We start from the raw sequence: 143,737 nt of genomic DNA on the forward strand, positions 1-143,737 counted from the left end.
ATGCAGAGAAACAGCATTTTAGCTGACTACAACTCCTGCACAGCACCTGCACTGTTCAGCACTATCGTATTTCATATGCTTTGTATTACGTTTCCTTACAGTAAACAGAGCCAGCGTTTCCTCTGTCCTCAGAAGACCTCGAGAAAGCAGTTTAACTGCTTATCCAAGCAACACCGACGAGAGGGAGGGAGGACCGTGTGTGCAGCCGGCAGGCAGCCACAGGGCCGTGCTCGGGGCCTGCGGCGTGGGCAGCTCTCCTCAGCCTGCGCCGGGCAACGGCCGCTTCGCAGAGTGCCTTCAGGTGCATTTTAACCTGCGGATGTTAAAATACTGTCTCAGGTGAGCGGGTTTTGGTTTTCTGCACACAGTAAATGTGGTGCTGCTGCCCTGAAGCGGCACCTTGAAACACACAGCAGCTCTTCCTCCCTATGGGGATACACGATAACCCCGGAGAGAAGACCATGTATGGAAACTACTGCATTAGCACAGCGTTATATCCATTTAAAAGAATCGTAAGTCCGAAATCAAGCTGCCCACCACCGGCTTTTGCTGCCCTCTCACCACCCGCCCTCAGCCAAGAGGCCGCCCTGGCCCAAGATGGCGGCCCGGCTTCGGCGCCGGCCTCCCGCATCAACTATGGCTGCAGGGCGCCGCCCCGGCCCTTGGACTACAAGTCCCAGGAGCTAGCGGGGGTGGGGCGCGGTGCGGCCGCTGCCCGTGCCGGGTAAGCGTCGGGCCAGCCAGCCAGCTGGCCGGCAGCGCGGCGGCGGCGGCGGGCGGAGCTGGCGCTGCCCTGGGATGACCCCCTTTGGGGGCGCCGGGGCTGTGTGGAGCGGGTAGCGGGGCCCCCCTGGGCCGGGCCCGCACTCGGGCCCGCCGGCAGGTAAACGGCGGCGCGGGGGTCGGGGAAGGGAGGAGCCGGGCCTCGGCTGGGGCCGGCAGCCGCCTGGGCGCCGCGTCGTGCGCGGAGCCGCGGGGCAGCCGTGAGGGGGCTGCGGGTCGGTAGCCGGGCCTCCCCGCCGCGTCCCGGCGGAGGCCGAGGAGGCCTGTTGCGGGGGCTGGCGCGGCCCCGGCGGCGGTGGAACTGCTCGTTAATGGACGAGTCCCAGCCGGGTTGGGGCCGGGGGGACGACGCATGGACGGACAGACACGGGTACCGGGGAGCGGCCTGGCCGCGGGAGCAGAGCCGGGGCTTGGCCGGGGGTGGCTGACAGTCACTTGTTTTGAACACCCGCCATTAGGCAGAGCAGGGCCGCGGTAAACAAAAACACAGCGCGGGCGTGGGGGTTTTCCTTTGCCGGGTGTAGGTGGTTGTGAGGAAGTGCTCGCCTGGGGCTGGGCTTTTAGGAAGGGATCCTTTCTCAGCGCTTTTTCCTTAAAACAGGTGTTTCAAGGGGCCTTCGCCAGGGAGATGTGCCTCTTCTTCTCAGCTCCGTCCCAAAAGCCGTGGTGCCCTGCGGGGTGCTTTGCTCGTATGTCTGTGGAGCCGCTTCTGGTGCGTGGCGGTGGAAAGTGCTGTTGCAGGACAAGCTGGTTTTGCTGAAAGTTGTATTTAGGTTTATTCTCTAGGCTGAGAGGCAGCTAAGAGGTTCTCGCTTCGGTTCAACTTCAGGTGCACCAAGCTCTGATCTCTTTTGTTTGTAAGCTCAACATACGCCTTCTTATTTAAACAATGCGGAAGCTGAGGCAGATTGATGTCACTCAGCCTTTCTTCCTGCGTTTCTGTTGAGACTCAGACTTTATTTCTTTGGGTTTTTTTTCTGGAAAAAAAAGAAAAAGCCCACCTTGTTTTTTATGGTTGTAATCACTAAGCTGCAGTTTTCCCACCAGGAAAACAAATAAGAATACAAATTTACTCTATAAACTGGTACCAGAGATTGTGTGAAAGTTAGTACCTCTGTTTCCCTGTCTTGTAGGCATTGTGGTTTGAGTCAAGTCAATGGCTTTTTGAATGGATTTCTGACCACTTGAAGGAAAGTGGTTTTCTGATTCCTTTCAAACAGCCTTATTATAAAGTTAATGCAGCATGCAAAAAATGACACTTTGTAAAGGTCATTCACTGAGCACCTGAAGATCTGATATTTGAATTCAACAAGGCAGAAAATAAATTGTAAATAGTTATTCAGATGGATAGAGTTTGAAAATTACATGGCATTTGCAAATCTGAAGGGGAAAAAAGATACAAGATGGCTTTGTAAAGTCCCACTTTGCATATCATTTACATACATAAAAGTTTAAATATCTTGTATCTGAAAAGGTTTGACTATCTTGTATGTGTTAGCTTATACAGAAAGAATATCTTGTGTAAGTCATGACCAGGATGACTTGCATCCGCAGTTTTCTACAGGTGGGTGTATTTATGTGTAAGTAATGAAACGTGTTTTCCTTGGCAGTCACTCCATGCTGCCCCGTCATGTGCAGAGGCTGGGCAGAGACTGGATCGCCCACTGGAATGGTTCTCAGATACTTGCCTTGAACAGCCCAGTTTCCAACTGTATGAGATGGGCTGCATACTATCCCTGGGCCTCGTTTCCACTTCCTGTTCCGGTTGATTTCTCAACAAACTGGAGACTCCCTCCATTTTTTGGACCTTGGAGACAATTTCAGAACTCTAATTGGCAGCTTGATACCTTCACACAGAGTTCTTGCTTTCACTTACCTTACCCCAGTATGAAATCTGAGGGAGAAGAACCACTGACAAAGAAGAGAAGACTCAGCGGCCAGCATGATACTTCAAATCCTGAAGAAGAAACAAACTTCTCTAATCAGAAGGAAGCATTATGTCTTTCTGTAGCCCAGAATGAAGAAAAACATAGCAGCAAGAAAGGTAAAAGATGCTCTTTGCTTGTTTTCCATGTTTATTTGTAACGCTAAACACATCTAACAAGTTATAAGCAATATTGCCTGCATCTTTTGAGTTACTGTTTTTCTTGGCACCTCTCTCAAGAAAACATCTGTCTTTAAAATGTTACAGTTTCATAATGCTGTTTAGTCTCTAAACTTGTGTTTTGTACTGTCAGTCTGCTGGAGCTAGGTTCACTGTGCTTGGTGGCTGAACACAGTCAGTTATGCAAGAGCTCGCCCAGCTGGGGGGTCCTGAGCTTGGTTCAGACAACTCTCTCTCAGGTGTCTGTCGCCAGATCAAGCCTGTTAACTTGGGAATTCTTTCAAAGTAAAAAGATTTAGCTAACTTGCTGTAGGGCTGAGCTGGGCTGGCAGTTGTATAGCTTCGTTCCTTGTACTGTACCTGGGCTCATAAGCCCTGCTGGACCTGAATTGGCTTCTTTTTGAGCCAGTTAAGTATCAGTTATCTAGGTCACAGATAACTCAAGGGTGTTTGCCTCCAGTGTGATTGTGTGGTTTTGTTTGTACAACTGTATTCTGCCACTGGCATGTTAGCAAGTTTTGTGTCCGACCATGACTGGCACAGCAAAGAGCAAATGCGTTTCTCCAGATAAATATAATAAGAAGCGCAAAGATGTCTACCCAACTCAGTAACAGACTTTCATGAAACTTGGAAGTGTCTGCTTCAGCTTATAGCATCCAGATGTTTTACTGAGTATTGCAGATATTTACAGTTTTGCCTATTGTGAAACAGGTAGAGGGACACAGTCAAAATTGGTCCCCTCTTGCATAAATCACTTCCTTAACAAAATAAACTGGAAGTTGTATTACAACTGAAAAGGGCGACTGATGCCATCAGCATCCCGAGGGGATTTTTGGACACAAATATCCCCAAGGCTTAGAAGCATCATACTCCTCCTCAGGAGCTGAAGGAAGGGAGTTTGCTTTGTGCCTTTATTGCTGAGTCCTCTCTCAACCCCCTTAGTGAGTATATTTTGACATATCTTTATCTGAGAGTAGTTAGCATTGTGGTCCTTCCTAGTTATCTTTTGGTCACATGTTGTAAGGTGACAGTAGTTAAAGATACCTGCTGAGGAGCAATGCAGCCTCTCTCCCACTATAGAGAGCGTGCTTAAAGCTTTGCTGTATTCATTGCAAATACTAGATAACGTCCTGAATAATGGAAGCACGGTGATGAAATTCACTACCCAAATGGGGCAGATACCAACAGCTATAGCTGCAATCTGCCACTAGTTGATTGCACGGATAACTGGACCTCTGCATGCTCTCAGAGGAGTTGGGACATAAAGGCTGAAAGGCATCTTCATTCATGAGTTTTGTAGGTGGAGTAATACATATCTGAAAAATAATTGGATGCTTAATGATGTGCAGATATGTTCTTATAAACTTTCATATAATGATACTACTAATAAGTATGAAACTAGGAATGCCAGAAAGGCAAAGTAAGCCTTTTCAGAAGTTCTTGGTAATTCTGAAGCTTTTTTTTTTTTTTTTTAATTTCACAATCTCGCTGAGGGAAATCAAGTTCACTATCTGTTTACGGACCTCCGTAATGGACCCTGTTGCAGCTTATGGCTGAGTTTGTCAGACTGCACAGTCTAGAGGTGAACCTCTATTCCTAACCCTTTGTTAGTCCTGGATAGACAGATCAACAAGATGCCCATATGCTGCTCTAAAGGGTGTATCCCAGACTGACATACCCTATCTTCACTGAGGGGGTAGTGGCAGAAGGTAGTCTAAGACTATGTCAACAGACTGGATTTGTCTTACTGGCTTGACAACCTTTCTACAGGGAGCAGGGTGGTGTAGTCTGACTGCAACAATCTACTTAGAACATGCCAGCTTCCTAATTTCAAAGCAGTTTGAAATCCAGAGTATACAATCGTTTTGTGCTGTGTTTTGGGGGTTGTTTTGTTTTATTTTTTTACTGATGCTTATTGTCGTGGTTTGGCCTCAGCCAGCAACAAAGAACCACGCCCCCGCTTGCTCAACTCCCACAGCCGTGGGAAAAAACGGCAGAAAAGGGCAAAACTCGTGGGTTGAAATAGTATAACTTAACAGAACAGACAAAGGGAAGAAGAAAGAAAAACAATAACAGCGGTAAAGGAATATAAGAACGCGATTACAGTACCGCCGCGCAGCGCACCGATCGGACCCGCACCACCGCAGCCCGCCCCCGAGTGGCGACTGCCTGCGTCTCCCCGGCTAGCTCCTTTTATAGCTGGGCATGGGTCACGTGGGATGGAATACTTGCCTCCCCTGCCGGCTCCTTGGGGAAATTAACCCCATCCTTGCCGGAACCAGGACACACATAAACTTCAATTTAAACAGAGGGTCTAAATCCCTGCTAATCAAATAAGCTTTTAGCATTGCTTAAGCAATTTGAAAGACAAATAGTTGTCAGTAGAACAATTTCTAAGAGCAGTAAGAAGTCATGTGGTGTATTACGTAACTTTTTCTGCTTCGTGTGCTTTTAACAGGAACCGTCAAAAGACACTGGGAATATTTCTGTCAGCACAGTAGAACAATGAAAATATTTGAAAATAAAGAAACTGACCAAAGCAATACAGAAAGTGAAGCAAAATTTGACTTTACAGTCATGTCCTACAATATCCTCTCACAGAATTTGTTAGAAGATAACTCCCACCTCTACAAACACTGCAGGCAACGCTTGTTAATCTGGACGTACAGATTTCCCAACATCCTACAAGAAATCAAACAGCTGGATGCAGATGTGAGTGAAAAATGAGCAAATTTCCTGAGAACTGATAAACTGGAGTAGCAAATTGTTGCTGTTCTTTATTTTGTTAGGCAGGCTGTCTACTGAATCCAACTGAGCTTTTAGTTATATCGTGCTTAACAGTAGTTTTGATCTATGCTTATGCAATTAGTGGATTCTGTGCCGTTTGAACTTACAGCAACGCCAAACTCTTCAGTACATATTGCCTTTTTTTGTCCAGAACTTCTGGAATGGTCTTTGACATGACTTTGAGGTTCTAATGATACGCTGCTTTTTTTTTTTTTTTATAATTTAAAATTTATAAACACCTTCTTTCTTCACATAAATCTTTCTCAGTGTGTGCCTAAAGCACACTTGAGTAGAGTGCTGCAAATAAGGCATTGAATATAAGGACAGCTATGCTTGCATAGGCCAAAGGTCCACCTAGAGGGACTCTGGTGAGGATCTGCCTGGTGCTATTAGCGATAACGGACAGTTCTCCAGCATGGAAGGGCTGGAGCCAAAGACAGCCCCTCTAGCAAAGAGTAGTTCAGTTCAGGGTACTTGCTGAAGTCTTCAAGAGCCGCACAACACAGCACTGGGGTAAAGAGGTGATGCCTTGTATTGAGTCGTGACGAGCAGCTGCTCACAGACCCTAGTAGGTGCAGGTGCCCTTTGTGCAGAAGAATTTCTTGCTAAAGGACGTAGACTTTTAAGTGATTCATTGTTTTGAACTGTAACCTGAAAGTGAAGCAGAGACTTTATATTCAGTATTGCCTGAAATTTGAGTCTTGTTTGAGAATGAGCTAGTGTCAGCTGGGTAAGTGAAGTCTGTTGCTGCAGTTCAACAGGCAGTGCTAACTCATTACCCTTCAGGAACTCAGTTCTTTGTCAGAGCCCCAGAGGGTTTGTAAATCTGTATGTTACTGTAGTGTGCAGGGAGAAGGCTCCAAGACACTCAGAACTCTCTTCATGGGGTATTTTGAGGTTAATCTGTGGTTCAGGTTGTCATAATATGGAAACTTGTCCACACTGTAGTTAATGAAAAGTGTGCCCTTGGCCTCTTCGTCCCACTGCTCTGGCATTTAGCCTTCTCCTAAACTGCTGAGAATGTATTAGCAGGTCACTATTTTGATTAAATTTAACTTCACATCTGAAAATGTTTGTCTGTCTGAGAAAGGGTGGGAGGAATTTGGGCTTTCTTCACAATCTTAAGGAGCATTTTCTACAGGAGAGTGAGTCCTGTCGTGGGATTATGGAGGCAAAAAGCCTCTGAATTTTTTTTTTTTATACCTGTGCAGACTGGCCAACAGAAATATGATATGGTAATATTTTGATGTACTTACTAATATCTTTTAATTGCAAACTTTTGCCTTAGGTACTCTGTTTACAAGAAGTCCAAGAAGACCACTATAGAACAGAGATCAAGTCAAGTTTGGAATCTCTAGGTATGACGAAACTCTTGTGACTAATACGTTGTCTTCTCCCCAACCCCAGTATGTTCATCAAAAAATCCTCTCTTAGATTATAGAATCAAGTCTCCTGCTATCACATGCAACAAGGTTATGTACCCCCTTTTATAAATTCATCAAGGGCTCTCTTGAAACTACCTTAGTGTTTTCTACCCGTATTCCCATTGGATAGCTTTTCTAGGGTATGTTTTTTCTGGTTTGAAACCTTCCAAATATCAGCACTGAATTTTATCCATGGTCAGTAGTTCTTGTACTAGTACTATCTTAGCATTCTCCCATGTGAATTTATGGTAAGGAACATGCTGCTTGGGGGGTGATTCCATGGCGGTTTGAACCAATCTAAATCTATTGTGCCCTATACCACCTTCTGGTCCCAGGGCCCCGCTGTGTTCCTGGCACTAGTACTTGTCTGGTGCCAGCAGAAGACGGTTCAAGGACCAGCACCGGGCTGATACTTTTTTCTTTCTTGGTTAGTTGGAGGTAGTCTAGCTCCCAGAATTGAGTGTTTGTAAAAAAGGTAGAGTAATGGCAGTACCGATTTAAATCCACTTGAAATGTGAAACAACACTGTAAGGCCAGGCTGCTGTGGGCAACTGAGCTTCCTGCTACTCTACGCGAGGATATGGAGCTTGCTGTAGCTCTTCCTCTTTCCCCGTTCCCAGATGCATGTCCTGCCCCTTCTCCTGGACTAGTTCTGGCACTCTCTAGACCTTCACACTGGTGAAATCCGCCAGTCCAGCAGAATATTATCCAGACTAATTTTACTTTCCTGGAGTAGTTTTCTATTGGCTTACTGAGTTAAGAGTAAGTGCCATAAGAAGTGGTAGGAGTACGTGGCCTGGAGCTGGGAGAGGGGCGTGGGAATCCCCTGTTTCAGCACTGCTGTGAGCTCAACTCACTCCACTTCATGGGGCGGTACTTCATGAATTCATTTGGCATGGGCTGGGCAGAGAAGCATTTTAAAGTGGCAAAACCTACATACTGTTTCAAGATCATTAGTTTTTTTTCTTGCATGGATAAGGTCTTATTAAAATCTGTGTCTCACCTCTACATAAAACGAAGAACTTTGCAAATTGCTATTTTCCAGGGGGACTTGTTTGAACTCTAATACTGTCATTTGATAAATGTCTCAGTTTCCTGGTTGAAACCTTGCTTCTTGCTGCTAACTGGATAATAACATAAATGGTTAAATATGTTTGAGACCTTTGTTCTATGAATCATTTTAGAAGTGATTTATGACTTAAAGTGATTATTGCTTTTGATTGGAATGCTTCACTGGTATTATTCCTAATCATTGTGGCAAAATCCAGAAAAAACTTTTATATGACTTGTGGGGTTTTTTGTTATTTTGGTTTGGCTTTTTTTCCACATGAGGAGAAAAGAACATGCCTGGTATCTTAAACTATGTAGGTGCTTACACATCACGAAAGATACTAGACCAGGTTTCCTGCAGTATCTAAACTGAAGCTAGACAGGACAGAAAGTCTCGTGTTCACTTTTCTGTGTGAACTTTACTTAGTCTTTGGTACTTCAGACTGGGTGTTGACTGCCATGTGAGAAAAGTAGCATGAGGTTTTTTCTAATTAAAAAAAATATTTATACAATGGTATTTTATGTTTTTAATTGCCTTTCTTGCAGGGTATCACTGTGAGTATAAAATGAGGACAGGGAGAAAACCTGATGGCTGTGCTATTTGCTTCAAAACTTCCAAATTTAGCCTGATCTCATCAAACCCCGTGGAATTTTTTCGCCGTGATATTCCACTCTTGGACAGGGACAACGTTGGACTGGTGTTGCTTTTGCAGCCTAAATTTCATTGTAAAACTAATGCTGCAATCTGTATAGCCAATACACATCTCCTGTATAATCCAAGGAGAGGGGACATCAAACTGACCCAACTTGCAATGCTCCTGGCAGAGATTGCTAGTGTTGCCCCTCAGAAGGATGGTACCTTCTGTCCAATTATCATCTGTGGTGACTTCAATTCTGTTCCTGGTTCTCCATTGTACAGATTTATAAAGGAAGGAAAGTTAAATTATGAAGGACTTGCTATAGGAAAGGTAGGCTACGCTTTTCCCTTCTCGCCAAAAAAAAGGTTAATGCTGGTTACAAGAGAAATATTTAATTGAGCGGTGATAGCATGCCGTAACTGGGCTTGTATTATTTCCATTGCACTGGTGCCCTTTATGCAGTTTGCAAAGTGGAAGTTACTGTGGAGTTACTAAAATAAGCTTGGGTATATTAGCTGTGCCTTAGAATATTGTCTGCTTCTAGCATTCTGAAATTAAAAACTTGCAAGCAAATTAATTGTTCTTCAAAGGCAGTTATCCACAGGATGATTGTATCACCGTATTTAAGTGTCCCAGTCTTTAAGTAGGATAAAATAACTACTTAGTAAAATACCTACTGAGTCTTATTTTAGATAAACTTTTAATTGCAGCGGCTGGAATAATTATAAAAGCAAAAATGCAATTAGATGCTGAACCTTAACTGTTTCAGGTTGGATCACTTTTTGTTGTAAGCTCTTGTATGTAGCTGTTGGATGTATCGCATGCTATTTAATAGAAAGTAACTGGAGTACATACAATGAGAAAATATGACAAAATAGCCCCACTGGTGTTTGTTGCTAGTAGGTAGTTGTTTCAAGCCCCACTTTGACTTGACTTGCTCCCAGAGGAAGAGCATCATGAAGATAAAGTGTCTGCTAGGGAGCCATATATACTCAATCCTGTTATGTTGCTAAAAGTGTTCTTGGTAGTCTCTCAGCTCAGTGTCACAAGAACTATCTTGAAAAATTGGGTAGCTGCAAAAAACTCGATAGGAGTAAAGAAAGGGGGTGTACATAAGGGATGTTATTATTTTTACACAGATTTGACTAGCCGTTATAAAAGATTTATTCTAGGGGGCTGGGGGCTTTTTTGCTTAAAACTTTAAACTTTATAGAAAATGTCAACTCATTTCAATTTTTATTTTTTTAAATCAGATTTCTGTTTGAAAAAAGCTAATGTTATCTTTCTTAGGTCTCTGGACAAGAACAGTTTCCAAGGGGGCAAAGAATCTTATCTATTCCTATTTGGCCAAAAAAACTAGGTATTTCGCAAAACTGTGTATATGAAATAAAACAGCAACAAAAAGAAGAAAATGCAGGTCAGTTTCTAGATTGATGAATTTTGTGGTCCCTTGAAAATATCATTCAGTTAGCACTGAAAAACAGATGATCTGTTCTAGTGGAGGAAAACCGCTGAGTCTTAGCTTGCAAAACTACCTTGTTGGGCTCATTAGAGTGTAAAGTTGTTTGTTCACACAAGCGCTTGCAAATTTGAATCTTTAGAAGATAATAGTTACAAATTGCCATTCAGGAGCTGGTGCATAATACTTAAACTGCTGTGTTTGCATCATGAAAGCCAGTTGTGCTGTGATTGGGAAAAGAGATGGAGCAATGCAGCGCATGTATGTAGCACGAACCTACGTTCTGCTTCAGTGTTTATGTATTATAGTGCAGGCACTTTATGGAACGAGGGGGGAAAAGCAAGTGATTCCTTGCTGAATATTATTACATCTTTCAGCCACCGTTTTTAATTTGATGGAAAAAAGCAATTTTAAATGAATGGGACATAATTTGAAAGAGTCTTTGGAAAGGGATCTTACTAGTGGAACACAAGAATTTAATTCAGCTTTGTGAATTGTATCTTACCTGCCGCAAAAAATAAGCGTACTTAAAGATACTGTTTTCTGTAGCTTCTCTTTTCTGTAGCTCTTTGATATTGGTCTCGCCTACATCCTATTTTAAAATGTAAATTGAATGTATTTTTATTTTGCAGGAGAAAAATTGGAAGCAGCAAAACTGGACAACACTCAGGAGGTTGTAATAGCATCTGAAAAGTATGTGTTGGGGGGGAAAAATACGGAAGTCCTTGACTGGTTCCTAGTTTTGGGTGTTTGTTTTGGTTTTAGACCAAACTTGTATCCATGTCTGGAATCAGATACAAGATGCTTACCCAACCCAGTCTGCATATCTGATAAAAAGTCATCTTCCATTTAAACATGAAAAGGCTGATCAGACAGCAAAAAACTAGACGTGGAAATAATGAAGTGTGTGGCCTTGCTTGTTAAACTGAAGGAGGAAGCCACCACTGGACTGCTGAGAAGGAAAATGTAACTGCTTTTTGAAAGGAAGAATAAGTTTGCATTTCCCAAATGGGTAAAGGCATATAAAGTAAGGCACAGAAGAAGGAAATTGCCCTATCAGCCATTTCTTATCAGAAATGAGATCTTGGTATCACTGCAGATATTAAAACACTTGGTGATTCTTGGTGATCAAAAAGCTAAGTAATGCCATTTCTGAGAAAAGTAGATAACAAGACAGGAAACCCTATTCTACAGTGTAAATCGATAGCATGCCACGTGTTTGACACTGCTTGCAGGATTTTTTTGCCTCATCTTAAAAAGGATGTTGTGTAACAAGAACAGAAATTACCACTCTTCGGTGTTGTACCAACTGGCATGTTTGTCAGTCTTCTCTAAGTCAGGCAGGTGACGTGCTGATATTTTCTTTAATTCTTTGGGTTTTAACCAGAACATATTGCAGTTGAGGCTTAATGTGCAGCTGTGCAAGGTGACGCAGGTACAGCTGAGGGATGAATGATTTGCAGAGCTGATGGAAGCCAATAGCTGGGAGGGAGGGGTGCAGTTTTGCAGTTTGCCTTTGATATTGAAAAAACAGGTGAGACAAGATGGGCTAACTGAAGAGGAACAGACTGGCAGATGATGGGGAAAGACAAAATGGGAACCAAAGCAGAGGAAAGAAGATTAGGGGTAGCCTAACTTGAAAACACTTGATAGCTTTAGTTTAGGGAAGAAACAAAAATAAAAATTTTAATTTATCTGTATGTTAAAGGGCCTGGTTAGGTGAGTTCATAGTTTGTTGCTTTTGTATAAGCTGCTGTCATGGACACTTCTACCCATGTGTCAGAGAGAGATTGCTGAACGAGGACACGTGTGAAATCTTACAGAGTGTAAATGGAGGTGAAAGCTATGTATATTTAAAGTGTCAGTTAAGCCAGTTTTGATAGGTTCTTAGGTATCTGCCTCTTACTGAAAAAGCTACCTGCATTTTGCATTCAGAGGTTTCGGGTACTAATGCAAAAGGCTATGGGATCAATTGCATGAGAAAAATTTTTAGTTTGCCTATCCAGATAATTCATTTTCTTTGTAACCAGGAAATATGTGGTATTTCTTCATTGCTTATCCTTTCTAGGAAGGACAAGAAAATAAAATTATTTTCTTTGATTCCTGTTTAGGTTGTCTTCAAAATTGCAGCACCATTTTAAATTGTCTTCGGTCTATTCTCATTACTTTCCTGAAACTGGGATACCAGAAGTAACGACTTGTCACTCCCGAAGTGCTGTCACTGTGGATTATATCTTCTATTCTGCAGCAAACGATGATACTACTGCCCAGCCAGGTAAAGAAAACAACTTTTAATTATTTTTCACAAATGCTAAATGGGAGCGTTCATATGCTGTTCTAAGGGAAATGTAGCGATAACTTAATCCATATGAAGTACCTCAGAGGTTCGTGGTAGTGCTTTGAATGTCAGCTGTTGTCTGAGAAATGTGGCTGGCCTTGTTGACTCACCACAGTTGGACTTGTAGTGCCACACAGGGCAAACTTTCACCTAACGGAACATTCCTATAGTTGCCATCTCGGCATGGAGACAAGAGCTGAGGCTACAGAAAAGCAGTGATGTAAGTCGTACCTGAGAAACACTGCCGGCAGTAACTCATGCAGGACCTTAGTGGTCGGACCTACAACAAAGCAGTATTTGCAGTCATCTAATCAACAAAATGGTGAACGGCAACTTATGGCAGGCATTAAAACTGATAAATGAACTGCTGCTTAGAAAATTGCTTTTCAGCTGGTCTTGATGGAATGTCTGTCAAGTAAATGACATCGGTGGCCTTTGCTCGGAGAGCTGTCACTTGCACATGCCCAGTTGCCGCTCTCTTGATTGCAGTTGCAGCTGAAACTCACTAGATGGTGCAAGAAAGACATGGTACCTCTGCGGATGTCTTTCTTCATGGGTACCACCGTGCTGTCCTCTACTGCATTTGTGCCCTTAACGTGGATACTTCTGAGCACTGCGCTTTCCATGTCATCACTAGTTCTGTGTTTATGCAGTCATCAAAGGTCATTGCACAATGCAGTGCTGCCAGATAAATGGCTCTGCAGAACTCGGAACAAAGAAACCTGGATTCGACTCCTGTTCCTATTGTGGATTGTGACTGACTTTTACAGCTTAATGTTTTTTTTAGGATGTGAAATTAAAATACCACTTTCATCTCTCATACCGTAAGATTATATTGTTAAAATTCATTGAGTCAGTGCCCAAAAGTCTTATTTGTCATAACATGCACAGGAATTGCTTAGTGTGAAATATGAAATACAAAAGCTTCACAATACAGAAATAAAAGCTTTGACTGAAAAACTAGGTATGAGCAGTATCTAAATGACTTCTGAATGCTGTGTGATTTAACGGAGTGCTGTGTGATTTCAGAGTGCATCCCTGTGAGGAAATTTAATCCTCATTCACCTGCTTATATGTTTTGTTGCACCATCACTGTGCCAGCAGAGCTATAGTACTTTTTTCTTTCTGCAGTTATTTTTCAAATAGATCTTCACCCCCCCTTAGAGTACGGAATGGCACCAAACTTGAATTCTCCAAGTAGTTTAAACTGGGGTAGTTTTTATTAGTTAGTTCTTAGAAACTAAGTAATAGTCTGGATTTCAGTTTTCTGATGACCCAGGCCTGTGTACTAAAAGTTGTCAAAGTCTGACAAGTGAGTATTAAATATGGTCTAGACTGATTGATCACTTTTTTGCCCATTTAAAGGGGGTTTTATGCAGAAGTTTTTGTGCTTTAGTCTGTGTCACGCTTAGCCAAGTATTTGGTTTGGTATTCAGGATTTGCTGTGAAAGTAGGGTTCAGTACCTACCCAGTCCTGCAGTACTCAGCTTTGCTGGTTCCAGAGTGCTCTGAGCTGACACTAATCACCACATGTGGACCAAGCTCTCTGTAGCAACAAACTGCTCCTTTGTAGACACGCAGGTGTTGTGCCAAATGGTAGATTTGGCTTAAGAGCTGGGTGGATGGGTGCAGTAAAAAAACCTTTTCTTCAGAGCAGCAGTAAACAACTGCTAGGTTGTTAGAGGACTGGAAAGCTGGCAGATGGCAAAGGAATGAAGCCGTTCAACTGTCCGAGGAGTTTAACACTTGCTGGATAATCTTTGAAAATATGCCTACTGGTAAGCCAGGACCAGGTTCAGCCAGGAAGTTCGGAAATTGCTGATCACTTTCACACAGAAAATATTTTTGTCAAAGTTACAGCTGCCATTTGTGCTGGTCCTGAAAGTGCTCAACCTGCTCAGTACCATCTCTATTGTCCTGAAAGCAATAGCTAGGGTTGCTGAATAGTTGTCTTGCTGAAATTGATAGCTCAAGAAGTCTAGAAGTTTGACATGTCATGGAAGGATCTCATTCTCAGTCGAATTTCTTTACTTGAGTTGGAAAAAGCTTGTTAATCTTTGATGTTTTTCGGGCGCTTTTTTTAGTTTGTGTTTGGTTTTTTTTGGTTTTTTTTTTTAATAAGGACACAAATATTTTAAGTTTAGTGTAATAATAGCGTGGCTGTGAGTCATCTTCCCCTCTTCCATAAGCAATGTGGTGTTTCTTCTGTGTGTGTGGTGGGGGATATTTTTGTGCGTGGGGTTGTTCTTGTTTGTTGTAGTGTTTTGGTTTTGTGGTGGGTTGGATTTTTTTTTTGGCAATTACAGAAATAAGTATCATGAAATAATGAAGATCCCTTTCTTATGATGAACTTGTAGGAAGGGAAATGCCAGAAACCTTTCATCCTTATGAGCAAGAGTTCCTGTATGACTTGCCTGCTGGAGAGTTGTGTGCTTGAGGATGCAGAAAGAAAATGTTGCGTGAACCAGTAACGCTCAAAAGATCCTTAATTTTGCAAGTGTCAGCTCTCTTCAGCAATGCTGTTGTACTAGAGTACGGGACTAGATTGTGTGAGGCTTTTTCAAGGGAGTTACAATGAACAAAGAAAGCACTTTACCTTTCTACCTCTATTTATCCTTCTGCTAAACGGAGGGGTAGTGTCTTTCAGAGTATTTTGAGCTCTACAGCGTCCTACTGGGAGGGTGTAATAGTAAACAATAATTTCCAAACCACCTTATTGGTGATTTTGCATGGAATCAATAATGATTTCAGATTATTTCCGCCATACTGTTTTCCTCTTTCTCCATATGTATGAACTTGTGAATTTATTTTTTTTTTTTTTTACCCCATACTGATGAACGTTTCCACTTTTTTTCTTTTTTTTAAAACCAGGAGCAGAGGATTCTTTTCATGGAGGTCTGAAACTTCTTGGCAGGCTGGCACTTCTAACAGAGAAAGATCTTTGGACTGTTAATGGTCTTCCCAATGAAAATAATTCTTCTGACCACCTGCCGTTGCTAGCAGAGTTCAGGCTCATTGAACGGTAATATCCAAAGGACTTTTTGTGTAGGTAAAGTTATCTTCACCTCTTTTCATGTGATTATTGTTATTTTTTTAAAGGTTAATTCAAGCACTGCTGGTCCGGTTTAAATAAGTTTGCCTGCATGCTGATTTGTTAGTATTGTGTAAAGTAGACTTTTTAAAGAGACTTTTTTTTTTAAATGTTTAAATTACTTTATGAAGTCTTTAAGGCAAAAAGAAAAGATTTTACATTAGCTTCCTCTTTGATAATGGAAAACATCTGTGCCAGTCTCAATGGCATTATTTTTCATGGAGATGCTGTAAATGGTTTTTATTGTAAATCATAGTAAAAACTGATTATTCTCTGAGAACTGTGTGCTTCTTCAAGCAAATGGGAGTGAGGTTTTCTACATGTCACATCTTATAATGAGCTGTAAATAATATTTTACCACAAAGGTGCTCTGTAGACACTTCTGCAATGGAATTTCCTCAGTTACCTAGAGTGGAGTCAGTGCAGAAGCTGCAAGACTGGCCTTCCAAGGGAAGAAGATAGCTTTCAATAAAACAAATATTTATGTTTTTAAAATTTACTTCTTACACCTCTAAAAGCTTAAACATGGGTAGCATTCTCTGGAATCTTCCTAAACATACCCAAAATAACCCCCAAGTTTAATGAGGATGCAACCTTATAGGAAACTTAATTGATCATCTGCTGTAGGAAAAAAAATTCAGCCTTGACATCTTGAGGCTATGTGTATACTGAACAAGTGGGGGATTTTTTTTTCCCAATGTAGTCATAACAAGTCAAGTTGTATATCTAAATGACAGATCCTGAAGTATTAAATGATCAATATTTTATATTTACTCTTATAATGCACTGATTATGAGATATGACTACATTTTCTTACAAAAAATATTTTACAAAATAAAAAAAAAAAAACAAAGGCTTTCTGGATAGGAAACTTGCAGGGAGTAAGGAGGGCTGGAAACAAGTCTAGTAACTTAGTCTACATACAGACATGTATGTAAAACAGACTTAAAAGTAACAGAGAACTGTCTTTCAGTGTACTGCTGGGAAGCCTGAACCTGTGTTCCTGAAAACAGATTTGGATGTGCTTTTCTCCCAGAAACACTTGTTTGTTCCTCTCCAAGGGCATTTTCTGAATTTTCATCTGGGTTTCCTTTTCTGACTGCAGAATTAGAACTGTGATTACTTTGTGCTGTGAGAATAATGTAGGAAGTACAGTGGTGGTAATCGCAAACCCAGTTGAATTGAAAAAGTACTTCAATGTTACATTGAAAGATATGCATACCTACCAAAACATTCCCCTGAAACTGCTATTTTTCTCCTATGTAATTGTGAGGATCTTTCCTGTACTCCTTGTTAACAATCAAGTTAATGCTGAAGATGACTATCCACTGGATGTGGTTTGATTTAAAGTATCTGAATATTCTCAAAGCCGGAGGTGACAGATCCAAACATACTTAACTAAATGCAACAAACTTCTGTGTAATTACAGATTACAGCTAAGAATATTGTTCAGCTGTAGCAACCCTTGTAGTCTGTGTTAAAAGCAAGGAACTTTGCTAGTCTGGGGCCCTGTTGCGTTGTCTCCATCACAGAGAGAAATGTGAGATCGTAGGTGTCTGTGCCCTCACCAGCACACAGGCAGCTGAACAGGGGAAGATGGGTAATATAGAAGTTCTGCCTCAACTTCAGCATCACTTTTCAGGCTTGTCTAAAGCCTCATCTTGTCTAAAGCCTCATCTTCTCCAAAGCAGAGGTTCCATTCTCTTTTACACAGATCAGCATTGTTTAGGCCAGGCCGAAATCCTAGTTATTTACAGTGCTAGTTTGAATCTTAAGTTTTATGTTCATTAAAAAGCAAATGCTTTGGACTTGCTGATCAATGGTTTCTGTATTTGGCTTGTATTCAGCTATTGTGTGTTGCTGTGACATTTTAAAATGGCCAAATTCCTTAAGTCTGTAAAGATGGCCTTCTGAAGACCATGTTCCACTTCCCTGGTTACCACATGAAACCATTAAGGCAGTAAGATACCTGTTCTACTTCATTAATAGATGTTATTATTAAATGACTATAATAATTTGCTTTCCTTTACAAAAGGGGAAACTGTCACCTCAAGTGTTTTCCCCCATTTTGATGACAATAACATGGGGAAGGGGCCAAGGTACTAAAAGAAAAGAGCAGAAGCTGCTTGACATGATAGTCATCGGTGCTGCTGGTTCAGGGGTGTTTACTGTTCCATAACAATGTATTTTCAGGGTTTAGAGACTTGTTTCAGTCTTGCTTTATATAAGCCATTAATGGGCTTATATAGGGCTGTATGTTTAGTCTTTGCAGAATAATAAATGAGGCACATTGTTAAAAATCTTTAAAAAATCTGCTTTTGTTCTTTCATGATTTTAGAAATGACTTAGATCTTTTCTGGACAGAAACCTGGACAGGACAAAAAAAATAACCCTAAGTCATTAAAAAAAAAAAGACTATGATGATATTTTATTTAAGTTTCATGCTGTGCATAAACATACAAGTGATTAAAAAAACCCAAAGAGTCATGCATGTTTTCTACACTATTTGACCACTTTGCAGTAAGTTAGAAGAACAGTCACTAGAACCACACTTAAGACAAATGCCATCATAAGCAAGTTTCAAGAGAATACTTCAGCTGAACTTCAAAACAAGAACCACACAGCATTAACAAGTTTCAGTATAAGTTAGAGGTTAAGAGAAAATAACTCAAATTGTGCCGGGCAATGGTAAAAACTATATACCAACCACCATGGTTTCATAGAAAACCAACTTGCAACATATCAGATAACCTTGTATCAGGATACAACTGATCAAAGTAAGTTTTTTCACATCATTTTACCTAAGAGAAATCTAAGGAATATGTGAAAAAAAAAGTTCTGGTCAGAAGACACTGAGCAGCACAAAGCTTAAAACAAACTCTGCAGCTGATGTCAAATTACACAAGAATTTCTACCAAAAGAGTATTTTCCTTTTTCAATTTTACTCCTGAACCAAAAAAAAAAATTCTACGGTGAACAGAGGAGTGGAAATTTTACAGAAAGAGATAGGAGAGGCCTTCCTCTAATTGATATGGTAATCTTGTATAAAGAAGTATGATACATTTGAAGTCTTCTTTCTAGACCTTCTGAAATCTAATTAGTAGAAAGCCTTTCACAATTTGTAGAAGGCTGCTGGGTCTCAGTGTCATCTTCCTGTCCTAGGTAGGTGAGATTCATCGCTCAAAAAAGTCAACGAGGTCCGTGTAAAAGCAGTTGTCTCCTTCTGTATTCATTCAATTGCTGGCTGATATAAGTGTTCTTGGAGCTTACATCGTTCCATTTGAGTAAGCGTTATCATCACTGTGTTACAATGTCCTGTCTTCAGCAAGCTCCCAAACAAGTAATTGCCCAGGAGGCGAGGTACACAAGGCCCATGGCAGTATCATCTATAAGCACAGCACAAAGGGTAGAGGCTGGAGTTGTACAATAATCCAGTTTCTATTTAGGCACCTAATGAAATATTTTCGGGAATGCAGCACTTGAATACTTCCAGAGAACTTCACTAATGCAAAGGGCGGACCCCAGTGAAAGTCTTACTGCATCACTTGAGAACGCTGATGTCCATCACAGGTCCTTAGCTAAGTCTTAGAACAAAAGCACTGAGTAGGGAGGAAGCGGACAGGCTTGGCTTTCAGCTATTTCAGGCATACAATTTAATTTATTGCTGAAGTTGTTCCAATACAAGCTTCCTTATGCAGGTCTGACTAAGCTGTTGTTACTACAACATATATAGGAAAAACTCCCTACAGCAGCACGGCAGAAGGTTAACTTCAGCCTGCGATGTCTGATCTTAATATAAGATGTTAAGGCATCACCATCTGAGACTGCTCAGCCTTTCAAAGAGGAGGTTTGAAGTTACACGCAAATGTTGAAAGAAAAGCATATATATAGACTTGGGTTCGCAAGTCTGACATTTTTGCTGTTATTCCAGGAACACATACAAGAAACAAACCGACTGGTAGGTGAACACTTGTCTCTACAAAACAACAATCTCTACAGTTTGTGCTTCAGCGGTGTAGTCCAGAAAGACTAAAAGCTTGTGACATCAAGTATAAAAAAATTAAGAAAGTTTAAAAATTCATTATTCATCAATTATCATCATTTTAAAAAACCAAAAGCTCATATCCTGCTTAATAAGATGTCAGTGTTTAAGAATACACTTGCATATTACTATTACTTAACATCTTTCAGCAACATGCACAAAATAATAATACAGGTGGCAGTAAAACATCCAGTGCTGTTTTAATACTACCAGAAATGCTGGGAAACAGTACAAATTAGTTACAAAACAATAATACTGACAGTTTTGCATATCTAATAAGTTTAGTGAGGTAATGTTGATACTTGAAAGACTCACGCCACTTCTGCACTGCTTGTTTTTATTGCTGAATTAAGTATCAATACTGAATATGATTTTTTTTAACTCCACTGCACCCCAGCACATCTTAACACTAAGAGTACTATTTCTTAGTTATCCTAATGCTACTATCCAGCAGAATGCCCAAATTCAATTAATAATTGTACAGGGAAACTGTATTTGAAGAAACTCTCACACCACTGGAGTCACCTGCTACATGATGTAGGGAAATAAATCTTATATCCCGGTAAACATGATTTTAGGTTCTCTTCACTAATGCCTTTCCTATGAACTGAAATAAAATAGATACTGCCACCAAAAGAAGTCGCCTCCTTCTATTTTCTAGGTAAACCTTTTATTGTAGGAGTCCACAAGTTAATAAATAGTCCCATTCCTTTTTCCTTCCAACGGAGTGCAGGTAAAGTGCAGCAGGAAGCACCAGGAAAGCCCTCTGTCCAGCGTATGGCTTTGTTAGATGCGGAGCTGGTAGCCTACCTCATTGAGCGTAGCCAGGTCTCCTTTCTTGTCCAGCACCGCAGGCCTGCAAGCAAAAGGGGGGAGAGGGCGCTGCTCACCAGCAATCCCACACTGCTGTGCAGGAGCGGAGAGAGCAGCTGTCAAATCAGGAACGGTTTACTTCAAAACAGGACTGACTAGATCTAATTTTCTTATAAGCACAATCCTGCGGAATTTATCACGGGAACTAGTGTGACTGTGCTACTTGTGTGGGTTGCCTCTGAAGCCAAGCACCAGCGGAGAACAAGTCATCCTATCCTGGGAGCGCCCCTCTCCCTCTGACTTGAGAGAGGGCCTAAATGAGTAGCTAAGACTAGACGCAGCCCACCTGTGATCTACCCCAGAGCAGGACTCTGGCTTTTAGAATAAGGTGGAAACTGCTGAAAGCAAACAGGTAAGGCCTCTCACATGGCCACAGCGTGCTGTGTCTCTGAACCTGCCCTTTCCTCTTGCTTAGCCACGTCTGCACAAAGGGCTCACCAAAACACAAGATGAACTCCCTTCAGTCTCCAGGCATCTTATAGTCTGATACGGTCCAGCCATTCACTTGAGTAATTTCACACACATGTATGCTGTTAGGTCATTTAAGTATATCAACTCGCTGAACCAAATGAAACCTTGAGATTGAGCAGCCTCTCCCTGTTTAGCAAGCAATGGAAAAGCTCCTGCAACAAAGTTGTCAAACCAAAACAATCCTGGTGATTTATACTCTATGGAAGTGTCTAATCTGAGAGCTTATCCCAGGCTCTTAGCTATTTTCACACAAAGCCATATGTTTGCTTTTCTAAAGAGAGGTATTGTTTAAAATACACATTTCTCCTAGTAGACTCTACAGCACGTCTGCTTCACAGCTAAAGCCCAAGTAGTACTACATGAAGCTGGTAATGATTCCAGTGCTTTCCCACCGCTCCTCAGACACACACAGCAGAGCCTCAGAAATATTTTTGAATTCTTTGATTCAATAAGTGATTTTTCAATTTTTTTTTTTTTTTTTAAGAGCGGAGCTGCCAGCACCAGATCTCTGCACAGAATTTGCACAGCACTTGAGAGCTGGGAACATTCCTATGGACAACTAATGCTCTTCTGCCTAGTCACACATTGAATGAAAGCTGTTTTTTTGCCACTTATCCAAGCACCTCTATTAATAACCCCATCATCCTCTTTGCAGTACTGCCCTGCACCCTGCCTCGTGTTTGTCTCAGTTTATAAGTACTTCACAGAAGGGAAGGTGTCTTCACTGGTCTCTGTCACTTGCAGGAAGGGATCACACCTGAAGAAATCGTTTTAAGATAGTTCGGATTTTTCCACTTCATTCCTTCAGAGCAGATGGGATTTCACTTGCCGGGAAAAAAGCTACAAGCTGCACCCCTCAGGGCTTGCAAAGGAGTCAGAGACCAACAAGAGATACACTATGAAATTTCCAGAGTGTCCTTCCTTCCTCCCTCCCCCAAATTTAGGGATCCTCTTCCTTTCCCACCCTTTATCTCCCTCCCTCCCTTTAATTAAAGCCCGAATATGTTTTTAATTAAAGAAGGCCTGGATGGTTCTACTTTCTCCAAATATCCAAGAGATGAGGAGACACTGCACACCCATGGCAACACGCCCATTTCCACTCCATGACAATCCTCTAGCTTGTAGCTATCACTGTCCTCCATAATGTTTCTCTTCGGGGTTTTAAGAAAAGGATTTGTTGGAGCAGAGGCACCGCAGCCCCTATTCACCTTGGCTTGCAAATGACCCGACATCAAACATCCCCTCTGAAGCGCAGGACCTCTGCTGTACTGGCCCATCAGATCGCACCTCCTCTCCGAAATGCCGTGACAATGAGCAGGTGAATAAGCTGTGCATAGCTGCTGAGTACACAGTATTCATAAGTTATCTGCATTGGATCTGCTCAATTTTGCACATCCTAATATAATATAATCCTAATATAACCCTGCCCCCTTGCACATCTTAATATAATGGACTAACAGAATTTTCCTTTCAACAGCTAAATTAGGCCAGAAGCACACAAGACCAGTGTTGCTATGACACTCACAGAGCATGCATGTGTTAAGCCTCAACATGAAATTAAAAGGAAATAGATCTGGTGAACTGACATTAAGGAGCAGAGATCGCTTCAGGCTGCCGCATGATGCTGCATTCCAAACTCATACCAACTCCCCAAACCCCTCCAGCTTCAAGCACTTTTGTTGAGGATAAAGCACTGCATTGCCTGTTCCAGCACAGTGGCTTGCAACTTACTGCACCCTCCTGCTTTGGGACTTCAGAGGATGGACAAGTGGACACAGTAAAGTGTCCGACTTACCAGACACATTCACACCACCCTATACCCTCTTTATTCATGCTGTCTGCTGGCCACCTTTAGCAGGATCACATCAGCTGTGGGCTAAGAGCACATGGACTGTTACATAGCTCAGTTAATGAGCTGCAATTTGACTACACACCAGTCTCCTAGACAGGCACTTACTGCTTATCGCATTGCCACCCATGTCCTGCAACATACCCTATCCGCCTTGTAGCTGTATTCCAGGCTCAGATGCTATCATGGGCTTGCTAGTGGCCACCACCAGCATTTACCTAACAAACTAGTAAGGAACCAGGATGAGAAGTTGAGGGGTTGAGGCTGTAAAATCCACTTCTGTCCTTAAGCACCGCTTCGCCTTTGACCTTCAGAAACAATCCAGCAAAGACATTCCAGTTCACCATTCCAGTTCATGTATTTTTCACTGGGAGATTTCTCCCAGCAGGCCCATATAATTTTATTGTTGACAAAAACCAGGCTGTAATAACAGCTTGTCATCAGCAGGTGAAGCCTCTCAAACGAATGTGTTATTCAGCCCCTGCCAGCTCACACTAGAGCAAAACACTGCTCTCCCCCTCCCCTGCGAGCTCTGAAAAGCTGTAATTACAGCATGCGAGCAAGAGATCCACAAAGAAACAAAACACAATGTTGATAAGCACGGTCATTCTTTAGCTAGGAATTCAGCCTAAAGCCTAGCAAGCCTGAAAGTCTTTCCTCTCCTGTGCCTAAGACAAAGGCCTCTCACTGCAACTAGGTTCTCAGGGATCCATCAACATGTGGAAGAAAATACCCAATTTCCCTTCTGGTATTTCTTACCCCACATCAACCACTGTACATGGTGGTATGTGTCATTCAGCTCATCCCTGATGAGGGGATCCCATTCCCCCTTCAGATCTTGGAGACCTCCCATTGCAGAAACCAGCAGATCTCAATTTTGGAAATGAAAGGATTTTATCATCAGAAGGGAAAGCCCTACAGCAGCGCACTCCTCTGCGGCACCACTCCCGCTGGGGCAAAAGGCACAGTCAGCCTTCAAGCCACCAGCACCACTGCACAGAAGCATCATTTCAGCATCAGGAACCTAGTTCTCCTCCCTAGCACCACTCTTCTAACAGAGAGCAGCCTCTTGGGTCTTCTCAGGGGCCCAGGACCTGCCGAAAGCTCCTTCATTCCCCTTTTCTTTTCAAGTGTACTAGCCAGGCTTGCAAGGGTGCTGTGCAGGACCCGCAGGGCTGTCACACAGCCACAAAGCACATGCTGCAAGAGCTCCCACCCACACTGAGGCACTTCAACACCTTCCACTAAAGCAGAGATGAAGGTCTCGTGTATGGAGCCAGCTCTCAGTCTCCAGCTCCCTGCATCATACTATAGCTGGGTCCTGGATCTTGTATATCATGGTGACGCAGGGTTTATTTTACAGTAACATATAATTCACTCTAGATACAGAGCAACACAGCAGAACCATCAAGCAGGTAACAGGTGCTGAAGCCACTGCAAGGTCACCAGTACTACACTTGTCTTTCTGTCCTGGAAAAGCAAAGCTGCCAAGGAGGAACCATCTACTACAGAGCAGCCACGTGCCCAGCAGCTCTCTCAGGAAACCAGCCCAACTGGCAAGTCTCCAACCCCAGTAGGACTCACTCTTCTCTCCAGATATATGTGATCCACTCCAGCAATGGCAGAGGCACTATCAGGAACCCAAAGACAAAACCATCCCTTCAAAGTAAATCTAGGAGTTGAAGAAGCCTGGAGTAGCTGAGCCCATTACAACTATAATTATCCATGCACTAAACAAGGAGCTCTCAGTGATGAAGGCCAAAGTACAGCATTGTGGACTGAGTGTGAATTCACATGTAGAAATAAAAACCTGCTGTGAAATCATCTGCTGCTAAAGTATCTTGAAGTTATCTTTAGAAGGTTAGCCTAATGTCTTTGTTAGCTGCTTTAAAATAAATAAATAAGTGCTGAGACAGTAGTCTGGGAGCCTATTTAAAAAGCGATGATCATAAATATGTGACTAATCTGGGTTACGTATAGGCTTTCACAGTTGTCAGCTTCGTGGCATGATGCAGTACAGCTAAAACTCAACTCTTTCACATCTAAGGTATGGCAGTCTGAATTGCCAGTGGCTGTACAAGGCCTGTGATCTGGAAGCTCAGTTTTATCCATTTAGAGGTATCGTATGCAGTTAGTCCATCCTTCCCTGCACAGTTAAAGAAAACCTACTAGCTACAATACATGAGGGAAGCGGTCTGGATTTTTTTGAAGCCGATTAAAATCAAAGAATATAATGCAAGTGATGTTTCCACTTTGGCAAGAAGACAACATGGATGGTGAAAAAGTAAACCTTTTAAGTTGGACAGTCCTGAGTGAAAAGCACTCCATCCAAACAGCTCCATGCACAGGCTCATCACGGAGAAACCAATTTCTGTCTGACTGACCATGACAGCAGGGCACTCCACTACCGCTACCAGATACATCCTCCTGGTTTTAATATCTCGTCTGAACACCCTTAAATGTGATCAAACTACTTTCCCTCCTGTACAAGTCCCCTGCACGCCAGGCTAGGTTCACTTCTCCAGAAAGTGGACTGTATAAAGACTGAAAAAAGAAAAGGCAAAACCCACACTTCTACAGGGTACTGGATGACTGTGAAAGTGGAATTTAACCAAGCAAAGGCCATCAGGGCCTCCAAGGACAGCATGTGGAGGGGCACTGGGCAGCGGTAAGCACAGCAATGCCAGGGTATCAGCAGTACCGGCGGCTTCTGAAGCCTCTTAAGCAACCGAGACACCTGGTATGGTTTTCCTATATATGCCAGTACACGCATAAGTTTTGTACATCAAAATAATACATCATCACCCTCAACTTCTGATCCTCCAGTGACGGCAGCAGGAATACTCACGATTTGTCTCTTCTGCATGCCCGTCTCTGAGGGCTGGCTTGCCTTCGGCGAGGGGACAACGACTTACCCCGTGATCTCTCTTTCATCGGAGAATGGGCACTTGAGGGTTTCAGAATCTGCAAGAGATGGGGGAGGGAAGGAAAAGGCATTCAATAAAGGCAATGATTCACTGAAAATAAAAAATAAAAATAAAGGGCCTCATACAGTAGCGGGGACAGCACACAAAGAGCCTTCAGTCCCTTAGGACTTATTCAAACCCTGCCCAGGTTAAGAGGAACCCAAAGCTGTTATCACACGATAGCTGTTCAGGGGCCCCCTGCAAAAATTAGCTGGTGTCACCAATTCAGTTCCCAGATAAATACTGAAAAAACAGTCTCATCCACAGCTTTCTTCAGAGCTGGCAACAGCAAGAGATAAGAAAAACAGCTTTGAGCCTCAGCCGAAGGAAACTCACACAGCCAAATCGCCCTCTCCAGCTTTCCTCTCTGCAAACAGAGGTGACGGCCTCCCAGGCTGGCAGTTGAACTCTGTGCAACAGCGGGCATTTTCAGTAAGTCTCCTGTCTGTTCACACACTTGCCCACTTCCCCCAGGCCCTCCAACCTCAGAAATCCATCAGCGTGACCCTCACACTCCAGGCTATTTTAAAGACCCAATCCTCCAAAGTCAGCCTCCCTCACAACAGGAGCCCTCTGAATTCAAGTGGCTCAAATTCTGAATTAACTCATGGAAGAGTCAAATGCGGGGCCTTCAGCATTCACGGGTTCAGGGCTGTGGTCCTGGCCTTCAGGCACTTACAAGGACTGGACCCAATGTTACAGCTTGGCACACACACAGAGCTGGTCCCTCTATCAAAAGCAAGTACTAAGTTCAGTAAGTCATCCACCCATATAGACTTCTTCAACTAGAACTTGCTTCAGCTGTTTGCTCTCTAGATGGTATTAAAAGTGCATGAATAGAGAAGATGAAGCTTTTTTTGCCCCATTACATCTATAATCAAGCACACGTACTTAAGGCAACAATATGGTACAAGTTGGCCCTCAAACTCCTTGGCAGGGTAGGAGAGGTGGCAGCAGGACATAGGGGCTACAGTGCCACTGGCGACACTCAAGGTCAGGGCGAGGGGGCAGGTGCCTCAGCAAAAGAGGCATGCGGCTGCTACGTAGGAGCCATTCCTCAGCAGGGCAGGGGACGTGAACCCAGAATAACTTGGACACGATGCCACATGCCTCTCCACGAGAGCCAGCTCCATACTTAGCAACACACCTGCTCTGCTCCTGCTGCCAGCAGTAGGCTGGAAAAGCACCAAATCCCCTTCCACCAGGACCACAAGCAGCTCCTCGCCTACGCCAGCCCTAGAGGCATGGTCAGGGACACCCCTCATTCCCAAGCCCAGCCAAACCCTCCAGTCCCCTTGGCAGCCTGCCCTAGCTCCCCGTCATTTCCCTCCAGGCTCTTCAGTCCAACCAGCCAGTGAGGAAGGACCAGCCAGTCAGGGATTTGTTTTCCTCACCTTTCCCATGTAACCTACTTTGTGATTTAGCTGAAGGTGGTGGGCATCAGGTGGCACAGGGCAAGCCCACCGGCATGCCCTGCAAGGAGAAGCAACCACTGACATAGCTGTCCCATGGCACGCCTTGCAGCTCAAGTGCCAAGAGCAGAGATCCCTACTGGCGACCAGGCCACCCACCCCACCAGCCCCAGGCATGCTGGTTCTTTCCAGCCACCTTCTTCCAGAGTCGGTGAGAAAAGCAAACTGGGCAATAGCTCCTTGATGGGCAGGGACAAATATGGGTTCAAGTGTTTCCCAGGCTGAAGGGGAGATCTTTGAACTAAAAAATAGCTATAAGGGCTTGAACACACACCAAACCTGTGGGGAAACCACCGAGACAGATGTAAGCATGCACACCCCCAGCCCACCTGATACCACCTTAATCTCGGGCTGGGGTCAGCCTGCTAACATGGAGCAAGACCAACCTCTGCAGGATGGGACTAGGCACACCCACCTCCAAGTCCACTGCCCAGGTGCGCAGACCTACCTTCATCCTCATATCCCTGGCAAACTTCTCCAGCTCCTTCCTGACTTCTGTGCGCATCATTTTGGATACATTGAGGACCAGCTGTTTCCACTCAATGGGCTGAAAGCTGTGCGGCTCATGCGGGACATATAATCCAATTTTTACTTTTTTGACTGAATGCAAGTACTTTTTATAGGAGTCTTCAAATTCAAAGATGAGGTCACTCAGAGTTCGGTAAGTTAGAGGTTTGTCCATCAGATCTGATCGTCTGCTCATGCCCAGCGAGCCATACCGGCCGTTGCAGTAAATCCCGAGCACCACATGATGAAAATAGTTCCCTGAGAAGTGGGTTTTAAAGCTGATGGGGAATCTTTCCACAGAGGGCTGCCCGTTCGTTAAGTATCTGGTGTGCACTGTGTCAAGGCAACATCGGCACTGGGAAGGGAGCACGCACAATTACATTTGTAAGACATCTTTAGCAGGCATTTTTAACTGCCAGGACAAGTGCTTTCTTGCAGACAGAGATTTATTCTTGCTGTGTGCCAGAAACAGTCAATGCTGCCAAAGCCCATTTCACTGCTTGGAGAATAAAATGCAATGGTTCAGACAGGAAAGGGCCTGACTTTTAACCATGCTTGGGGGGAAGGAAAAAAACACTACAGTGTCTGGGTCAGCATGCCAGAAGAAAAAACACCCTCCCCAGACCTGTGGAAACTCCCCCATTTTATACCAACATCAAACGCCCATGTCGGAGCTTGGTCCGACTCACGTTATTGATTCTCATTTTCCCACATCTTCAAACAGTACAAGAAAAATCTGAATTTATTCCTGTCCTGGATGACAGTCTGCCTTTCCATCTGTATGTAAACTGGCCCTCAGCACAGCCACTCCTCATACAAGAGTGCTTTTGCATGTTACCCTTGTAACACATTGCTGAGATGAACAAAGTAAAGCTCCCAAGCGGATAATTAATTAGATAAGCCCAGAGACTTGGTCAGGAACAAACACTTTCAAAAAGCAAAACATGTCCCCTGAATCACTGGCTGGCCATTTCAAATGCACCACGTGCAGAGGCTGGGGCCAAGCTCCGTAACAGCGTAGTAGGTGACCTCAGAGGGGAACTACGCATGGGTCCCAGGTCACCTCCTCCAAAGGCTGCTGGCCTGTGCCAGGGGGAGGAGAGACTGAGATTCTCTCACGCAAGCGAGTTTGCGTCAGCACCTACGTTGCACGCGGCTCCCTGTTGCTAATCCCTGGACAGCTGAAACCTACCCTGGCTCCACATGCTGACACCCTGCCCCTGGGACAGCAGGTGCCCTTCTCTGCAGCTGAGACCCCCAGCCATGCCTGGGGAATGGAGGAGGGATAACCAGAAAAGGCTGCAACAAGATGCTCCAGCCTACGGTTACTCCTGCCAGAGGTACCTGCTGTAACCCTGGAGACATCCCTGGACACAGACATGGTCAAGGCGTTCAGTCAGGGCAGTGTCACTACAAAATAGACTGGCTCGAGGGTGAGGAGTGCCAGGATAATATCAGGGCAGCCTGAAGAATGGAGTGGGGTCAGTCCCCACTGGAGCTGAGGGAACCGGCTCAGACCAGGGTCCTGCTCTGGGGACCGCCAGCATCCCCTCCTCACCCCAACCCATGCCCCAAAAGGTGGTCTTTAAACAGCAGTGAAACAAGAGTCACTGCACAGCTGAGGTGCCCTGAGATGGTACTGCAGCCAGCCTTCCTCCCCTGTCTGCATAGCACAGCTGCCAGGAAACTGAGAAGACAAAAAGCCTTTGTACCAATACCATAAACCACAATTTGAGCTCAGTTCTGGTTCTGCCCAGCCTGACACCTCACCTCACCACCAGTGCAACTCCCCAGGATGCTAACCTCCCACCTGCACCCTGCATTTCACCTTCTCTCTACATAGATGCAGGAAAAACATCCAGTGGCTCTCACCTGTTTCTAAAGCATTTTCTCAAAGGGATATTTTACCCACCTGATGCTTGTTGAATTTCACATATTCAAACTTTTGCCCTCCAGGTGAACACAGGAACCCACTACTAAGAGATTCGTGAACTACCCAGAATCTGAGGTCAAGAGCAATGAATTAAATTCCCGTACCAAAAAAAAAAAACAAACAAACACACACATAAGAAAAACACATTGGCAAAAATCTTTCAGAACAGCCACAGGGAAGATTTTCAGTTCAATGTCAAACATATTTAATTGCATTCAGTGCTAGATGTCATCAGCTCTAGCAGTCTGGAGAAAATGTATTAGAGGGTACAGGAATGGACAACACTATGGGCCCAGCTCCCGGTGCACGTCAGTATCTGCACGACAGTAAGCCTGGACAAGCGTGCAAAGCAGAGTGCAGACACACACACACAATCCCTCACCCAGCCAAGGCTACACATGTCCACCTCTGCCCATCTGCTGCCCCACCTACATCAAACACGGGCACCCTGCAACAATTGTCAAAGCTCACCCCGATATCACATACACTGACACGGAACAGAAAGAGCTCTATTGCTTTCAGTGGTCTTGCTGGATCACTGTTGCATTAGGACTGGCTTTGCCAAGAAAAACCCCACATTGTGGGTAGAATTAAAGATTATAAATACACTGCAAGGTCAGAATGGGGCCCAGCACTGTCATGCCAACTAGAAAACTCAACCCCCCAGTCATCTCATTTAAAAGGTCACCTTGCTCCGGGCCTTAAAAGGAGCATCCTGTGTACATCAAAGTCATGTTACAATAATTTGTGTCCTACAGACAGATTCTTGCAGAAGCCCATTGTATTTATCATTCTGTGTAACTGAAAAAGCAGTATCTTTTATTAACACCTATGAAGCTTTCAAACAGCCACTATTTTTCCCCCTCATTATGAAAGGGTTTTCTCTCTGCTCCCCGAGTGCCTTTCTATTAAGTCCACACAAAGCTTTGGTGGCCACCTGCCACACATACACACTTCTGCCATGAGGTCTCGGAGAAGTTGCAATTTAATCTCATTAAATACTGGGTAGGAGTAAAAGAATCTTTTGAGGACAGAAATTACCCACTATCAAATAACCCAGCAACAACCGCTGTGGAAATTAACCTTTAGGTACAGGTTGCTTCTGCTGAGTGACTAGTTAATGAGTCTCCCCACCCGAGATGAAATACACAGCAAATGGGCTGGAAAGGCACGTCAGATCTTCCCCTCCATCCATGCATCATTATTATTTCTTTTCCTTTCTGCTCTGCCCAAGGAGAGCTGTATTGTGGCAAACAAAAGGCAATGACACAGCAATGCCGCAGCTGTAATCACACTTCTGAGCTGGGACTGTAACTGCAGGATGAAGAGTCAGGGAGTAAATTATGTGCCACAATACAGAAGCAGCGCAGAGCAGGAGGGCAAAAGCAGCTGTAACGAAAGCTCGGTGGCCTCCCGATCCCAGGTCTTTGGGTAAATCAAAGCAGCAGAAAGACAGCACTGAGGGATGCTGATCTCCTTGGAGATCACACAAGAGGGACACTAATCTTCTGGCTGGCCACCTCTTGCCCCAATATCCCTTCTCTACCCCCACACCCAGGAAATACACAAGGACAATACCTAGAGTTCCACCAGGGTCTCATGGGAATGGGTTGGTATGGCACGTCCCCATCCCTTGGAGATGCCCAAGCCCTGCCCACCCCGACTCTCAGCTCTTCTGCAGCCTCATAATAGCCTTTCAACCTCAATTTCTTCCACCCTACAGAGACACTAATGGCCACCAGCCAGGGCTGCATGTATTAGGCAACTGATGAATTCTGCTCTCATACCCCAGGAGACTGATTTTGAAAGAGACAGGTTTGAGTCAAAGTAGTGAAAGACGAATCAGGCCCAAAGCATACAACATGCTTCAGGGGTGACAGGCCATTGACATAAACCAGTATGGCTTTATTAACCAGTAGGTTCTCTTGAGTACACCAATACTGCTGGCAGCCTGTAAAAAGGGCCAGATTTCCCATGCCAGCACACAGCTTCCACAGATGTGCAAGTCAACACAAGTACACCACCCTCTGAGCCACAGGTTGCTATGCTTCCTGTAATCCCATCACCTTTCCACCCAGGCTCACACACAACCCATCTTGGATACTTAGGAGACATTCAGATCTCAGACTCAAATACCAGCAAGACTTGGGGCACAAAACCTATGCTCTGGCCACCACCTGGACCTTCCTGGGCCTCTCACTACAACAAGGACATTGAGGTGTTGGAGCGTGTCCAGAGAAGGGCAACAACACTGGTGAGGGGTCTGGAGGAAAAGTCTTATGAGGAACAACTGAGGGAACTGGGGTTGTTTAGCCTAGAAAAGAGGAGGCTGAGGGGAGACCTTATCACTCTCTACAACTACCTGAAAGGAGGTGGGGGCTGACCTCTTCTCCCTCGTGACAAATGATAGGACAAGAGGAAATGGGTTCAAGTTATGCCAGGTGAGGTTTAGACTGGATATTAGGAATTTATTTATTTTTTTTTTTCTTCACTGAAAGGGTTATCAAACACTGGAATAGGCTGCCCAGGGAGGTGGTGGATTTGCCATCCCTGGAGGTGTTTAAAAAAAAAGGGTAGACATGGTACTTGGGGACATGGTTTAGAAGTGGTTTTGTCAGGTTAGGCTAATGGTTGGACTTGATGATCTTAAACGTCCTTTCCAACCTCAACAATTCTATGATTCTATGACTCAGTGGGGCAAACAAGCAGTAGCATCCTGAGTCTGTTCAAAAGAAAAGGGGAGAATTAGTTAAGGTGTTACCTGAGTCAACCCCTTAGTTTTAAAACTCTGGAGCAGAAAGCATCTGGATGGTTTCTTTAAATCTGCACACTCACATAATAACTCAAACCCAATGCCCTTCTGTGGTTTGGTTCATTGGTTTTTGTCCCTTCCCCTCCTGGTGAACTAATATCAAAGAAGTCCCAGCATCTTCCCCCCTCCAGTACACACCCTTCCCTACACAGGTGCCCCCACTGCTGAGCACAGAGCAGTTCCCAGCCAGAAGAGACTTAAGCCTTTCACTTTGTTTATTTGCCAGCAAATGTTCTCTCTTGCCTTTTTTTTTTTGTTGTTAATAAAGAATCAGAGCGGGATCTTTCCATGTGCCAGCACCATGGCTATGGTCTTCGAATAGTTCTGGAAATAGGTCTTAGCAGCTGATAGCACCCACTGGACAGCAGCTGGCTCCCCATAGCTAGGTCAGCTCAGGTGACTTGCTACCAGCAGTTTTCCCACCACCACTACAAAACGCAGCCAGCTGAACAGAAGGCAAGGGGACATGCTGCAAGGACCTCAGTCCACTTGTATCTAAACTGGTTTCAACAGGAGTATAGCTGGGGGGGGAAAACCTGGTGACTTTGCTGAGCTGACAGGCAGCAACTGCACAAGTGGTGTACTAGCAGCAGGTGAGGAAGCAAGTGCCATCCCTGCACCATGCCCGGTCCCTGCAGCACCAACAGGGACCCAGAGCCACAGAGATCTCCAGGGGCAGGAGACCCTCCTCCTCGGAAGTCCAAAGGAAAAAAGCCCAAACATAAGTTAGTGCAGCAAGGCCCTGCAGAGCCCACAACAGCTTGAAACAAACCAAGACATTCTCAGGTTTCAGAGGTCAAGTGCCAGCATCAATTGTTTGACCAGACCAACCCGCCAATGCTGGTGCCCGAGCAGGTCTAAGCACACAGCTGTCCAAGTGCCCAGAGTCACAAGTGCTTCTCCAGCTGCTGGAAGACCCAGCATCATGACTGACACCTTCTGGTGTCTCCACTGCAAGTCCCACTCTGCCTTGCAAACCAAAAACAAAAAAACCATATGAACCTGATATTGAGCAAATGAGTGCCCATTGCACTGCTTGTGCTAATCAATTTGGTATTTATTAGTCTGAAATTCTCCCTTATTTAACTCAGACAAGATGACATTGTAGTGCTTCATGTCTCAGAGCCCAGTGAGGGGCTTTTTTGCTGAAGTCTGGTTGAGATGAGCACAGAAAGACAAAGGGTGTCGGGTCCCCTCCTCTCCTGCTGCTCACAAGGTCTGGGGAAGTGTGAGCAGGCACCCCGAGCCATCGCAGCAGGCTGTGCCACAGGGCACAAACAAGCTGAAGGGAATCAGAGCAGGCCGAGAGGAGGGAAGAGACAGCTTTATTTACGCTAGCAATGCTGAAGCCACTAGCTCAGAGTGAGGAGGTAGGGCAGGAGGAAAATAAACCTTGGGCTTCAAAACCATCAGATAAGGCTTCGGCAAAAACAGAAGAGCTATTTTTCCAAGCAACTGCTGACAATGTCAGAGGGCCTCCAATGACCAGCCATAAACATTCATAGAAGTTTCCCACCACAGCCTGGAGTCAGATGGTATTTCCCACAGGCTCCAGGAGGGCCGAAATCTCAGGTTTGGGATTGCTTACCATGAGGTAGAGTACTGCTGAGCCCACATCTGGATGTCATCTGCACATAGAGCCCATGTTCCCCCCAGCAGCTCCAGTGCTCACGAAGGAACAGCTTGAGCAGCTGGCTCAGCCTCCCAAAGCAGGACTGCCAGGCTGGCGTAGCTCATTTTTAGGTGCCTATTCTCCAGTGCCCAGCTGCAGTCTAAGGCTATTACCTTAAAATTACACTGTGACATTGGAAGCAATGAAAAGCTCTCTCCCAGCTCTTTCCAGCTACCAGAGGGGCTGTAGATATTCAGCAGGACCCTCCTTGCCTGTATTTCAGTTACCAACTGTGTTGAGCTGTGTACAAGCATGCAGGAGGCAAAGAGGGACACTGCAGAGACATCAGTATCCTGCAATGACTGCAAGAAACTCTCCCCCTTACTGAAAACATTCACCCCCAGCCCAGGGATGTACCTGCTAGGCAGGAGAGCAGGATGGGCCCAGGTCCCCAGTAGTGATAAACATCATCCACTGATTAAATGCACAGAAGGCACAGCACAGCAGCTATTAAATCATTTCTCCCTCCTGAGGCACTTCTACTCTCCTCTTCCTCATTTAATGATATTATTGTACACGGGGAGGTCTAATACACTGCATGGGTCTGATCATTACCTCACATGAACTGGGAGAGGCACACTAAAGGCAAGAGGAGTGAGTTATGTTCACCCAACAGACAGTCACGCTCTGCAAGACTCCCCGAGGATGGGATGCACCATGTCGCTTCTCTCTCCCCCTCTGATGTTTTCTCTCCCCATTTTAATAAAGTGAACACAGCATGGATAAAATTCCCTTGGCACTTTTTGGTTTACTATTCCCTTTCTTGAGCACAAGTCGTTTCAATCCTTGCTCAGAAAGAATGGGCTGAATGCACCATTACTCAGCTGATTTACAACTGAACTGAGAAATACCCTAGGGAAGACAGCAGGAGGAATGCCTTTGGTTAGGCACTGATGAGCAGACCATGTAAGCAGAGAGATAGGAAACCAGTTCAGACAGCTACACAGAGAAGAAGCTCTGTGCATATTGCTGCAAAATAATACTGGAAAATCTGTGTGATCTTTCGGTCATCCCACAGCAGCTACTCTCTTGGTGCATGCAGACAGGCTAGCTCCATATTTTAACTCATTGCTCTATAAAAACGTTTCAAGATCTAATGCGAAGACAATTATGCAAAACTTAATTCTGCATCAAGAGGGATTACAGAAGCATTTTATATGAAGTTGCATAGTAAAAGGCAATTGCACGAGCCAGCAAGCAGCTCAATTAAAATGACATCTTGCTAAGCCGCTCTGCACGAGTCATCCTCTGAATGGCTCATACCAAGGGTCCACCGTAGTGGGCTGTGCTCTTTGCAGTATCCAAGCAACACAGCAAAGCCTGCCAGCACACCAGTTACATGCAGTACCTTATTTCCAGAGACAGCGAAGGGAACCAGAGGTTAACACACACACGCGGGGATGCTCAGGCTTATGTGAAGACATTGGTTTGACGCTCAGGAGAGGGTAAGCATGTCTTATCCAGTATCTGCCTGACCTTGATAAGGAAGTCACATCTGCTGGCCTCACCACGTCCACAAACAGAGGGCAATACTGAAGATCAAAATCTCACAGCTGAGAAAAATCAGCAATTTTCCCCACGTGCTATTACAAAGATGCTTCCTAAAAACCCACATGGTGCACATGCAGCACAGCACCATGAGGTTCTGCATGGGCACAAGCTTCATACCAGCCGCTTTCAAAGCACGCGTATTCAGATGGCCCATCCATTCACCACTGCTACACTCTTTGCATACCCACACCTCATGCAAAATACTTTAATATATCTGTTGTTGCACCAGCACCCCATGAGATAGCCATTGTTCTCACACAGGAGACTTCCAAGACAGCAAATAGAAGTCCCAGGAAGACAGGCCTGTCCCATACCCTCCCCCTGCCTAAGCCTTCTCAATTAAAACAAAAAGGTTTTCATAAACTTTTTTTTTTTTTTTTTTTTTTTTTTTTTTTTACGTAGCATCTAGGGACAGAAAGATTCATCCAAATCTTAAAAGTCCAAAGAATCATAGAATCGTTAGAGTTGGAAGAGACCTTAAAGATCATCTAGTTCCAACCCCCCTGCCATGGGCAGGGACACTTCCCACTAGACCACGTTGCTCAAAGCCCAGTCCAGCTTGGCCTTAAATACCTCCAGGGATGGAGCTTCCACAACTTCTGCAGGCATCCTGTTCCAGTGTTTCTCCACCCTCAGAGTAAAGAATTTCTTCCTAATATCTAACCTAAATCTACCATCTTTCAGTTTAAAACCATGACCCCTCATCCTATCACTACACTCCCTGATAAAGAGTCGCTCCCCATCTTGCCTGTAAGGCCCCCTTTAGGTACTGGAAGGCTGCTATAAGGTCTCCCCAGGGCCTTCTCTTCTCCAGGCTGAACAACCCCAACTCTCTCAGCCTGTCTTCATAGGAGAGGTGCTCCAGCCCTCTGATCATCTTCGTGTCCCTCCTCTGGACTCGCTCCAACAGGGCCATGTCCTTCTTATGTTGGGGGCTTCAGAGCTGGACAACATACTCCAGGTGGGGTCTCATGAGAACAGAGAAGAGGGACAGAATCACCTCCCTCGACCTGCTGGCCACGCTTCTTTTGATGCGGCCCAGCATGCAGTTGGCTTTCTGGGCTGCGAGAGCATGTTACCAGCTTATGTTGAGCTTCTCATCCACAAACACCCCCAAGTTCTTCTCCTCAGGGCTGCTCTCAATCCATTCTCCGCCCAGCCTGTATTTGTGCTTGGAATTGCCCTGACCCACATTAAGTAGGCACTTGGCTTTGTTGAATTTCATGATGTTCACACAGGCCCACCTCTCAAACCTGTCAAGGTCCCTCTGGATGCCAAAGAAACTTCAGATGACACCAAATAGTATAAACCATAGCTTTCAATTATTTTGCTTTCCCTGCTGAAAAAAAAAAAAAAATTGAACAAAAGTCAGGTTTGAGGCAAGCAGAAAAAAAAACCTCTTTCCAAATGAAAATAAAACAGTCAAAACTTTTGTATCAGCAAGAACACTTTTAGGTTATCATGGTCATCTGTATGCCACTAATTACACCCATCAGCCAGAGCCACCTCTCGGACTCAGACCTGAAACCTTGTCCCTGGCGCATGGGGAGCTGTAAGCACCACCCGGTGCACATCACAGACCCCTAGCACAGCAGGGACCACATCCAGCATCAAGCCTCACACACCACACATGACACTTGCTCAGCCCACGTCCCCTTCCCATCCTACAGCAGCCACACCCTCTCATGAGCCAACACTGGGCACTGCCTCCCAGGCTCTGCCAGATGCTTTTCCCACGAGAGGGGGCAGCAGCAGCAAGCAAAACACGACAGAGACATGCTAGAAGCTGGTTTGCTTTGGGGTTTATTTTCAGTTGGGGTTTTGTTTGGTTTTAAATCAAACTTGATCAGTGGTGGTAAGACATATCCAGCATACAATTATTCCTGTAGCCCTGCCTTGCCCTCATCTGGTGTTTTAGGATGATGGAGGTTGATTTGTCAGTGACAGCACAAGAGGGACAAGAAGCAAGTCAGTCTCTAAATGAAAATTTCTTGCTTTTTCTTTCTAAGAATGAATAGGAAGCAAGCATCATGTTACAGTAAAGCTTTTATGTTTAATTATAATACACATGTTTCCGCACAAAGCACAGCTGTGGGCTGAGAGACAAAAGCTAACATGACTTTGCTGTGTAAACATGAGACAAACATAGGACAGAACCTGTATTCCTTAGGTGTTACCAAGCACCAACAATAACTGGCAGAGAAATACTAATGAAGTTATTGTACTAATGTATGAAGTTATCACACTAATGAAGGGATTGTGTAGACAGATTACCTGGGCACTCTGGGTCAGATCCTGACATTATGCAGATTACCAGGGCAGAAGGCAAAGTCGGCACAGCCAGAGCATGACACTTGTGAACTGGGCACACAGCATCCAAGCTCCTATTCACAGGCCTAGGCAATTCGGCAACCTGTTGATCAATACCATGGCAGTTCCCCGAGCTGCTGGCACTCACCTTTGGCTGTGACAATCTCAAACACCATCTGGGGAGGGTGATAATATATTAAAAAGCACTGCAGTGGAAAAATCCAAAGGCATGTGAAAGGATACATCCCCAGGATAACTGCTTCAAGGCATTTGATAGGTAAGGACTCCCTGGTCATTTCTTTTGCTGTCTCCATTAACCTAGGACAGAAAAAAAAAAAAAAAAAAAAAAAAAAAAGAGTTTTCAGTCCTTTCAGCTTATTTTCAAAATAACCCTAGATCTCCTCTGGAAAAAAATGGGAGAGGATGGTTACATGGCCCCCTGAAAGCTACAAATGCCTCCATGAGCCTACAGCTACAGACAAGAATTTAATACCTTTTTACCAAAGTCTGCTCTGCAGAGAGCTCTACCAACACAGACACTACACACCACTGCAAGATCATCTTGCTGCTGCTCCCTACCACCTGTGGACTGGGAAAGTGGTAAAAAGCATAGGATTTCCCACAGGAGTACAGGAAACTGCATGCCCAGGATCTTTCAGGTTCACAAAGTTCAGTTATAATCTGGACTTTTATCTTTGAAGTAGAGTTATCTGATAGGGACAACATTGTGATGAGAAATAAGCAACCTAATCTCAGCTCAACTGAGAAAGCTGTCATGCCAGACTGACACCTCACCATCAACCAACCAAGTATCCTATCCCCTTCCACAAGCAGATCCTGAAATCCTAGAGAGTTAAAAAAAAAAAAAATACTGGAAGAAGATAAAGGCCAGGAAAGTCATTCAATGACACCTCCCCCCCCCCCCAAAAAAAAAAAAATAGCTAAAAACCACACCAAAGGATGGCTTCTATTTTAATGTCTTCTCTATTGCTATCCTTTCCCTGAGAAGAGCTTTGTAAACAGATCCCTACTCTAAGGAAACACAACGTTAAATGATAAAAATATTTGTATTAGAGAAGATGATGAAAATATACATCTGAAACCATTAGAGTTTTTTTTCTCCTCACTTTTTAATTCACTCACCTCATGCATTTTAAACCTGGTATTGACTACAAATGGCAATACAGCTTCCACTGCTATTACAGCCTGTCACAGCCATTCTGTGTCCCATTTATCCAAGTTAAACAACCACCCTTTACACTCTGCCTGCAGTACAGAAGACAAATTAGTTAGCCTGCCTCCTACATGCTCACAATCAGCCACAGAAACACCACTGCTAGAAGCAGAGAGCAGCTCCAGCAAAGGCACACAATGGGGCCCCTTCATCCCCCACAGTGGCTCCTCGGAGCTGATTGCTCCAGTAGCCACTGCAAAGCCCTGTCTCCATCCAGAGAAGTATGACATGCAGATGATGCATGGGAGGCACCCACCAACAAAATGATCCACTGAATTTCCTATCTTCTAACTCCCCCAGGGTGGGGGGAAGGTCATAGCTGATTACTGAATGTGTATCAGAGGCAAGAAAAAGCTCAAGTTGTAAAGCTATTTAGCTTCAAGCCATTTAGTGTGGTGTATACCTAGTTAACATGGTCCGAGGGACAGGGCCAGCACCTCCTCCTCAGATTCACACCTACACTGACCCCGCTGCCATCGGGCAAACACAGTAACCACACTGGAGCTGCCTCAGCACCTTGTGTAGCATCAGGTCTCCTAACACCTGCTTTTATAAGCTCACTGCTATTGTGATTTCAAGGTGCTGTCAGCACGGAGATAACATTAATGACTCCACAGCCAGGGAGGGAGTCTTCAGTGTAATTGGCCTAAACAAAGCAACACTCACACTATTTAACTACTAAGTTGTATTTAACATGCACTTTGCAAGCCACATATGTACTGGTTCTGAAGCACAGCTTTCCAGGACACTACATGATTATTAAGACAGACTTAAATCAAACAGGAGAGGCATATTGCTTGATTAAAAACACACTGCCTGCTAGTGCACGGGTACCTCAGCTGTCCCTTCTGAGGCTAGCGGCAGCCTTCCATTCCCTTTACGTAGCATCATCAGATAGCTGGGCTCAGAAGGGACCCCAGGAAGCTTTCCTGTCCCACCTTCTGCTCAAAGATCCCGGGTGCAGGAGCTGCAGCAGATGCTCAGTGGCCACCCACCTCTGAATCGTGACAGTGATGAGGATCTGTGCAAGGGGAGCATCAGTCAAGAAGCATCACCAATGATCAGCAACCAGGCGCCCATCTGCACCCACAGGGCAGATCATGCCCTCACACACATCCATCCCAGCATCCCCAGGAATACTCTGCAAACATTTTGCTTCTTCCTCTGTGTTTGCAACACAGTCCATAGGGTTTAGGCAGATGACCCAGTTCAATAACCACTGAGAGAGTCTTTCTTCTGCTTTTAACAAGCTTGAGATGAAGCATGGCTTTAAACCCCGCGTTTGCGTTGGAAGCAGAGCCTTTGGAGAATCCCCAAGCCACTGCTCTGTCCAAGGTAGCATAAGCCAAATCTAAATCACTCCTCACAGATAATTTTCCAACCTACTTTTAACTGGGTTCTCAAAGGCTCAGGAACCCAACAGTTAATCTATCCTATACTTAACCTTGCGTCTAAGAAGGTCCCCTAATGCTTAAACTAAATCTTTCCTTTTTTTGCAATTTAAATCAGAAGCTATTTCTGCTTTCCACAGAGGGTATGGAGACCATTAATTGTCTCTCTTGCAATTGACATTTGTATACACGACAGGCTGTAATCTACCCTCTCCTCTGTAAACATGAGAAAGCAGACAGATTTTTCTTCTTCTTTTCTGTTTAATTCCCCCCCTTTCTCTCACCCTAAGTCTTCCCTTAGGTCATTGGGCATTCCTTTGGGCAATGTTTGTTGCTCTCCTTTTGGACTCTCTTCAACTGACTTGCCTTTCATGGTCTTGAGCTGAGCCCACCACACCAATACAAACAAACCAATTTCCTTCTGAATCCAACTTTCAGTATATTTTTGCTACAAAGCTGGTGTTTTTCTTAAGATCAGCTCCATCTGTGCAAAACTAGCTTTTTGTTCTCCATTGTGTATTCCCACAGCTGGCTATTCCCAAATCCCTTCTCAGTATTTGCCCTTACTCAAATACCTCCTGTTTGTACCAGCCCAGTTCTCTCTTACCCTTTGAGATCACTCTGAATCCCAATTCCACTTTGCAAAGCCTTGTCACCTTGTCCAGCCTAGACCACAAAGCACATCTATTAGCAATTAGTCTTATCTGTACCATTAATGAAAAAACATTGACCTGGGACAGAGATTGCACACCTCAACTGACAAACTCCACTAGGCAAGAGCAAGCTATTGGTTAAGTATCCCTTTCTAAGTGCTGCTTTTCACCATGTGCGGTCCTTATGTCAAAATAGTTTCATTCAGACTCGAGGTCCCTGCCTTATTTGGAGATTTCCAAAAGCCATACTAAGGAAAAGAATTATCACAACCACAACTTCTCCCTGATTGACAAAAGCTCTTACACTCATAGAAGGAAATTATCAGAACCAAACCACGCCAAACTGAATTCATGTTGCCTATCACTTACCACCTTGTTATGTTCCAGACACTTAATTACTTGCCCTAGCATTTTTTCCTGAAACTACAGATAAGTCTAGAAACCATTTGAGTTTATCTTCCCCCCCCCCCCTTTTTTTTTTTTTTTTTTTTTTTTTTTTTTTTTTTTAAGACTCATATTTTTGCCTTCCCCAGTTCCCAACAAGAGCACCCATCCTCCCCACACCCTCTGGCAGAAGTATAAATAGTTTGGAGGTTGGTTGTCAGTTCTCTAAGAAAGCATTAGCTCATTTGAAAACAACAAATTACAAGCACTCTTTGACTTGTCCTTTCCCTATTTTCTTTCACTCCTGAATTCTTACCACACCATCTCAGATGTTAATCATGACCAGAAAGGCTGCACCATTAAACTTGTGAATGAATATTTAAGGAAGAGGGGGAAAGAACTAACAAGCAGCATCAAGCATTTTAACTCCCTACCTGAGCAGGATTTGTTTCAGGGATTTTCTTTAAGTTTTCCAGTTATCTGAACAGACTCCACATATATGATACTCTAACACAGTACTTTTCCATCTTGTATCACAGTTAGCTGGGAACTAAACCAAAGCCACCCTCTCCACAGACCCCAGTGAGTACGGAGGCAGCCCATCTCTTCCAGTAACTTGAGGGAGACTGCTACAGTCAAAAATAAGCATCATGCAGCTTCCCTCTTCGTGGCATTCATACCACTGTCTAAAGTCTGCCAGACAGATCTCTATTCCAGATCACAGTGAACATTTCTGCCTCTAACAGGCTGCACACTCCTCCCTCGAGATCTAGTCCTTGGCAGATGGTGATATTTCCTTGTAAATTGACTCAAATTTCTTTCAATGTTTTCAGAAGCCCACCTGCATTATCTCCCTTGTTTTCTGCACTAAAAGAAGGCCCATAGAGAAGATGGTTTTGCATCTTTTGGATGCTTTCTGTTTAAAATGGCAGTGACTGCAGTCATCTCAGGGGAGCCATGAATTCCTTTTGCTCCCAGATTTTTCACTGGGGCATCTGATCTCACATACAGGTTAGAAAAAGCTTCAAACATTTTAGCATGCCCGAAATTGGAGGATCTCACCAGCTGGCACCTGTCACACTAGAGCCATATCAGAGATGACCACGCTTAGGAGGAGAGGTTGCCCATTACTTTCACCAGAAAGACTCCTACAAACTTCAATAAACTATGAATTAGTGAGACCCTCCAGCACATTTTCCACTAAGTTCTCCTTCCCTAGGCCTCAGCACTTGCATGAGAACCATAAAACCACCCTCTCCTGACAGTTTTTCTAAGGCTCCTGACAGTTTTATTCTTCCCAATGAAGCAAAGAGAGAACTGAAAGGCAACAACAGGCATAAAAGGAGATAAAACAGCAGAGCAGCTACTGCTCTCGTGAATCATCTCAAAACCAGTTTGTTTCAATGGCAAATGCACTTCCACCACATGCTGAACAAAGCACCGTATCTGTAACATTCTCTCTTTTTGCGAGAGAGAAGCAGATGTTCAAATGCCTTCTGCAGTCTATTGTCTGGAAATGGTATGAGCCCATTTTGCTTTACAGCTTCATCAGGGTTCCTTAATAACATGCTGTGTTGAAACAGTATTATTTTCCATGTCCCCCCTTCTCTGTTATTTGGTTGCATCGTTCCCACGTGACTGCTTCTATCACAGTCTTTTCTTGCAATTGATTATCCATTATATCTGCAGTCACTCAATGTCTCTCCATCTTCACAGAGCAGCTTCTGAGCTGTAATTTCTCAAAGTCCCCAGAACCTACCCAAACATAGTTTTTTGCTTCAGTCGTAAGTCCCGCTGATCAGCTGGCACTTAACTGGAGGGAACAGCACAATACCACACCCACCTACAACCTCCCCAGATACTCTGTGGAGGACAAAGATATTTCTTCCTCATTGTGGCTCATGCCTGCATCCTAGAACAGAAGCTTGCAGAGGGCTTATTGTTCCTTGTAGAGACAGTAATAAAAGTTCGTTGGCATTGAACACAGAGTTACAGATAATACTAGATATCCAGAAATATATTGTCTAAAGCTCTTACATGATCTAGGCTTGGGAGTTTTAAAAAATGACTATTTCAATTAACAGCGTCATTTTTTATCACAAAAACTGTAATGTAGATTTTGCCAGTATAGGAAAAGGAAAACCAGCTCAATCAGTGTCTGAAACACTTGTATAGCATGTGTACACATACATACCATGGATCAGCAGAGTGATAGGGTGCCCTTTACCTACCTAGTATGAAAGGGTACATCACGAAGGCTAGAGAACACCACCCCAGGTCAAGACACCTTGTATATGCTTGCTCTATTAGCAAAGCACTCCTATAGTCGATGTAGCTACACCTGTAAATCTGGATTTTGTGTGAATACAGCAAACTCAGGCAAGGTAAGATGTATTTTCAGACACAGATTGCCAGTACAACAGGAACACCACACAGTTTGCAGGATCACATCTCTACCACCCTGACTCACACAGCCACACCAACAGAAATTAACATTTTCAAAAGTGTTATCTGTAGTCTAGACAAATCCACAGGATGTCTGGCAGTCTAGAAGCAAGCTGGTAACTAACAGTGACTTTTTCCTTAAGAGAGATTGTAAATACTGAATTATAGCAAGCCTGTGTCCCTTAATGTTATGAGTTCCTATAGATAATTTATGCTCCTCTTCCTAAGCGCAGCCAGGCATTTTTATTTTCTCATGCATCACACCGATGCTGACAGTAAATCTCTATAATATCTAGTCCTCCATAATAGAAAAACTCATTAATATGCTCCAGCTGCTTTAGGACACTTTCACATGAATTTATGAATATTCAATTTCCATCTAGTGCTCAACTTCTTTGTGTCCAGCCACTGCTCTCTTGAAGAGAGGCTGCCAAAGGTTTCATAATACTTTCATTAGCTTTGTGCCCTCATATTATGAAATAAGCAATACATTTAATATCAGTAAATCACAGCTCTGGGAACAGTCTCAACTTCCAAGAGATGGTGGCAATTGGTGGCACTCAGCATCTTGCCCGATTAACTTGTAACTACAAACTTTGTCTTGCAGCAAGCAAGTCCTTTCACACGACAGAAACTTGCTCAGAGCAGCACTTGTCACCTCAGCACAAGACGCCTCTTGTCACCACGCTGGAAGCAGACTTCTTGCAAAGTGGAACACACCTCTCTGGAAAAAAATTGCAGGTGTGGGCAATTTTTCAGCTCTGAAAACTGGCCTGGCAGCAGAACAAATCACCCAGGACAACTGCAAAAGTAAGCATCCTCAGTTGGTATGAAAAGCCACACCCCCCAGATGAAGGAAAGGAAAGCCTTCAGAAACACCTCAACTTTACAGGGCGATCAACGCATTATTTCCCTTCTCAAATTTGGAGAAATCAAGACAGGGCAAGAGCTCAAGCCCTGCTACAGTACCACAGAATCTGGGCGGCTAAGTGTGCTCCTAACTGCTCCACTACTCCTAGCACTCCCGTCCATCAGATGAAGCAGCAAAGCACAGCTCTTAGGACTTAACATTGTGCAAGTCCAGTATACACTAGGTGCAGGCAACTGTGCCTGGCAAGCTGGCAGCAGCTGTGCCAAGGGGTTGGACCATTTCCAAGGGCATTCTCCTTATCTCTGCAGAAGTCCTGCCACCACGTACCAGGTCACTCACAAAAGTCCTAACAGCAACAGGACAAGGAGAGAAGTCAGACACGAGTCCCCAAGCAAACACTAAGGGAGAGGAAATGGCACCACTTAGGAGAGGATCCAAAGCCATGGGCGCATCTCCAACTGTGAGCACTATATTGGTTCCTTTCCAAGAAAGAGTACCATCCTCATAAGCCAGGCTTTCATCCAGCCCAGGAGGACGCTGACCTTTCAAGCAGTGAGTGCTGAGCACAATTCACTTTCATTCTCCACTTCCCTGGAAAAAGTAATGGGACAAATTCAAAAATGAGTGACCAGCCTGAAAATTGGTTTAAGCTTCTGTAAACCCATCTATCATTCAAGGCGCAAGATTGCTTCTAAACTAGTTCTGCCAGTGCAGTAAACATTATATAAAGAAAGGAAGTGGGAAAGATTGCTGCCAGCAAGATGAAAACCTGAAGTGCAGAGCTGGGATGGGAACTGGAATTCACTGTGACTGACCATTAGAATAATGATAGACAGCTGGGGAGAGCTAGAGACAGGCCAGTCTACAGAAGTAATTGTATTCTGCTTATCTAAATCTCACCCTAAAATAAAAGCATAATGCCATCAACATCACTTCCCACCCTAACCTGCTAATTTACTGGGTCCTACTGAAGAGCTGTCTTAAGTATGACACAGTTCTTACATGCAAGGGATCCCACCTCTCACTTGCCAGGCTCCCTGTGCACATGCTCTTACTTGTATTGCACAACTCATGGCCAACCAGTGCATAAGTCCACCACATGGAAAGAACAGCAAGATGAGTGGCAACGGGAGAAGCAAGGCCACGACTTAAACAGTTCGCTGTGCTCCTCCAAGGGAAAGGATTGTGCCTGAGACAATGTGAAAATTCCTGCAGTATTTTGCACAGTTGATCTCTTCCTACCATCGACAAAGAGCACTACAGTGCAACCAGAATATCAGGACTTACATAGTTTCCATAAAAGCAGCCCAGCCCTCCCAACACACCACCATCAAGTGAGAACTGAGAGTTTTCACAATCCTGTGCATTTAGCTTTGGCCTCCAGCTATGCAGCTCCTACGTGGCTGCTGAGCAAGACCAGCCATCCCACTCACTGGCTCTCAATAGGTCCATTTGTCACCTGGCAGCAAGCTAGGACCCTCCTCGCAAAAGGGAGCAACATACAGAGTTCTGGTCCTGCCAGAGGAATCAGCCCTCCCATGCATAAATGCCCAAAGTGATCAACTGGCATGATGTAGGACAAGGGCACTAAACCACTTCCAGAGACACTTACCCACTTAGAGGTCTGGTTTTTCTAATCTCGAAGAACTGTGTTCCCGTGTGATTGTATCTGAATTTTGTCTGTTAAAGGAAAGTAACTTGAACAGTCAAACAATAAAATAACAATGCTCAAAAGGTGAATTTCAGTTGGTTTTGTGTTGAAACATAAAACAAGCAGTAAAAGCCATTGACTCTCAACAGAGATGAAAACCTGGCATGTGAAATAAAGCAATTTTTTCACTTATCTTTTTATATGACATATTAACCGGCCTTAGGTGGAGAGTCAAGCAAAAAGGCTGTATGTCTAAAATAACACTTAAATTTGGCATTTGAGGATTATGAATTCACTTTACCTCCAGGTCCCACTCACTATTAGGTTACAAGTTTGGAAAAAACTCCATTTGGGCAAGAGAAAGCTTTTTACAGTCAAGCCAAACCAATCAACATCGTTCATGGATTGAAAGAACTTCCTTCTTTTGTAAGTTTTTAACTCATTCAGGCACACAGCTGTAAAAAAACCCTGTAAACCAAAAGCACGGCAGGTGCATCCTTTTACATCCAGGAAATATAAATAATTCTCTAAAAATTACAATGCACTTGAAATGGAAATAACCACCTAAGTGCAATCAACAACATTAATTAACACTATAAGCATAGGAGAAACGTTCATCAAAAAGGATGCCAGTAGACAGTCACCCGTCAACCAAACCTCAGCACCACTTCCCTAGGAGTGCAAGATACCCTGTAGCAGCAGCATTACCAAAAGCAGCCTCTTCCCTGCTCCTTGAGCATAGCTGTTCAAGCAGCAATGCGGTAAATCAGATCAGGAAACCGATCTGCCCAGTAAAAACAAAAAACCCCACCCCAACAACAACAAAAATTAAAAAAAAAAAAATTTAAAAACCCACCATACCATCCACTTACTTTTGCTAGGTTATTTTTCCAGTTGAATCTGTTCCTCCATCTAGTTAACAACACAGCCACGAGAACATTCACGCCAGCAAAACTGTGGTGGTGATACCAGGACAGAAACAGGTGACCCCCATGGAGGCAAAGGGTACCTTGTGAGGCATAAATAGCACAGCTGCTGGCTGTATAACCATGGTCTAAATAAAAACTCCAGCTCACACCAGGATGCTCTGAACTGACTTCAGTCAGAGTTCAGAGTTCTCCAGAAACAAGCTTTGCTTCTCTCCTGCCTTCAAAACCTAATTCATGATGCCTTTTCAGAGTGCTTTGAACAAAGCATACAGCCTCTTTCAGCCCACAAAGGAAGCCCAGACCCTGTTCCCCACCCCACATTGAAGCTTTTCTGAATGCAGATCCAAACCCTGTGCCTGAGGCCTGCTCCTGCTATGTAGCAGAGTACAGAAACTCCAGACTGCTGGGGGGGGGGGGGCGGTGGGGAGAATGTAACTTTTGGAGCTCTGACACAGCCTCTTCTCCAGCACAACCCCACTACGCAGCAAGCCTCTTGTCCTGCCCAAGAAGACAAATGCACCATCCCCCTGCAGAGCAGACTGGCCCCAGCCTCCCTCCCCACAGCAGCTGCTGCAGTTCCAACCCCTGCTGCCGCCTTGATCCCAGCCACTACTCCCCAGCAGGCTAACCGCGCCTGCTATTTTTGGATCCTCTTCCAGCTGCCACCCATATCCCTTCTTAATCCTTACCAGGACTTTACATTCATTCCTCATCCCCACTGCTTCCCCACACACACAAAAAGGGAGAGTTTAGAAAAAAAGAAAACAGAAGAGCAACATCTGGGCCAGCAACCATCTCCTCCAACATTATCTGTCAGCAATGGAAACGGTCAGGTATTAGGCACGGGGCAGCAATATGGAGGCTGGATAGATGTGTACATCTCTGATGAACCCCCCAAGCGAGGTTAGACATCTGGAAGGGGGGATTCCTTTGGTCAGTCCCTGTGCCTCAGGCAAGCCTGCCAACCTTGGGGTCAGGACAGCTGTTTGTGCCCCCCACCCTCATGACAAGCACCCCTGCAAGCTGAGCATGTAGGCAGTCCTCAGGGAGCCCACAGGGGCTGCCAGGGCAGAGGGAGAAAGAGTTTGCCACAATGCTGGCTCTCCCTTAGTTGCTTTACAACAAGATGCCATATTATGTCTCCAGGCATCATGATCTGATCATAATATCCTCATAAACCAACTTCAAAATAAGCATTTCTACTCCCACCAACGTCACTTCAGTTAAATTCTTCAGTATCATTTAAAGTTAATTATATCTCCCAGAGGATTGCTGTGACAAGCTCAGTGCTGCAGGTTCCTATCACAAATCCTTAGAGGCATCCTTTCACTCCTGAATGATCCCAAGCCCTTGCAATCAGCTAGTGCTTCAGTAAACCCCCTGTTATTTCATGCCCGGTACAAGCCAGCCTTCTCTCCAGAGATCATGTGCTGGAGAAGGATACTGCAGCATCTTCATGTAGGTCTGTATCGCCTGGAGCCATTCTGGGATGGACATGGAGAGCTTGTAGTTTGGCACTGGCGGCACTGAGGGCTGGACACAAAAAAAAAAAAAAGATAAAGAGGTTAGACAGCTATCACTCCCTGCAGCACAGATAAGTGATTTACTTGGGCAGCAGCATGTGCTTAGTGCAACGCAACGCAGCAGCACAGATGGCTCGAACCCCACGTGAACTCAAGCATCAGGCAAAGTCATCCCATTGACAACGGGGGCTGCCTGTTCACCAGAGCCAGAGCCAGCCCCATCCCTGCCAGTGCAGGGAGGCCAGGGCAGGCCCCCACCACAACAGCCACCGATGTCCTCAAACACTGCCCTACATGCACAGGTAGTCCATCGCAGAAAGCCAACACTTCCCATTTTTCCCCTCTAGCACAGGGCAGTTTGGATGACCAGAGTTCCAGCACAGGCTCTGCTGTCCTCCATCCCCCAAGAAGCCATTCTGAGTGTAATGTTTGATTTCCTCTACCACAAGAGAAAGATAAAAGGAGACAAGGATCCTGGGCTGCGTAATTTCCCATCTGCCATGTATCAGCAGCACAATGGCTGGACAGGGAGCCCATGGTACCCAGAAGACCACCTGAGACCCAGATATTTAATGATATTAAGACACTTAAAGATATAGACTGGCACCATAATGGGATTTTTCCAAAACCCCATAAGACATCTGCTTGTTCCTAAGCACTTTAAGAAGCTGGGCCCTCAATCCATATTTAATCCCCACAGCCTACGTGGCTCCTGAGCCTGTAACCATGCAGGAAAAAGGCAGGGCCTTGTCCCAAGTCCCTTATTTTAGGGGTGAGACTGCAAAATACAGGGTCAGCAGATGTTAAAGTGGGCAGAGTGGCTAATAGAAGTTAGTACAATTCTTACAAACGTGGTTTACATAAATATTAATGCAGACCCAAATTCAGGAACCAGCAACTTGGGCGGCTGTGACAAAAGGTGCAAAGGAAAGTGTGCGGCATCTGCGGGTTCATGATGTCTCTACAATAGTTTGGTTTATAAAGTGAAATATCACTGCTCTAGAGACACTTCAAGTCAGCAATTACAGATAAGAAAAGCAAGTTCAGGCACTACGAGGCCATCTCTGCCACACAGACTTCCCTCTCCGGTTCACACCTGCACCATGATGGAGTGATCATGTGCTTGCTTTCAGAGAGCGAGCACTGGTAGTCCCAAAATGACCAAAACACAGCATTTACTACATGTAGCTAGTTACTACAAACAGTAAACACACCTCAGAGAAGAGGAAAAAAAAAATCTCAAAATAGAGACTCCTACATTACTGGCACACAGAAACGTATTTTAAGTGACAAGAAGACAGGCGGCCAGGCCCTGGCTCACTGCCACCATCCCCACACAGGAGACAACCACGCAGACACGGGTTTTCTCTCCGAACAAGTGGGAGTTACGAGCAAGGTTCATTAACACGTCTTAATCACAATTTCCATACCCAACCTCTTCATTAGAGGCAATTTTTCGGTTTCACAAGTTCCTTCTGCCCCTGGCCCCTTTGGTCTGGAGGAATTATTCACCTGTCCCTCTCGGCACTAAGGCAGGCCTGCACTCAACGCACCAGACAGGGCTCGAGTTTCAGGAGCAGCAAGCAGCTGAAAGAGGGAATTAAGGCAGGCCTGTCAAATCCTTCCAGGTGCGGTAATTCCTGCTCTGATATAAACACCCCTTTTCTTCAGAGATTAAAAAACTCTAGGTGCATACACTGCACATACACAACAGGCCAAGGCAATGGGAGTCCCAGCTAGCAAGAGGCCTGACTGCTGCAGAGCTGCTGGGAGGGTAGCACCCCTTTCCCAGCCCTCTGTAAAATGGAAGCCCCTGCCCCCACCCAGCTGTAGGACAGGGCAGCATCCCATAGCAATCGCACCAGTGTGGAGGGACACAGCCCTTGCTGTAACCTGCAGTGGCCACCCTTGCCACAGGGGTCGGGTTTGGACCCCCAGGCAAAGTGCTTCCCCGTCTCCAAGGTGGAGGATGATGGTGTCAGCCACCAGGGCACACTCGGGTATAAAGGACCAGGGTTTTCCCAATGGCTGACACACATCCCACCGCCTGTCTGTTAATTACCTCGACAGGCCCGCCGAGCCAGGAGGCCCAAGTCCCTCCAGATCTCAGGCAACAAGGGAGAAGCGGCCATCAGTCTTCCCCTGCACAGGAGAGCACACTGCTCTCCTCTTTCCAGCGCTGGGTGGACAGTACATGGCACCATGTCTCCAGCCAGGCCAGGTGGCAGAAAGCCAAACAAAACTTATTTCCCCCTCTTCCCAGAGACCAGGGAGACAAAAGGGCCTTGACCCAGGATCAGTATTTCCAAGCAGCAGCAGCTCCAGCGACAGCAGAGCGGCTGCAGTGCAAGACCTTGTGGCAGAGCTGGAGACCATCCTCCTGCGGCTGGAAACGCTCTAGTCTCAGTTCGCCACAGATATCCTGTGTGAAACTCATCTTGCCTGACTCCACTGTGTCTCATTTAATGACTAGAAAGTAATTTTCTGCTAGGTCGCCCTGCAAGTACAGTTACTTAGCACGGATGACACTGGCAGACTAGAGCCCTCAAAGTTGGTGAGACGTTTCATTCATTAAAATCTGCAAGTATCCCCAAAATCACAGACCACGTAAAGAATTGCACAGCCCTTCCAAACCAGGAGCCTGCACTCTTCCCAGAGCTCAAGCGAAAAGCCAGAGATGGGGGGTGCAACCAAGGGACCCCTTAGGTTCTGAAATTGCCCCTCCTGCAGACAAGCTGGCTTTTCGTGAGGGCTCCTCCTCCTGGGAAAGATGCAGCCCCACACCCCTGCAGTTTGCATTTGTTCCAGTAAAGACCACCTCACTAATACAGTAAGAAGCTACTTACCGCCCTGCATGCATGATCACTAAGACTAATACCAAGATGATTAGAGCAATCAAGTGGAGCTTCTTGGGGAGGGGATGAAAACTCTCTCCCATTGCTAGGGATTAAGAACAGATCAGATGCAAAAATGGAGCAGTTGCACACACCACTCGCTCAGTCTCCACCAACTACTGACGCAAGCGGACTACAAACCATCTTCTCACAGGCACAAATTTCTCCCATCACTCCCAATCAGCACTACCTGGTCTTTTGCAGGTTGCCACCTACTCAGCAGCACAAGCCAATTAAAAGAGCCGTAACATCATTTAAGGAACAACTCTCCCCTCACATTCCTACTCTGATCCAGAAATTACCATCACAACTTTAGCAATCCACTACCACTTTGTAGCAAACAAACCTGCTCCTACCTCTCACTTGCTCACCTGTGCTGTGTTGGCCTTAACAAGGACCAGGTGGTCCTCAAACTATCCTCTGACAGAGGCCTCCCAGGCTTAGCCAACAAGAGCTAATTAGTTACAGGGGACACCAGGCCCTTCTGCCCTTGAAGTTAATCACTGCAACAGGGAGTCTGCTGCCAGACAGTGTTGGAGGAACTCAATAAAACTCTTCTGCAGCACCTTCCACCGATCAGGAACCAGTAACTAATATCAAATGATTTATCCAAGCAGATTTCAAAATATTTTTCCTCCTACCCAGCTTCAGCACATGTTGCACTCACGCTTCAACACCAAGGAAGAAGCCATTGGTGATGCTCTCCAGGGCACTCCGGCAGGCAGCATGCCGGCACATTGGAGCCACTGGCTTGTCTCGCACCAGATGCTTTGTCAGTCACTAGAGGTATCACCACTAAGAGTCACATGCTTTGGAACTGAGAAGCAAGAGAAGGAAAACTCCTCCAGTATGTGCTTTGCCGTCTCATAACACCAAACAGATCTGCAGGCCATTTAGACTAGTATAAGCTGGTTGTGCTGCTGAAACAAGAATTTCTGCCCTCTCCCTGCCCCTTCATTTCTGCCTCAAGTGCTTGTGCAAGTTTGAAATGAACCACATCAGGGAACTGCAAACAAACGTGGCAAAACCAGATTATTCTCTAGCTGGAACTGCTCCCCCATCCAAACAGAGGCTGGTGCCAGCACAAGGGAAGCAGGGGAATGAAGAGAACAGAGATTGCCCCTTTTGCACTTACACTGAACTAAACATTGCAGAAGAGAGATGAAATGCCTTTTCAGTTTGCATCTTACTTTGACAAGTGCATTCACAAGATGGCCCTACTCAATATGCTTTCAGCCTCTCCACGCACAGAATTTTTCCTTCCTACCCCACGTAAAGAACAAGCATACATATCACTGACAACCAGGACTGTGACAACGCCAGCCCAACCACCTCACCCCAGTGTGCAGAGGGGGTACAAATCAACGCTGACTTCAGCGGTCAGCTCAGATTAATGCTGCTTGGTGGGAGGAGCGAATCAAGCTCAAAGTCTGCCAAAGCCGACAGCATTAAAGACATTGTGATCAGTAATGCAGCGCAGTGGTGAGAAGCCCTGGAACATCAGCAGACAACATCATTTTATTTGCTGGCTGGACGAAAAAGAAAAATATTCAGGTCAGGCAAAGCTGTTTGGAGCTTGTACCAAGGAACACACAATACAAAAGCATTTGGAATCTTTCCATGTACTGGAAATTAAATGTCTGAGTTTTAAATCCCTTATTACATTTCAGGAGCAAAGCTGTGTTTGAGGAAATGCCTGTGCTCCAAAAAGCTCAGCAAAATGTGCTTTAAATTGCACAAAGCGCTTCATTTGGTCCCTGAAGATTTCTTTTAATTCTTGTTTTCCGCTTTTTCCACCCCAAGACAAAACAATATCTTTTTTTTTCCTACTTGTTTCCCAAGACGCCAGCTCCAGCTCCGAAGCATCCCGCGGCACACACCCCCGTACCCCACTTCTTGTATTTCCAAGAGAAGACGCTCCAGCTTGCCCCTCGCCGGGGCCGAGAGCATCCTCGGGGCCGAGGCGCGACACCCCCCCGCCCAGCCCTCGCGTCTCCCCCGTCCTCTCGACTCCCACAAAACCCGTCAGCCGCGGGCTGTCCGCCTTCGGGCTTCGTGGCACCCTCTCGTTTTGTTTTTGCCTTTTAAGAGGAGGACGGGGGCTTCGCCTTACCCGAGCCAGGCGGGCGGCGCTCCGGATGGCCGCCGCCACGGCACCGCCGTCGGGGTGCACCCGCTCCACGTGCCCCCACATCCGCTCCCAGGTCTGCCCGTCCATGGGGAAGCCGCTCTTGTTCACCAGGAACAGCGACCCGCCGTCCCGCTGCTCCTCCTCCTCCGAGCCGCCGCCGCTCCCGCCGCCTCCCGCCGCCCGCGGCTGGGCGCTCCGCGACCGGCCCCCCGCCTTGCCCACCGCCCCACGGCGGGTGCTCCCGGGGCCGCCGCCACAGCCCGCCGCCGCGCCCGTCATGGCCCCGCGGCCATGCCCGAGCCCGGGGACGCCGCGGGGACCGCTGCCGGGAGGTGCCCCGCGGTCTCGCCGCCGCCGGGGTCCTCTTTCTCTATATATAGATATATAAAAAATGTGTGTGTATTACGTGCGTGCAAAGGTGGCTGAGCGCGGAGACAGCCCCCTCCCTAGCGGCGGGAGCCCGCCCGTCCCGGGCGCCCCGGCCCAGCCCCGGCCGCGCTGGGGGCGCGCCCCGCGCCGCGCTCCATGCCGCCGCGTTACCACGCTACCGGCCGCCCGCCCGCCTTCGGGGCGCTCCTATTGGCGGCCGCAACAAAGAGGGGCGGAGCTCGGGGGGCGCGACGAGCCGTGACTGGCGGAGACGCTGAACGGAGGCGCCCCCTGCCGGGTGGCCCGTGTCGCCGGAGCCAGGTGGCACAGGCTGAGCACCTTCGCCCGTGGCCGCCCGGCGTGGGGCTGCGGCCCCTGGCTCGCCGTGTCGTCCCGGCCCCCGCTGCGGGAGGGGAGCCTGGAGATCAGACTCTTAATCGGAGAGAGCTGGGCTGTTCCGGGCTGGAAAATCCATTGTTAACCATTGAGGGTTACGGTGATGGCAGCGAGATCCCAGCTTGGAGGTTAGGGCTGCAAGGTTACAGCCCTCTTCTGTCCGGTGGGCAAAGGAGCGCCCCAGACCTGGGGGGTGTCTCACCCCGGGGATGAGTGGCTGCGGTCTCATCGCAGCCTGCAGCCTCCCTTCGCCGCAGCCAGCTCACAAGGTGGTGCTCGTCCTCCGGGGGAACGTTTCCTGCTCTGGTACTAGGACCGCTGGGTGCCCGACCCCTGAGTAGAAGGAAGGGTAGCCACAGTGCAGCCTTTCTCTGTTTTGCTGCCACACAGGCTGCCAGAGGGCCGAGTGAGTGGTCCATGATTCAGAGCACAGCACTCAGGGGTATGCACAGCGGCAATGTCCTGCCTCAATCCCCTCCAGCAGTCAGAGGTACCTGCCTCCCATGTCTGCACGCACTGCTAGCACTACACAAACAACGGCATCTGGTCCTCCTCTGCCTGTGCCCGGTGTGATGGAACTGTGGATGAGAGCAACGGGGAACCTGCCTCTCCCCCAGGGCTTTGCCCAGCCACATCGGTGCAGCATGTCCCGAGCAGATGACTCCCTCCCTGGCTGCTGCTGCTGTCTCCACTACTTGGCTCAGTTGCCTGATGCTTATTTCCATGTTCTGAGACTGCTTTTTTTAGCTCTTCATATCAAGCACAACAGTATCAACCTAATACAACTCCTAGAGCTAGAGGTGCCTCCCCATAAATAACAGTCTGAAAAATGTTGTTCCCATCCCCTGCCTATGCACTCAAGTACCTCTGCCACTCTGATCTCCCCTGCTCCCAGCCAGGCTGGGTGCGTACCTGTGTGTCTCTTCAGCAGTTGCAAGTACTGATTTTCATCTCTCACCATAAATAAATCTCTCCAGTGCCCTAATCAGCTTCCTGAAGTCTCTCGGGAGCCATGGGTGTACACTGAGGTGCTAATTGCTCTCTGCAGGAGTTGACGTCTCTGTTGAGTCCTGCCAGTAATCTTCCCTGCTGCATCCTGGCCGCATGGTATGCCTGAATCTCATCAGGAGGTTTAACGGAAGGGAGGCAGGAGAAAGGCTGTTCCATCAGCTAAAGCAAACCAAGGGCTTTGGCTTACACAGCTGGCCCAGTGTCAGCTTTCAGTCCAGAAGACTTTGGTCTAGGAAGCCCCCTGAGGTGAACGTGGAGGCTCAGTGTGGAAATGGTGACACAATCTGGGGGAAAGGAGGGAAAGTCAGTGTGAGTTTAGAGCTGCTGTGAAGTCTTCACCCTCTATGCTGTGTCCTGCATTTCCCTAATGATCAGGCAGACACTGCAACTGGAGGGCAAATGTGCCCCCGTGCTGGCCAGAAGCGATCTGCACCCTCCCACTGGGTTTTGCAGCTGGATCCCAGGGGAAGCACAGTCCCTCTCTCCTTCTGAAGCGCAGATGAGGCTGCACAGCAGGAAGATGTGAGAGCACTGAGATGAGCTCCAGATGGGAGCTGATAAAGCACAGAGACCTGGAGAGGCTGCAGATGGCTGCAGTCACAGAGAGGGCTCTTGAGGAGCAGAGGGAGGCTCAGGCAAGGCAGTGCAAGGAAAGGGAGACTGAGAAAGTCTGCAGGTTCACAGGAGTAGAGCCAGAGGAAAGCCTGAAAATCATTCAGACCTGGATCTTAGGACTAATGGGACAGTACAGGTGATGGCAGCCACGTGTGAGGAGGCACGGGGCACACTGCATGCGACAGAGCCTGGAGTGCTGGAATTGCACGGCAGAAAGTCATCATCAAGGATGCTGACACACAAGCTGGCAGTCATGTATGTCCCAGAGCCTTGTTTACTATTGGAACGGGCAACCGTGGTGAGGCTACCACAGTCTCTCTCAGTGCTGCTCCATTGCCCAGAGCAGCCAGGAAGCTGATCATGCTTTCCTACACCCACCCACCTCTTAGCCACCCTGAAAGTGTGAAGACCAGAGCCATGCTACGTGCTTTGCAGTGCAAAGCCTTCTGCATCTACCATGCCAGGGTGTGCTCTGCGCCAGAGCAAAGGACTTTCCCTGGCCAGATGAGTAAGGGGCACGGCAAGGTTGGGATACCACAGTCCCGTCCGTAGCAGCCCTTTGCAGCACCCAGACCCCTTCTGATCAGGACTGAAAGAAAACCAATCTTACCAGTTCCTCCTTGACGCTCAGGCTGAAGAGGGACAAGCTGAACTCCAGAGGCCATTCAGTGCATTCAAGGCCAGCTCTGGGCTGGAAGGGCACAGCCGAAATTAGCCGAGGTCCTGAAGCTAACAGCAACGTTGAAACAACAGCCTAAGGGGTTAAAAGCAGAGTCCCCAAGTCCCTACTGCTAAGGTAAAGCCTTAATTACCTTCTTCCCAGCTACAAATTAAGAGTAAAAATAGAAGAATGCTGTCTTGGTTTAGCTTAAGCCCTCTCCAGCATTAGTTATGCACAGACATTCAAGATGAGTAAGAGCAGGATGGGATATGCAGCATTCTGCTCTGCATCCCCCCAACATTCCATGGTTTTCACCTTGTGGGACCACCTAATCTTGATACTGTAACGCTCAGCAGAGCCGCCTGGTTCCCCATTCTGCTTACAGCTCTTCTCCCCTGCTGGCGCTGCCCTTCCCCTCACAGCCCGGCTGCTGCCCAGCCTCTGCTCCAGAGTGCCAGAGCCTTTCAATTTTGAAATCCAATCACTTTGCACGGAGTTACCTTTCTAAAGCTAGCTCTGACTAACACCTTGAACCTATGGTCTTGTTCCTCATGCAGCGCTTGTTGCTACCACAGCTGCTTTCTGGGTCAAAGGAACTAATTTGATCATAAAATCATGTAAGAGGGTTTTAACCTTCATTATTTCCAATTGCAGACTAATTTAAATGCAGCATTCAAAAGGCCCTGCAGCGCAATTACACAACCAACTGCAGGAAAATTAATAGCTCTTAATTGTACCATGGCAGCAAGGTGATATCAGCATCAGCCCTTTTTCCAAGATTTCTTCTCCAAAACTGTCACCTCTGCACTGCCCCAAGGACTCCCACTAGCCCCTTCCCCAGCAAGCATCTTCTTGCACACAGCGACAAATTCATCCCTGCCGCATAGCAAACCCTCACTGCCCTGTGGTATTCCACATGCACAGAGGCAGTTAATTTATGTATTTATTTGGGCTTATTTGGGAAAACACTTCCTCTATTACCCATTGTTTCCAAGCAGCCCTTCTTGCTGGCTCAGCGCAGGCGAGAGGAGTGAGCAGCAGGTTTCCCTGGTCAGCAGCTCCAGCCCGACCCAGCCTCAGGGCAGGGAACTGTGGCAGGGCTGGGGAAGGACCTACTGGCTTTTCTGAGGAATGGACCACTAGTGTGATTAGTGCCTGTGAGGTCCCATGCACTGCCGATGCTCCCACTCCGCTGTTTTGAAATTTGGTTTTCTGCTCTGCAGGTCCTCTGCCAGCACGGCTCCAGCCTTTTGTAAGATCTTAGTAAGGCCTTGCCCCAACTCAGCTATCAACAGACCTGTGTTAGAATATGTCTCACCATGAACGGGAATGTCTCTCTGGCAGCCAGGGCACACAAGTGAAGCACCAAACCCAGAGGTGGAACAAGACCGGCAGCAGCAGCATAGCAGAAGGTGGGCTGGTTGGCAGATTGTCCCTGCCTTGCCTGGCCCTCCCTGTCTCTGCAGCCCAGCCTCCTGAACCCACCAGCCCGGACCATGTGGCAGTTCCCCTGGTCCCAGCCCACACCAGCACCCTTCTCAGTGCCACCACCATGCCACAAAGCTGCTCCCAGTGCATTTGCTTTGGTGCCTCTGAAAGCCAGGCAGCAGGGAGATGGCCCAGCAGCCCACTCGGCAGGGGCAGCAGACACCGCTCGCGTTGTTCCAGCCCCCCTAGGAACAACTGAGGTTTGCTTTTCTGCAAGAAAGGGTGCTCAAATCTGCTGCTGTCCAAGGAGGGCCGGGAAGCAATAGCCAAGGAACAGTCTTACAGCATCTGAGCAAAAGCTTGACAGTTTACCTTTCCTTCCATCAGCTAGATGCACCTGGGTGGCAGCGTGATAGATCTAGACCTGTGCTGTTATCCAGGTCAGAAAAAGTGGACACTAGGTGCCCCGCACTCACTGAAGGTCCCTGTACCAGCACTGAGCATAAGAGAGGCAGGTTGGTTACTGGTGGGGCCGAAAAAATGCCCAGTACCTCCGGCTGACAGCAGTCAGTGCAAAAGCCTGCAGCGTGAGTACCTTACAAGTGGCCCCAGCTTGGGGACACTGTTCTGCTAAAGCCAGGCCAAGTGATCTTAATAGCCTTTTCAGAATTTAGGAACCACCGTATGTCCAGAAAAGCAGCAGCAGTCTGAAATGGTTAATGCTACAAAGGTGCTTCAGCTTTGCAGAAGGAAAGCAGGAAAACAGAGGTTGAGAAAGTTTGCCTGCCATAAGTGAATTGCATGATTGCTATGCAAACATTAGCACATTTCCTGAAAAGACCATAGTGACCTCGTCTGATCCTTGAAAAGGAAAATAAAATTTGTTTGTCTGGGGCTTTTTCCTAAACTGGAAGTTATGCTGGAATGGGATTTGTTTAGTAATGAAATGCAAGGTTAAACTGTGATAAGAATGCAACCATGGTAATATGGAAATGGCTGTTGATACAAGTTTACAGGAGTGATTTGCGTAATGATTAAGAACGACAACTTTATGTATTCATCGATGTGATCATTGGGAAAATAAATATGTAAAGCAGACAAAAAAAAAAAAAAAGCAAGCTATAAAAAGAATGCTTGAGGGTGTGCTTCCCTGGAGCTTTCCCCAAGGTAGCCCTTTCTGGAAACTCTTAACACAGTAGTAATTTCGCAATAGTCTAGCAGAAAAAACAGCCATCGGCTGCTTTGCCTTTAGCAATGAAGAACATCAGCAATATCTTTTGATTTCTGCCTGAGCAAGTCCAGTAGTAATTTGACTGCAGCAAATCACTGCAGTGTTTATTTTAGATGGGTTTGTTTAACTGGGCTCCAGTTGATCTCAGCCTAATCCAACAGGCAAGATTTCCAGCATTAAAAGAAAGTCGAAGTGGCAGGAAAAGCCTATAAATCAGGCCTCACCCAGAACTGGTTTGCAAGTTTTCACTTTCCACCCTCATTGCAGGTCAGCACGTCCTGCTTGGCCTGAGCCTTTGCTGACAGTGAAATATCCCTTCCTCTTCCGTACTTATTGTAGTCACCTCACTCCTTTCTGCAACTGAGAGCATCAGATACAGATGAAACTGTTGTTTCTGAGTGGTACAACACCAGTGTCCCTGTTAGCCTGCCTTACTCTTTCTGTCTTGTTCCAAAGTTTCCATCTCAAATATTGCTGTAGCTTGGGAAAAGCTTTACGTCAATACAGTTCGCTGCAAAGGTCTTGCTTGCCGGTGTATCACATGATTTGGTCTCTGCAGCAAGCTCTGCTTATAAAAACCAGGAAACACTAATGTACCTTCCCATAAATCTCAGCAATCCATCTCTTTTGGACTCAATACTTCTTCTCTAACCTTTAGTCAGAGGGTAACCTACCCAGCACAATCTCTTTTTTTCAGGGGAACTGCATAATAGAAGTACAGGTAGTAAAGAAAAGCAGCGGCTAAAAAAAAAATCTGCTACTAAAAATGAGATCTCTTTTCAGCAATCGTCAGCACCTGCAGCCCTTGTCACAGGGGAGCTGCCAGTGGTGGCACCAAAGGTCCTGAGAGTCAGGGCTTGCCTCCACTGCCAAGTGAGCACCTGAGTCATCCTTGCCTGCACGGAGAGAGGAGTGTACTGCAACAACCCCCCTGCCTGCTTAAGATTAGAAGCACAATTGTCGGTGCTGTTTAGAAATCGATTAAGCAACATAGTTCTGTTATGGGATACCCTGTGCCCTCTAGGAATAGTGTAATGCCGGTTAGGAAAGGCTCTGAACAAACGCCGTCCTTGTGTATTAAAGTTCCTCAAATGCATTGTCTTTCCAGGCAGTACTTGAAAGTGGACTGAAAAAGTTATTAAGTTTAGCAATAGAACATGTCACAAGCCCAGAAACCGCAAGCCCTTGAATTTAGGTGCTGTGTGAAACCTGCAAAGAGAGAAATGCATGATACACTGTTGTCAATGCCATGGTACAACGAGGTATCATCATGACACTGATGATTTCATCAAACAGCTTTTGATCTGAGGCATCATTTCAAGCATCCCTAAAAGGCAGTGCTCTGCAGAAATAGATTCCCCCTCTCTAGAGAACGATTGAACACTAGTCAAAACACTGCAGAAGTGCCTGATGGTTAGAGTAAAGTTGGAATATTGTGGTCATTTACAAAAACTTAAAGGTCTTCACAGAATTATAGTCATCTGGAGCAAAATAATTTTTTTTTCAGTCATCATCATTATTTGCCATCATATGAATGATATTATTTTTCAGAGGTAACTAGCAAACTTAAGAAGCCTACAGAGCTTTTCCAACTTTGGAATCAAAACCTGGAGCATCGTAAGTGCAATCACACAAACCGCAGACTTCAAGGAGGTTCCATAACGTGTTCTGTCCTCTTCGTGCAGACAGACATTTCAACCCTCATAAGATTCTTACCTCTCAAGCCTGAGCAAATGGAGTAGGTCAGAGGAAAATCACACCGAGCATGGGGTGCTCTGCTTCCCAAAAGCTGATGGACCTCCATATCTCCCCTGGCAACAGTCTGGTTTGGGTAACTTTGTCAAACCTCTGAACCTTCAAGAGCTCCTCTACCCTTCTGAAGCTTTTGTGGAGCAGTGACAAGACGAGAAATCAGGGGATTTCTAGGCTTTAGGCATTAGCCTCTAAGTGAATTTCAGGCTTTTAGCATTAGGCCCCTAAGTGAATTTCAGTTGTTCTCTGGGAGCAGAAGATACACAAATTCAAGTCCTGTGAAGCCAGTTAATCATCCAAGGGTGAGTCATTCTCACCGTAGTGGGACAATGCCTCTTCATTCAGCACAGGATGTAGGTTTTGTCTAACGCCTGTAGGGTTGTTCAGAATTAGCTGATGAATTATTCTGAAGAAATCAAGTTACCATCCAGGAATTAATGGAGAAAACAGTATGCACAGGCTTAAAAGCTGCACTGTTATATTTTAATTTCCTTTACTCTCGGCAGCAGGCTGGAAATTTTATTTCTAAAAGAATAACTAACTATGCACTCATCTGCAGTCCCTCTTCTACCTTATCCAAATTAGTGATCAGCATCTGAGAAACCTTAGGACTGCCCCACTCTGAAAAAAATTAGGAAGTTTCTGGTTCAGCCTTGCACAAGCAAGGAAAACTTCTGAAGCCTTCAAGAGGCTTCATGCTTCCCTGGGATTTTTCCCAGCAACTTTCACAGTGCTCTGAGAACCAGGGTTAGCCCCTGACGTCCCTAAGTCATGCTGCTCACCAAAAACTTGGGTTTAGTAGCTCCCTACCTTACTTTTGAAAGCCAAGCAGATGTGTGACTATGAAACTAAAGTTCAATTTTGCTCCTACAAGTCAGTTGAAGAAAAAACTTTCAAATGTATTTTCTAGGGTAAAAGCCAATTTCTCCATTAAGGAACATCTAGATAGAGAACTAAACTATTATCCAGATAATCCAATCTCTCTCAGTAGGTTTAGTCTCCTTACTCGGGCAAAGCATTTCTTTCCAGCTATGTCCAATAATGCCAATGATATTGTACTCAACTGACCGAGTCTCATCTGAGACTCATTTTCACATGGCTTTTACAAGATATTTTTTCAGGATGCACACACAAGTACAGGTGAAATATAAAGAGAGACAAACCAGTACGAAATTGTTATTAAGTGATAAAACAGACATCATAATCCAAAGTCACCTAGGCATGGAAAAAGGTGGCTTCTAATGACACATTCCCGTTTTCCAAAATCAGCTCACTAGGATGCACGTTCACTGCCTCGTCTACAAAGCTGGTGAACTCCAACCTGCAGGGCTACAGCCACAGTGACAGCACTTCTGGACTCACATGAAGCATCTTTAACCATCTTTAACCAAAAAGCTAGTTTATAGCTTTTGTAGGGCCTTGTGTGTGTTTCTAGAACTCGTAAGGCAAGATCACCATGCTGACAGTGCCTTTAGATAACATTTACAAACTTTTTTAATGGCCTAAGCATTGTTACAAGCAGAAGCAGTTTACTGAGAAAACACTGGAAATCGGCGTCCTAGAGGCTGAATTTTGACCGCATCTGATATTAAGCAGGTATTAGCCAGTTACTCACAAATACATACATATACACCCACAAATTGGTAACTATGCCTAATCGTTGCTAGCAATTAGCTTTTTTTTTTTTCCACTGTGACATGCCTACTGAAGTCCTCAGGACTATGAAGTTCAGGATATTATTGTTTTATCTTCTGAAAGATGTTGTTTAATTGAAGATGTAAATATTGATTTAGAACATGGTCAGATAAGGTTCGCTCCTTGTGAAGCACAGCCAGAAAGGAAATCCGGCAGGCTTCTAAGAAACCTTTCCAGCCTAGGAACCAGCTGGACTGTTAGGCACCTGCCTATTTTACCCATGCACAAACCACATCACTTTGTGGAAGGGGTAACGCTTGTTAGCTTTGAATACATAGGGCCTCCTCCCAATTATAGAAACGATTATCTGACTAATCATAGTCAGAATGGCTTCACATCTCTCACTTACCTGATGAGGTTTCTGGTGTTTTCTTTCAAGAAAGACTAAGCATCTCCCCCCCCCCAGCCCCCCCCCCCCCCAAAGAATGAACTTTAAGGCAATAATAATTTGCTGTGATTGTTCCTTCCCAGCTGCAGGAATATTTAAGTTGCAGTGCTAATGGGGATATAACCTGCAGCTTTCGCAGAGATACTATAAGAGGAATACAACCCTATAGTCCTGGTTGTAAAATGAAGAGCCGATCTGAAAGTTCAACCCACTCTTGAACTGGATGTTAGCATTGTTTCATGACAAAAGACTTGTGTTTTCTGTGCTTTGCAGCACCTGCAACCTCCTTCTGTGAAGAACCTCTTATACAAAATAGCTCAGAGATAATTCCAGTTTTGGGGAGAAGGGAGATTAAAAAAAAAAAATAAAAATCACAAAACATTTTCTAATTTTTTTGAAGCAGGTTCCCCAAACTCACATGGCTCACAGCTGATGTGCTGGGCTAAACGTCTGAGGATAACTGACAGAACCCTTGCAGAGTGTTCACAAGGGGTCCTACTGTGCTCCCACTGAAGACAACTCTGGTTTTAGAAACAAAAGTTGGGCCATAACTAAATGTAATGTCTCACTCTCCTCTCTATGAAGTTATTCTACCCTCTCTCCCCAGACAATCTCTCTAAAGCTGGGTGCTTTATTAAAATAATATTTGCACCACCCTTAAGGAGCTGCCTTTGGGTTGCCCTGCTTTAGGGGTTAACTGCGCTTTCCTTTCCTCACAGACCTTTTCCAAAGCAAAGGAGGAGAAATCACTGTGCTAGAGCAGTGCAATTCAACTACTGATGCTAATACTTTAATTCCCCACCCTGAGAAAATGTCTCTGTAAGCCAATACCCTTGTGTAGAATACATTTATATACCCTGCATATGTGCACTCTGTATATACGTGCGCATGCGTGTTTGTTAATGACACAGTGTATCATTCACTTATAAAATTTTCTGCATTAAATGGCAGCTTATAAGGAAAAAAATTAAATCATTTTTAAACCATCAGCTGTATCAGCAGCTGTCAAAAACGGTAATCTTGGCTCCAATCAAGTTACACATTAGACACTTTATTCGTAACATATAATGGTAAGGAATGATGCCACCCACATATACACATATGTACAATATTGCAATCAAAGAATATTCATAAGAATTTTTAATTTTCTCTTGAAACAAAAAATGAGATACTAACAAAACTGAAATATTACAGCAAAAATATTTTCTATCTTCATGAGAACAAAGACATGAGCAGTAAATTACATGGGTCTTACATGGAAACACATTTCTCAGGAATATTTTTTGCTTAATTCATTCTAGTTCATGCATTAACATCACTTCTCCCTCTTCTCAGACTTCAGATTGAATATTGGTGGTGGAGAAATCATATGGGATACAATAACTTAGCTTGCAGTCTATGAATCATTAGTAGCCTATAATGCTTAAGGATGTGCTACATACACGTATTGAAAGACAGCAACCAAAAAGGTCACATGTTCCCATTCAGGCAGGAAAACTCATGAGTTCACAGAAGGGAAAGTGAAAGCAATAAATGCTTATAGCTTAACCCAATTTCACATGATTGTAGATGCACAAGATAGTCAAAGGTTTCTCAAAAAGCATTTTTTCATTAGGCAACACGGGCTGGCAGCCCTAATTACACACTCCAGTGATTGTCTCTAAAACAACAGACTGTCCTGAACAAAAGAGATGACCAAGAGGATGAAGTTAGGAAAACCATATTAACCTGAAATGATTTGTACACATTGTCCCACTTCTTCCCTTGTTTTCTTCCTCATAAAATGTAAGCATTCAGCAACAGAAGGAGATGTTATTAAAGACAAGCACTCATCTACAAAATAAGTGCTCTGAAGGATTTATCTACCAAGCTGAAGAAGAGAGCTCCCAATTGCAGCAATTCCAGATTATGCCTTACAGTTCTGCTATTTTCACACCCAGCCAACAGAAATGAGGGTTTTAAGACCATGTTAGGAATCCTAAATAAAAATGGGTCAATGTTCTCTGGGTCTCTCCCAGTGAAGTTAGTAAAAGTTTAACAAGGTCTGGAAGAATCAAAGAAAGAGTTATTTTAAAGGCTAATCTCTGATCTTGTAGCTGAAAGTCAACAATTGCAATTACACACCCTGGTGGGCCCCTGGGAACTTGGGGGCAGCCCCCTTGCTTACGCTCACCATTGCATGAGTTCTCTTGCATCCTCTAGAGTTCTCTTGAAGCACTTAAAAGAAAAGCATACTGAAAAGCAAAAGCTGATGCATGGGATTGGGATGCCTCTCCTCAATTGGTTTCCTACTACATCCTCTGATAGTTGATGTGTCATTCCATTCATTGAATGATTACCTCTTTAAGCAGTTACGATTTTTAGACCCCACCTCTACTCTAACTGGAAGGCTGAGACAGAATCTCAAGGCTAAGAGAGTCAGAAACCCTATTTCCAGTTCCAGATGGATGTTTGATTGGGTGGATGTTGTTTGCTTAAAAACAAAAATTAAAACCAAAAAAACCCAAAGCCCCAACTACCCCAAATTTATTTCTGCCATGAACGAGAAGCTCAGTTTCTTGACAGACAGATGATAAGATTATTGCATAAAATACTGGTTTGTTCTTTATTTGCTCTTTATTTTGCTGCTGAGCCTTTTATTTAAATACTTTATCGTTGCCTGGAAATAGCTCGCAGGTTTCCAACTTTCAAGTTCCTTTTAGAGGGGGAGTATTAAATCCAGGATGTAATTAAGCCTTCATTATTAGGAATATTTTCTTTTCAGGGACCTAGCAGGGTTTCCAGCATGCCCAAATGTTCTTTGGACCTTTTCAGAGGGTAGCCAAGTAATTTGGCAGAAGATAAAAAACACAAGGAGCCAGAAAGCCTAGAATATTCTTTCAATAATCAGCTGAATGTAACTAAAGAAACTGAAAACTAGTAGTGAAGAATTAAAAAAAAAAGTTTTAAAAAGAAAGAAAAAAACTAAATATTTGAATTTGAACAATGTGTACTGGATATCTCAGAAAGCATTCTGAATACTGCCAAAGACTTTCTATTGGACATTTGAAAACAATTCCCCAAAACTGAAAAAATATTATCTTGTTAAGATTTTGCAACAGCAGAAGTACAAAGCAACCAAGGGCCATGAACACAAATATTTACCGAATATGTATCTTGCTGAAGAATGTATATATTTTGGCACACATTATTATCATTTTTCCAAAGGTAAAAGCCATGCACAGATACCATAAGGCAGGCACTTTGACTTTGCTCACTCAGGCTGAAAACGTGCACATCCCTTGATGGAGCAGCTTATATCACAGCAAGTCATTAAATGTAAAGAACTGGCATAATGAAATCATCTCTACTTCCACTCCTATACTCTTGCCTGCCATTTGAATATCTATGAGTTACTTTTCCTATATTCATCTACCTCACCAGAGGACTCTTCTCGTAAAGCTCGCCCCTCCAGGAGCAGCAAGCTGTGCCCATTTTCTCTCTAGCACTGGCCCTGGCAGTGACATGAACCCTTTTTGGAAAGGCAAGTGTTCCAAGAATGCTTAGCTTATTCTGATATGTATATTGCCATTCAGTCTTCCCATGTCTGAAGCATTTATCATACAAAACCTTAAATCAAGATCATCGAGTTCAGAGGCTAAGATTAGACAGCTAGGTTTATAGGGTCCTTTTTATATAAAGGATTCTCTAAATCTACAGTGAAACAAGAAAAAGAAAAGCATTTAACGATACTTATCATACTGAAAGACTATCTCGGAGTTAAAAAGTTCCCCATACCCTACTGTAACAATCCGTGGAAAACTTTGAGTAGCATTCCACCTTCTGGATGGCACTACATCTGTGGGAACTCAAAGAGATGGCATCATTGATGGTACCGAACCTGCAGGCTCAGGTTAAAGCCTGCTAAAGCTTAGATGTTTGCAAAAACTCCGATAACTCAGGTCTGACTTTCTCAGTAATAGCAGGGCCTCAGTATTATTGTAGAGCTGTTAATTCTTTAGGTGTGTAGATAGAGCACAAGGTAAAGGAAAGTATTTTCAGAAGCACCGCTGTGAGAAATCCACTTCCCAAATTCAGATAACGTAATAACACAAGGTGAATGTTAATGAAGTCTGCTCCTTTTGTAGCTAAGATGCATGATACGAACAGCAAATATTTCATCAAAGTGAAACATCACTATTTTCCTTTCAATCATCCTTACAGCTTTTAACAAACTGCGAAAGGCATGGTTTAAGTTATTCGAGCACAAAAATTTCATGGGACAAATGATACAATTCATAACACAGAGAAATAAATGCAAAAAAAGAAGGATAGAACACATTTCCTGATACTTCACAAATATCCAGAGGAGGTTTAACACACAAAATGGAATTTCTTCAGCAGCACTGATTAAACTCAAGATGAGGCAAGGATCTTCTTTACAAAGTAAAGGCACCAGCTCTTTGTAAACACGTATTCCTCTCATTTTAACTGAGAAAGCACTCAAAAGATTCCATGGAGGCAACCTGTGTGGTAGTGTTCCATTGCCTATGAATACTTCCCCGTAGAGATATCAAAGGCCTTTCTCCTCCTTTTTACTGTACTTAATGAGAAATGGTTTTGGTTTTAAATTTTTCTAGCAGGAAACTCTTTAAATCTCCCTGGAAATGTTACAATGAATCTACAAGACAGTGTTTTCTCTTATCTGCCTTCTGATACCTATCAAGAAGTTTCAAGGCAAAAGAAATATCAGATGCCAGTATGAAACACACACGTTTGCAGTCATCTCTTGTTTTCAGTATTGTGCTATAGGCAGTTTCCCAGAAGGAACTGTTGTCTTATATTAAAAATACAGATACATTTTTAAAAAAAGGAACTTGTGAACATCCTCCAGCTGTGCAACTACCCACTCTGACTTTTCAAATGCACTAGCGAAGACTGAACAAGAAAAGAAGATTAGATACTTCTGATCATGACAACTGTACTTCAGGATTCCAGATTTTTTCAAGTATGCATCCTGAAGGTACATGTCTCCCTAGCATGGAGAGTACTCACACAGTTCTTTACTAATGAAACTGCAAAACTTGAAAACTGTTAAAATAAATATTCCATACAAAGGTGAATTGTTTGCGTCTTGCACAAAATGAACTGAGCATCTTCATAATTTCCACCGCACAACTATCACCAAACACATTTTACTACTCATACACACAAATCCAGTGATTACACTAATTAATATTGTTCAGCATCCAACCAAACTTGTGCGTTTCTAAGCCACCTTTCAGCTTTATAAAGCAGACTGAATTTTTAATGTAGTATTTTCAGGTTCTACAGGACTGTCAACTGGTACCTGGAGAGGGAAAAAAAAAGAAAAGCAAGAATTAAGCTATTATTCAGCAGAAGCTATTCTCAGCCACAGTATTCTTGGGTAACTATTAGGTTAGACTCCAATAGTATAAGTAGTTAATTAGCCAAATCAGGGATTTATAGAAAGCCCTATTTTCCCTTCTCTCTGTAATGAAAAAAAAAAAACCCCAAACCCCACAGAACTTAGTTTCTTAGTATAACTCTAAAGTATATATTTACTGCATACAGATATTTATCACATGGACATTAACTTTCAGGTGTTTTCTCCCTTACATTTAAACACAGTAGAAACTTGACGATCAAGGTTTGGTATACAATTTAGACTAACTAACAAGGTGATAATGGAAAACAGACAAGTCATGGACCACTGCCTACAGTCAGCGTGTACACCCCTGAGATAGCCCCGACCCAGGCTGGTGAAGCCCCAGGATGCCATACTGTGCACACACAGCTGCATAGGTTTCAGATTCAAGTTAGCTCATATAGCACCAGCTTGGAAGTTTCTGAACCTTATGCAGACACTAACAGCGTGCACCTGATCACAGATGATCAAAAGCTGCTATATACGCAGGACACCTACACATAAAAAGAAGCGTGACACAGGATCTTGCACTGACTCCAAAAAGGTGTTTCATTATATAGATCCAAATGATCAAAAAACCCACAGCACTGAAAAAAGTTTCCAATGACAGCCTTATTTCTACTAGTAACTGTGATAATTTGGAAAAGCTGCTGAAACACGGTCTTCAGACCTCCTGAGCAGCAGAAAGTGGTATGCTCAGTCTTCATTTAAATTGAGAGGGTGCTCAGCAGAAGAACAGACCCAGCTCCTCATGCAGCACACTACAGAAACTGTAGCATGACTTCTGTTCATCAGACACTGACTTCACTTAAAGGGACTGCAGGTATTTTAAATGAAATATGTAATCTGTAACAGCCTCCTAACCCAATACACAAAAAGGCTTCACAATTTACAATGCTACCTGAATATATGGAAAAGCAAGATTCAAGCAATAAAATCAGAGATTAATATTAGCCTCTTAAAATTCAGGAAAAACTGAGAGCAGAAGGTCTTTTAATTTTTTTTCACGGGAGGGGAGAAACAGATGTCTGAGGGCAGCATCCCATGTGGCTCTCTTGTTCCAAAACAGCAAGGAAACAGTCATTACAAGTTTTTGTCAATTACTTTTTTGCGGTTAATATTATTATGCCGAGAAAAGCCAAGCATTCGCGTACGCTAACACAATCACGATAAACGAGTCACCACTTACAGCTTTAACATCCAAATTCATAATCCCTGAATTCACATTGTGTCTTCGCAAATCTGATTTTATTAAGGCTGAAATAAATAAAAAAAAAAAAAAAAAGAGAAAGCTGGTTCACAACTTCGCAATGACATACATTTCAAGGGAAATGTTTGTACAGTGCAAGCACACACAAGCTGCCTTCAGCACATATTCAAAATACCTGTATTCACTCTTTTGCGATTTGAACTTACTGATAATTTCAACTTGCTCCTCACAGAGCACACGCAGAACATGACAATAAAAGCTTTCAAACTATGAGTACTTAAAGCAAAGCTTGATGGTTTTAGCACTTTCAGCACATTTATAAGTACCAGCATGTGTAAGTCACTGGTACAGCTCAGGAATATATCAGCAGTTTCTTATATCTGGTAAACTGCAAACTGTCTCAATTTCTGTATTTGTTTACACATATTATCCTCCTCTGGAGATAGGCATCTGCCTCAAATTCAAGACATGACTCACAAAATGGGACACAGATGGCTGTCCACGTATTAGCAACATCATCCTTAAAACAAAGGGTGCACGCACAGCAAGTATTTAAAGTGAAAAACAAAGAAAAAAACCAAACCAACAAACCCTGCACTTTAACTTCTGCCACCCCAGACAGGAAGCCACATATGTAAATCCTAGATGTCTGACTGAATTTCTGGGTAGTTTTTCGATGTCTATCTCAAAAAACCCTCCACATTTTTACATTAAAGAGAAATCATTACAGTTCTGATCAATTACCTGTTAAGATAATGCCCACAAAAAGCCAAGCACAAAGAAAGAGGTTTCCTGCACGGGGACTGTAGTCTGTTGTGAGTTTTCCTTGAACAAGTGTAAAGACAATTCCAAATATCTATAAACAAACAAGTCACTTCATCAGGATCACACAGAAAAGAGTCATCACTTTACCTTGCAAAGTTTCAGGTCACATCTTATAGAAACCAAATTAACAAAAAATTAAGACTACAGCAACACATCAGAGACTTAGCAGCCAAGTCTAAGAAAGCCTTTTTAGATTTGAGAAGCGTGGCTTTCCTGAACATTACTTCACTTGAAGAAATAAAATGATATAACCTGTGCCGAGGCATTAAGGAGACCTGAGGAAGTGCCTTCAGACTCTGGGTATGTAATTTCCACAGCAAATTCAAACCCAAGTGGGAGATAGCCAGTCATGAAGAACCTGTTGAAAAGCAGAGTAAGAGTATGATAGGTGTGGCCTTCATCTATTACTACAGCTAAGAAAATCAAACATAAACACATGGTATTATGAATTAGCTGGTATTCTGAACTGTTTGTTTTCAAGGCCTAACATGATTCAATACTTGCTTTACCTACTTCATTCCCCCGACCTCATCCAGCAATTTTAGCCATAGATCTCTTTTTTTTTTTAGGACAAAGATGTTTTAACATATTTGTCCCGTTTCCCATAACCACCTGCATTCCACTCCATACATATGAAACAACCTTCTCTGACCAGTCCACAAGCCACTCAATCATTGAAGCCAATTACTTTCAAATGAAAGACATACATGAACATCATCATTTGATCAGCCCAAACATCCATGCTGGAGGACAAAAAGAGACCATTAGTAAGGCATGAGGCTGGACACTGGAATGTCTGCCAAAACCTGCTGTGGAAGAAGCTGAAGGGACTGATGGGTGACAGGAAGAGCAGAGACCTAATGCAATTGAGGTTGGTAGACTGTTTTTTAAACTGAAATTCTTAAAACATTTCTGGCTCTACCTTGACTGCTGTGTCTGGATACAGCACTATTCCCTCAGCACCTTTTGGGGCTTTTAGATTGTGTATCTATAAGAAGTGCTCTTGCTCTTCTGAGAGAGCAAAGCACCCAGCACGTTGCTTGGGCTATCAAAATATAGATCAATCAAAATGCACAGAAGCCAGTCTTCCTAGTTAAACTCTAATCACCTATCCACTGGCCAACAGAAAGATTCAACTTTACTGCAGACAGCTTTTTGAATTGGAACCAAACAAGTTGACCACGTAGAGACTTCTGTTAGGTCCACAAAAACATTAAATGAAATTCAGTGAAAAGTGAGTTACTTTGGATCTAACCTGATGTAACAGAAGGTGAAACCCAAGTACACCCTATCTGTACAGTCAGCTGTAAGCATAGGTTGAGAGCACGATGACAGAATGAACAGTAGAATTGTTTAGTTAAAACAGTTACATATTGTTTCTGAACAGAACTGCAGTAAGTCATCTAGTCCTTTTTAATTGCTCACCCAAGTACTCCTCCAGTCACGAACACTACTATAAGGTATCCGAGGTCCAGGGTGAAAGTAAATACAAGCAACCCAATGAAAGAGAGAATGTAAACAATCAAAGTAGTTTGCCTGCAATCCAACAAAAAAAAAAATTAAGAAATTAACATCATTAACATAAGGTCATAGCAAATTGCTGAAGCATGGAAGAGTAACATAAGCATTACTTATTGTCTAACAACTAACATTCTACAGCTATAATATTTGCTTCATGTAATTCTGATTCAAACATATCATGCAATGAGAACGTATCCCTTCCCGAACTCTTTATTGCCTTGGTTATATAGCTGCTTTGCTCAAGGCTAAAGAGACTTACTCAGATTCTCAAAGAGTGAGCAATCACAGCAGATACTATTACCTTAAGACTATTTTAGTTCTCTGCTATGTTGTACCTCTTGGCCATTCTGCAACGCTGCCCATTATACAGTACATCAATACATGAGCGGCCAAATCGAACACCATTAGCAATAAAAGTCAGCCTAAGAGGCAAGTCAAACAAATCTTATTACAATGTTCTATTTATTGTAAAACTGGAATAAGGGATGTCATCCAAAATATTAAAGAACATATCACTTCTAAATAAGCCAAAACGCATGCAGAAACAAAGCCAACCTACAGCATTAGCATCCATTAAGTTCTAGAGCTCTTGCACATAATGTACTAAGAGTCACAGGGGAGAACTACTCCACCGCAAGCAGCGCTTCAGGGCACTGGTCACTCCTGGGGGGCATCACACTATGGGTGATGGACCCGGGAGCTCCTACCCCACAACAGGGTTCTGCTCCATGCTCATCCCCTGAATTAAAGCAAATGTTATGCTTACTAATAGGATCAGGAGTAATAAAAAAAAAAAAAGAGAATCCATCAACTGTCCATTTTACAAAACAACGCAGAATAGATTTTGAGCCTTTATGCTTTCCTAAGAGAAGGAGCCCACAGGGACACCTGGCCACCATATGTAGGACATATGGTGCTTTCCTTGTTAGCCTTACACTCCTGAAGAGACAGGAGTAGATGGAAAGCCCCTTCGCATCTTTGCATTCTCCCACCTCATTTCTTTTGGCCAAGAACCAGTAAGAGTCTCAAGCTTTTGCTGTAGCCTCAGAAACCAGTCTCCATCAAGGCATCATCAGTTCACTTCAGCCTTTATGTTGCAGTATTTTTCTAATGCAATTGCACTGCTCTCCTACCCCTAACCCCGTACATGCCTACCCACACTTACTTGTATGTTTTAGTGTAATCCAGCCACAAACCACAAATAATCGAACCCACCATTCCTGCCACCACCAGTGTCAAGCCAATTCTCCCAGCGTTCACTTCTTCTCCCTTTCAACAAATATTTATATGGTGCTCATTAATAACTTGCTTCCACTCAGAGTCAAGTTCAGAGCTCTTGGCAGTCATAAGCGCAAACAAACACTCCTATGACTCCCATATCTGTATGGTGCAAGAAACTGTAGGGGGGTATAAAGGAAACCAAACGTCTGAGCACACATAGCACCTACATAACAATAAACTTCACCTCTGCAAATGTACAGTAAAAAAAACCCAACCAAACAAAGAAGATCCAATAAACTTACCTCATAATGAGTTACTATCATCTGGTTTAATAATGTGGAGACAGAATAAAATGCCCCAGTCATAATACCTGCAGTACCAAAAGAAAAGCTTCAGTCATTCCAGGTGTAGCCCCGCAGGTCTGCTACCCTAAAGAGTTAATCATCTGATATTTAAGACTCACATCAGAGGCAAAACCTTTTATCTGCCAGGTAAAATCTCTTCACCAGACCTACAAACGGTATTTTGAATCCTGACAGATTTTCCAGCACTGGCTGCTGAATATGTAAAAGTTTGACACTCCCTCCCCCATACACAACCACTGCCACAACTAAAACTCACTGCGCTTTCGGCACACATTCAACTGTTCTGCCAAACTACAGCCAGGCAGCACTGCTTACCATAACTGATCAGCAAAAGTACAAATGGAATGTTTTTGAATAAGTTTATAATCGACTGCTTGTAGGAGTAATCCTCGGGAGGCATAGTTTGCAGGACTGCTTGTGAGTGACTAGGAGGGTATTTCGGCTTTTCTTCAAACACTGGGGAAAAAGAAGAAAGAATAATTTTGATTTGTCTTTATTAGACTAATGCTTTTCCTTTTTGAAGTGTTTCGGTTTGATGGATTTCACAAGTTTAATTTGTGTTTTATAACACTTCCATAAAAAAAATAGTCTAGATTTTCCTCATGGAAGAATCAAGTCACAACCACAATGGATGTGCTAATTATTTGGTCGTGCCTGATTGCAAGGTCAAATACAGACTTCATCTGCAATGTGTCTAGACCTTTGTATCTGAATTGCATGAATAACACAGAGAATCATATTGTATCATATTGCAGCTGGTAGCAAAAAGCCTAAGTGAGCTGCATATCCTGAGAGGGGCTGTTCTATGTGAAGCACGACATACAGAAAACTGGTTGTTGCTTGACCCTGGCATGACAGATAAGCGAATGCAAGTAAACCTGAGAAAATGTAATCTTGACTACTTTGAGCAAAGTCAGATGCTTGAAATGAGATGTTGTAAACAATCCCTATGGTCACTATTTAAATTACAAGAATAGAACACTTACCAACTCCTGTTAAGAAGAACAAAAGCGTGGACACTATTGCTGTTCCATAGAACATGATGCTGATGTTATGTGCCATAAGATCGATATCATTAGGTGTATTGGGAACCAGAACAGGTGGCACCAAAAACCCAATTGCAGTGCCAAGCTGTAAAGCAAGAAAAGAAAGCCAAAAATCATTTCCCTGTGAACATAAAAATTAACAGAAATTAAAAGCCTTACCAGGTAGAATTCAGAATTTATATCATAATAACTATTAATAAAACTATGAAGGAAAGGTGTTCCTTTAGTTTCATACTTCTGAGCTATTTGCTCTCAATGACATTTCACAATCAGGTCTTCAATAACTCACGTTTTAACCTTTTCATTTCTAAATTAAACTACAATACTACACCTAGTATATAGCACACTTAACAACTAAGCATTAAGGAAGTTGTTTTGCAGAAGGATCTTTCACGGGAAAACACTATGCACGCACATAAATTTATGTCAGTCATCCTGCAACTGAAGGCCTAGAGATGACAGAAGATTCCAACTACTCTTGTAGAAACGTTCTTCTCTTTCTCAATCAAAACGCTACACTTGATGTCACGATCCTGCCACTACAGTAACAAAGACTGACATACAAGGTTTACTGCAGAACTGATAGAGCAGAGAAGAGCCAAGGAAAAGGAGCATCCTTATTAAGAAACACAAACCCAAAACCTACATCTGCAATTATTGCTAAGGAAACAAAGAAAAATCACAAAATAAAGTAGTAGTGGGTGTGTATCCAGAGTCAATTCCAATGTAGCAACTGATTTAACATGAAAAACAGATAAAAAACAAGGACTGAAATTTTGGGTATATGTATAAAGCATTTTAAAACATGAAGGACCAACAGACTTGAACTACTCTCCAATTTATCTCTGCTGCTCCTCCAAAACTAAACCACATTTTAAAGTGTTAGAACAATTTTGTTTTTTTTTTTTAACTAAAAAACTCTGCATCTGTTTCAGGTAAAAAAAAAATACAATAAAAAAGAGCACGGAAGACTGTTCGAGTAGCAGGTCCAACACTCAGAAAGCACTCAAATTAAAGGTGTGCCAATGTGCTTACAAAGCACCCTTTGTGCATCTGCCTGATGAGGGTTTTGCTTCCCCCCGCCCCCAGACCATCAGATTTACACAGTATCCAGTGCTCACCTGAAGAATTTGTCTCTTTTTATCCTCACCCTTCAGTATATGAACTCTGCAAACACGAACTGACTACACAATTACTCTTGGTTTTAAGGTATTTTTTTTCCTCCCCCAATGTGAGTCAACAGAGTACCCACAATATTCCAAGACAGTCAAGTGATACCATTTTTCACCTTTTACATGTAGAGAGGTTAAGGGCAGAAGGATTGAGAGTTCCAATGAGCCAGCTGTGCCCAGCTGAAGACGCTAAATACTTGTGGAAATCTGGCACTCCTAACAACCCCTGACAGGTACTTCGCTGCAATCCCAGTGATTTGTGTTTCAACTGCAGATGATTAGCATCTCAAGAGATACCGTGTGAGATCTGACTTTTGATAACTATATTTTGATAACTCTGTCCCTCCCCTGCCTGCAGTCCCCAGCCCTGTCTGCCGTAGCTCTGAAGTTATGCAAAATATCTGATAAGATATCAGATGACCAACAGCCCAGTTGGTTACAGCAACCCGATTCTGTTACATAGTTCACCTTGTGCAATTAAACAAGTACAGTGAGGCTGTATCATAATGTGTACGCAGAAGTGAACTGCATTGGGATATACAGACACTACTTCTAACTTCCAAGTGCTTAATTTGTCATTTCACTACTCTCTCAATCTAGCTTTTGAGACGTTTTTTTTAAAGAATGCAAAAACTGAGAACAGAGAAATTCTATTGTTTGACACCATATCAGTGGGTGACAAGCAGGACTGGGGTCTTAAGACTTCTGTAGCACACAGCTCTGAGCTAGCAGGGTACAGCATCGCTGCAGAATAAGCCATTATCCTTTGCGCAGGACTGCCAGAGGGAGATGAAACACACTTTGTCAGTGTGTTTCACGGGTGTTTCCCCGGCAGAGGACCAGCAAGCACGTTGGCACACTAAGATCAGTCCTACCTTCTGCAGGGGAGTACACTCCAGAAATAACTAAGGTTTATTTTGTTCACAACTCTGCTCCCGTTTTCCTTGCCCATCTTTCTTGTGGTTCCTATCCATACAATCCCTGCACTCCTGCTCCCATCCCACACCATTTCAACACCCACATCTCGGCATCCGAGCAAAGCATCGGTTTCAGACTCCAAGTTGGATCCTTGGCACTGTACTGCAGAACTGAAACCCCAGTAACTCCTTGCTACAGGGAGGACTGGTGCACATCAGGAAGAGTGGAAATTTAGCTGCCAAAGAAACCTTTAACCTGATCCCAGGACGGACATGCAAAATTTTTGTTCAACTGCTAAAATAACCAACCAACAACACCCAAAGTCTTCAGTTCAAAAGGGACAGTTGACTTGTCCACTGGAAGGTTTCAATGCAAATGAAATTGTTTTGGAAAAGCATTGAGAAAACTGTACACAGCCAGGTATGAGCTAATGAGCAACCCTAACTGTAAATATGTAACGCTAATATTACCACTGTAATAATCCAAAGTACACAAACATAAAATCATTAGACTCATATAAGGAAAATCAAATCCCCTGTTACCTTAATCAAATTGTACCTACGACCTCAGCCTGCACCAGTGATGTTGACGGGGATCTTAACATTCTGTTGCCACAGAAAAGCGGGGGCAGTAGCAAGGGGCGAGAACAAGGCTATGGGAGGAAAAAAACCCCATCAGCATTACATCTTCACCTGTGCTTTCAGATATGCCTGTTCCAGCTCTCTGAAACCGGCCAGGACCAGGGAGCTCAAGGAAATTTGTGACTCGGTTATCAGCTCCCACAGTGACGCGAACTATCATAGTGTTACAGAAAATTTCCATCAGTCACATTGACTACTGGCACATAGTGATTCCAGGCAGTATTTTAGAAAGCAGGAACTAATATATGTTGGCACTGGGGCTCCCCACAAAAGTTCGGGTACTTCACTCCTCTCCAGCTGGGGGTGGATTCAGTAAGATGAACGATGCCAAACGCAAGAGGAAGAGAAAGCAGAGCAGGACAGCTTCTGAAAAGGGTCTCTCAACTGATGTACGCCAGGCAGTGGGCAGAAGCATGCAAACTGCTACACACTGCCATGCAGCCAGGGTCCCGCAAAGCCAGCCTGGCCGGGGAGGGTGGTATGTAACATCCCCTCCGCGCTTGCCCTGGCTCTATCACTCCTCCTCTCTCTCATGCTGCCCTGTGACCGCTTCTTGAAGAATGGATTTTCCCCGCTTAAACGACTTATTTTTAGACCAACACCACGCCACACGCTAAGCAAGCTCACTTCTCCCAAGCCTCCCTGGCCCCCTTCCCCACCGCCCCTACCTGGTTGCCCAGCACGGCCACGGCGCAGGCGGTGGAGACCTCGGTGGGGCCGAACCAGACGGAGGCGATGCGCGAGGGCAGCCCCAGGATGAAGACCTGGGCGACGGCGCAGACGGCCTGGGCGGCCAGGGTGACGGGGTAGCGGTCGGGGGCCAGGCTGGCACACTTGAGCCAGGCGCCCAGGCCGTTGAGGCCAGCGCCTAGCAGGGCGGTGAGGCGCAGGCCGCGGGTGTCCAGCAGCCAGGTAGCGGGCAGGATCAGCGGCACGTAGGCCACCATGTAGACCATGGACAGCCAGTCTATCTGCGTGAAGGAGACGCGGTAGAAGCCGGCGAAGACGTTGCTGAGGATGCTGTACTGGATCCACTGGAAGGCGTTCACCAGCGAGTAGCAGCTGAAGACGGCCAGCACCGCCAGCCGCCGCCGCGACAGGCGCGTCTCCAGACGCCCGCCGCCCGCCGCCAGCATGGCCTCGGCCTCCGCCTCCGCCCGCTCCCCGCCGCCCGCCGCGGCCGCCCGCCCGCCGTCCTCCGCCTCCTTGCCGGGGAGGAAGCCGTTGCAGCGCTGCAGGGGGAGCACGGCGGCGGCCGCCGGCATCTCCCCGCTCTCTCCCTCCTCCGCCTCCTCCTCCTCGCCGCCGCCGCCGCCGCCGTCCTCCACCATGTCGGCCGTCTCCCCACCCAGCTTCCCCGCTAGCAGCGGTGGCGGGCGCAGCCCGGCTCTGCCTGACAAGGTCACCGGCCTCCGGCTTCTCTGCCGAACCCGCGCCGCCGCCGCCACAGCCACCGCCCCGCCCCGGGGCCGGGCCCCGGCGGTGCAGCCCGGCGGGGGCAGAGCGGGAGGCGGCACCGGCGAGTGGAGGCGGGGGGAGGGGCGGGTGCCTCGCCGGGCGGGGCGGTGCTGGAATGGCCGGTGCGTCCCGCCGCAGGGCGAGGCTGAGCGGCCGCAGCGTGGCCGTTGGCGGGTCGTCCTTCGCTCTGCCGCGGACACACAGGCCGCACCGCTCCCTGCACGCCCGGGGAAAACCACTGGGCTTCCCCCCGCCGTAGTGGGCTTGTTTCATCGCAGCGGCGGTGCAGGGAAATGTACTGAGGGGGTAAGGGGCGGGCGGGCAGAGCGGAGGCCCCGGCTGCGGCGGAGGGTGGCCCGGGCGGGTGCAGCCGGCCCGGCCCCTCAGTGCCTCCACCGCCGCGGGCAGAGCCTTTCCTAGTTCCCACTCGGCCTCTGGAATCGCCTTTGATTCGTATCCCAGAAAAGGGGCCGCCGGGCTGCCGTGGGGAGCGGGTCAGGCGCCGCTTCAGGCGGCGGTGGTGCCCCCGGACCCTGCGGGGTGCGCGGCCCTTCTCGGGCCTCCGCCTCCTGCCGCGGCGGCACCGCGCCCGCGTGGGAGAGAGGGATCGTTCTGCGAAGAGCATGAGGAAAACGCAGAAATATTTGAGTTTGTTAACGTGCGTTAGAAGCGTGCTACCGGCTCCTGTGGGAAATCATTGGGTGCGCTCAGCAGATAACATATGCCGGGGCCTCATCAGATTGGTGCCTGTGCACGTAGCCACCAGCCTCAAGTTCCCCTGCTAATTATGAATTGGTATTTTACTTAAGATCAGGTGATCTATGTAAGCCACGGTTCCTGATCTTATTGAATAATAAGGTGAGCACATGCTTCGAAATAGGAATTTGGCTGTGTTTGCTTTCCCTGAGCGCTTAAGCTGAGCAGGGGTAGTGATGACTGCAGGCACCGTGGGTTTGTAGGGGCTACTGGGGCTGAATCCTGAATTTGCAGATCACAGGTGCGTGTTAGACACCGGCTTTTTAAAAATAAAGTTACATATGTCAGAGTCAGGCTCTTTTTGCCTCTTTCATTCATCCCAGAAAAAGCCTGATTTATTTTTACTTTTCCTGCGTAAGATCAGATGTTTGGTAAATTCTGAATTCCTCTGCCCGCCTTCACAGTCCAAGTGCCCCGTGCTGTAGCAACGAAGCCTTTTTTCAAAACAGGATTTCAATAGAAAGAAGTGTAGTGGGAACTGAAATAAACATTATCAAAGCAACAGGATAGCCGGCTTTCACTTTAGGAACATATGTCCATGTCACACATTGGTAGAAGTAGGCTGAAAACACACCTGAGACTACACCTATGCTAGTACTTCCAGCAGCGCCTGTTCGTGATCACTGGGACCCAGTCATCCACACTGCTGAACTGCGACAGCAATCCCTGGCACAGGCTGTGGGCTGGCCTTGGGGCCAGGGTAAGGACTGTGGCACTTTGGTTGGGTCATATAGGTGTAGCGTTAGCATCCTAAACAACTCTTGGAAGAAGGTGTAAACATTGAATCTGCAGCTGATTTAGTGCAAGAGTTTTTTCCATTGAATTTTGGATGACCTTAAAGTCCATCCAAAGATAACACTTACTCCTTAAAGGAAAACAGGCTTTGTTGTTCTCTCATTCTTACTTTTCCTACTGTTACACCCTTGGCTCCATACAGCAGGCAGAGCTGCTGCCAGCTAATACCCTCAGCATAAGGTCCGAATTCAGCCTGTTGTGGAATGGCCGGCATGCCTTGGGTTTCACTGCCACAGTGCCCGCAGAGCATCGTCTCCTCTATCCGCCTGATGGTTCAGCACATGAAGTGTCATCTGCTTCCTGCGCAGGGATTCTGCGCATAAGAAATAACTAAACATCAGGGAACTGCAGAGAAAAAGAGACAAAGCCTGGCAGTGGAAGAAGCACCTGGATGAAAACTACGTCCCATAAGGAGAGGAGACTTTTTCCAGAAAGACGTTTATTTACAGCATATCAACACAAAGCCAAATCCACCTCTGCCACAGCTGCACTGACCTTGGTGAAGTAAAACCAGGCTGATTTTGATGAGGTACGGTCAATACAATTCCATCTTTGTGGACATTTATCTCCAGAAGTAGCCTCCTAAACAAGAAAGGAAAAAGCAAACCAAATTGACAGCATCAAGGTAAAGCTTTGATGCTAATCTCCTGACTTTTTACACTGCTGTATTTCACAGGCTTCACAACCATTACTTCTGATTTACACCCATTTGTATGAGAAGCGGGGCCAAGGACGTAGTTGCCCAGCAAGAGAAAGTTATCCCATGAGAAACATCCATTGCAGGAGTTCACTTAAAACATATGTCCTTCCATTTCTGCATTTCATGGGCAATTTATTAAGCTAAAAACAGAACATTGATGTCAAGGTTTACAGCACAAGCTTAGCTTAAAACTGCTGCTATCCTTTTTCAATCTACCCTCTCTAACTGAAAATTTAGCTTTTCCTGAATATTCCTCTTAGTTAAAGCCAGAAATTGCTCATGTATACCCAAATGTTAACAAAGTTGTTTTCCTGAATGCTGTGAAATGGTTAAAATATGCCTTATGTATCAGGCAGCCACTGGAAAGTAGTGGATACTAATTTACTCTACAGCAATTATTTTCTTGTGCCCAAATTCCAGAAGTCATGCAGAGGCCAAGCACTCAAATTTTCAGTCTGGAGAAAGTAAAAAACCAATTAGAAATGCAGTAGTGGTGTTATTGTTCCTCCTGTAGTATATGTTCCACTGAAAGAACAATATATTTTCATAACTATTTCCTAACTTTATCTTGCAGATAATGCCATTTTTGTACAAAAAATGGTTCAGAAGGTGCCTTTTTGTTTCAGTCCAGGGCATTTCACAAAACAAAGGAAACCCAGCTATAGAGTGCTGCTTTCAGGGTGTGATTAGCTTTCCAACGCTCCTGACTGGATTGTTTCAGTGATATCAATTTCTCGTTATGTCCTTCCAAATTTCAAAGTGGTAGCTAAGCCACTCCCCCAAAAAAACCCACAAGTCAATCCGTCTTTGTAAAACTTGAGCCCAAGGTTAGGAGTCTGAAATGAGCAATGTAGAATGTTGCAAAAATATCAGCACTTCTAAAATAAAACTATCATTTTTATGTTCAGCAGGCACGCAGTTGACTTCCAGATTTTATTCTTTTTTCAAACCATATATTTCAGTCTCTAAAGGAAAAAAAAACAATATTACTTTATAACGCATTTAACTCTTGGATATGATTTTCAATGCAAAAGTTGATCTATCAACGCAGAGAGTACCTACATGGCAGAAGTCCACCAGGTATTTGTCTTCCAGGCAAGTTGTTTAAACAAGAAAACTACAGCAGCTTAAGAAAGGGGTTTCAGAACAAAAGATCTGAAGTTCCAACTGAGCTAGAAATGAACTATTTTAACAGGATATTAAACAAACCTCAATAAGCTGGACTTGAAAGAAAATAGAGTCACATGTTTAAATTTCTTGATTGAAAGCTATTAATGAATACAGGGGGAAAGGTAAACATCCTCTTCCTCCTATGCAGTCCTCATTCCAGCAACATTTGCCCACTCTTCCCGCAAGATAAAGCCATAGTCCCACCCAGAGAATGACCGTTTGCAACACAAGGCACTTTACTAAAATTCGTTTGTAGCTCCAGGTGTTTGTCTGGCCAGCCCAGTTTTGGAATATGACTGCCCACAGTAGACATGCTTGCCAATGACCTGGATTCAATTTTTGATGTACTGACAGGGATATCGAAGTACACTCTTAAGTATTAGAGAAAAGTTCCGAATTTTAAAATATGGGTAATGAACTGCTCTACTGTAAACAATAGAAATTTGTGTTTCTGGGTGTCTTGGTCCATACAAAAGATGCAGAAATGTACATCTGGTACTTCTGTCAGGCTGCCATCTGCTTTTCCTTTTGTAGTTAGCTATCAATTTCATATACGTAATGGAATTTTACCCCTGAGTTTCCTATCAAAGCAAGCAGGGGGAAAAATTATGTACACAAAATGAGTTTTGTGTACAAAAAAATAAGCATGTGAACAAATACAGTTGGTAAAGTTTACTGGGTTCTTATTCACGGAGATTAACAGGCTCTTCATATATTACAAAAAGTGTAACCTCCTGAATCTTTTACACATAGTAAGAAAAGTGTATATAACCACAAAAATGAAAAAAAAGCATGATCTGCAGAAAGGTTTCTTGGATGAACATTCTCGTTTTTGACAAGCACTCGTTCACTCAAACATTGGTTAACTTTGGGGAAAAGCTTAAAGGCATTTTTTGTTACTTCACAAACTCTGTCCACTGATACTTGCCTCTCACCGCAGCAATGTGCTGGCAGACAATCCTGATCTCTGGTTCATTTCTTTCCTAAAAGATAATCAACAAAGCTCTTCTGTGAGAGAGAGATCAAGTGACATCAACCTGACCCATCAAAGGATGGGGGGACAGAAGTGATTAGAGAAGCCACACAGATGCAACCAGCTGCATCTGAGCAGGTTGGCTCAGTTCACCTATAGCCAGAGGAACGGCAAAGCTGCAGTTCAGCCCATCCTAAATAGTACACCGGGGAGGTACTGCAAGTTTCTACCAACACAGACCATTTACCAGCTCAGCAAGTAAGAATTCAGTAACGTGAGAGGAATTGCTCCCTAAGAGTTTTCTCTACTGGCTGTAGCGGGATCCCAAGTGACTCACTCAGATCCTTCTGTGGATGCAGAATGCCCACTGAGAGCTCCCACTCCCTGCCCTGTCTACGTAGGAATACAGAGCAATGTTGAACCAATTAGCTTCCCCACCATTCAGAGCAACAAGGCTAGAATACTCTCTCCACTTCTAGGACGTCTCAGATAACTTAAGAGTTATAACAATTTGAAGCACTATACTCCATATGGAAAAAACACCATAACGTAACTTAAATTGTCCAACTCTCTTTCACTGCCTGATTCATTGCAACATACCTGTCCAGTCGATGTACACACATCCTTTGAAAATTAAATGGAAGGGACATGTGAATTTGGAGCCAGTAAGAGTCTAGCACGGAAATGTGCTTGTATTGTAAAGACAGATTGCTCATCCAAGCTTGAGAAATGTTGCTAGTTTTCCTATGGGGGAAAACCAAATATTTAGTAACAGCTTGAAGTTCCCAACTTCTCTCTGAAGAGGTTATCAGCAGGAAGAGAGCCACGTTCTTTAAAGGTCTACATCTATTTGATAGGGAAGATGCTGGCTGACCTCAGCTTAACTAAAAATCAGCAGGGACTTTTTTTGTTTAGACTGAATAACAATAAAAGATGCCTGCCCAAGACTCTGGCTGCGACAGTACATTATGGAAAATGCATTAACGTTCCAATAGCATTAATCGTTTTAACAGGAACTCAGCCAGACAGGCACCGAGAGGGGCTCTCTTTGTTGGAGCTCCTGTGTCAGGAAAGCACTTCAAGTGTTCCCCAATATGACCCTTTCGAACGCCTGTCTTTTGCAGCACACCTAGCAAGATGTAAACTATTTCAGATTAGCAGAAAAGCCAGAATCTCTTGCAGAAAATCCCCTGCCGATTATTATCAGGGGAGACAAGCCTAGTGCCCCTATCAGTCACGCCGTTACTGCCACAACCCCTGGCCAGTGGGCAGCTCCTCTGCTAGGACAACCCCAGAGCATCCAGAGCTTTTTGCATGTGAGTGACAAGATCTACATCATCCAGATGTTTGGAGAGCAGGGGAGAACCTGGCCTTCTGCTTCCACCTGCTGCCTGTGCCCTGACCCACTCAGCACTAGGCCCAGCTCCTGACGGCACCGCTGGGAACAGAGGGCACTCAGCACCTCCGGCACTCACCCAGCACCTGACATCCCTGAGGTGTCCACACATACATTCATCAATGTGTTGTACTGGAGCAGCAGTCATATAACGTCAGCCCAACAGCTGAAGTGTTGACTTACAAATTGTTTCTCAATCTTGCGAGATCCTCGTGGCTCTTACATATAGAATCATAGAATCATTTAGGCTGGAAGAGAACTTTAAGATCATCGAGTCCAACCATTAACACTGCCAAGTCCACCAGTATAAGCACCACATCTACACCTTAAATACCTCCAGGGATGGTGACTCCACCACTTCCCTGGGCAGCCTATTGCAGTGAAGAAATTTTTCCTAATATCCAATCGAAACCTCCCCTGGTGCAACTTGAGGCTATTTACTGTCATCCTATCACTTGTTACTTGGGAAAAGAGATCAACACCCGTGGCCCCCACCCATATATATACGTATATTAGGTTTTTTTTAAAAATAATAAGACTAGGCTTGTAAAATAGAACATATATAAATGTTACATAGCACTAAGGCTCTCAAAGTGCATGAACGTTAGAGAGAATGTAGGAAAAGGATTGTAAAGGAGTATAAATGTAGGGACTAATCTACATGCTTTTGACTATACGTCTTTGTTTGGAGCAAGGGAAGAGGAATCAGTCTCCAAGCAAATGTTGTCCAGTGGAATCTGTTCAATTAAAATTCTCTCACCAGTGCAGCCAGGAAAATAAACAAAACAGAATAGCCCATGAGAAGGTCAGTCTCGCTACAGCAGTCAGTATAGCAACATGCACAATAAGTACCAGCTTTGCAAGAATGGCATTCAGAATGTTTAAGCCTTTGGAGATAATCCTATATTTCCAATGAACTGCAAACACAGGCTGAACAGAGTATTTATGTCCTTTAAGACCTCAGGCAGTACCAACAGCTTATAGCTTTTAGAAAACTTAGGGGGAGAATGAAGAGGAAATAACTTGGGTCCTGAGAATAACTGCTTTGGGTGCTTACTTCTCTCCGCCGGCTGTACAAGAGCCCTGGGCTCCAAGGAGCTACGCACAGGACAAAAGTGATGTTGCATGACACAAAGCTGCTGAAAAAGTGTGGATAGTTTAACACACTGGTGAAAGAACAGCACAACCATGACTTGGCTGTCAGCTTGGGAGCATCGGACTCAGAAACATGCCAGCATTCCTCCTCCCAGCCTAAGTGAACAGATAGGGAGACCTCATCATTGCCTCCTTTTACCTAGCCAGGTTTAGCACTCTCAGTGGCTCTCCTGTCAGCTCAGCTCTTCCCAAGGTAAATGTTTGAGCGCTGAAAGCAAAAGACTTTGTGCCTCCATCAGGCCAGAGGGAGGTGCTGGAGCAGCCAGAGCCTGGGGCAAAAGCAGAGCTGGGCAATGTTTGGGTGGATGGTGGTGAAGGTGAAGCTCCTACCATTTCCTGACAAGGGGTTGGCTTGGAAGAGGCTGCGTTTTCAAGGGACCAAAGTTATTGACATGTCTAGGAAACGTACTTTCATTTATAAATACCAAACAATTTCACTGTGAATTTCATACTGAGCTTTCAGTTAAGAAGTGTTGAAATGTTTGGGTTCACCTGGGAAATGCTGAAAAAAAAAGAATAAAATCAGCCTCTCATTTCAAAATGAGCAGTTTTGTTTGCAAACAGCAGCCTGTGGGAACTGCTACGTGAGGTCTCTTTCTCATGTTTTTTTCCAAAATCCAAAAAATCCTGGTGTCTCATTTTCACTCCAAAGGAAACCAAGTTTATGTGGGCATTGACATTTTTCATGGTGTGGAAGTCACCCCCCAGTCAGCCACCACCAGCCCCCCATCCCTGCTAGTATCACTTTTCCTTCTGCATTGATTCAGGTACTGGAACATGATAGCTGGAAGAGAAGGCAAAAGGCCAAGGCTCATGCAATCCAGTTACAACCCTGCTGAAATGGCTTCCAGGAACTCCACAAGTACTAACCTGATCACGCCTTGTAATGCCTGGAGGAAAAGAAAAATAATAGCCAGCTTGTACCCCTTCCAGAGTGACAGACTGTCTCCCAGCAAAGTTATGGAGCGGTATGTATGTCCTGAACAACTACAGTGTATGTAAGAAACCAAGGGAGCTGGGATGAGGCTGCAGAGTTGAGCAACCCAGACACTGTGTATCAGGTTTTCTTATAGCAGGACAAGACGACTCCAAAATTATAGTCAGTACTAGAGTCACTGAAAAACGCAAAGCTTGGATTTGTTAACCCTGCCCTCCCTATGGTGAAATGGCTGCTGAGGTTCCCTCAGCCCACTGGTAGGTAGGCAAGTACCACCAAATCAACTCCTTATCAGTCACCTTGCACATTTTTCAGTTAGCACCTGCCTGGTCCATTTGGGGATTTGCAAATATAGGAAAAATCTTTGCTGTAGTTGCTCAGCTACCTCTCTTCCAGGTCCACAGCCCCTTTTTTCTGTCCTGTTGTCTTCTGCCATGCTTATATTTTCAGGTATGCATAAACCTAATTGTTTTTAAATGAGTGAAAAGGATATACATTTTTTTCCCCATTGGGTAAGTAAAAATTGGAACATACACATCTGCTTAAAATAGTCCACAGAGAGAAAAACCCCTCATGAAATTGCGTTTTCTTACCCTAATTAGAAAAAACCTACCACATTGGGGAATGCTGAGGCAGTAGCTGTTTTGCTCCACTACCTTCACCATTCCCCGCCAAAGTTACAGTACTTTCCTTGGTCTTTGTTTCACTAATTTTCCATCTGACATACCTGTTGAGGTGTACTTCGTGATTACTTGCGTTACTAGGTCAGCACTAAGTCGCACCACTGTGCTTTCCACCAGCTCTCTTGACATTACTGAGCCTTGAGGTGTGCATTCAAGGCAAAGAACTGTTACCATCACCTCTGTGGAAGCAGAGGCAATGGGTGCAGTTCTTCTCTTGTGAGCAGAGTCATCTCACAGATCACTTCCAAAAAATAAACTCTTTCTAAGCCCAGGTCCTGTACCCACTGTTAAAAAAAAAAAAAACAACAAACAAACCAGGAGCAATGCCTACCTTTCTCCTTCAGGAAAGAAATCGCTTGTCTGACAGCTGAGCAAGGATGCGCATATCTGCTAAATGCAAACATATGCCTTAAAATACCAGAGTGACACTGAGTGAGTTCATAGTTTTTATCTTAAATATTAGTTTGTTTACTTTTAGAAAGCAATAGCCTTCCATTAGCAATAAAAGCAGTTGTGAAGGTGAGCAGAGCACTTGGCACTCAGAGCACAGTGGGGACGCAGGAGCACGGGTCACTCGGGAAGACAGCCGTGTGCGGTTCAGAGGAAGGCTTTGCATCTGCTCGCTGTGTGCAGCCACGATAGCTGTGGAAAAGAAAGGCAGACCTGCTCTTTTTCCTTCTAGTTTTCCTTCTACTTCCGCCAGTTTTGGTGGTGGCTCACATCCACCAAACACCCACTAAAACGGTGGCACTGAACAGTCACCACGGAGGGCACTGCTTGATCCTGACTGAATAGTCACCATGGAGGGCATTGCATCCTTTTGCTACAGGAAGCGTGAGGGAAAGGACCTCACCAGGGCAGGCGGTGTGGGGGAAGGATATTATCCTACAACAATTTCCCAAACCAACCATAGACAGATCTCCCTTTCCATGGGTTCAGATCCCTAATTTTTTGTGGATTTAGCAGCATAAGACACGTCAGAAGGTCATCACGTGCAAAGGTCGTTTCAAGTCCCCCTTTACTCTGAGTCTCTCCTGATGCTGTTTTGATCAGGCACAGAGTGAGCAGGGGCTGCTCCTACTCACCCTGGACTGGACAGAGACCAAAAGCAGCAGGCTGGGATAAACACTCAGCCCTTTTTTCCAGGCCAACCTTTGTATCTGCTATGCCAGTTTCAAAGGGTATAATGCCAGGAATAGCTGGCAATAGATTACACCCAAAACACCATCTCCCGATCACTCAAACTGGTTTATGGTGAGATTATATGTGGACGGTGCACAGAAAAGCAGTAGTGCTCCAGGAAATCTGATCTTTGATTTCCTCCAAATATTTGTTTTCCAGTGATCACTGCTGGCCATATGATATTTCATTGTTGTTGCTATTTGCATCCACCTGAAGTTTAAGAGAGTCTTTCACAAGTGTTGGATTAAATTTAACTCATTTTTATTCTGTCGGTGCACTGGGCACCTATACAAATATAGCTATGACCCTTTCCCATGTATATAAAGTGCATGCAGTTTGCTTATTTATATGAATAAGAAGATAAGCTTCTGTGTCCCATCCTCCCTCCTCCATTGCAAGTTGCATATATCAAGTGCTGAAACCTGAACTCGAGTCAAGAAGCAGTTTTTGAGAGTAACTGGACAGGAGGCACATCTGCTCCTGGGCATCATGGGCAAATGACCAACCAAGTTCCCTGGAGGTGAAAGCAGCCCCTTTTTCATTTTTCTGCCTTTGTTTCAATGAGAACCTTTCCTCTGCTACGTCATGTAGCATGGGAGAGAAAACGAAGCCTTGAGAGTACTTATCAGAAGTCTAAATCCTGAGTGGTCCTTTTAGGGAACCATAACCCACTATCACCGAAAGGATGGTGTGGGTACTAACAGAAAAATCTGAAGATGACTAAAAAGTCTCCTTTGGGAAAAAGGCTAGGAAGTCTCCCACATCCTTAGCAGAAGCACAGCTGGAAAGGAACATTTTTCTAGTTCACATTTGGCAAAGATGCCATGCTCCTAGATGTAAGTGCTCACAAGTATTGTTATTTTTTCATCTCAAGCCATTGAACACTTGGATAAACTCAAACTTCAAAACAACCCCTAGTGTTCTTTAAAGGATGCCTGTGGAGCTGTGATGCAGGAAACAGGTGTCGAGACTAGTTAAAGTCCAATGTATGAAGGAGACACTGCATGGAAGTTTTCTGGCTCACACCGGCAAGTCCAGTTGTTTTGCTGTGGCCAGCTGCAGTGCAAGGACTTTCTGCTGCTCCTTATGTTGCTGTGGTGTGGACAGAAGTCATGGAGTGAAGAACAGCCCAAAACACTATAAAAGCCAATTAAGACTTCACAAAGTGTGATGAACTTCAAACTGTGGGGATTTAATGCCCTCCCTTGCTTAATTTTCTCAGGAGACTAGCAAAAGCTCTTAGCAATGAAGAAACAGAGCAGAAAACAGCACCCTCCAAAAGGCAACATACCTGGAAATATAGTAACGTGAATAATACAAATCAAGAAAATGTGACACCAGCTATAAAGATACTCCTGGTACAGATCTAAAGTAGCTTCTCTAGCTTCCCTACAATGTCTTCATTACAGGAAATCTGCATTTCAGACATTTATCAATACACAGCCCTTGTGGGATTTTGCAGTTTTCATTTTACTCCTGCATGGGTGTTTAGCCAGGAAAATAAAGATTTGGGTTTTAATCCCAACTCGTTTCATATCTATCCATGCAGAGGAATGTAAGCAGCCAGAGATTACAATGAGTTACACACACCTTCAGACAGTTTGTGTATAGTCAAATCAAGCAAACTCTGGTTACGCAGAAATCAGAGCAGATTACCTTGCCGATGGTGACCAGCTTATCTTTGTATTTCTCAAAGAGCGAGAGGACAGATTCCACATCCTGTAATAAAACAGCTCATGTGCTTTGTAAAGACCGGTGGGTGCTAAGCTGAGCCACATCAAACAAAAACACATGCAACTGTATTATTGTGCATCTTGAAATGCAAATCATGAAAACAACAGTCCGGGACAGAGAGGATCAATCTACTGTGTTACTAACAGCTTCTGAATAACCTAATTACTCAGCCCTTTGAGAAGACAATGAAAAGATAGATTCTAAGGGGGTTGGAGGGATGCTAGTCCAGGTAACTCTGCTAATGAGCAGAGGAAGAAAGGCCCCATTCTTCCTAATTTGGCTGAACTGAGCCTCATCATCTAAGAGCTGGGAAACCTCTGAGAAAGGCATCTTGGCAACTAATAGGTCTCTGGCAGCCTGGTTCTGGGTGGTGTCCTTCCCAGAGGAAAGGCAGTTGTTAGAGCCAGGGAACAGGTCTCGTTGAACCAACCTACCAGACCAGTCCCACGAATCGCTACCTTTTCAGCTGAGCCCTTCATCACTCTGGGCACAGGGTCGTGTTTCAGGAGCTGCCCCAGCAAACAGCACATGGACACAATTTCCCATGCACCCTGTCCTCAGCTTTGGTAAACTTCACCGTGGGCTTCCAGCAATGAGACCCCCATCCAGTGCCATGTGGGACAGAGGTTAGGAGGGAAGAAGACTTCTCCCCATCCCTCGGGGATGGGGGCAAGACATCCTCTACCAGCAGGGCTCCTGCTGAACCTCAACTCTATCTGCCACTGGTGTCAACAGGGTCAGTACTTACCCTCCTCAAGTTATGCCCCAGCATTCACCCTCCTCTGCCACAATCTGCATCCACTAAGACAGCAGGGGTGAAGCAAGGCCACTGCATGTAACTGCACCTCTCTAAAAAAAGGGCAACATAAGGACTCCAAGAGGAAGCTCTGATCATCCTGATACCACAGGAGCCTCCACGTGCTGGTCAAGAAACAACCTCTTTGGATAAATGGTCCCCCCTACACACATGTAGATTGTCAATGGATGTGCTGCACTTACTGGGAGTGCAGAATGGATTATTTGGAGAGTGTTGACATCTGCTCCTGCATTATTATATACCACATTGGACCACTGCACATGCACTTGCCATTGCCTCCACTCAGCACAGAGGTCCTGTGTAGTACAGAGCTGAGTTTCCACCCTGACTTTTCCAGGCAGGAATAATGACCCCTAAAGAGAAGGGAAGTTACCCAGCGATTATTTGATTGGAGCTCCCCACATAGTGTTCCATTTAATTTCTTCCCACAGCGCTCCATTTGTTCACTTCCTCCCCCTTTGTTGTGCATCCAGAAATGTTCTGAGCACAAAAATGCTCTCTCTATATATTTATAGCATTAAGCCAGTGCCAATCAGGACTTCAAAGCTGCCCTCTCCAGGCAGTGCACTTCACAAAGACAGACCTTCCTGCTAGATAATCCCAGGTCCTTTGCATTTCATGGGTTCACCAGTGGTCATGTGCTGCGCAGACCTAGGAGGTCCCAAGCAGCAGGTCCAATTCCACCTGGGAAATGCAGCATACAACATACACACATTCCTGTGGAAATCAGTTAACATGGTCATGCTGTCTCCTAGTCCACATCCACAACTCACAGTTTTTGACAACGGTCAACAAAATTCGGCAGACGGGCAGACCTCTTGGAGATACAAAGCTCCTACAAGGTTTGTGAGAGTTGGTGGCCATGTAGATGACACTGAGCCCCTCCATTCTCCCTCGAGGCTACCAAGAGGAGGCACACACCCAGCTGCTGAGTTTGATGCCCTCAACTGTCCAAACATGACCTACCCAGCTCTGGACTAATCTCAGCACATGCTATTTCTTGCCTAAATGGCAGTCCAACAAGTGCAGGGAGGGGACATGGAAGAGAGCTGGGGAATTACAGGGAGGCCACAGAGACACAGAAGAAAGTCAAAGTACTGTGGTGAGCAGAGCCCAGAGGGTACACAGAGGAGCTGGTGATACCATGGCAGGGATCAGGGAAACACACAGGGAGCTGGAAATGCAGCACTGGGAGTGCTGGGTTGTAATGGGAGCATCACAGGACATGGGTAGGAGATTGGGATTGCTGTGGTGAGGTGGTCATAGATCCCTGGGGGAAAAAAGCTTTATTGGTTGTGCTACTTGCGAGATAACGTGTCTTCTATGAATGTGGGACACGTACTTTATCTAAGCTGCAGCTGGGCACTAACAAGGAGCCAAGTGTCTGTTTGCACTCTTTGGTGACAGAGCACATAGCCATGGCACAGCCAAAATAGTATCTGCAAAATCTGAATGTGCCTATTAAAGAAGTTAAACCCAGCGTCCACACCCTGTCACAGAAATACAAAATACGCATGGGAAGGAGCCAGGCACCTCACCTGGACTGTGGCACTGCCCGTCTGCTCCGCTCCGAATCAGACGAACCCCAAACCACGCAGTGACGGAGTCAGGATGCCTTTGGGGGGCGGGAGGAGGCAGGGACATGTCAGCTGTTATTTTCCGGCAGCAAATGTGGCCCAGGTGCTGTAAGTGCCAACAGCCTTGGGGACCTTGGCAGCAGATGGAGAGGACACTTGCCATGGTGCCACGGGGCAGAGCTCTGCTGCTGTTTGGCACTCCAAGCTTCGTCGATAGGGACCAAGCAGGGTGGAGAGCACTAACAGCTCTCCCACCTCTGCAGGCAGGCTTTAACAGTCAGCCCCAGCTCCAGCCCCAGCCCTAGCCCCAGCACTGACCCAGCCTGCCTGCCAGCAGATACCTCCGGGCCATCACAGGTTCCACCACACTGCCCACGTTGTGACTTTTCCATGTCTCACCCCCTGTGCTTCCAAAACAGGGGAATGTGGCCCTGCTTCCCCCCACGCTGCTGCTGGGCTCATCTGCATGCCACCACCGACCTCATCTGCATGCAGCCACCTCACCTGCCCTTGAAGGCAGGGTACGTAGACATATTACCTCACCCGGGCACTGCAGACAAAATCCATATATTTTGTAGTTGACTGTTGCTTTGGTAGGACATTGGATATGTCCCCAAGTGGCGTCACAGAAGTAGTTTGCTCTTCAGACCACAGCCCTTTGAAAACAGGCCAGATCTTCCTGTTCTGTGCATGTGCCACTTCACTTTTTTTCAACTTTGCCTTAAGTTCCTTGATGCCACCTGCGCACTCTCTACATGAGAAGCACTCCACGCATTAGCAGCTCTTTGCACCAAAGCCCTTTGTGGCAGCCAAGCCAAATGCCAGCACTGCTCGTTATGCTGTTTTCTAGGGCAGAGAGGGGCTACACCTTGCTCCTAAAGACTCCTTGATGCAGTGCCTCATCGTTTCTGCTTTTTCAGGTGAACCACATCACCGTTTTCATCAGCAGACCCAGGCGCAGTAGTCACCTCCTGTGTTTGCGTTAAGCACCCTGTTGGCAGCATCTCTCTATGCACAGCACTGAGCATTTGGGGAGATGGGTATCAGTTCTTGCCCCAGGCACGGGTTCATCAGGGCCACGATCCTCACAATGTTTTCTCAGTTTCGTCGCTCGCAGCAGCTCAAAGAGGAGCGTAAAAATTTGCCAGGCCCCAGAGGGAGTACTTTGTACTCACTGCACGGTGGGGCCACCATGCAGGGTAGTGAGGGTTATCATACCCCAACTGATTCACACCGATAGAAAAGCCGACCCAAGCAGGGGAAATGAACAGATGGATAACCACCTGCTGAAGAGGAAAATGCTGAGACAACTAGGTGCTATGGCAATTCGGACCCTTTCTTTGATCTCAGCTGTATCTTTTTACTGCGTATAGAAAGCAAAGAGAAGAACAATAAACCTTTCTGCTAAGCCAGTGACTCTCTCAGATTCATTTTCCTGCTCTGTAACAGGAACAGAGGATCGAAGGCCAGCTTGCATTAATGAAAAAACAAACAAAAGCAGAAGCTCATTAGTGATGAAAGTTGCATTTCCCGCCAATTATTTATTTGCTTTTGCCTCTAAAGAGCCTATCTATGCATTGCATAGGAGCCTGTTGGAAGCACCTCCAGTAAAAGTCTTTGGTCAATTTTTTGAAACTCTTATCACAATAAACAGCAGGATTAAACAGTGTATCATCTACTTGGCCTCATCACCATCTCCTCATTTGTTCCCATGTCAAAATCTGGAGAAACTCATCACCCTTGCAGTTTGTCCCAGAGTTTAGCAGATTCAGGTCCTGTTAGTCCATGACTGAAAACAAGTTTCAGAAGAAAGGCCCCAGGAGGATGATCCACCCACAGCCCTCCAAAAACTATTTGAGTGAGCACAGATATAGCCCTTAGACAGACTCTTAGCTGTCAGTCCTGAACTCAGAGGGGATTTCCAGCATCTGAGCAGTTCAAGTGACTTACACTGAACCTTTTAGTTCTACAATACGCGCTCCACTCTTGCTAGTCTCTTGGCCTTCAGGCAAAATCATTTCAGTCTTGTTCCACGCAAGTCTTGCAAATAGCTTGGCATGGCTGGTGAAAGGGTGATGACACCAGCTAGCCAAGGAATTGCAATTTCAGCGCCCTTCCAGCCCCTGCTACTGATTCAAGGTGTTCACTGAACAAGGAAGGTGCAAAGTATCTGTGTGATTTGGTAGCTATTGATGGCATACACCGATCCGCTGTTTTGTCTCTATCAACAGACAAATCCACTTTAGAAGCCCTCGAGATCTACAAGCTCTGCACCTCTGCCTATGGAAAGTACCTTCACATTATTACCGTCACCCTGCATCCCCCTCATTATTTATGCCTGGTGTTACGCTGCGCACTCGCTGTATGCCCTTGCGCGTGTGGGAGTCCCTAATGCACACAGTGCATCTGCGTGCATTATTTTAAGCCTGGAAAGAATCGAGCGACACGGGGCTTTTTTTTTTTCTGGCAGAAGCTGTACCAGCCAGAGCTGCATCAATAACAGAGCACTAACTAATGAGCAAGGCACTCCGAAGGCACTAATTATGCCAAAGAAATCACAACCCTTTCTTGATTTTTCTATCACATCACGTACACCCTGCAAGATAGAGAGACATGAGGAGTCATACAAAGTGCAATCAGATCTGCTGTTTGCAGCATCCCAGGGAAAAGGTGATGGCTAAAGGTAAGAGAGAGCTTGGGACATACCGCTTTTCATACTGCTGCAGACCATCTGTGCCATTCCACCTCTGTGAGACAGAGGTCACCGGTGCTGTTAGCGTCCTCCAAAACTAATGGCATGACTGAAAAGAAAACTTGGGTCTCCACTGACTCTGTCCTTTCTCTCTCGTTTCTCCTCAGGTTTCCCGAAAGCCAAATGGGGCTATCCAGCTAAATTTGCACTGGGTCCTTCCCCCAGTACATCCCTGACTGCTCCAGTGTCCTGTGCTACACAGGAGGGGACACGGCTTGTTCAGACAACTCGAGAGGCTGCAGCAGGGTTCAGCACACGCGCTGGTACTGCTATGGCCAGCCTTTGTGGGCATTGAGGGTTTCATGGTGTGCAGCCACACAGCTCCCCCACTAGCCATCCTGCCTTACTGAGCCCCTCCAGACCAGGTGTTAGCCCAAGACCGAAGGCAGAAATGCAAGCGCTCTGCTGAATTCCCCCTTCAAGTTAAAGGCACAGGGTGACGGCTGAGGGATAAACAATGTTTTCCAGCTTGGAAACCACACATCCTCCCCCCGCACATTAGGGCTACCACCAGTCCCAAGCGAGCGCCTTAAAAAGTCGGGTTTCTTGCACAAAGCAGTGACTTTATTTCCAGCATCTGCCACTCCCCCCGCACCGGCTGCAGGGGGCTTGGGGCACGGCTCGCACAGCAAACCCACGGCACCAGGGAAAGGGTGCTACTTCTGACCCTCGTTTGGTGGTAGGGATGCCAAGAGCGGGTGGAACGACGCTGCACTTTCTTTTTCTGGAGCGCCAGGCCACCTACGCCATGACTTAGCTCAGGCGCCACAGGTCTAAGGAGAGGACAAAGTGGGTCTGTTTTGCAGCGGGCACCCTGCCAGGCTCGCCCTGCCCACGGCTGCTGCAATGCCAGGTTTCTCTCTTCTTGCAGGAGGGAAGCGACCCCGTGCCTCCTTCCCCAGCCCCAACCCCACTCCCGCGCCGCCGCAAGCGCCTCTGGGACAGGGGACAGGCTGTCCCGCAGAGACCCCCATGGCCCACGTGGGGCTGGCCACCCTCGGCAGCGGCCTGCCCAGCTGGGAGCCGCAGGACATGAGTGTGTCTATAGGTTTCTGCAGCGTTGCAGCAGCAGCAGAGGATTCAAGAGCTCAGGCCAGATATCGTCTGATGGGGAGCAGAACCTGAACCAGCGCGATGACACGCCCTTGCAGAGGGAGGGATTTTGAGCAGACTTAATACTTGATATTCCCCTTTTTGCAAAACCAGTGTTTTCATCCAAGGCTAACAATTCATAGAGAATAATAATAAGGCCAAAACTCTGCAAACATTTGGACACTGCCTGACTTTTTACTGGGAGCATCTCCATACACGATCGCATTCCCATGCAGTACTGGGAGCCTTCCCATCACACAGGCAGCAGGAAGCAGGTGTAAGGCTGCCTAGTATCACCTGTTTAGCATCTCTGATGACATGATTATGATAATGATTAATCGTTAATGTCAACTACATTAATATTCTAAAACTATTGCACACCTGTCCCCTAGCACCACCTGGAGGCAAACTCTGTCCTTCACCCAATTTAGTGGAAATGATGCCTGCAGATTCAGGATAACAAATGGCTCCAACAATGGGTAAAACACTCAGCAAAGATTCAGGTGTTTGCTGCTCTGAATACACGTTGTAACAGAGACAAATTATTCAAGTTTGGCTGTTTGCTGCAGGCTGAAAACTGGTTAGGAACATATGTTTAAAATTGATAAGCTATCTCTAAGCAAAAAGCAGAACAACACAGCTGTTCTGCTAAAGACAGAAAAAAAAAAAAAAATCCTAACAATGTGGTTTTAAGAAACTGAGGAAGAAAATGTAGAGGAAACCAAAAGTTTAAGATGGGTATTGCTTACACTACAAGCTTTTGCACTGCCTCCCCCGCCCCACATCTGGTAGCTGATACCTTCTCCATCTACACCCTCCTCAAGACAGGAAAAAAACCCAAAGTCTTGCCTTACAGTCCTGCACCCCAAAAGGCAGACATCAGATTAATTCAGAACAGGGCATTACAAACCATTTTTGAAAGGAGCAACCAGTAAGATGCTTTAACCAGGAAGCCAGGAAGGAGTCTAATCTGAAAAATCACATAGGCACCTGAAACACAGAAGACACATGCCCAAATCTTAAAGCCAAATGCTCTCACCATAGGCTGGTATGATGCATGATTTTGTACCTGAGGTGACCATGTACTAATACTTGTGTATTTTCCTCACAGAGATAGTAAAACTCCCCCTAAGGAGACAAAGCTTCTGCTTCCCCGGTGGCCCTCAGAACAACTGAGTGTCATATATAACCCACCTCGTTCATTGCTGGTTTATAGTCAGCAAAATTTTGATCAGTATTTCAACAGGCCCACATCCACACAGGTGCTGTGAGGGAGCACAAGGTTCAGTTTTTAGGACACTGGCCAACGTAGCAGAATCCACAGCAGATACCGCCAAGATCTCACAAAACTGCGCTTGTCTCCCTTTTACATTCCGTATCTCTTGATACTGAGCAGTCAGAAGAGGAAGTCCTTGAAATAAGACCAAACCCAGGGTTCTTCCTCTGAATAGGATTAAAAAAAATAAATTTAAAGTCAAAGCAAACCCTTCTCAAAATAGAGATCTGAGCAACTGTTAAGTTACTGTATACAGGGAAAAGAAGAGAAGCAGAAAGGCTGTAATTCTTTCCTTCCAACTGTACTTTGAAAAAAAAAAAAAAAAAAAAAAAAAAAATCAGAGGTGTGGCTTCTGCACCACTCACTGAGCCCAGTCAACAAGACATCCAGAGGTCCATCCAGCCAGGGTTTTTCAATGGTTCAGAAAGGAAAGTACAGTCTGCAAGTCCTAACAGGAGCTTAGGTTATCACAAGCGAGCCCACAACCAAGTGGCTTCCAGCCAGCAGAAGTTAAGGAATGAGGGGGACATTAAGCACCACACATTTGCTCAGCTGCTCCTAGACTGGGAGGTGGTTAAGAGTCTGAGGAACTAAACCATCAATTTTACAGTGTTCTTCTTTACAAAATATTTATTCAGAAACATAAGAGAGGCACAAACGAACAACCTGCTTTATCACATCTAAGAGATGACAATGGTATGTACTGAAGAAGGTCTTGGAGAAATTCACTATATTCATCTTATCCATCTATGTAACGCTCCACTCACTCCTTGAACTTTCCAATGGAAAACTCCACTTTAAGACAAGATGTGTGTTGTTTTTATTTGTTATGCTATAAATAACAGTTTCTGCAATATTATACAGTTCAGTTTCTAAGTCTATAGCTGAAGAAATTTCCGAAGTTTGGGGAATACTTTCAGTGCATTCTGCGTAGTCACTTCTATAACTTCTTCAACTGGAATTCCTTTAATTTTGGCAATATATTCTGCAGCAATATAAATATTTTTTGGTTCATTTCTCACCTGGAAAACAAAAAAAACAACAGACCAAGTTACAGATCCCTACAGATGAGAGGTGTTTCAGATTCAGTACATACTGACACAACTTCAGTCAGATTGTGGCATCTGTGACAGAAATTATGTGTATCCACTTGGTTTATGGTTGGACTTAATGATCTTAAGGGTCTTTTCCAACCTAAATGATTCTACGATTCTTGGATTATTTTCCCTTTTACCCATTCCTGGAATTTCTTCTCCTTTCCCAGCCTTGAGAACACAGACTTGCTCATCTCATAATTTTCATGTGGCAAACTCTTTTGTCCCTTGTCCATGCTTACACTTCTTCTCTCTCCCGTGCCAGTAACTAACCTCCGTAAGGTCTGGGTTTCGATATACGTACACAGAAGTCCCTCCCCCCATCATTTACCTGTTTTTCAGGCCCCAGAGCAGGAGAGTCAGTTTCTAAGCACATACTTTCCAGAGGTATCAGTTTCACAAGCTTCTGCTTCTTGAAGAAAATAAGACAGCTATTAAACACTTTATGCACTTAGACTTGTGGGGAAAAATACATGAAGGGAGGATATTCTCTGCATTTAAAAGCAATGTCAATGTCAAAAGACTTTGGTGCCACTGTCTGCATTTTATCAACAATTTCAGAATGGAAGCAAGAATACCAGGAGCTGCTCAAGAAGTCCCTTCAAATTAGGATTATCCTGTTTTCTAAATATCTGAAGTACTATTGTCTAAACACTGAATCCATTGCTGCTTATTAAATCATGTAGTTATAGTCCACAACATAGCCTATATTTAGAGTTGCCAATACAATTTTAATTTGCTGTTTTTCTGTATATATATTATTTGTGTACCTTTTTCCCATATCTGCTTTTACCCCTCAACCCCAGTTTGCTTTCTTTTCTCCAAGTTCCTTACCTCATCCCCATCTATATCCGTCCCTTACACCCCCTCCACTTGAATCATGCCTTTTCCTTTCCTACATTTCCTGAGCTTATCACAGAAAGCGATGATGATGCAGGATGGAAACAGACCGCTACTCCAAAATAAGAAGTTAGCATAGCTTGCAGCAGCCCAGAGTAGAAATTAAGAGAGCAGTCTCATCAAATCAAGGGCTGAACCTGACCAATACCATCTTTAAGCAATTTAGCTGCTTCTTTGCTGGACATACCTTGTGATAATCACAATTTTTCAAATGTCTGTAACTTAGCCAATTGTGAGCAGATTTCCTTTGGCACAGAAAAAGACAGAAACTAGTCCTTTTCCACATGTTATGTCCCTAGTCTAAAACAGTATATTGAGAGAAGTGTTCCAATGAAGAGTTCACCAGAAACCACGTTAAAATGAGAGAAAAATGCCTATTTTCTTAACCCTTGTTTCTCAGGAATAGCTCAACTGTTTTAGCCAAAATTTCCCCCCAAAAGTCTACTTAAGGTAAAAGCCCCAGATAGAAATTTAGCCAAAGTAAAAACGTGCAACACTATAAGCAACTGAAACTTCTATGCAGAAGCGTCAGGTGAACACAACTAGCAGTGAGTACTGCTAATCCCACTTCAAACTGTACAGACTTAAAAAAACAAGTATATTCTTGAGCTGCACAGTTAAAACAGTTGTGTTTGTCGTCATTATAAGCTGTCAGCTATCACCTGCAATCCCCAAGCACCAAAAAGGTGCAAACCCCTTTAAATGTTACCTGTTCACTCCTTATAATGGAAGGAGGAATGGAGAAGAAGTATCCAGCTTTCACCCCTTCCATCGCTACAGATGGCTTGCCATCAAATGCATGGAGCAACACCTTTGTAGCACCTCAGAGAAGAGAAGCAAACCAAGTCATTAGCAGTGTTTACAGTAGGTCTGCGATGTCAGCTTCCAATGAGACCTTGGTCCCATAAAGAATGAGTGCAGAATCTCTGCACTATTCCTCCTAAGTTTCCTGTACACAAACTGATGTGAGAACATGGCACAACTGAAGAAATTCTGTTGACAAAAGCGACAACGGAGAAAATGCATTAAAAACATACCTTGTTCCTTTAAGAGATTAATCGTTGGTCTTCCAGCTGAGCGGGAATGAACATTTCTGCACAGCAAGGAGAGGCCTGACATTAGGAAATTCAGCAAAATACTTTTTTTTGTAAATACAAACAAACTAACAGCAGCTTGGGAAGAAAATAATTCATCTGTATTGCATCTTTTATCAGGAAAAAAAATCTAGAGACATATATATATGAATGATTTTAGCTACAGTGAAGATATAGCAACAACATAGCAAGGACAGGACACAGAAGACCACTGTATTCAAGTGCAAACATAGGGGAAATTCTATAATTAAACCTCAGACTGGAGACTGACAGGACACTAATGCCAGTTTAATCCATTTAAGAAAAGTTCTGTGGGCTCTTAGTAACTATAAATCCTGGGAAATATTTCCACGTTACTGAGATCTGGCAAATTCTCCTACTTGTATAAACAAAACCTACAAAGGCAAATCCAGTCTTCTCGCTAACTCAATCTGCTTGATCAAAACCTGTCTTTGTCCTTCCTTCTGTTCATCCGTGGTGGCAAATCTGGGAGTGAAATCTAGTCCAACCTACAGTGAAAGAAGAAAAGTGAAAAAGTTTTACAGACCTAATGCTTGACTAAACCACAATACCATATATAAAGACAAAAAATGCTTCAAAACTGCAAGGCATTTCAAAATATATACACTAGAGACTGCAATTAAAATGAGCTCAACTGTAGCTTAACTCAGAAAGAAATCCGTTCACAACCATAAGCTTTTCAACTATGAAAGCATTTGTGGGCAGACAGTTACTAACAAGTGTATTTAACATTTTAATCTGTAACTGCTGCGTTTTATATTCTATTGCATATTACTTCAGATTAAATCTCAAATCTGGATTTCCAATACAAGACCTGAACCTGCAGCTTCAGTCCTATCTCTAGCAAAAATTACCCATTAATTCTATACATTTTTTGATTTAAACATGTTCAGACAAAATTTAAAGTTTGTCAAAGCAGCCTGATTCACAGTTACATGAACCAAAGTCCTTGACACACAGTACAAGAACAACATGGCAAGTTTAGCAACAAAGCTCTGCCAATAACTGCTTTTTCTGAAGCCAGTGCAGAACCAGACATAAGTCCCTTTGGTACCAACACACAAAAAAGGCACAGACTCGACTCTATAGCTTTCAAGCCTCAGTTAGTTTATAAACAAACGTAAGACAACAGACAACACATGGATACAGACAGATGAGGGATCACAAGAAAAAAGGACTGTGCAAGTCAGTGAGGTGTACTAAAATCATAATTTAACCTATCTTTGTCAGGGAAGAAGGCAGGAAGGATCCAAATGAGGATAACAATGTGACCTAATGCTTCACTGTGCCAGAGAATACGTCAAAAGACATTCAGGTATAAGACAATATAACATAATTATGCAATTCTTTCTGCTAAATCCACCAGCACAAATACCATCTATTTCCTAATGATGATAATGAAGGACAAGAGGGAATGAGGTAAATCTATGAAGGAAAGCACATTAAGAGTTCACTAAGTTTATTCACCAAGTTTTTGCAATTCTGGTGACAGATACTGCTGAAGACATTTAAACAAGTTACGGAATATTACTCACTTCTCCGATCCCCACCAATTTCTCTTTGTAGAGTTCTATAAGCGGCAACGCGGCATCCAGATCCTGCAAGAACAAATTAACGATGCAGCCCTCGCTGCCCTTAAAAGATGGAAGGGGTATGAACTCAGCATTATGATTAAATTTGCGTTTCCTTCATCGTTCTTAAATTCTGTACTTTAAAACTTGCTATTACCATGAGCTGTGCAGTCAGGCAGATTATAGAAACCTGCAAGATATCCCTTCTTTACTTAACGATCCTTCATTTCAAGTTATCTTTCTACAGGAGGTAATTAACACAAGGCCCGTAAAAAGCCTGGTAACATTAAATGGCTACAGACAGCTCTCCAAGTTTTTCAGGCTAATGGCCTTCCACTTCCCATGCTAACAAAGGGGCATCTGCAGCCACACACACACGTGCTGTTCGCTGTAAGCAAACAGCACTCACTTGGGATTCTTAAAACTGTTTCACTGCAGTAATACGGCCAGATGACTCCAGTGAACCATCCACTTTAGGAATAACACGGACAAATGGAAGTGCTACGAGACCTTGGGATTTGGTCCCTTAGGTCTTCTGCATTACGGAAGCGCAGAAAAAAAATATCACTGGGCAGATCTGAAGTTCAATCAGGCAGACCAGAGCATGCCGTCGATCCGCCCTGCGCAGTCCCAGCAGTACTTTATAGCTGTGCTAACATAACTTGCCCGTGTTTTACCTTCAAAGTGACGCTGCGTTGCTCCTCCGGCGAAACCTCTTGAACGGGGTGAACTCCCAGGCACGGCCAAACCAACCCTGGGAACCTGGACGCGGGAACGGGTACCAGCAGTGTGAGAGACCACAGAGAAAGCAAGCTTAAAGCCAAAACGAATGGCCGGCCCCAACCAAAGAAGAGGGCGGCACGTCCCCTGCCAGCTCCCCACGCCGCCAGTGGCTCCCGCCGAGGCACCGACCCCTCGGCCGGGACTCGGGTGGGCGCCGGCCATCCCCCCGCCCCGGCTCACTTCGCACCTCTCGGAGAGCGCCACGACGCTTCGGAACTCCCCGGCCTGCTCCGACACCACCACCAGCGCCGACACCGCCGCCTAATGCAGACAGAAACCCCGCCCCGCTGAGGCCAGGCCGGGCGGTGGGGCCGGGGAGGAACGGGGAGAGAGTCGCTGCCGGCCGCCTCACCTGCTCCGCCGCCCGCACCACGGCCGCCACGTCCTGCAAGAGACACGCACCGCCTTAGCCGCCGGGCCGGGCCGGGCCGGGCCGGGCCACTACCGCCACCCCCTCCCGCCCCTCTGCGCCTCACCGTCTGGAAGCAGGGCGCGGCGAGATGGCAGTGGCAGTCCACCGGCCCCACTGCCGCCGACGCCGCCATACCGCACCCGGGGCTGAGGGGAAGAGGCAGGCAGACGGCGGGTTCCGCTTCCGGGCCGGCATTTTCCCTGCGTCCGAGGCGGGAAATGGCGGCCGGCCCAGCGCCGCCGTTATTGCCGCCGCCGGAGGAGGCGGGCGCAGGGCCGTCACCGCCGCCGCCGCTCAGCCCGGCCGCCGCCGCCGCCCGGCGGGACCTGCGGGTGCGGTGCTGCTCGCGGCGCGGCCTAGGCGAGGTGATGGCGCTCTGCGCCCCCTTCGTGCGGGCTCTGGCCCAGGGGCAGCCGGGCGGGCCCGCCGCCGCGGAAGACGCGCTCTGGGTGAGGCGGGGAGGGGGGAAGCGGGGAGGCCCAGTGCTGCTGGCCTCGTCTCTGGGCGATTGTGCCCGCTCCTGCCAGGGGTCCGCCACAAGGGCGGGGCGTCCCGTGTTGTCAGCCCCTTATGTCGCTGTTTGCCCTGAGGTGGCCAGGGCGGTGGGGCGGGAGGGGCCTTTCCAGCTGTGGGTGTTGTGTCCCTGTCCCTGTGCCCGAAGGATGGCTGCCCAAGCTCTCCCGTGTCTTGCAGAACTTCGAAACGGCGGTGCGGGAGAACGTTACCATTAACGGGCAGCCCTGGGAGGAGACTTCGGAGGGCTCCGAGCTACAGAGCGGTATGTGTTGGTTTCCATCCGTTTCCTGCTGGGTGGTTTGGGTTTGGTTTCTGCGTGTGGTGTTTTTGATGGGGCAGTTTTTCCCCCCAGCTGTGTGTGGCAGTAAGGACGGTCACGGAGCAGGTAAGGTGGGACTGTAGCTCAGATGTGCCCGTGTAAAGATCTGAAGCGCTGTACTGTAGGAGCACGATTCTTACAGAGCAGTGTGCATAAACGAAAAGAAGAGTAACCAAGATGTGTAGGGACCCGTATCCCAAGGGAAAGGGAAAGTGCTTTCTCTGTGGAACCGTTGCTTGTTTGACACTTCTGTCAAGATTCTTACAGATCTTGAGGCACGAGTTTTAGCTATCACTGGTATGGTGCCTACCTGACTTAAAGGATCTGCTTGTGACTACTAGAGAAAAGTAGCTTAGAGACTCCAAAAGTGTCTGATAGTAACACGGGAAAAATAAAAGGTTTCACTAAGTTTAATAGCAGTTGTCTTGTCAGAAAGTCTACAGCAAGCCTTTAGAAAGTTGGTGTTTCAAAGCAAAATTTTTCATTTGGGAGGTTAGGAAAAGAGCCTGTTCTATTTAATCAGCTTCTTTTATTAGAACAAAGGGTGTATTCAAAATTTAATTGAATAGGGTAAGTTTAAAGCTAGAACACTGCAGCGGGATCCATATTTGGAGGCTTTTCAGCCCCTCTGGGCAGTCATTTTCTGCATTTGACTGCCACGTTGGTGATAATTTTCTTCCCTGTGGCCTGTTGGAATTTCTTTTACTGCGGCATACCTGTTGGCTCTCATCCTTTTGCTGCACACCTCTGAGAAAAGCCTGCCTCTGTCCTTTCTAAAACCACCCTTCAGATAGCTGAGGGTAGCAGTTAAATTACCCCCTAGCCTTCTGTTTTCTAGGCTGAACAAGCAGCAGCTCCCTCAGCTGCTTCTCATATATCATGTACTTCAGATGCCAACCCTCTTGGTGTTCTTCCATTGGAATTGCTCCAGTATTCAATGACTTGGTGTACCAGCGCATCGAAGCTAGGGTGGTATGGTCCGAGTAGGTGAGAATCCTGGCTGGATCATTGAGCTCAGAGTGTAGTGTTTAATGGTCCATACTTTCACCTCAGGGCTGATTACAAGCAGAGTTCTTCAGGTGTCCGTTCAGGGACTCATTCTTTTTTATGTCTTTGTCTGTGACCGAGGAGGAGATGAAAGATGCCTTCACCCAGTTTGCAGCTAGCATCAGGCAGGCTGGCATGTAGTGAATATGCTCGAGGGCAGGCCCATTCAGGTGAACATAAACATGCTGGAGAAACACGTCTATGGGAATCTGATTAAATTCAACAAGGACAAAAAGCAAAGCCCTAAGTCTGGGAATGGGTAACCCCCTGCAGGGGTACAGGGTGAAAAGGACCTGGAGGTCCTGGCAGGCTAACCCTGAGGCAGCCTAGTATATTGTGTTAACAGCAGTGTAGTCAGTAGATCCAAGGAAGTGATTATTTGCCTTTACTCTGCATTTACTAGAGTACATCTGGCATAGTGCACTTATTTTTAGACACACCCCCCCAAGTATAGGGAAATTGTTGATAAGCTGGAGTGAGTCCATCAGAGGCTGCTAAGATGGTCGGGAGAGTGGAGCACTTGTGCTATGAATTGATACTGAAGGAACTGGGCTTGTTTAGCCCAGAGAAGACAAGCCAGCCTTCTACTACCTATGAGGTTACTGAGAATATGGAGCTAGGCTGTTTATTGAGGTGCACAGAGGCAAGGATCATAAATTAAAAGGGGAGGTTCTGACTTAATGTAAGGAAGTAATAATTCGCTATTGGGGTAATTCAGCATTGGAAAAGGTTGCCCAGACAACTTGTGTAGTCTCCAGCACTGGAGGCTTCCAAGAACCAACTGGATCAAAAGTCCTGAGCAACCTGGTTTGGACTGGGTGTTGACCCTGCCGTGAGCAGGAGGCTTGAGTCAGGAGAGGCCTCCTGAGGGCCCTTTTAGCCTGAGTGATTTTGTGCTAGGGGACATTGGCCAAGATCTCTTCCTATTAGGAAACCCTAATGGTATGTGTGATGTTACTATTTAATATAGAAATTAAGTAAATGCTTATCATTATTGCTATATAGTCATATATTTATATGTAATATATACAATATCTTTATTATCTGTGTGTATATTGGCGTCTTGCGCACTGGGTAAATGACCGCGCGTTGGGACAATAGTAGTGGAGATTCTTGGTAGTCTGATGTCCAAAGAAAATTTCAGTGTGATTCATTTTCTCTCCTATGTTAACATTAGGTGCTCTTTACCTGTAACTTGATGTACGAAGCTGAAAATGCAGAACTAGCTATGGAGAAAGAGCTCCTTAAACTGTTTTTTGCTCAGGAACCTTCTGCAGTTGTTATTCTAGAATAATAAAACTTCAACTCCTTTGACTACAAAGTCAAAAATGCACTGGTCTTGCGTTGCAAAATGCTGAACTGATTCGGGCTCACTTCAGTAATTCTAGTTTGTTCTTGAGAGGATTTTCTTAACAGGAGAACTTTCTCCAGATGGATATTATTTTCAGTAAGTTAGCCTTTGTCTGTACAAGTCTAACTTTTTGCAAGCTGAGATATTGTCATCTTCCTGCAGCTGGTATAAAGCAGGTGTAAGGACTGTATCATGCTTTTTAATTTGATGTAAATTTACTCATTTGCCTATCTGTGATCCAGTTTGAATCACCAAGTGATCTGGCATTTCGTGCCTTCGGTGTTTACGTTGACCAGGGGCTCAAGTCTTTCCTCTCTATACTTAAATGATTTCATAAAACAAACAAAACAAACCCACAGACTCTTAAAACCTTGATTTTGCCTTTCTGAGGTTTACAATCACCTGATTCTGCACAGATTGACCGAGAGAGGGTGCTCAAAATCCATTCTTTACCACTAGTTTTTTTTCTATAACTCTCAATTTTTATAGTTTATAATGATGGCATGTGCAGGACTGTGCAAGCATTTACTTGTCTACATTCTGAAACAACTTTTAAAATACTATCTCAAGCTTTTAAAATTGTTAAGTTTGATTGCAGTCTTGGAGAAGCTGCATACCTGTAGTAGGGTAGCAGTAGTCAAAACACTTCAGTCAAGAGCTGAAAACACGTTCTTGGTATTTAGTCTAATCTTATAATTGGAAAAGCAAGCAATGAAAGTTAGCTCCTACCAGGTACAGTCTCTTGGGCCTCAGATGTTGAAAGCAGACATGTTTGGGGTTTTTTGCAAACTCCATATGACTAGTAATTACAGATGTCCTCAGGATGCAGAATATTTCCGGGAACCAGGTTTCATTAAGGTGGCATTATATGTTCTCAAAACTTCATAGCTGGATTTTAAAATTAAACTGTGTATCTGTGCTCTATATCATATAAAATCAATTAGGCTTCAAATTACTGTTTGGACATTTGGTGTTTGTTGAATGGTTGTGAATTACACAGATTAAACCTGCTGCATCTTGCACTGCTTTTCATCAGTTGAAAAACAAAGTATTTCAAAAGATAACCATTTATTTGTGAGGCTTTCTTTGTGAATTCAGAGTTCATGGAAAAATACTCTTTGGTTTTATTTCCCAGGTGCTTGCCCACCTCCCCCAGCCCACCCCTAGCTCATTTACTTCAAAAGTAACTGGCCATTATGGAGTTGTACTCCAGTTTCTATGTTGCCTTAACAAGGAGATCCAAAGCAGATATATTACCTCTTAATTGATAATCATGCATGATTTATTATTTCGGATCTAAAACTGTCTTTTTCCTTATACCTTTGTCTCAAACTAAAAAAAAATATAGAATTCCTGCAGTAACTTTGTGTGCTTGTCATTTTTAGGTTCCAGCATCAAAATTCTTGAAGATCAATTTGATGAACTAATAGTAGAGACAACAACAAAGCGTAAGAAGTGGCCTAAAAAGATACTGACACATGCTATCCAAACCATGAAAGCAGAGCAAGAGATGTTGGTGAGTAAGCTAAGATTTTCAGAAAACCTTTGCATATAGTAGCCGCTGACCACATGTAACTTGAAGAAATAAATCATCAAGTGTTGACCTTTAAGCTCCTTCCCATAGTTGCTTTTGATTCTTTGTCATATAATGAAATTGTTTCTTTGCATTAAGTTGCTCTTCAGTAAAATGAGGGTTACTACAAAGTGTTGTGGCTATGAGTGGATTGGGCCTGTGGCACAGTTCAGCAAGTCACTTAAGCAGATTGCTTCAACATGATGACTCATGATTTACAAGCCGGTATACATCTGTTTATCTTGTCAAATCTTGAGTTTCTGAAATCCTTGGCTGAAGGCTGGTTGAAGTACTAAATGTTATAATATATACAGAGAAATATTATCATGTGCAGTAGACGACTGTTAAAAAGATGTCTGTGTTTTCCTAAGTGCTTTTGTTGAGCTAGTGACTACTTTAAGTACTTTCATTACTGAAAGTAAAAAAAAAAATGCATTAATGAATGGGTGCAGTAATTTCTCTGGTTTTTTTGACACTGAATGAGAAGTAATTACTGGCATTAAACAACCCAGTCACGCCCTTGGTTGCTAAATTTCTTCCCTGAAGTTGCGTTAGGCCTCCCTTTTGCTTACCTGCTGATTAGTTAGGAGTCAATTTTCTTTGGGGGAAAAAAAAAAACGGACAAGAGGCAATGGGCACATGTGGAAATACAGGAAATTCCATTTAACTGTTTAAAAAAAAAAAAAAAAAAAAAAAAAAAAAAACAAAACAACCAACTGTGAGGGTAGTCAAACACTGGCACAGGTTGCCTAGTCTTCATCCTTAGAGATACTGATGGAGATACTCAAAACCTGACTGCATGACACCCTAAGCAACCTGCTATAGTTGGCCCTGCTTTCAGTAGGGGGTTGGACTAGACCACCTTTAGAGGCCCTTTCCAACTTCAGCTATTCTCTGATTCCATACTAAAGAAGATAGGGATTTTTTTTAGAAAGTTGTTTAAGAGCTTGCATTGCAATTCTAAGGACTATATTTACAAAAGTAACTCTCTAGGTTAGCCAGGCATAGATGATTTACAGTAAGTAAAAGTGCATGGGTATATATTTGTCTTAAACCTGAGATATTTTCTAACATACATTGCCTTTTGTGATCTCTCTGTTTTGTCAATATAAAACAAACAAAAAAAAATCAACCAGAATAAAATATGCCATTGCATAACACCAAGATTTAACAAGAGCTTTTAATCTTTCTGCAAAAGGAAAACTATGTTCTACCTGAGTCCCAAAGTAGATAAGTTATTGAGAATGCCTCTCATGCTACCTTTTTTCCGTTGCTGATCTCTTCAAATTTTACACCACCACAATTATTATTTTAATTAAAAGGGTCTATAAAATTAGAAAGTTTTTAGTTTATCTCTGTAAATGAAGTGGGTTATTTTTTCCCCCTCAGCTATTTCTGCAAAGGTACTAGTGGCTTTTCGACTTCTGAGGAATTTTTGTGTTCTTTCTTGACCCTAGCTACTCCTGTGAAGCATGTTTTCTGAGGCATAAAGAGCAGCTATGAAGACGTGGTAATTAACTGCAGTTTATCTGGAGAGAACCACTCATTTAGTGTGGTCATCTCCCTATAATTGCCAAAGCAAGAGATCGTCCTGTAGGTTTTCAGTCAACACGTTTATATTTGAGGATAATGCAAGCAACGTTTGTTCTGCTTGGAGCTGTTACTGTAAACTTGCTAAGAAGATGTGTGAACTGTGAAAAATTTGCTTTGGTAAAAACTGCAGGGAGGAATAATTACCTTTCCTCCTACTTGTTTCTGGTTGAAGAAGGTTGAGGGACAGCTCCTGAAGAGGAGAAAAATACTAACTTGCAGATGATACAACTTACGTTTCCATGCCTTTGTTTTGTTTCCTTCTTCCCCAGTAGTTGCTTCTAATTCCAATTTTAACATAACTAAATATTAGTTGTATTTGTTACTTATTATTAGTTAATTTAATGTCACAATTAACTGATGTCAAGTCACAAGGCTCACAGTAGGACTAAAGAGCCAGAGAGCCTGGTCTGTGAAGGAGAGTGTTCTTATTCATGCATAAGTAATTGCAGGGCTAGAATGTTGCCATTTAAATAGTTTTCTTTTTCTTAGCTTTTTGTCTTAATGTACCCTTCGTTTGAGTTTGCTCCTCTGTGAAAGCATACTGGTTTTGTGAATGGCTCCTTAGAAGCCAGAGCATCTCTTTTTCCTCAGGGGTGCAGCAGGTGGCAATGCTTCTTCCAAAATGCTTGGATTTCAGTTTAGTTCTCATGCTTTAACAATTAGAATTCTGCAAACTAAAGCTGATTTTGGAGACATTTTTGCAGTGAACTTCAACCATAACACTATTTCCAGTAACTGTGTATCTATACGTGTACCTCTAATACATTCTTTATCTAAATAATTCCACCGCCATCTCATGGTATTAGCCTTTCTCCATTGTTCTGACTGCTCTGTGTATATTAGATATCTATTAAACCAAGAGGATATTTCAGAATTTTTCTTTTTTTTTGAATACGCAGAAGCTCTACCAGCCTTTTGTAACACCAGAAGAGATAAGATCACACCCTTCTCAAGGTAAAGATTTCATGGGGAGGGCAACTGTACTGAGGAAACACTGCCTACCTTGCTGGCTAGCTGTAGATGTTTAAAGAGCTTTCTGTAAACTTGTTTAAAATTATTGATTGTTTAAATCACTAAATAAACTAGCTAAAAGTCTGTCATAACTGAATGTATTGCAGCATCAGTTTGTTGCACCCCTTCTAAGTGCTCTCTGCTGTTACGCACTGTACTTAAAGGTGAAAGCTGGCCACTGTGTGGGTATTGGGCAGAAATTGTTCCAGAGCTACACTCAGTATGTTTTCTTACTTCTTTAATCACCACTAGTGGAGGCCAGATGGGGAACTAGATGGATTGCTGACATTATACTTTGACCGTTCTTGTGTTCCTTTTACATGAATACTAGAAATGCTTCAGTCTCTCTTCCTAATCAGTCAGTTTCTTCAGGGAATTGAAAGCAGTTGTGTGGTACTCAGTGATGGCAGTGTTGACTCTCCTAACTTGCAAAGTAGGCATCAAATTTTGTCCTGCCTGTGTCATTTCTAAGGGTTGATGAAGAAACAAAACTGCAAACATTGTAAGTTTGCTACACGCTTTTGAAAGATTCCTTATATGAACTCCTTGGAACAAGGTGATGTGTTTTGCAGTTGGTGATCAGGATGTGATTTTTTGAGGGTGGACTTAAGAAATTGAAAGTTTTGTCTTGTCCGTTCTCAACTATTGAAAAATGACAGAATTTACCAATGCTGTTCTAAGTTGAGAAGCATGGTTACAGAACTCCCACTATGGATTACTGTGCATGATGTAAAGGTGGTGTAACAAGCAGTGGTGTTCAAGTTTGAGAAGCTGAGCTTAATCTTCCAGTTCTCACCCTGCTGATCTGACTTCACTCTGAGCATCATTTCCTCTTTGTAAACAGGAGACATTGCTTCCAGAAGTGCCAGCCTGTGCAGGAAAGCAGCTAACAGGAGTAGTAAAGAGTGTCACTACATATCTGGGTTTCTTTTGGTTTCTGATGACCAGATCTGTCTTTTTCTGATGTGAAATAACTACTTCTTGTCAGTTAGTAACAGCTTACACTATGGTATTGCCTTCTAGGTTTGGTAACAGCAAAGTCCTAGTCAAGATAGCATAGAGTTTGTGCTGAATTTTAGTATTATGTAGTCTTTGGGAAGTTTATGTGTCCCAGTTTAGCAAGTGCAGTGGCCAGAAACCAAAAATGTTTAGATTACTCAATACCTTTCGTTTCCTTTTTTTCGTTTCCCTATGTTTTGGAAAGCCTTGAACACTGAAGAATATAATGCTGTCCGTGTCAAGCTGAACTCCTGCAGGCAAATTTCATTTAACTGTGTGTCAGTTTTTCTGTATAACTGGAATAATCCAAATAATGATTTTTACTTTTACTGAACTCCCTTCCTTGCTGTTTCATAGGGTCATCAGTCTTCTAATCCCAGTACTCTACTCAAGAATGCTTCATTACGGACATATCCTTCTTTTAGAGAATGTCCATTCATAGGCCTCTGTGATGTGATTAAAGAGGCTGCTTTTGGACTGGTTTTCCTTCCAAACTCTGAATGATGGTGCATTTTAGCATCCATGTTCGTACATGGATTGTGCGTTTTTAAACCATGTGTGATCAGCACATTGGGCATGTGGACAGGCAATTTAACAAAACACCATCTCTTGCTGCTTAGTATGTTTCAGCAGAGGATCAGTGTCACCCTGTGTTAGAATACAGTGATTGGCAAACATGCTGATGATCAGTCAATGATACCAAGCTGTTTGGCGAGGTTGACATGCTGGAGGGGAGGGATGCCATCCAGAGGGACCTGGACAGGCTGGAGAGGTGGGCCCAAGCCAACCTCTTGCAGTTTAACAAGGCCAAGTGCAATCCCAAGCACAAATACAGGCTCAGCAGGGAATGGCTGGAGAGCAGCCCTGAGGAGAAGGACCTGGGGGTGCTGATTGTCAAGAAGCTCAACATGAGCCAGCAGTGTGCAATCACAGCCCAGAAGGCCAACCGTATCCTGGGCTGCATGAGAAGTGTGGCCAGCAGGTCAAAGGAGGTGATTCTGGCCCTCTACCCCACTCTTGTGAGACCCCACCTGGAGTACTGCATCCAGCTCTGGAGAACCCAACATAAGAAGGACATGTACCTGCTGGAGCGTGTCCAGAGGAGAGCCACGAGGACGATCCAATGGCTAGAGCACCTCTCCTGTGAGGAGAGGCTGAGAGGGTTGGAGCTTGTCGTGGTTTAGGCCAAATCCACCACTGGGGACCCGAGGGACCCCAGACGGGACCGACAGATGCTCCCCTCTGCCTCTCTCTTTGTAGAGGGGTAGAGGGGAGCATCTGTCGGTCCCGTCTGGGGTCCCTCGGGTCCCCAGTGGTGGATTTGGCCTTATCACTCTGAGAGAGTGAACACTGTCTGCACAATATGCAGTTAATTTCAGTTGTTAGAAGAGGCCCAGCTAAGAAGCGAAGTTACTGAACAAAATTGGTTCTGTTTTACCTCAAACCAGGACAGAGCTGTTCAGCCTGGAGAAGAGAAGGCTCCGGGGAGATCTTATTGTGGCCTTCCAGTACCTAAAGGGGGCCTACAGGAGAGCTGGGGAAGGACTTTTTACTAGGGCATGTAGCGATAGGGCGAGGGGGAAGGGCTTTAAACTAGAAGAGGGCAGGTTCAGATTGAACATTAGGAAGAAGTTTTTCACTTTGAGGGTGGTGAGGCACTGGCACAGGTTGCCCAGAGAGGTTGTTGAGGCCCCATCCCTGGAGGTGTTCAAGGCCAGGCCGGATGTGGCCTTGGGCAACTTGGTCTAGTGGAAGGTGTCCCTGCCTATGGCAGGGGGGTTGGAACTCAATGATCTTCAAGGTCCTTTCCAACCTAAAACATTCTATGATTCTGTGATTGTATGACTAACATCGTACCCTACAGCATGGCACTGGTGAAACCCTACAGGAAAATAATAGTAGTAGAGGGGAGGCTGCTTAGTTCCCAGGAACAGGCTTGCTTATCTGCTGATTTCAAGCTTTTGCTGATGGCATAGCATTGCAGACAGAATAATGGTGGACAACATGCAAAACAGTTTTATAGTAATTTAAAGAGTTGAACTCTTGAGTAAAGAATTAACTGTCAAAAATGTATATTGTGTTGATCTTACCATATTGCTACTGCCATCAAATATATGCCGTTTTCCCCCAATGTTCTGCACCTGCTTCACTGTTCCTGAAAGCTTCTTTTTCTGTCTTTTCTTATTAACCCAGAAGAATTAATGCAGTTCATGGTGTTTACCCTTGGTTCTTTTTTACTGTTGGTGTTAATGCTTGGAAAGTTAAGCCAGGAGAAAAATGTAGCCTTTACTGAAAAAGCTGACTTGTTGGGACATGTAAGATTATTTCCCCCCACCCTTTTTAAAATGGGTTTCCTTCATCTCATTCTCTCCACAGTTGTGTTTATTCTGCTTCTTGCATGCATTATCATCAGATGCAATATGAGCTTGAAAGGTTTGAAAACAGATCTTTTCTTTGCTTTTTTTTTTTCTTAATAACTGTTCTCTTCTTTTTTGTCAGATACTGTCTTTGTGTCTCATGTTTTATGTAAGCTGTAGGTTTTCTAATGAATAATAGTAAGGTATAACATACAAGCTGTTGTCCTCAATGCTATAACGAAAGGGATGTGTTGTAGGTTTAAGTTTTCTACAGGGACTCTACTGCTTTTCTGTCCAATTTCTAAGAAGCCAATAGCAAGTCTTGGAGGGAGGGAGATACGTTTCGGAAGTTTATTTGAGCTTTATGTTTTTCTGTAGATGCTTACATCGCAGATCTGAAGCAGGTGACTGAAATGGCATCCAAAGAGATCAGTGGGGCAATGAAGGTGAGATCTCTGTGTGATCCAAGAGGATCTTTTTTATTTTCTTAAGCTGATAATATGTCATGAAACAGGAGTTCTTGGTTATAGTTTTGTACAAAAAAGTCTGCTTGTGTACTTTGGAAGCAAGGACATCTTTAGGTTTGGACTGCTGAATATGTATCCGTAAAACATTCCCCCTCACATGGTAGTAAGGAAGATTACCCTGTGGCTATAGGAACTATTTTTTACAGAGATTTTGGAACCCACAGCATCTGAAAAATAAAGTATCTTTTGGAGACCTATGCAACTTCATATAGCACAGGACATTTATTACTTCAGTACCAGCTTAGATGTTTATTACTTCAGTACCGGCTTATACATGAACTGTGGTGTTCCTGTGAGACTCACTCAGCCTCAAGATGTAGTGAAGGAACATTTAAACTTGGTATACTCTTTGCATGACTCTTGAGTGCAGACCCTAGTCACTGTTAGACTGGTAGCTCTCAGTTTCCAACCTTCACCTGCCATCTTAAGGATCATCTGTGCAGACACTGAAGCTTTTGTGCCTGTCAGATCTAATTAACGCATTTCATTCATTGTAACCATTACTTCTCCCATGTAACTTGAGGTATTTGGATTTGGTTTTGCAGTCTCTCCCGGCGCTAATAGAAAGAGCAGAAGGTTTTTCCCAAGCACTAACTTGGCAACCAACCTTGGAACTCAGCAAGCTGCGGCAAGAAGTCTTTGCTGGTTGCAAGGCAAAGGAGGAAAGTAATGTCCAAAATTTCACATCACCAGTAGAAGTCACACCAACAGACACTGCTATCAGTAAAAATTCTTGTGTTTTGCTAAAAAGAAAAAAAGCTGCAAATTCACCAGAAAGAAGACGTTACCCACTTCGACGGAGGAAAATTACTCTCAGCACATGAATTTCTTATTTAGTATTTTCAGATGGGAAACGCGGTTGTACTCTTGTTCAGTGTGCTCAGTCTTTTTTTCTTAAACTTTCATCTCCCCTCTGATTTTAGTGCTATACATGGGAGCTTCCTTAATTATTTAGTCTTCAATCCTTTTAAATATTTCTATTTTTACTGTCACACTGATGGTATATGAAAGCCTACACGTACCGGTAGCATCTGATATCTAGGAAGTATATTTGCTGATTAACTCTAATTTTTTTTGCTCTTTTATTACAGCATTTAGCTTGAGTCCTCGTGCTTCTCAAAGTTGTGCGCATGCTTTATGTATGTGGGCAGTCTTTTAGTAAATCACTAAACTCTTGTTTACATTAAGCATATGCCTTTGTTTGTTACTGAGTCGGGTGGCTATTTTTTTTAATAAATAAATGAAAAATAAATTCACACCGGAGCATATTGAAAACACCGGATTTGATATAATGCTACAGTTTTTAGAAAATCCACACACAAATGTGACGTTGGTCCCTGCTAGTCCACCTTTCCTGCACTTAGGTCAAGTGGGCTTATTTAGAGTCATGTTTGTTTAAACTTGGATTTTTAGTAATTGTATATATTTACTTGCAGTGTGCTCTTCTGAAAAAGGATTCGACCATCCACATCTTAACCATCTGAGATTTTGTTTCATGTTGTCCAATTAGGCAGTCTGGGGGTTTCCTGGACAATATTTCTACACATTACAGGGTCTTGACTTGGGTCATGTATGCATTTGTGACATTTGACTGAGCTTTAAAGATCAGTATAGGCTACCAGTAAATAGTACTAAGTTGAGCTAGCTAGCTTTTTTTTTTTCTTTATGCATTAGTATCTAGACGATTGCACAGAAGTACTAAATTGAGCATTGTGCCTTAACCATTCATAACTTTTTCTGTTTTAAGATTGCATGTGCTTGCAGTAAATACTCATGTCTAACATGTAACCTATTTCTCACAGTAAATGGAGAGGTTTTTTAGAAGCTTTATTAATGAAATATACTGTGGTAAGAAGATGGGTCCAACTTAACGTCTAAGAGACTGAAAATTTTCAAGAAAACGTGTGACAGATTTTAGCATTTATTTTGTAAAGGTGAGCATCTTTACTGAGACTTTGTATATATAATCCTATGTAAATATTTGTTTCCCGTTGCTCTTGTATATACAAATGTGTGTTTTTATACAAAGTAAATTAAATCAATTAAGGAAGATCAAAGTTTCAGCTAATATTGTCAGTTCTAATCCTGGAATAGATGGTGACTGAACAGTGAGTGTACTTTAGAAGACATCTGTGTTAAATTTTGGCTCGAGTAACTGAAGTAGTTCCATTTACTGCCTTTGAACCCACAACTGTTATTAATCTCAGGGCTACAAAGCGTCTAATGTAAGAGAGGACAGGATGTGAGAGGGACTGGAGCGGCAAAGCTGTGGAATGTGTGACTGAGACGTTTTTTCACACAGCAACTTGCTCTTGTAGCAGCTTTGAGTACGCATGCTCTGTGCCGTGTTGAAATTCCCCACCATGGCTTTCTTCACCGAGATCCACAGATACTCTTTAGTCTGAGTCTTCCTAGACTAAGATGACCCCTGCAAGATTTTGCATGGCTACCATTGTAGTGTTGGAATGTTTTTTGTGTTAATAGGAAGATTCCTTTCTATTCTCTGTGAATAATTATAGGCAAGTACAGAAAACAGCTAGCAATAGGCACATCTCTTTGAAGAGGTACCATCACAAATGGCCAATGTAGGACAAATGTCTTAAGAAATAAGGAGCACCGTGGATTAAGACTTACTAAGCAAGTTAATGAATTCACCCTACAGTGCATGTTAGTGTTAAGAGATTGCAGAAAGGTTGGTGTGCACGGGATTTGAAGGAAGGGGGAGTGGATGCCCTGAGCTAGGGCAGTCGGCCCTTGTTCCGTGGTCCTGGTTTCAACCGCAGCTGGGTAGAGAAAGAAGACAAATGTGCCTGGAAATGCTGCCCCAATAAATAGTGTACAGAAGGATAAAGAAAAAAATCAAGATTCAAGTGCAGCGTATAAAACAGTGAATTTACAAATCTCTGATGGCTACTTATGGCCAAGAGGCAATAGAAGTTGTCAGAGGACCCTTTAAATGCAAGTTCTGTGATGAGCTAAACTCAACATTTGGATGTTATCTTTTTCTCAAATCATTATTAAAAATTTCTACAAGTAGATACCTGCAACTCACCGTGCCTGGGATCTGTTCTTCCAACTAGCAGAAATATATAAAATACTTCATTTTTTCCCATTCCAGTAGCCTTTTGTCCTTCAGTTAACTTTTCATAGAAATCAGCAGTGTTGTGCAAGACAAGCGTCTAATCGGGCTTCTACTGAAATGTCACAACATCCAAACTTCTTATTTTTAACTCGAGGCGAATTGGTATTGCATCAAGAAATGTCTGGTAGTTTTTCTTTATATAGCCTTCGAATTTTGTAAGACAGCTCAATGGTAATGGGTGCTTGGGAACATTTGAAGACTGCGTTTGAATTGCTTGACTTTCCGAGGCGGAACATCTCGCTGTTTGTTCATGTTTACTGTCAGCGATGCACCTATCGTTCCTCACAGTGGGCCAACCCTACCCAAGAAAAACTTGCAAATTGGAGCAGTATCCACACACGCTTTTGCTGTGTGTAGTTTCTGAATGAAGGGGATTACAAACAGCATGCAGGGAAGCTCCTCTTCCAGAATTCACGTGGACACTGACGTCTTTTTGGAAGCTTGGGCACGCTGGTGCTCTGAAACCCAGCTGTGATTCATGTGGTTCAGAAGAGCCGCACTGTGCTGAGCTGTGTTCAGCAGCTCTAGTCTGCATGTGTGTAGGCTGCTTCTGTGCAGACAAAAATCGCTGATAAACTGTCATTATAAAATGTAAACTCAGCTGACTAGACTGCTTTCTGGGCTTGTTTTCTGTCCTGCATAGAAACGCTGTGCCTTTATTGCTGCGTTACCTGGAATTACTGTGTAGGCATTTCTACAGATGTACCAGAGATAGCTTTAATACTGAGCAGAAACTTGTTCCCACAAGCAAATTTTGACTTTTCATTTCCTTTGACACTTTGAACAAGAGCAGACTGTACTCCGGCTCAAGGGGACCCTCCCTTGACTTGTCCCATACTTGTGGGATCCTGGAAACCTTACTCTACAGCTGCTGAGAGTTATTTGATAAAGTTGATATTCATTCAATATTAATAAATTCTTGGTAAGCTGCTGCTGCTTGTGCAGTTGCCATTAATGGCAGCATTATTCCTGGAACAGCTTTGTGTGGGGTCAATTTGAAGTCCCTCTGTGGAAGGGGGCGCTTTTTCCCCCGCAGATCACACTGAAGGGCTGTTGAACTATTTTGTCCACACGGTTTATAGATTTTGTTGCAAGAGAATATATCTGTTCCCTTAGCTTATGAAAATAGCAGCTTCTAGTCCTGTTTATTTCAACTGTGCTTAAGCTACGACGGCAGCAAGGAGCCTGGTGCTCTCTTTTTAAGCAACTGCATCAACTAAGTCTCTGCTTGTGTCTGTATTTCTACTCCTTTTCTTTAACTGCATGACGTGTAGTTAATGCAAGATTGGACTGTTTCAAAGGAGCAGTTGAGAGCAATTCACCCTCTAATCGCTCACTGCCTGGTGGCTAGGGCTGCCTTCCAGATGTTGGTTTGGATCCCCTCAGCTGGAGAGCATCGCTGAACCCACACCTTCTGCCGTCTCCACGAACACCCGCTTGGTGAGCATCCTCACGTTGGATGATGGAGGAAGATTGCTTGTAAAGAAACAAGGGGGCTGGGAACATCCTGTAAGGTGCTTGGGAGACCCAGTGCAGTCTGAGGACGCAGGTGGGGTCGGGACACTTGGGCGAGAGTGCCCACCCAAGTTGTGGGTCCCCGTGGCTGTTAGGGTGGTGAAGGCTCACAGGTACTGAGATGTTAAGAATGTGCAAAAGCAAAGGTGTGGGTAGCCTGGAAGATGGAGACACAAGCTGCTTTGAGGTGGGGAGAAGCTGGGGAGAAGCACTTCCCATCACAGAAGTCCTGCTCAGGCTTTTCAGTAACGCTGATGGTGCTGGAGCCTACCAGGAAACCTGTGGCAGAGCGCAGACTTTGGTTTGACTCTTGGACTCATGGGCAGCGTGCTTCTCTCACCTTCAGCATGAACTGTGAGCCAGATCTTCCTGAAAGGATAGTCTATATTTACTCAGTTTGTAAACTTTGTAACTTCATCTTCATCGAAGCTGGATGACTCAAACTTCTGGGGAAACCAGAAAAATAGGGAAGTATCCAATTTATTAAGATACCTGGGGCTTTATGACTGACTGCCCTGCAGTTCAGGGGGACTTCACCCTGCTCGCATGGATCTGCCCCCATGAGTTGAGCACAGCCGGGAGCGCTCATCAGTTACCATATACAAACGCATCTACGGTAGAGCAAGAATGATGTTAAAGTACCTGTTGGTGCAAACACCTTCCCTTCCTTCAGAGCGGAGGGGCCAAGATAATGGTGCAATTAAAATGTCAGGTTTGGAGGGGTAAAAGAAACATTGTTCAGCCTGTTAAAATACTCTCTGAACAGTTGAACAGAGAGATTTTTGTCTGCAGCAACTGTGTTTTCAGCAATCCCTGCCTGGCTTTGCCTTTACAAGAAGCCTGTGGCATTTCCTTATTATTTAAAGGAACAGGGTGAGTAGCGAAAGTGAAAATCGCTTTATCCCAGCACGGATGCCGTGTCCTCACGCCCATGAACCCCGGCTGAGCCGGGTGCCGCTTCGTTGGAGCTCACGCCGCTTTTAAGAGCCGATGTCGCAGAAGCGCGGCGGGCAGGAGCGGCCGGGGGTGAGCCGGCCCCGAGCACCGGGCGGGCTCCGGTCCGGGGTGGGGTGGCGTCGCGGGAGGGCTGGGACGGCTCCCGGAGGGGCCTAGCCCCCCTCGCTCTGCCACCGGGAGGAAATTTGGGGAGAAGAGAAACCGCGGGGAGGTTATTTCTGCAAGCGAAAGCACGATTCGGGACGCCCGGAGTGGGTGCTGGGCTCAGCCGCCCCCCCACCCCTCGGGGATGGGGCTCTCCGGGGAATTTTCAGGCAGCTCCTGCCCGGCAGCGCCGTGCCCCGGGGGTGCGGGCTTTCCCCCGGCTCCCGGGGGCTGAGCAGACCGCGCGCTCTCGGGGTCGGGGTACTTTTGCCGGCTCGGACCCGGGGCTGCCGGGGGGCTGGGGACGGGGGGGAGAGGGCGCCGTCGGTGCGGTCCCGGGGGTCACGGATCCCCCGTCGCGGCGGGGCCGCCGCCGGGCGCCATGTGCCGGCCATGCGGGCGGCGGAGCAGGGCGGTCCGGCGGGGGCTCACGCGGCGGGGCGGGCAGCGGTTCCGCCCCCGGACCGGTGGTGGCGGGGGGGGGGGGGGCTGTGCCAGGTGCCGGGGCGTCCCGGGGCGGTGCGTCCCCTGCCCATGTCCCGCTCCGCTCCGCCCCGGCCCGCCCTGCCCTGCCCTCCCCTCCTTTGCCACCCCCCGCGGGCCGGGGGAGCCCAGCGGCGCCCCGGGGCGGCTCCGCAGCCGGCGGGATGTCGTGCGCCGTCCCGGCGGCGGCGGGGGGCGGCAGCGGGCTTTCTCGGAGCGCGGCAGCCGAGTGCAGCCAGCAGGTAGGGGCAGGGGGGCAGGGCGGCGGGGCTGGGGGCGGTAGGCGGACGGGCGGGAGGGCACATGGGGCTGAGTCACGCCGGGCAGCGCCGCGTCGGGGGTGCCCGCTCCCCACCGGGCATCGGGCCCGTCCCTTCCCGGGAGGCGGCTGTAGTGCCGCCGCTTCCAGGTAGGAGAGCGGGAGAACGGGCGGCGGTGCGCGGAAAGCGCCTACCGCCGGCGGCGGGTTTATCCCGGGGTGGGGGAGCGGGGCTGCTCCGCCGGTAGCCGGTGCGGGCGCGGCGGCAGCGCGGCTTTCCCCCGCCGCCCCTCGCACCTCCGTCTCCGCGTTCGCGCGGGGGCGAGGCAGGTGTGAAATGCCGCCCGTCGGGCAGAGCGGGAGCGCAGGTCCCCACCGTGGGTGTCGGGGCTGCCCGGGTTCCCCCGTCAGAGGTACAGCGAGTGGCCGCGGGGCTCTGCGGTGCCCCCCTCGGGGCATCCCTGCCGGCTTCCACCCCTCCACCTCGGGCCCCACCTGTGCAGTGGGGCAGGGGGGTGCGCAGCTCTTGCAGGGACTGCGTGGTCCCTGGGAGGCCGGGGGTAGGTGCTGTGGAATTGGGACCTCATGCTTGGCAACCCTTAAACGCCTGACGTCGGGCATCTCCGTGCGCACCTTAAAAACCAGCGAGGTGTTTCTGGCTTATGTCTTCCAGAGTCATGAAGAAGATGACAGGAAGGTAAGGAGGAGAGAAAAAAATCGAGTTGCTGCCCAGAGGAGCCGGAAGAAGCAAACTCAGAAAGCAGATAAACTTCACGAGGTGAATGGGTACTTGATGTTTTGCAGGCACAGATTGGGTACCGAGTGCGGGACTTTACAATAAATGGGACTTCTTAAGCAGATGTGGGCCTGTCTGCACGCTAATCCATCTCAGAGAGCTATGGGTGTGAGGCAGAGAGACGTGCTGCAGGGTGCCTGGTCAGGAACCCCTGGACACCGATGCTCACGTCAGACGGTGCAACTTGAGAGACGTGGTCCTGCCCTCACCTCACCCGTCCTGTTTTGCTGTTCCCGTGACCACCCAGTGAACGGGATCACAGGGCTCCTCTGGGCTAAAACAAACCCATTTTCTTCTGGGTTAGCGTTAAGCTTGTCACGTTCGCTGTGGCAGTGGGTGAATGCTTGCTGCCTTAGGAGGAAGAAGGCAATGGAGGAGGAGACCATGCTGCTTAGTGGCAGTGCTGGCTTAAGTCAATTCTAAAACTATGGTGTGAGACAGAAATACCCAGTTGAAAAGGCTTCTTAGGAACTTCAAAACCTCCAAGCGTGAGAGCTCAGTTCAGTTAGCTGTTATACTTGTACGCTCTGATAACTAACAGTGGGTGTTTCCAAAAAAACCATGAAAGTAACTGATTCTTCCAGAAACTCTTAATACTTCTTCTCAATATCACAATGTGGTGTAGTTTTCTCATGTCCCCAGTGCAAACACTGGAGGACAGGAATCCCCTTTCTCTGGTTTTGGATGTTACCTCACACAACAGTGCTTTTGTTGCAGCCGGCACTCTTGGGGTAAGTGTCAGTTCTGCTGCTGCAATTGTGGCTGAGTCAGTCGTTCAGCTCTGGAGATTCAGCACAGGCTCTTCTCTTTCTCAGTGTGGAAGGATCTGCGGGCAATTAGCAGAGGCCAAGAGGGACAGCGTGGGGAATTTGGGGTTTGGTTTTTCCCAGATCTCCTCTGAGTCAGCGCCTGAGAAAGCCAGGTGCAGGGTACTTCTGGAAAGGGGTAACCCCTGGCTTTTGTGGAATCATTTCTGCGCAGAAATGATTCTGTGGAATCACTGCATTTTGCAGCCTCTTCGATGTTCCTCCTGGAGTTGAGGATCTTCCTTATGCTGGGAATCTTCATTCTTGGGCACGCAGGTTTTCCCAGGTGCAGGCAGATCTGGTTGAAGAGGCATTCATTCTTAGCAAGAATAATTTGATAGTCTCATCCCTGAAAATGGGACAGAGCAATGGGAGAGTAACGCTTTCTCCAAAACCAAACCCCATGGCGCTTGGGGCAACAAGAGGTGAGCAGAGCCAGAGTCAGGGGTGGGCAACTTGGCTGGAGTTGGCTACAACAACATTTTATTCTGTGGGCAAGAGGTGGTGGGTGGTGGAAGGGTGCGAGGGAGGGCAAGGGGATCCAAACACCTGCAGCAAAGGGCAGCAGAGGCAGTGCCAAGCTGCCCAGAAGAGCATTGCATGAGAGGCTCTCCCTGCTGCCTGGTAAACAGGCCTTTTAAGGCATGTGTAGGCTTTGAAGTTTGCTCTGAAGCTTTCCCAGGAAGGTGAGATTGAGTGGGTGAGTGTTGAGCCCTAGGCCAGCAGCGAGGTGCAGACACCGGCAGGTTTTCCGTGGGCTGGCTCTGAACTTCTCTTGTGTTTGGGATGAGAAGTCTTGACAGCAGGGACACTTGAAACATGCAGTTACCAAAAAATGTGACACGCGAGTCTCACATCCGTCATAGATGTATGCTGCAGAACATCTTAATAGCCGCTTATTCATTGCCAGAGAAGCCTTAGCTCAAAAGCAGCCTGGGTCAGGGATAACCAAGGCAGTGGTCAGGCCTTCTGGTGACACAGTGGGGTTGGAAACGAGCTGGCATGATGCTCCCCTCCTCCTGCTCTTGAGTTCCCAGACACCTGAGCAGGTGGCTACAAGCCCCAGTGAGGCTGGAGGAGCCCAGCTGCCACTGGGCGCGTTATGGCAGGTGTCTGTCTCAAGCAGCACTCTGGGTAAACAGCCTTTTCCTGCACTGGCCTAGAGCAGGGACCGCTCTTTCCTCACCAGCAATGCCAGGCACTGGGTTTTCCCGGTGCCTAGCTGTGCTTGGTGCTTTCATTTTCTCTGCTCTGACAGTGCAGAGCTGCCCTGCTTGGCCCTTCCCAGCAGAGGTGGCCCAGGACTGAAAGAGGCCACCACGTGGACGCAGCCACCCACTCCTGCAGCCCTGGGCTGCTGGGGAGCTCTGAGGGCCAGCGGCACCTACTGGTCTTCAGGGCCACAGAAAGAGTTGCAGAATGGTCAGGGCACAGGTCATGAAGCACTTGCCCTGTTCCAGCACCCAGGCTGTGTCTTTCTTTCCTTAGCATTTTGCACATTGTAATAAGAAACCACAAAGTTTTTCTACAGTTGCTTGAATATACTCAAGGTGGAAGCACTGAAAAGAATGTTTTGACTATGAGTAGGCTTTTTTTTTTCCCCCTCCTTCCAGGAATATGAGTCTCTTGAGCAAGAAAATACCTCCCTGAAAAGAGAAATTGGAAAGCTAACAGATGAAATGAAACACTTGAGTGAAGTGTTGAAGGATCATGAAAAGATCTGTCCGCTATTGCACTGCACCATGAACTTTGTGACCATACCGAGACCTGACCCGCTCACCAGCTGCCTGCCGAGATGAGAGCTCTCCTCGATCACCTTTAAATGTGATGCACAAAAGTGCCATTAACAGGGGAGATTTGAAGAACTGCCTACTTATGGTGCAGGTCTTCCATCGAAGAGGGTTGGATTTGACCATGCAGCTCTTCTCCACGTTGAAGTGTTATAGTCTTCTGAATCTCAGGAAAACACCAGTATGGAAAAAAGACAATTCAAAATGCAACTTCTTGTTTGGTAGAACCTTCGAGCCATGGTTTTGCATTCAGAAATGTCAAAGTGAGGTGCAGCCCACCATCATGCGATGGAATGTGGACAGGGAAAAGTACCGACCTTGGGCTGGGATGCCTTTCTCCCACACATCCACTGCCAGTAACCCTTTGTCACTTGTCATCCATGTATATCACCTTCTGGCTGCTGGTTTTTTTCTCTGAACAGGTTTGGTTAATAAAAGCAACATCCCATCTTTGTCATGTTCTCCACCTTCTTCAATAATCAATGTCTTTATAACATCTCTACTTTTTCATTACTGGTCAAATCCAAAATCTAATCTAATGCTAATCTTCCTGTCAGTTTTGTTATTTGCTTTTCTCCTCTTCATTGGTTCCTATTTTGAAGTGTGTGTAACAAATTAGTTTTCCCAGTCTTTATTTCTTTAATAACCCCAAATCGTCAGCCCTGCCGATTCTTGGAGTGCTTTATATCCTAAAATATGGCTTAGCCAATTTCTAATGATGATTGTCTGCTCTGCGTGGAAGAAAAGCAAAACAGAGTTTGCTGGTTCTACACCTTGTTTTAAAAAGCACATTTTAAAACTTACGGTTGTAATGCACCCACTGGAAATTAACAAATATCTTTATCCTTCATCTTGCATATTGCTTCTGGTAAATGATGTCTGTGGATAGAAGAAATTGAGTTTAATTAAGCATTTTGTTCTATGTCCACACTGAAGATTTTTGATAACTGCTTGCAAGAAACATGTTTTCTTTACATATTTTTTTTTATGAAAAGGAAGTATTATGAAAATGTTAGTGAGATATATACAGAAAAATCTGTTTACTTTCTCTGAGGATTCTCAGTAGTGTCAAGCTCTAGGAATGCGAATGCTGTAGCCTGGGATCCAGCAGAGTGTTTTTCTTGCAGTATTTCCCAGTCAAAGAGCACCTTTAGATGATAAAAAGCTCCGCTCCTTTGCCAGCTCTCTCACTTCAGCATTTGGATTTTTTCAGTTCAACTCATGGGATTAATTTCTCCCCTCACCAGGATTGTAGCATGTATCAGCAAAATATTATCTGAAATGTCTTAATGATTTTTTTTCTTTTTTAACTTCTATAGTAGAATGATGCATTGCTAATCACTGCCAAGATAGAATTGGGGAAACCACGTAGTCAACTCTGCCTTCTAAAGGGCCCTCTCATGCCATTGTCTTAGGCTAGAAACTCAAGATAACAGGCGTGAGCTGTTGGCTTCCTGAAAAGTTTTCGTTAGGTTGTCCCCAAGAGAGTTTTCAGCATTTGCAGAAGCTATCTATGGTCTAAATGCAGTCTTCAAAGTTTCTTATGGTCCTGTAGGAACTGAGTCATCCTGCAAAGAAAATCTGGTGCCAATGAAAATGCAAGTTTCAGGACACTTCAAAATATGCATTTTGGATAATGTCCTTGATACAATTCTGTGTGTCACCCTTAAGAAAGGAAGCTATCTTAAGCATCTTCATCCACCCACCTGCATTCCTTCAGGGCCTGGATGCCACTGTGTATTTTGGGCTCCTCTAGAGGTGTAATGGAGAAGGAGAAACACAGTGGAAATGAACAACATTCACCCTGGGAAAAATCATTATAGCTCAGGATGGAGGGAGAGTGAGAGAGGACGTCTCACATCTCTTAACGAGGTATGTGCAACTGAGCTGAGGCTGGGAATAGGAAGTGGCTAGTTGAGATCAGGGCTGCGGCAAAAGCATGGTCTCTCCTATGGAGCCCTGCAGATCAACTACCTTGTCCAAGACAGTCCATCCCAGCAGAATACTTCTAAAGATTTTTGTCCTGCAGATGCTTGCTTCTAGCTGTAGAGATCTAGTTCCTGGTGTAAATTCCTCCTCCTTACATAGTTATTCTTCTAAACATCTATCTAGAAACTGGCTCCAGCTTATCATTTGGTAGTCCAAGTTCTATTGTACACTCTTCGTCAGTAAGCTCTGTTCTTGTTGTGCGATGAAGGCTTTAGTCCACTGTTTCTGCATTGGAGTTTATTGGTTTATTAACTGTATAACATCTACGCAGCGTGCACAGGGAAAGACAGCTGAATTCACAGCAACGTTGTGTGCTGCCAACACCAACTGAAGTCCGTGTTTATGCTACTATTCCTTGAAAAGGCTGGAAGTCCTGCAGGGGCCCTCACTGCCACCAATTCCTTCCCACAACCACAGGGTGTAGCTCCAGCCTGTGCATCGTGTCCATTAGTAACAGCAGGCTTGGAGCCCTCCGGGGCCTGGGCTACTTCTTCCTCCTCCATCTATTGCATCACTTTTTTACCCCAGCACTATTTCCAAAGGGCCTTATGCATCATCCTTCTCTTTAATACAGTATATTGTGTGACTAATGTCCAAAGGCAACTGGGAACCCTAAGCAAAAGAAGCGAGCAAGATGTGTCCCAAGCCAAATAAACCCAACATTCTGATATATTTATAGAATTAATGTCATAGCTGAATCATGGGGCAAAAGGGACAATGAACTGTTAAAGCACAGGCTTATGTATCCTGTATGTTATGCACACGGGCTGATTACACTCTCTGCTGCTCATAAGGATATTGATTTACTGAGAGTTGCAAAACCCAAAGTGTCTTCTGGAGCCTGGGATAATTGTTACATGAATAGGGAACCAGAAAGGAGAACAGAAAGGAAAAGGCCCATTTGTTAAGGAAGCAACAGAAAGTTCTTTTTCAAATCCAAACCTCTCCTTTTGCAGCAGGGTGTTGCACCATCACAAAAAATGTTTCATATCTATGTATGGCTAAAATACCCCTTGATGTATTCCAGCTTCAGAAAGCCTCCAGTTAGTTTGACTTGTTCCCTACAAACGTGGTCCGTATTACATTCACACGATTTTCAGGTGCGGGTATATGGCGAAGATCTTTTCTATGTTCAGTTGGTGGTTCATGCGAGGAGCACTGTGAACTGCAGTCTTGTTTGTGGATGCGTAATGTAGATGAGGGCTGCCCCAAGAAAGCTGGATTTTGCCTCTTAGGTTCACAGTGAAGGTTGCAGTTTGCCTAGATTTGGTTAGTGTGGACTTCCTTTTTGTATTTTCTGTCAATCTAATGAAGAAGCAAAATGCTCAGTGCAAAATTACCCACAGATAAAAGTATTCATTCCGGGAGCAGACTGGGTCCAATTCAGCTATTTGTCTATTCATTTCTTTCAGTTATTGTTGGGTCAGATTTAAATTGATCATATTTTGAAAAGATAATTTTAGCCTTCAAAGGTAAAAAAATCAACAGAAAAACAGTCAAGCTTCCCAAAACTGCCAGTGTGAGTATAATCGAGATCAACTGTACCTCAGGAGAGCTGATTATTAAGTCTTGCTCCTTCCCGCTGATGTTTTACATTCATATCTGTGAGCATTTATAAGTGTCTTCATGTACTCATCCAGAGTCTTGCTAAAAATGCACCTTTTAAAAAACATATTTTAAACAGCCTGTTCTGCAGAATTTCTGTTCTTTTCCTTGGCACCTTTTACTGTCACCTACTGCTCCTCCTGTAATACCTGCTGATCTCATCTGCATTTGGTATTTGCAGTAGCCTTTGTCTTCTCTCACCGTTTTATTTCAAATGCCACTTTTTTTCCTTCTTCCTGTTTCCTTCTGTTCCTGTGTAGCTTGGTGACAACATCACTTAATGTTATTGGTATTAGAGGACCAAGGCTGATCTGTAGGAGCGTATAGAAATTACTTCCCTGGTACGCTCTGTATACGATTAAAGGCTTTTATGTGTGGCTGGTTTTGTCAGTCGAATATTAAGGAAGGTGTCTGTGCAGTCTTTCAAAATGTACTTATGTACTTTGGAGTGACATAACCTTTACTCTAGCCTATAAACCCCATACTGTTTCCTGTCCATAGATGAACGCTTTGCTGCTTGGCATTTGGGGTTTCCATCTGTGAATCAGTCTAGCATTTCTGCCTCAGTGAAAGTGATAGATAAAACAGCCATTTTAAAAAAAATCCCTTTTCTCTTCTTCCCATCAGTGGGGTGATATAATTCCTGTCACAGGAAGGAAGCATGTCTGATAAGCAGGAGAAGTGGCGGGTTTATTTACTGTTACAAAGACTACTGTTATTCCCTTTACAGGAGGGCAGGAGTTTTTCTGTTTGTAAACCCTGGGTTACTGTCAAGTGGTCACCGGAGAAACATTTTACATGTACATACAGCATGTGGTGTGGGCACACATCCACAAGGGAGTGAAAGAATTTGGATTAATTCTTTGCAGAACCGTGGGGTTTACAGTGATTTCAGTGCAAGTACAAACAGTCTTGTAGATGCCGTGTGGCACTATGCTTACTAACTTGGGTAATATTTAACTCAAGAATAGCTACAGACTAACCTGAAGTGGGTATTTCTTAATAAGGAAACCATAGTAACAGTCCTCCCTGGGATTATTGTTACTATATATTGATCCTTTTCTCGTACTCATTCAGGATTTTTCCTAGATAGTTCCTATGGAAAAAATCCATAAGAATAGAGTCGGATTTTTTTCTCCCGCTGTAGAATTTTTAAACCATGACATTAAATGTAAGGGCTTGACTATTGTGGGAATAGCTGGCACAGCTTTTGCAAATAATCTGTTCTCTGCGAGTTATGTGTTTGGTCTGCTCTAAGGGAATCATTATAATTCTCTTTAGAAGTGGATAAACTAAACCATAAAGGGCTGTTTTGGTACAGAACGAAAACATTCATTTGAGGAGTTAGTACCGAATGACTACTGCGCTTCAATTTTAATTTATCTCCTCCTGAAGCAGCTTCTCCATGTAGCCAAATAGAAAATGATCTCTCTAATAGGTGCGTTTGTTTTAAATCTGCATTAGAAGAATTTTTATTGTATGGACTTAGTAAGTTCTATAGACTGCCAGTATAGCTTGCTGCACTTACCTGGGTACTGTCCAATTAAGTCTACCGCAGACCATTGCCCTCAGAACTCATTTCCAGATAGATGTCTCCAATTATCCGGCAGAACTTTCTCCTTTAACTGTCTCATAATGAACTTGTTGTCATGTTTTTATTATTCTAAACTATTAAAATGTCAAAACTCTTGGGATTCTAAGCAAGGGTCATAAGTAATCTCTCTTGGGATAAGCAAACTATTAAGGTTTGTCTTCCCATTGTAAAGTAAGTTTTGAGAATACTGATTTGTTATCTGTCTTAGGTAAAATAATTGAGGATAAGGAATAAGCAACAAGACTCTGCTTAAATATTTGATGCAATGCTATACAAGATGCAATTACTTCGGCTGGAGATGATGTGAAATAGTACAAGAACTGAAAAATAACCAGAGAACTAGCTGAAGGAAAATGCCAATATTTTGTTTTGAAAAGGGAGCTACCAGGCTAAAGAAATGTTTATAAGCGGAGGTTATCAAGGATTGATCACAGGCCACTCTTGTTTGGTATCTTTGGTAAGGACTTTGGATACAAAGGAACCATTAGTACAGAAGATTGAAATATCATGCAAAAGAAACTGCATGACCTTGAAGAAGAGAATAGAAATGCCACGATAATTAATCACAGAACCATAGAACAGCCCAGGTTGGAAGGGACCTCAAAAGATCATCTGGTCCCACCTTTTGTGGGAAAGGGAACCTAGATAAGATTATCTAGCACCCTGTCATGATGCAAAGTATAGTCACAGACTTGAAAAACTATTAACAAGAATTTCTGTCACCAGGTGGAGACTCATCAACTGGAAATGACAATGGAATGAATAAACAAAGGCTTATTAGTCAGTAACTGATGCTGAGGCACCAATGCAGTGGGGCAAAAAGGAAGTTAAATAGGAACTCAGATGCATAGTAACGGGGTATTTCTTTGTTTGTGTATTTGTGCTTTTAAAGAGGCAATGTAATTACGCAAGGGCCTGGCAAAACCTCATCTGGAATTCCGCATACCTTTCTGCGCCACCGTGATAAAGAAAGATGAACAAAAACCAGTACAGGTACATGGAAGGGCTACTAGGAAGATTAAGGGAATGAGGAATCTATCTTTTTGAGACTTCGTTTTAGACAAATAAAGTCTGAGAAGTGGTGGGATCACTGTCTACACAATTACAACGGAGTAAAGACCATGTAAGAGAAAGAGCTATCGTAGATAAGAAGTAATGTTAGCAGAAGAATAAGTAGGTATAATTTGTACATATTTTTGAGCTATGTGTGTGAAGAAGTTTCTACCTGTCAGCAGAAAGATGCTCAGGAATACCCTTCCAACAGAAATGGTGTAGTGAGCAATTTTGCAGGTAGGCACGTATGCATGCAACCTGCTTCGGTTTAGGATGAAGCTTGGTATACTGGTGATCCAAAATATTTCCTCCTGTCCCGTGTCCTTATTCTCTTTGGAGAAGGCTTGCAATTGATCTTTAAAAGCAAGATCATCTTAAAACAAACAAGCCAAAACAAATAAAAGCAACCCCCTGAGGTCCCTGAATCTCACATCACTATCCAGAAGCTCATTTTGACAGTAGAGCTAACACAGGTATAAGATTTTGCCAGAGGCAGAGTCTCTTATCAAATTGAAAGCATTGACAACATCCAGGTAAGGAAAGAGAAGAAAAGGAAGGGATTTTTATTTTTTTTTAATTTTTCTACATGCCTACAATTGAACCATGGTACGTTCCCAGAAAAATCAGAAAACTCTTCACAGAGAAACAGAAACAAAATCTAACAGGAATCTGGGGAATTTTCCAAACTATTTAGTTGTTTACTTTAAAAGCTGAGTTACTCCAACTTTGCAAATATGCATTTTACAGAGGATTGCAGGCAATTTTTGTTTCTCTGACATCCAGTTCATTGATTAAATATATAAACAGGATGTCTTTAAGAGCAGAAGGTTTTAAAACAGGATTTGATACTAAGCAAGAGATCTGCTAGTTCCCTTTTAGCTATTTGAGTTTCATCTTTGCTTATCAGAGCTGTTTTAGGGTACAGTAATTTCCAAGTGCACTATTGGGTTGTGAGGTAAATAATCTCTAGAGATGAATATTTTTTCTTTCTTTTTTACTGTAAATGACAATAGTACATAGGCTAGAAATTTCCCTTGTAAATTCTGGTCATCCCATTTGTTTGCTAAGTTCCAGTATGGACTCAGGACCTATTCTCTCAGTGCACTGAGAAGTTACGCACCTTTGCTCATGCCTTTCTAGGGGTAGGTGATCCATCAGCCGTGTTCAAGGACTTGATTAATGGCCAAAAGCCATCAAATTTGAAAGAGACTTTTTGATCATACAGGTGAAGAAATTAATGACAAGAGCTTATGTATTGTTTATGTAAGCACAGAAGTCCCTTTCATCCAGGTGAATAAAATGCTGAGGGAGCCTGTCTCAGTTTGAACCTTTGTCCTGCTGGTAGTTCCACACTTCTCCTATCTGGAGTTTCAGATAACTCAGGGAGTCTCGAACAGTCAGTGAGGTCAGCCCACGCAGAGCAGCTTGCAGCAGAGACAGGATCTAATTGTGGATACAATTCAAGCAGAAGACTGTAAACGGGGATATGGGTGATTGAGAGCTGTAACATAAAGTTACCTGACTACTCAGGCTTTTCATGAGCAATTCTAAATGACACTCACATGTGAAGACATCTGTATTTTTATCATCGTGTTAAGAAACTATGTCATCAAAATATTTTCCCCATAAATTATTAGATTATCAACTTTCTCTGCGATTTGATTGATATTCTATTTAATTCATATGAAAACCAACTCCTGAAGTTTTCACTATTTGGTTTTCCATCATTGTTTGTTTCCATTTATTTTCTTTACATTTCCAACCACAAATTCAGGAAACAACATACAGTTGCAGATAGTTACTTTGAATTCCAGTTATAGCTTTTATAATGGTTGGGAAAAATGAAAATATTTTAATTTTTAAGTACCAGCTATATACATTCAAAAGAAAAATGGATGGTGTGTTTTCAATTTCACTTTTATCGCAGTATGTGGCATCAGATGCATATGGAGAGACTCTTAGCTGTCGTTTTCTTGGTTTGCTGTCACAAACTCGAAGAATATATTATTACAAATGATAACATAGGGATATTAAACTGTTGCATTATTTCTTAATAAAAATCCCATTACACAGTCTGCATACTTGTTTTATACCTAAACAGCTGTGTTTCAAGAGCAGTAATTCAGTTATTGAATGCATATTAAAAAGAAGTGAGTGAGAAAGTAATAATCTATCCCAAGTCAACACGCAGGTTCTAGTTCTTTGCTTGGAAACATTCCAATTTCAATAATAATAACAACAACAACCATTTTTTTTTCATTATGCTATATATTTTCAAAATGCTGTTTAATAGAGAAATGGTCTTTATTCAGGGCCATCATGCTTTGCAAGGTATGTTGCTGTTGGTAATTTATCAGGTGAAATCTATCTCTTTCCAGCGCCACCTGCCCATTTTACCTACTAAGAATGTAAGTTCTTCAAGGCAAAGGATTTGTTGCACTGAGTAGCCAATTCAGGGAAATGTTCCAGTACTTTCCTGGTCTTTCCATGCACTGATACACTTGAAGAAAACTGCTCTGCTATTATTCATGCTTTGACATGCAATAATGACAGCTGTGGGAACATCAGGCTGTATCATGTGGCCTGAAATGGTTGCTTTTGTGTCCCATAGGTTGAGGCTTCCTAGTAATTCAGTGATGCTTTCCAAAGCCACTTATCTTTCCATCAGCCATCTGCCCTGTCCTGTGACAGATAATCCCTTGTACACTTTGGTTTTAGTTTTTCTTACCGTCCCTTCACAAGACATAGTACTGGTTCGTACTTGGCTCAGGTTGGGATATTTGAACTGTAATAATTCAGTGTGATTTTGTTTTCACTTTACTGAAATATTTTCTTAACTACAACAGAACTATGTCAGTGTTACGCATGTGTAGAGCGCACATTTCCTCAATTTAACTCTGCTCTTGCTTGGAGCCCCTTCATCACTGAGTTCAGTGAGACTGTCACCAACCGCATGGCGCCCAAAGGCAGGCTATGGAACATGGCATCTCATGTACAGTGATTACTACATGTTTAAAAAATGTGTCCGGTCCTGCAGCACATTCAAGAAATTCGGCACATCCACATGGTGGTCTGTATAGGCAGAATCTACTGCTCTGTTAAAGGAGCGTAGCCTGAAAGTTTATGCCTTAACGCGAGAGATGTAAAATGGAATTTTCTGCTTCAGGTTTCCTTTTCGTAGTTTAGCAACTAGATTCCTGCATTCTATCTGCTCGCTCTAAAATGGTTTTATAACATGTTCTGTTTGCCAGCACAATATTAAAAGGTCCCCAGACACTGTTTTAACTCACTTGTCATGTTTTCTACACTATACCTCACTTTGTAATTACTGCCTCCCATTGCCAATAATTCATGCCCTCCAGAAGGCCCTGTTTAAGACTGAGTAATAAAATACTAAGAGATTCATATTCAGTTGATGACAGATCATTTAATGCAACTCTTACCAAAACTCTCCAGCGTCTAGGAAATTGGCAGAATGCTGCTGATGGCTGCTTTCTGATGTCATTCAATTAGCAACCAAGGGTTAGTTCTCTCAGGTTATTCTCCCAAGTTTAATGGAGCAGATTTCTTTTTAATCTTCAGTCCTCTCAGGGAATTGTATGAGGCGAGTTTAATTCATGTATATGTGGCATGAACGTGGATCTTCTCAGACTGCAAACCGAGACTTGTATTATTGTTTCAGCACTGTAGTTAGTAAATTGAAATATTTTCATTTAATCGTGTGCTGATACTCCCAGTGAGAGCACAAGAGCTTTGCGTGCCTGGATCCATATTCGGGTTCTGAACTCGCATGTCACAGTCTAGATTTTCTCAAAATCTTAAGGGAAATTCTGAACAGCTGCATATGTTGCCAAGCACTTGGATGATTTGCCTTACTGATGTCAAAATTGTAGTCCCAACAACTTAACTAGTACAATGAAATATCACCCCTGTTTTTTCCCCTATACCCCCCCTCCTTTATGCCATCTTGGTAATACAAAGGTATTTTAAAATGGGTGCGTATGACATTTCTCTAATTTACAAGCTGACTTCAGTAAGGGTGTTCATGTGGGTACATTCCAGCTGAGTAAGAGCACTGATAAACTGCCTCTGGTAAATTTAGTAGCCACGGTTTTTACTGCATGGATATCACTCTGCTCCTCTGCCATTGATTACCAGAACTGATAGAGGAGGGTATACCCCTGCTTAGCTTACTTCAGTTCTCGCTCAAATGCCTTGGTTCCTCTGAAAGGCCACTGATGCTTCAAGGTAAGACACTGCATTTTGCTTTTCTGTGTTTTATTACTGATGGAGTCAGAGAGTGAGAAGTTTTGGTTTTAAACTTGTGAGAAGAGCTGTTGTGAAACCTGCTCCTCTCCTCCCCCCAAGTCAGTGGGATTTGTCATCAGCGACTGCCTTTGTGCCAGGGTTTCAGCCAAGGTGTTCAGTTCCTACTGAGTGTGGGGGAAGACCAAGGGACAGGGTACAGACTTCAGACATCCAGAGGAAAAAATGAGCTTTGGTTGCTTCTGAAATCCACCTAGGCTAGAATTTCATGCCATATTAACACTGTTTAAGTGTATTTTCAGGGTGCATGGATGTAATGTGTAAAAGCACACATAGCAATCCTTTGTTTGAGAGATTAGGTGCACAGTTTTCGGGGTGGCAACACCGTCTAAAGCAGGTCTTACCTGCTCACCCCCACCCTTCTCCCGTATCACTGCCCTCCCTGTGGTGCCAGCACAATGCTTATGGGCTGCATAATAAACCCTGTCCGTGAACCTGAGTTACTCGCAAAGTAATCCTGCATGAAAAAAAGATCCTTTTTTTGAGTGTCAGTTGTCTGATTCTGTTCACAGAATGGCTTGACAAACACCAGGAATGGCACAGCTGGAAGAGGGGAGCAGACAGACAGACAGAAGTAAAGGCGGGGGAATGCCTTGAACTGGTAGGTCATGCTTGCTACCGAACACTTGTGTCATGAACCCTTTCACCCTCATTTGGCGTCCAACATTTGTATACATAAACAAGACAGATTATCCGTCACTTGATAGACACATACATATCTCAGCTGCCTTGTTAACATGCTTTAGTAATAGCAGAACCCTTGGACATTAATAGGCGGTTGTGATGCTATCACTCATTTCCTGAATTGGCCACTTTCATGCAGATGAAGAAGACAAGCTGGTTACTCAGAACTATGTTCTTAATGGTCATCGTTTCTCTGGAACTTCATTGATTCTGATGTAATAGCTTGAAAAGATTCCTCTCCTTCTCCACTTTCCTTTGGGAACAAATAAGTTAGAGAAAACATTGGAAGAATTCGTAACTGATTTTGAAGTTTGCCTGTGATGAGAATGATGACTTTTTGGTTTTGTATATGGAGGTGTTCTTTCTGGTAGTACCTTCTTAGATATTTTGTGAACCTTTAGTGTCACATTTGTTTTTACTTTTTAAGAAATTCATGCCTTCAGGGGAAGGACTTAAGTGATAAATCATTTTCATCTCTATCCTGATACTTGCCAAAACAGTACTGGTTGATACCCAGTGAGAGATTACTCTTCATAATTGTTTTTAGCATTTCAAACCCCTAAACTTGCCTTCACAGCACTGTGAGCATGATATGCCCAACGCATTTGAATCCCATGAATCAGACAGCTACACTAAGTCAATCCACTCTGTAGAAAGGTTTGCCATCACCAACAAAATGGAATAAGGCCATTTGGAAGTGAATGCTTCTTATAGTTTCCTCATATGATTTTTTTATTACAGAAGGACTTGAAAAATGTACAGTAGTGGAAAAATGTCTTACACAGCATCTGATGTATAGAACAGTGGTTCACAAGCAATAAGGCACAACTGCCAGGCGAGACGTGAGTCTATTACCTGCAGGAATATGTTCCACAGGACTCCCCTGGGAGCTGCGAAACATTAACAATTTTCTCAGGTGAGGCTTAGCTCCCCAAAAGACCACTCAGAATATTAAGCATTCTTACTGAATCACGTACTTTTCCCCTATATACACTATATTTCAGTTCTTTCTGATTTTTCCAGCAATAATAATTTAAAAAAATTAAACCAATTGGCTCGTAACAATTCCTTTAAGAGTTGCCCTCCATAGCACTGGGTAAGGTTTCGGAACAATCACATGAAAACCGATGCCCAGGGAATCCTTCCTGAGTTTACACCAAACTCACTGCCTTGGGGGACAAGGCTTTGGGTGGTCAGCCCCTGAATGCACGTTATTCTTGCTGAGTAGGCATGATCACTACAGTCCAGGATTTATGTACTAAGAGGACTCCAAGCATTGGCTGAAGGAGCAGTGAATGAAGTGTTGGCTACAGTTTGGACAAGTAGCTGTAAAAGTAAAATACTAAAAGCCTTAAGATAAAGCTGTTTCAATGAGAAATTGCACCTGATATAAAATACGTTCTGCTTCCAGCTGAGAGAGAATGATTTGGGGTAATGTTTTTCCAAAAGTGCTTAACCATTGTGTTAGTGAGTTTATGTGCCTGCTTTTAAAAAGCAGTTAGATGTTCCTTTGCTCAGCATTTCAAGGACAATGTGGCTTAAGTTGTGGAGGCTGCTCCTGTCAAGATCGCCTTGGAAATGTTTGTTACCACTTTCTTGTCAGAAGTTGCTAGTTCTACAGCAGAATCAGCAGAGCAGATTAGTCTACTAATGATCAAACTATGCCTTGAGGTCCCTCCCAATCTTTGTACTGAAGTGGCTACAGAGAGCTTACCTGATTGTTATACATACTCTCCTATGGGTTGCTTACTTTTCTACACCGTAACTGCTTGCTCTCTGAGTGCATGTCTAAACCTGAGAGCATATCTGTGCGGCCCAACGCAGACTGTGATAAATGGAATAAACCAGTATGGGAAGCAATGCAGATGAATTGTCAGGATGGGATAGTTAGCCGCGCTGAGCAGCAGAGCTAACTGTTCGGGTTCCTGTTATTACAGGCTACATTGGAACAGTGCTGATAGGGAAACCGCACAACTGTACAGCACTTTCACCATTACATGACTTCAGCAAGACTGATGTGCCACAATGCTGTTGTGCTTGCTAAAATGGCCATCCCATTTTGGGAACTTGAGTTAGTGCTGCTACGTGTGCTCCAAGGACACATGTCAAGGCTGTCAGCTCGGAGTTCTTCGACAGTTGTCTGTAACTCTGTGGTCCACTGCTTTCGTGCAGTGTTTGCATACAGCAATAGCTGTGCGGCTGCGATCTGAAGTGCTCGGAACCGCACAAATGGCTATGGTATCTTATCCGTGCAGTGGAACAGGCTCAATGCACATAGATGTTTGCTCCACCTGTCGCAGCAGTCACGTCTCATGTTCTGCTCTCGTAGAGGCAGCTCTACCTGAAAGACTATCAGAAAATCCCAGTGACCATATTTTGTTACTCATGAAATACGGTCTATAAATTGCCTTCAGGGACTCTCCATCCAGATAACCAGCAGGGTCTGAATTTTCATTTACAGGATTCGGCCCTGCTGAAACACGGGGAAGTCCCTGTACATACCATCAGGCCGCGCGGGTTCGGCGTGCCTGGAAGTGACACGCTCCCCGCGGCCGGGCCGCCACGCCAACCCACTCCCACCAGCCTTTCCCAGGGCAGAATTTGGATGGCGGGGGGGGGGGGGGGGGCTCGGGGAGGCACAGCCAAAGGCTGCCCCGAGTCGCCGGGCCTGGCCTACCCCGCGGCAGAGGAGCGGGCGGGCAGGCGCCACCCCGCCTCGAGCGCGCTTCCCCCTCAGGGCCGACCGCGCGCCCAACGGCCGCCCCGCCGCGGGGGCAGCCCCTTCCCCTCAGCCGCCGGCGGGCGGGGAGGGACCAGCCGGAGAGTGCCTCGGGGGGAGGCGCTTCCAGCCTCGCCGCAGCCGCGGCGGTGGGGCAGGGCTAGGCCGGGCCGCTCGGCAGCCGTGGGCGCTTCCCCGCTCCCCCCCTCACCCCCCCGTTCCGCCACCGGAGGAGGCCTCGGGAGGATCCTCCCGGCCGAGGTAGCCGCGGCCACAGTGTCCCCTAGCGGCGGCGCGCCCGCCCGGCCCCGGCGGCCAGCAGAAAGTGAAAGCCTTTGCAATTAAAAGTCTAGAGTTTCGGGATTACCATGAAGAAAGCGAAAACTTGCCCAGGCGGCCCATCCTGGTGCAGGAGGGAAGGAGAGCGCACGGCAGGCCCCGGGCCTGCAGGCCGCCCCGCACGGACCTGTCAGCGGAGGGTCCCCCTGAAAGTGAGGGGGCTTGGCACCTCCCTGGGCCGCTGTAAGGCAATGCATTGCAGGATTCGGGCCAAAGCAACTTAAGTTTTTATCGTCAGATAAAAATAGAAAACGTATAAAACTCTTTCCAGCCTACCCGGTTGGGTTTATGACTTTGGGGAATGTGTCGAGCTTTAATGATCTGCTTCTGACAGTGCCGCCCAGTCTGCAGAAAGCAGCCAAAACCAGCACCGTTCTAAGAGAATAATCATCGTTCTCGTAGAAATTCCAGCAGCCTTGGTGTGACTCGTCTAAGTATCTGCTTAATGTTGGCTTACTGTTAAAGAGCCAAACTCTGTGCAGCTTACTACATGCAATGCTGTTCCAAATTAACTAAAATACAAGAATCACATCAAGATGATGCAAGATAGACTCATAGTTTAATAGTTTAATGCAAGAAATATGTAAAGGCTTTGCACAAGCCATGCATAATAACTGCATCTTTTTGGCACCGGGACTTGACATTTGATGACACAGTGCTGAGTTAATCTAAGAAGCAAAACATGTAGTCTTTCAAAAAGAACTGTGCTTGTTGTTTGGAGGATGGGAGAGGAAACGGAAAGGTTAGTTACACTTGGATATTAAGTGTTAATGCACTGTCTTATCTTCAGTCAGTGGGGGAGAAGGAATGGATCTGCTCTGAGTAAAGTGCTTTTGAAAGCTTGTTTCACTTCTGCTTGCTGTTGCCTACTATCCAGCCAGCAAGTATCTGGTTACTGTCTTTGAGATGTTCACAGGAGCTGATCAGGGGATGGTTTGATTGAGAAACACGTACTGGAAATACCACATTTCATAGAAGGAAACAGTGAATAGAAACCCTGCGTTTGAGTTCTATCTTATTTCTTGCTATCCGTACTAGAAGTGAAATACTCCACAGCTTTGTGATTCAGTGTTGTGCTACTCATATCATGCTCACAGTTCATGTTGAAGTGCTATGCATGTGTGTGAATTAAAAGGTCTCCGTATGATCTAGGCATTTCTGGGTTTGAGCGATCAAATTATGTACAAGAACCAAGCTGCTTATTAGGGAACTAGTAAAAGACTAGATTACAAGAATTGAATTTTGCCTTTTGTTGTATCTGTTAGAAACGGGAATCAGTTTCATTCGAGCTGCTCTGTGTTACTAGGGGCAGAAACCATCATTATTCATGATGCCTATGAAAGGAGCTGATTGCAGATTGTGTTCTTCCCCTCTAATTTTCCACAGTCCCTTATATTTCCTTTCATTATCTTCCTTCCTGTGGATGGTGACTATTTTCCTTAGCAGTCAAGAGAGATGCAAGAAACTGTCTTCCACAGGCTGCATGTGCTGATCTATGATTTATCAGAAGTAAGTGTATTTCAGGGAAATCCTCTCCCAGAATCATCTTCTGGGAATGTTAATTTCTGAGAGGGCCCTGAGATAATTTTTCTTTCTTTTTATATTTTTCTCTTATATTTCGTCTGCAGTTTATGTTGCTATTTATCTCTGTTCCTATTTAAAAAGCAGATGAATATATTTTCCTCTGCCTTAAATAGTCTTATAGTTTTTTGGCACCGTTTCCCATTTTACCAACTCAGGATTGTAGGATATAAAGCCCAGAGCCAAACTTCAGTTCTTTGTATTGTTCCATCCAGTAAGTATTTCTGGCACGTCCCTGCAAGGGATGTTTGCAATAATTTGCCCTGTTTTTTTACTCTGGTAAAATAATATTCTGTGGTTTTGCTCTATTAAGTAAATGGATATTCATGACAGTAGAGCCAAAGAGAATCCTCTTACCTCTCTTTATGAAGAAATGTCTATCTCCAAGCTTTTTATGGAAAATGAATCCAGATTTTCTGAACTGACTGTTCACTTTCAATCTATGATTTTGGCTCTCTAGCTGTCTGTGTAACCATCTAAAAACTTACAGGCAGGGGAAAGTTTCTGATACATATTAGCAAGAAAATTACACCTACCTCTGGGAGATGCACAAAACCATGAACTCTCTAGATTAAAGTCCAGATTGGTCAGAATTTGTTTGAAAGGCTGAAGGGCATAATTTTGGCTTGGTTTGTTTCTTAGCAGATTGATGAAAGATGAGGTAATAGGAAGCTTTCTATGTGTTCCAAGGCTTAAGAAGCTGACCTCGAGCTCAATGTGCTGCTTGATCCTTGTGAAGCCTTACATGACAGGTGTTTGTTGGTCCATGCCCAGTGGGAACAGTTATATAGTAGTCAGAGTTTACTGAAAATTAAAACTGGTATTGTAAAACAACAGCAATAGGTAGTGGGTTTGAAACAGACTGTTTTGCTCATGACCTTTTTTTTTTTTTAAGGGGTTTTATTTTTTCTATTTAAAAACAAAACAGTTTTCACTTTTAGTAATGAAATGGTCCACTTAATGAGAATGTGTGGAATACTGTAGGTCTCCCAGCAAGTTTTATGGGCTGGGCTTCCCGTATATTTAAAATAAGAAAACTACTTTGTGATCGAACCTCCCTGGTCCCCACTCATAAAATGGGAATTGAAACAACTCTTTGTACCCTGCCTGTCTTCTAGGCAGGATTTTAGCATTTCAAAGAACGGTCCATTACTTTGTGTTTGTCTGCTGTTTGGTGGCATAAGAAAGCCACAAATTCATGTGTGGTTTCTAAGCAGTGTTAATGATGATGTATACTGAAACAAGTTTAACAATGACTTAAATCATGGTGTAAGTTTCTCATTGTATGTAAATTATTCCTAAAAGAGGAGTAAGTGATAAAATGCAGTAACTTGAGCTAATTCAGCACTTGGCAAGCATGCAAAACAAGTGTAATGGAGATGCTGAAGAGGAAGAGGTGTGGGAAGATAACCTATATGTTTGGGGAGAACCGTCTAATCTTAAGCTCTCCTGTTAGTTATTCATGTCACCACAGGCTGGGCATTAGGTGCTATTGGAATAATTGCCATTAATGATGCACTCAGCCTCTCCACAGAAGCTATGGAGCGCACACTGAGTGCAGCAGCACTGGGAAGTGTGGCTGAATGTGGAGATTCAGAGGACAGGGGCCAGTGGCAACAAGTCCCCGCCCGGCATGGCAGGTGTGCCTCCCAGGTAACCCCCACACTATCCCAGGTGCCCTTGCAAAACAGATATGGTGTTCTGCAAAGGGTACCAGAGGATGACAAGGACGACAGCTTGCTGAACTTGGAGTTGTCACCAAGGTCAAGACGAATTGCTCCTTGTATAACAACATCCTCAGTTATGAAAGAAAGACAGGTCCTTGTAGTAGGGGACTCGATTCTGAAGGGAGTGGAAGGACCCATATGTAGAGCAGACCCAATCTGTAGGGAAGTCTGCTGTCTCCCTGGGGCCAAAGTTAAGGATGTCCAGAGGAAACTCCCTACCCTAGTTCGGCCTTCTGACTACTACCCTTTATTGATTTTTCAGTTAGGCAATGATGAAATTTCAGGAAGAAGCCTGAGGGCAATGAAGAAAGACTTCAGGGCCCTGAGACGGCTGGTTAGGGGATCAGGAGCACAAGTAGTGTTTGCTTCTATCCCAACAGTTGCTAAGATTGATGAGAAGATCATGCCATTGAAGAGAAGAGGAAATGCCACTGATCAATGCCGATCATGGGCTGCTTTTCAAGACACCAGGCCTG

At 44.7% G+C, this 143,737-nt stretch overlaps 6 protein-coding genes across 8 annotated transcripts; 3 read left to right on the forward strand and 3 right to left on the reverse strand.

Annotated features, from left to right (window-relative positions):
• The first annotated feature begins 813 nt into the window (after positions 1-813).
• Positions 814-15,945, forward strand: ANGEL2 (angel homolog 2). Its single transcript, XM_082480637.1, has 9 exons — positions 814-883; positions 2,394-2,827; positions 5,346-5,599; positions 6,963-7,032; positions 8,695-9,116; positions 10,077-10,203; positions 10,878-10,938; positions 12,357-12,520; positions 15,455-15,945. The coding sequence occupies exons 2-9, from the start codon at positions 2,401-2,403 to the stop codon at positions 15,607-15,609; spliced, it is 1,680 nt and encodes a 559-aa protein (XP_082336763.1). The 5' UTR covers positions 814-883; positions 2,394-2,400; the 3' UTR covers positions 15,610-15,945.
• A 4,557-nt stretch (positions 15,946-20,502) lies between these two features.
• VASH2 (vasohibin 2) lies at positions 20,503-54,517 on the reverse strand (the record flags this gene model as incomplete). 2 transcript variants are annotated; one of them, XM_082481226.1, is made up of 7 exons in its annotated part: positions 20,503-20,572; positions 25,758-25,873; positions 27,796-28,177; positions 38,376-38,450; positions 46,723-46,779; positions 49,135-49,223; positions 54,221-54,517. In XM_082481226.1, 7 exons carry the CDS (start codon positions 54,515-54,517, stop codon positions 20,503-20,505), a joined length of 1,086 nt encoding a protein of 361 aa, XP_082337352.1. The 2 variants fall into 2 exon arrangements, with proteins under 2 accessions (XP_082337352.1, XP_082337353.1); XM_082481227.1 differs by lacking the exons at positions 38,376-38,450; positions 46,723-46,779 and having other exon boundaries at positions 54,221-54,376.
• A 14,424-nt stretch (positions 54,518-68,941) lies between these two features.
• FLVCR1 (FLVCR choline and heme transporter 1) lies at positions 68,942-79,462 on the reverse strand (the record flags this gene model as incomplete). The annotated part of the gene is made up of 10 exons (XM_082480475.1): positions 68,942-69,113; positions 70,402-70,469; positions 71,167-71,278; positions 71,500-71,605; positions 72,673-72,783; positions 73,934-74,037; positions 74,292-74,359; positions 74,670-74,810; positions 75,341-75,485; positions 78,800-79,462. The coding sequence occupies 10 exons, from the start codon at positions 79,460-79,462 to the stop codon at positions 69,051-69,053; spliced, it is 1,581 nt and encodes a 526-aa protein (XP_082336601.1). The 3' UTR covers positions 68,942-69,050.
• A 19,731-nt stretch (positions 79,463-99,193) lies between these two features.
• TATDN3 (TatD DNase domain containing 3) lies at positions 99,194-104,592 on the reverse strand (the record flags this gene model as incomplete). 2 transcript variants are annotated; one of them, XM_082481885.1, is made up of 10 exons in its annotated part: positions 99,194-99,606; positions 100,010-100,087; positions 101,288-101,400; positions 101,616-101,671; positions 102,072-102,181; positions 103,229-103,291; positions 103,942-104,026; positions 104,235-104,308; positions 104,400-104,432; positions 104,524-104,592. In XM_082481885.1, 10 exons carry the CDS (start codon positions 104,590-104,592, stop codon positions 99,463-99,465), a joined length of 825 nt encoding a protein of 274 aa, XP_082338011.1. In that variant the 3' UTR covers positions 99,194-99,462. The 2 variants fall into 2 exon arrangements, with proteins under 2 accessions (XP_082338011.1, XP_082338010.1); XM_082481884.1 differs by having other exon boundaries at positions 100,010-100,090.
• A 4-nt stretch (positions 104,593-104,596) lies between these two features.
• NSL1 (NSL1 component of MIS12 kinetochore complex) lies at positions 104,597-117,015 on the forward strand (the record flags this gene model as incomplete). Its single annotated transcript, XM_082480241.1, has 6 exons — positions 104,597-104,908; positions 105,153-105,237; positions 109,078-109,208; positions 111,758-111,812; positions 115,604-115,671; positions 116,298-117,015. Coding segments are annotated over 6 exons (930 nt in total), but the record flags the coding sequence as incomplete, so codon positions are not given.
• A 5,142-nt stretch (positions 117,016-122,157) lies between these two features.
• On the forward strand, positions 122,158-126,085 carry BATF3 (basic leucine zipper ATF-like transcription factor 3; the record flags this gene model as incomplete). Its single annotated transcript, XM_082480578.1, has 3 exons — positions 122,158-122,235; positions 122,926-123,030; positions 125,468-126,085. The coding sequence occupies 3 exons, from the start codon at positions 122,158-122,160 to the stop codon at positions 125,651-125,653; spliced, it is 369 nt and encodes a 122-aa protein (XP_082336704.1). The 3' UTR covers positions 125,654-126,085.
• Positions 126,086-143,737: the final 17,652 nt, after the last annotated feature.

This window comes from Vanellus vanellus (assembly GCF_965231255.1).
Source record: "Vanellus vanellus genome assembly, chromosome: 3".
In the NCBI taxonomy this organism is placed as follows: Eukaryota; Metazoa; Chordata; class Aves; order Charadriiformes; family Charadriidae; genus Vanellus; species Vanellus vanellus.

Excerpts from the sequence above, each read along its gene's own strand:
- ANGEL2 (XM_082480637.1), top strand. The coding sequence starts at position 2,401 with ATGCTGCCCCGTCATGTGCAGAGGCTGGGCAGAGACTGGATCGCCCAC. Across the intron at positions 2,828-5,345 it reads AAAACATAGCAGCAAGAAAG|GAACCGTCAAAAGACACTGG; the intron begins GTAAAAGATGCT and ends TGCTTTTAACAG. Across the intron at positions 9,117-10,076 it reads AAGGACTTGCTATAGGAAAG|GTCTCTGGACAAGAACAGTT; the intron begins GTAGGCTACGCT and ends TATCTTTCTTAG.